This window comes from Orbicella franksi, chromosome 13 (genome assembly GCF_964199315.1).
Source record: "Orbicella franksi chromosome 13, jaOrbFran1.1, whole genome shotgun sequence".
Taxonomy (NCBI): Eukaryota; Metazoa; Cnidaria; class Anthozoa; order Scleractinia; family Merulinidae; genus Orbicella; species Orbicella franksi.
In genome coordinates this window covers 4534475-4659900 of record NC_138157.1, presented here as the reverse complement: position 1 = coordinate 4659900, position 125426 = coordinate 4534475, and the positions used below count along the sequence as shown (strand labels likewise).

General features: G+C 39.3%; 7 protein-coding genes and 2 pseudogenes across 12 annotated transcripts; 6 read left to right on the top strand and 3 right to left on the bottom strand.

Annotated features, from left to right (window-relative positions):
- The first annotated feature begins 3732 nt into the window (after positions 1–3732).
- LOC145466287 (uncharacterized) lies at positions 3733–23832 on the top strand (annotated as a pseudogene). Its single transcript, XR_014041863.1, has 5 exons — positions 3733–4536; positions 8908–9503; positions 12890–13574; positions 15861–16018; positions 16368–23832. The product of XR_014041863.1 is annotated as an uncharacterized LOC145466287 (transcript).
- Positions 23833–38481: 14649 nt separating this feature from the next.
- LOC145465659 (uncharacterized) lies at positions 38482–56899 on the top strand (annotated as a pseudogene). The gene is made up of 5 exons (XR_014041668.1): positions 38482–42076; positions 45614–46209; positions 47787–48101; positions 48996–49067; positions 49404–56899. The product of XR_014041668.1 is annotated as an uncharacterized LOC145465659 (transcript).
- Positions 56900–57135: 236 nt separating this feature from the next.
- On the top strand, positions 57136–62377 carry LOC145466699 (DNA replication complex GINS protein PSF2-like). Its single transcript, XM_081450410.1, has 5 exons — positions 57136–57754; positions 57950–58064; positions 59811–59910; positions 60330–60456; positions 61149–62377. The coding sequence occupies exons 1-5, from the start codon at positions 57665–57667 to the stop codon at positions 61260–61262; spliced, it is 546 nt and encodes a 181-aa protein (XP_081306536.1). The 5' UTR covers positions 57136–57664; the 3' UTR covers positions 61263–62377.
- Positions 62299–89740, bottom strand: LOC145466698 (uncharacterized). 4 transcript variants are annotated; one of them, XR_014041971.1, is made up of 18 exons: positions 87215–89740; positions 81444–81852; positions 80374–80529; positions 78709–78816; positions 75618–75829; positions 75078–75335; positions 73935–74321; positions 73087–73248; positions 72447–72819; positions 71135–71308; positions 69934–70094; positions 69742–69793; positions 68935–69026; positions 68101–68712; positions 66599–66692; positions 65498–65601; positions 64200–65106; positions 62299–62411 (listed from the first exon to the last, which is right to left on the bottom strand). XR_014041971.1 is itself a non-coding variant. In XM_081450409.1 (17 exons), exons 1-17 carry the CDS (start codon positions 89225–89227, stop codon positions 65008–65010), a joined length of 5466 nt encoding a protein of 1821 aa, XP_081306535.1. In that variant the 5' UTR covers positions 89228–89740; the 3' UTR covers positions 63120–65007. The 4 variants fall into 4 exon arrangements, 1 of the variants encoding a protein (XP_081306535.1); XR_014041972.1 differs by lacking the exon at positions 87215–89740 and adding an exon at positions 84660–85558 and having other exon boundaries at positions 62302–62411; XR_014041973.1 differs by lacking the exon at positions 87215–89740 and adding an exon at positions 84185–84646 and having other exon boundaries at positions 62302–62411.
- Positions 89741–94976: 5236 nt separating this feature from the next.
- LOC145465000 (uncharacterized) lies at positions 94977–105142 on the top strand. Its single transcript, XM_081448819.1, has 10 exons — positions 94977–95264; positions 96706–96804; positions 97556–97583; positions 98283–98375; positions 98811–98949; positions 100085–100153; positions 100609–100694; positions 101271–101489; positions 102973–103281; positions 104113–105142. The coding sequence occupies exons 1-10, from the start codon at positions 95151–95153 to the stop codon at positions 104181–104183; spliced, it is 1227 nt and encodes a 408-aa protein (XP_081304945.1). The 5' UTR covers positions 94977–95150; the 3' UTR covers positions 104184–105142.
- Positions 105143–105211: 69 nt separating this feature from the next.
- Positions 105212–112700, bottom strand: LOC145464999 (mitochondrial ribonuclease P catalytic subunit-like). The gene is made up of 6 exons (XM_081448818.1): positions 111142–112700; positions 110126–110173; positions 109060–109348; positions 108143–108309; positions 106306–106495; positions 105212–105719 (listed from the first exon to the last, which is right to left on the bottom strand). The coding sequence occupies exons 1-6, from the start codon at positions 111900–111902 to the stop codon at positions 105579–105581; spliced, it is 1596 nt and encodes a 531-aa protein (XP_081304944.1). The 5' UTR covers positions 111903–112700; the 3' UTR covers positions 105212–105578.
- A 1406-nt stretch (positions 112701–114106) lies between these two features.
- LOC145465724 (E3 ubiquitin-protein ligase TRIM71-like) lies at positions 114107–118632 on the top strand. Its single transcript, XM_081449494.1, has one exon. The coding sequence runs from the start codon at positions 114407–114409 to the stop codon at positions 116813–116815; it is 2409 nt and encodes an 802-aa protein (XP_081305620.1). The 5' UTR covers positions 114107–114406; the 3' UTR covers positions 116816–118632.
- Positions 118633–118679: 47 nt separating this feature from the next.
- On the bottom strand, positions 118680–121106 carry LOC145465725 (E3 ubiquitin-protein ligase TRIM71-like). The gene has a single exon (XM_081449495.1). The coding sequence runs from the start codon at positions 120476–120478 to the stop codon at positions 118685–118687; it is 1794 nt and encodes a 597-aa protein (XP_081305621.1). The 5' UTR covers positions 120479–121106; the 3' UTR covers positions 118680–118684.
- A 538-nt stretch (positions 121107–121644) lies between these two features.
- Positions 121645–124409, top strand: LOC145465534 (CBY1-interacting BAR domain-containing protein 1-like). The gene has a single exon (XM_081449314.1). The coding sequence runs from the start codon at positions 122988–122990 to the stop codon at positions 123837–123839; it is 852 nt and encodes a 283-aa protein (XP_081305440.1). The 5' UTR covers positions 121645–122987; the 3' UTR covers positions 123840–124409.
- The last annotated feature ends 1017 nt before the right edge of the window (positions 124410–125426 follow it).

Below are 125426 nucleotides of genomic sequence, written 5' to 3'. Positions count from 1 at the left end.
CCAAGAGAGGTGAACTCGGGAGATACACTTCTTGAGGATGGCTTGTTAAGCTCAAAGTTGGAACTGGTGGGATATTTAGTACGTAGTTCTCTAGGAATTTGAATTAGACTCATTTATACCTACAGACCTCAGTAATCAGGGAAATACACCGTTCTTGTAAGTTCCACGGCGAGGAAGTCTATTCGGTTTTGTCCGATGCCTGTGCATTGCAGCGATCAAAGCAGTAAGACGACAGATTTCCAACGGTGGCGAGTAACTGACGCGTTCCATCGTTTCGGTCCTAGTTGAAAATTTGGAATACTGTTGGTACGTGTTTCGACTTTCAAGAGTGAACTATAAATCAATAGAGAAATGATTCAAATAGTCTTGCTAAGACAGGCGAACTCGGAAAATAAAGGCAAACTCAGTCAGAACTAGAGGAATTTCATTATGTACTTTTCTAGGTTTTTGAAATGCACGCAAGGGTTCATATACTACATCATGTGAAGGTCAAGTGACATTTTCTCATCAGTTATCCTCGCTGTTCTCAGAGTAATTAGCAAATTACGTACCTTACATCAAACTTGCATTTTCTATAAAACTGACATAATCATGAATTGTAAATGACTTGAAAAAGGTGCACTACTTTGAGCTAAAACAAGCGGGACTTAGCCTGTTGTCCACAGATCACAGACTGAGGAAAGCCTCCTAGTTGTCCCTTGTTTTGATACTAGCTAGTGCAAGAAGTGTCTTCATACGTTCTGGTCAGTTCAGTTATGTTTAGTTCAGAGTTTAAAAAAATTACTGTAGTTAACAGAAAATTAAACAGAGAAAGGGACACCATGCTGTTTCATCTGCTGATAGCTTTGTTACCTTGTTACCAGGGAATCGTTTGGAAGCTAATATCTCAATCAAAGTGGCTATGAGCCACTCAACTTGGAAAATAGATCATCTGTGAACAGTGACAATTTTGATGCCACTGACTTGAGGTTTTAATCCGTAGGTTAAGTTAAAGTTAAAGCCCACTGGTGTTCTTAAGAAATAGTGCAAAATGCAGTGGTAAGAGAATACAGGAGGAGATGCAACCCTAACATTGAAAAAAGTATGTTCAGCGTAGAGTCACTATGCCACAAGGACAGCACCACATCTCGTCCGCTCAACAAAGTTAAGCCCTGTGTGGTGGGGTCAGTACTTAGATGGGTGATCAAATATGAATACCCTGTGTTGTAATAACTTCTGTTTTTTTTTCTTTTTTTTTCCCTTACCTTTTCAAGACGATATTTTCAAGGTGCCACCATTTTTAGCTGTCAAAGTAGCCGTTAGGGTGCACTTGAAGAATTAATAATTAAAAGAAATGCTCTCATTTAATTTCAGTCTTAAGGCTTGATATCCGCTGATGTCTTGAGTACGCGAGTCAAGTCTACAAGTGCGTGAGGGATACTTTCTTGAACAGTGGCTAGTAATCAAACCTATTCTGTTTTAAGTGGTATCTTTGAAGGGTCTAATGAAGCTCGAGTAAGTCCCATATTAGTCTGACCTTTAGGAGTGAAATTCAAATTTTTCAGCGAGCATCCCTGACCTGGAGTTCCCCTCAGGAATTTCAAATGTCTAACAGGAAGTGAAGGAGTGAAGGAGTGAAATCGCTTCTCCACTACAACTTGGAAAATAGTATTCTCTGAGTTTAAAAATGGATTCAGTGACCCTACATTTTTTAATGCTAAAACTTATTCAACAGCAAGAGCAGAATGCATGTGCGAAATTGTAGAAAAACTATTGAGTGCAATTTTTCCAATTTGGAAACTTCCATTTTGTTTTTAATTGAAACAAAATATACTCCACAGAATTGTTATAACTTTCCCTGTTTCTTCTTCTGTGTGTAATGAAAAGATTTTTATCCAAAAAAATATGGGGTCACTGGCTTATAGTTTTTGAGTTATTTTTTTGTTAAAAAAAATACCTCTTGGTCGGCGCATCGGGTATGTTATGGACAGGTCAATGAATGAGTGAGTGAGCGAGTGAGTGAGAGATGTATGTATGTCACACCAATCAGATTGGATCTACTATAAACAGCCAATCAAATTTCTTGTTGTAAAGGTAAATGGTATGTGAGAAGATTTGATCCCGATAAAGTTCAGAACAGCCATATTTATTCTAAAGACTTCTATAAAAGAGGAGGAAGTATTCATATATTGGGTTTACTTCGACATTTTTTGTGGGTTAGGCTGAGGATTTTAGTTAAATGAACGAGATGAGCCTTGAGGTTTGAAACAGTTTGTGAGTTAGTAGTATGCAAATGCAACATTTATAGTAACAAAGGTAATTTGATACTTTTGTTTTTCACAAGGAGTAAATTCAATTAGAGGTCATGAGTCATCGCTTCTAGTTCTTAGGACATGTTTTAGAGGGGACGAGACTTCAGATTTGAAACAGTTCTAACATTCACAATAGTAAGTGCAGGTAACGATTGTTTTCTTTTTGTTGCATGCAAATATAACAAGATATTTTTGTTTTTTAGTTACAAAGTGTAATTTGACACTCTTGTTTTTCACAAGGGAGTAAATTCAATCAGAGCAGATGATTCGTCACCACTCTTTCCCACGAGATGTTTGCTATCTTTAGTAACAAATGGTAACTTAACACTTTTGTTTTTTTATATGGGAGTAAATTCAATTAGAGCTGACAAGTTATCGGCTATTGTTTCCAGGATGTTAAACAAAAAAGAAGCTTTCATTTCTGGACTGTTTTTATGTCTCTGCAGTAGCAGTTTAATAGTTTTATTTGATGACATTCATTTCAGTCCGATATTTTTAAAGGTCAAAAGTATGAAAACTGTTCAAATGTTCTTTGAAGACTGCGCGGCACCAAGTTGAAGTGCAATTTAATTAAATCAGACTTTCAACGTGTCAGAGGTTTTTATTCTCTTTCTTTCTATTTTCGGTGAAGTTGTGTTGTGTTGTGTAAAAAGGTAAACTTATGACTCATATAAAATGCGAAAAAGTCTCTAAATTAACTTGAGTATTTTTGAGCAAAAATTCCTCTTGGGGGTTGGAAGGGTTATGTGATCGGTGAGTGAGGGAGTTATGCATGTGCGCGTGTCACACCAATCACAGTGCGGGTTGTATCAAAGAATGAATCAAATTGCCTGTTAGAAAATAAGATGGTATCTACATTAATCTGGAGACATGTCAGATTACTGTGGTTTGTTCAGTCAAACATTTTATGGCTTACTATTTAGCTATCTTACCATGACCGATGTAACATCGCAACCAAAGAAAAAATGTCAAATTAACCAAATCATTACTGTACCATGAATGCTCCTATCTCCGACACTTCACACAAAAAATAACTCTTGCACGCCTTGCATGCCTATGTGTGATATTTCCTTGCGGAAGAAACAACGATAACGTAGTCCAAATCTCAAGCTTAACAAACACTGGGCCGTCTTAACAAACGAGAAAATCAGAGTCCAGTTTCTCTTCCAGCAGTAGCGAACGTTAACACAAGGGGGAACCAGGTAAGGGTGAATATTCTGTAGAAAATGACCGCCGATCTCACTAAACACAATGCCAAGGCAAACTAGAAACGTTGAAGGCGTAATTCAACCGATTATGGAAGTTTGAGTAAATGTATGGGCAGCCTGATGAAAGGCTGAATTGTGTGGCGAAATCCTATTTGTCGTCCGCCATTTTGAAACATTTGAAGGCGGGAACTGAGTGCGCATGCTCAGCGGTTTTTGAGACCTGTCGTCCCCAGCCAATCAGCGGTTTTTGAGACCTGTCTGCGATGAACACGAACTGGACAAGAAGATGCAGGGAAAATGCCTGCCTAGTGTGTGTAAAAAGAAATAAAAAAAGACAAAAGATGATTCGCTCTGTCATCTTCTCAAGATCGCCGGGCTGGACAAAGATTGGACGAACGTGTATTTAAAGTTATATCGTTTCCAAATCCTTGGTAAGCACTCTGATAGCGTAACTTACTACCATGTGTTCCGAAGAACGCGTTCTCTTATAGTTTGCGTTCTGGAGAACGCTTTTTCCATTTTTGTGATTCGCAACCATTTCGTATCCGTTCCATTTCTGTTCGGTATCCGTTCTGTATCCGTTCTGTATCCGTTCTGTATCCGTTCTGTACCCGTTCTGTATCCGTTCCGTTCCTGTTCGCAAATGCATTCCATGTTAGGTTTCTTCTGATCGGTACTGTAATTGGGGTACGATTGGCCCATCGTATCTCTTAAGCAGGCATGGTGACAAAACCTTTTTAGTCTATTTTTTGAAACAGTGCTTGGTAGGGAACATTCAGGGAAAATTTCAAAAACATTGTTCGACAACTTTTATTTCTGAGGAATCACCTTAAGGTAATAATCCCTTTTAAAGGATAAAGCTCTGAGTTTAGCAAAATAGCTCACTTCAGTGGGACCCACTAGTTAGGTCTGTTATTAAGGGATGTTAAGGAAATATGTTTCATTTTTTGTTTGATTGCAGCTTGTGCATGTAATAGAGCAACTGCTAAGATTTTGACTCACTGGTCATGATTTGAGGAATCAATGGCAACAGGAGGGTAAGTTCATGTTAATAAGCACTTGTTTTCTCTATCAAAACGGGCGGAAAATTGCAGCTTAAAAATATGATGGGGAATAATATAATGATAGAAGTGATTTGATATGACATTGTACAGGCAGAGTTTCCTTAACACACTGCTTGGAGCCCTCATAACCATCTGGAACCCACACCCACTTTCAGTACCTAGACCTCAAAGAGTTGTTTGCTGAGCAGCCATAGCAGCACTAGATGAGGTGCCATAAAGGGATGCCCGGCACCAAAGGCTGAAGTGCATTATGCAGTCTGGTCTTTGCTTTTCAACTTCTAAGTAGCTCCAAGTGGATGCAGGTTCTGCTGGCTCTTGCAGCTATCTGAATAAAGTATTCCTTGACCAGGGGCTACACCAGCATTAGTAAAATGAACTTCCACAAACCTGTAATGTACTAAGCCAGAACTCCCAATTCCAACCAGACATTTACCCACATATATCAGCCGGGCACCTTTGGTCATCATGCGTACTCTTAAAGTCCACAATACTGAGCCACCTTCTCTTGTGTCCATTTCTTAAAGCCCTCCCATGAAACAAAAAGATTGGCCAATAGAACTGTAAGTTACCCATCACCCCGTAGCAGCAAACTGCAATGTAGAGAGGAACAACACAGTGGGAACACCACTGGGGAGTATGGACACCTGTCCAGTTATTGTGACTAATACAGTAGAGTCGCCAACTTGAACATTTCACGTCTACTCAAACTAAATCCCCGCCTTCAAAAACAGTGTCATGAGCAGAGGCCAGAGCCCCTAACACCTGGCAGTGCTGGAAATAATTTTTCTTCTTTACATGAGGACGTGTCCTTTCAAACCTTTATTTTGGTTGGACATCTTATCAATTTGACCGGAAATTAATTTCATAATTGATTAGCATAATTAATTAGCATAAGAAAATTTATTAGCATACTGTAAAGATTTTCAGTACAAATCGTTCAAAACTGCATTTAAATTTGATTTATTTATCATTTGTGATTAACTTGATGTCTTTATCTACTGGATGACTGCACCGATCTCTCCTGGTTATCTCGTGGTTATATGTTCTCCAAGCAAACCTAGTTTTGTACTGAATGCTACCATTACAGGAACACAGTCATCTTTGGGACTGTGCTGAGCTGGACACTAGTTTTCTCACTGTGAAAAAAGTTCACCTCAACCTGAAATCAAATTACATCTGGAAATCCACTTCAATCTTCGCAGTGTTTTGTTGATTTTCAATCGTTTACTGAAAAACCTGTTTTTGAGTGTGTTTTTTGCTCATCCTGTGATGTAATTTTGATCATATTTGGTTAAAAACAGTATGGATCGCATCTCTGTGATATGAAAATTAGCTAAGAAATGGTATCTAATGCGCATGAGCTCCAGCTGACTGTGTCCCTTTAAAGCAGGAGCCCATCACTAGCAGTGTGCAATAACCCCAATTATTCCTATCCCGGCATTTTCACAGATCAATCTATTTTTAGTTTGAATTTACCGCGAATTCAGACCCCCGCAGGAACCTCAGTGACCAATCACAAGCAAAGACTTTATAATTTCACCAGAAGATTAGTTCGACATGTCCGTCTAAGGCCGCCATTTTTCTCCTTACCGATGCATGCTCATACAGACTGGAACTGACCTTTTTCGTGGGAAAAGAAGCCTAAAAATAGACTGGTCTGTAAAAATACCATGACATAGGCTTGGTATGGGAGTTGCAGCCTCCTAGTGATGGGCTCCTGACCAAAAGTTGACTCTAGGGTACATACATGAAGTGCTAACAGCATATCGCAATGCACGTAATGCATAATAGGGCAATTTCTGAAGAGTACTTTATTTGGCAAGTACAGGAAAGATAAACACTTCTGCTTTATGGCAGAAGCCCATAATGGGCTCCTGGATATGGCTCAAACTGTCAGAGTCAAGGGTCCAAAATTAAAAAAATATTCTTGAGTAGCCATTTGGCAACTAAGTGATAAAAATCCAATAGGAAATTTATTCAGACAGGAACTCAATGCATGAATCAAGACTTTTTTGGCCGCTAATTTTGTGTACGTAGCTAATGTGAAGGTTTTAAGCATTGGAAAAGACACAATCAATAGGCATGCATGACGTACTCAATGCTCAAAAGTTTGCAATGCATTGTAAGGTGATTTCAAACATGATTAGCCATTTGCAAGTTTTCCGATGTGAAAGGATCTTTTGCAGCAAAGCAAAAGGATAGATTGTTTTCTTTCCTTATGTTGAATGTTATAGAAGCAAAGATCTTTCACTATGTATTTCTGGAAGGACATAATGTCTGAGAAAATAGCCATTCTTGATCATCAACACAGAGAAACGTAGTCGCCATTATGATAGCTTGTAAATGCAGACGTATTTTCGGCTGTCGTCTAAACCAGAATTTTTGGTCGCCAAAGATGAAATTTTAGCCGCATTGGCGACCAATATGGTCGCAATTTCGAGCCCTTTAATAATGTATATAACCAAATTTTATGGATGGACAATGACTTGGTTTGGGTGAAATGTTTGGACATCATGTCCGATCATAATGTGAAATTGGCCGGACATATTCAAAATTTGGTCGGACAATGTCCGTTGACCGACTGTTATTTCCAGCCCTGCCTGGTTATGCATTGCTACCAATGCGACTCAACCCCAGCAGTGATGTATTCCAGAGGTCCTGATTTGCCGCATGGGGTTGACAAGAGGTGATAGCATTGCATGCAGAAGCATGCTGATTTTTAGGGGTTCCTTGGACACAAGTGCTGAGCACTTAACATGCCTTTCCTCAACTGCTGCTTTGCAATTGTCCCTCCCAGGTAAAAATCCTTTAGAGATATTTGAAGATCTTTTCTAGGATCTTTGTACATCATGATGAGACTCTAGCTGATTGTTTGGGACATTCATTGAGATCCCCACAGATTTTTGAGTATATAAGGTCCTTCAAGTTCCTGTTGTATAGGATTGTACAGAATCTTCACTGGATCTTGTACAGTTCATAGAATCCTATAGAATCCTAACAGGATTTTCACCAGGGTGCACACCCTGCTGAGGCTGTCTCACTTGAACTTACCCCTGTCGTGATTGGCTTGCTACAATGGAGGACAGATGTCCTTGGGACAGTCCCAGGAATCCTTTCAAATTGGTGCGTTTTACTCTCGCCATCATTATTATGAACCTGGATCCACCTTAAACCCCCCCCCTCCCCCCCGCCTTACCCAGGCAATGTTGGAAAGCTCTTAATGAACATTGACACTTATTTTGCCTGGCTAATGTCTGTCCAACGCTCCCAGTTCAACATTTTTTGGGGGGAAGGGGGGGAATTGGAGTGAATATTGCTCGCATCACGTTCACTGTCCCAAAACTTTCAGCCCGCATTGTAGTTACTATACATATCATGTCTACAACTCTCGCTTTCCTCATACACCCATGAGCTCCTTTGGCAGGCAAGCCCTCAATGATCATGCTGGTAGAAATCTAAATTCTCCCAGTCCCTTCATGCTGAGAAAATGGAAGATACGTGTAAGCGCTGGCGAGATGGACCACTAGGCTCCAACACAGATTTTTTTAATAAAACTACTATACCTTAGTTGTGGAGCTGTCAATGTCCTTCATACTCCCAGCCACCTTCTCCTGAGGTAGCTACCAGTGATATGTTCCATAGCCTCAATCCAAGCGATAATCAGCTCATGTACTTGTAGCAGCCACATCAGTCTGGGAAGCAAGCCAAATTGGAGGCATCACTTGCTTCACTCTGAGGTTCTCTAGCAACTTCTGAATTTAAACCCTCAATGCTTAGACTCCTCGGAGCTTGTTGGGATTGTTGGTTCGTTGGAAAACGTCTGCAGTACCCCCTGCCCCACACACCTCCCCCCCGCCACATACACGTCATATAGAAGAGTAAGTCTTTGTTTCCCTCTTTTACAAGAATGTGGCATTTTACTTGGTAATAGCTGATTATTGTCCTTTCAATTAGCAATATAGTGGTGATAAATCAGTAAAAATCCATATATATAATTGCTATAATCAATATTGTTAGTATGGGCTGGCTCACTGTGGCTTTCTGATCCAAAACTGATTTGCCCTATTTTTCAGTTATTCGAGTAGATTTAGGTGTCGGTCCTTCTCACCTGTTTTGTACGTTAGTTATAATGTGCATGTTTAAAATAGCTATTACAAATGCTTTTAATATTGAGACAATTGAAACTATGAATCAGGCCCTATTAGCAAAGATGTAGTGATTCAAGAAGATCCCAACTGCATATTTCTACGACCAGCAGTTTTTTAGGTTTTTGTTTTCAACTATGGCTGTTGATAGTACTTTTAAATACGCAATAAAATTAAATTCTTGGAACTGTTTTTTTAGGTACACTTCACATGGTGTTACAGACGACCAGAAAAGATGGTTGGTCTTTGGAATTGCACTCAACAAGGTCCTGGTTTCCCAAATACGTTCGTTTGTAGAGCAAGAAGTTCAGAGGGAGTATGGTAATCTTCAAGTGAGCCACAGTATTCACACTCAAAGTACATCTGGGCGACTAAAGAATTGGCTAACAATCTTAAAATATGAGAACATCAATGGTAACGATGCATTTCCCAGGCTGCCAGGTGGAAGGTTCAATTACTCCTTGTTTGACTGCCGAGTGACATCACATGTTAACTTTGCCAAGCTCTATGTAGAGAACCATATGGCCAAGTTTAACAGCTTTGATGAACACTGTGATGCATCTGCTGTGCTCACCTTGCTTGGTAAGGTGCCAGTCTTCTCTCCAGCTGTACAGAGTGCGGCTGGTGATGTAAGAAAAGCTAGAAATTCCTGGGCTCACTGTGTATTCAGTGACTGGTATCCAGTGAATTATCAACAGAGGTTTAACGAGATGGAAGGGCTAGTTAAAGCACTGGGTCTGCCACCTGCCAACGAGAGAAATCTCCTAGGAGAATTGAAAGACTGGGAGTTGAAAGGTACATGTCTGATTTCCACAGTAACCTGTTTTTCTTTAAACATTACAATGAAGAAGTACTTTCCTTTAAGATGCATTAAGATAGGATCACTTAACCACTTTACTTTTAGTTTTACTCTCACTGGTGGCGTAATTGTTACCTAGCTATCTACCAGGAAAAGGGCCCAACCGTCAAATGGGCGTTAAGGTACGCACACAGAGACTGCAACTAGTTGACCTGCAACATTAAGTCATGGGGTCAAGTCCCGTCGTGTGAACCAGCCCTTTTATGTCAAGGAATCTAGTCACGAGGACTAAACATTGGTCCTTATGATTACTAGTTAAGAAATAGAAAACATGTACCGTGTTTCTGTCGAGTTATAGAAACATGAGTGGAAGTTTGGGAGAACGAGAAATGCTGTGGGAACACGAGCCACAGGCGAGTGTTTCTACAGCTTTTTCGAGTTCTCCCAAACTTTCATGAGTGTTTCTTTAACTCGATAGAAACACAGAGAAGATGTTTCCTATTTCATTTAGAAAACACCGCGACGAAAAAAGGAAAACAACTTGTTAACTTTGATTACCAAAATGTAAATTCTCTTTGCTCGCGCCATCATTATCTCAACAGCTCGTGCTAGTTGCGTTTTTCTATCGAGCTATAGAAACACGATTTTTATCCAATCAGCGCGCGTATTTTCTTAAGACCGTTTTCTAAATAGCTATAGTTACAGTGTATTGTAAGATTATCGTCCATACTAAAGTAACATGGCCAAGCAACGCCAAATCTGTCAAGGGCGTGGCACATGCTGCTCCTTCCTCCATATCAGTACCCGTGATATCAGCAACACTGAAAACTGAGCTTTCGAAAACACTTTTTCTGCAGTCTCTGCAAATGTCTGACAGTACAAAAAGAGCAATTGTCACCTTCAAAGCAAATTTGCCCCGACACGTAAAAACTAACGCTTGTGTTTGAATGGAAGTGTTTTATTCAAATTAAAATGGAACTGTGAAAAGAAGGACAAAATCAGAGAGGAAAAAATGATCAAATAAAGTGACTTATATCAAACAAATGGTTCCTGGGCATTTAATAAGAGGCATTTCTTTAAAAACAGTCGTTAAAAAAATCAGATGACCGATAACTTGTGAGTTGAGGGATTTTCGTAGGATGGGGACAGGGGTATAGTTACCACTGTAACCCTTTAAAAACCTAATTCACACCCTTTTTTTAAACAACAGTTCTGACTAAGGACCTCTCTACACAAACCCAGGTTGGCTTACTAAGAGTGAAAAAAATAACCTCTACATGCACGAACCCGGGATGCCTGGTCGTGTTAAAGTTTTGTTTACAAGAAAGCTGATCCGAATCAGCTTTGTGGTCACCAAAACCTGAAATTTTACAAGCCCTTGTCTCCCTGAACTGTGTTGACTTACAATAAAAGCCGAAAAACAAAGAAGCACGCATATTTGTGCAGAAATGTAAACCCGGGTTGGTACTTCGTCCCCTTTTTACATGAAAATTGTTAACTTAGCTATAGCCATGTCAACCCTGCTCTGGAAAAGGTGTTACCCAGCAAAAAGGGTTACCCGGCTAAAAGGGTTACCCGGTTAAAAGGGTTATCCGGCAAAAAGGGTTGACCTGGGTTGAGACCTTTCTTGAAGTTGACTGAAGAAGGGTTGCCAGTTACTGTCATCCTCATTCGGGGCAAGGAATTAACGCGGGATCTTGTAGAGAGACCGTAACTAAGCATGTTTCCATTTCAATTCAAAGATCCTCCCGTTTTTCCTCGGGGGTTGGGTACGGCTACACGTATACGGTTATCTTTAATCTGAAACATAGCTCTCCAGATCCAGCTGGAACAAACTTCCCCGTCGTCTTAAAGATGTGCTCCGATACCATTTTCGAAATTCCTCGATCCGCTGTTCTATTAGCTCCATGTTGGGATAAGATTTGCGGCACACAGCACTTGAGAGAGTTTCGCCGCCAGCCAAGTCCGAGTTCACGCCTGTGGTGAGGGCAGATTGTGTCTAATCTCTGCGTCTCGTCCTCGCGGAAAATACCCACTCTAGCAAGTATAAGTTCACTTTCCGTTGTCACTTCAGAAAATGACCAGTGAGAACAATGATTGGAAATATCCTTTGAGCAATTGCGTAAAGTAACAATTTCAAGACTCTTGCTTCTATCTAACTTATCAAACGAGCAGTCTTTTCCAGTTATTCTCTGAAAAGAGCATTAAAACGCCATTGCTGAGCTGCGTAGCGTGAGACAGGCCGTGGGAAAAACTCCTTTAACTGGGAGCACAACTTGTTTATAATTAGCAACCATAACAACAATGACAAATAGTTCATTTCAAGGCTTTTAGATCAAAAATTGCGTAGCCCCTAGTGATCAATGATGAAATCGTGATTCTTTAAAGTAGGCAGCTGTTTTAAAAGTAGAAATGGTATCAATTAATTAACTCTTGTACCAGTAAAACAGCATCATTCACCTGAAAAAAATACAGTAAACGCACTGCATATGTAAGAATATCATACAAGTTAGTGATAAAACAAGCATGCCATTAGCCGCTGTATTTTCTCAAAAACTAATAAATAACAAAACTCCGCAACAACAAGAAGATATATTTTCATTGAATTTGGGACTTTAGGCTGCAATGATAGAGCTGTCTGTCACGGTCGGTCACGCAATCTTTTGTATGATTTCACGAAAAATTGCAATTTTGAGCGTTTTCTCATATAGCACAATCTAGCACAATCAGCTAAGAGCCCATCTCTTTTGAATTCTAAGTGATAAATTTCATTTGATTTGTGATGAAGGTAGTAGGGTAAATTATTTTTTGAAGTTTAATACTAATTTCCATGGAAAAACAGAGGCTTTCCCTCAGGTCTCACTCAATATCTTAATGCTTTTCAAATGTTATAGGAATTATACAATTAAACCTACAAAAGTTGTAGAATAAGCTGATTTCAAGTGGATGTCCTCTGGCTTTATAGTTACGGCAAGCTGTTAGCTTCAAAATGGCTAATTTTTGGGCCTAATTTTCCAATGCCTAACCCCGAAATCAAGTATTGTCATTTTCTGCCTAAACAAAACACCATTTGACAAATAAACACATGACGACAAATAGTTCAATATGGATTACTAATAGCCAAAGTTTGAGCAATTTTGAAATTTTGAAATTTGCCGCTCAATTTTTAATTTTTGTGGACACGCACTCGTAAACAGTTCGCTTGTACACATTGATACTTCAGGAAGGATAGGGCTTTACAAGGGTTTAGTGTCTTTCCAATTATCGCATGCAATGACCACCCATGGCAAATATCACCGGCTGGTGGAATCGGCGACATTAGAACCAGTGGCCATGTTATTGAATCATAAATTTGCTAAGTGCTTTTTGCTTGTTACTTTAGGCACCATACTGTGTATGAACGCAACTGTGGATCGTGATCTGTTGAAGTTGGTACAGCAACACGTTAATACATTGAACACAGAGGTTGAGCGGTGGACACTTGAAATGCAGGAGGATAAGGAGCGAGTATCACAAGCACTAAAGGACATTTCAACAAGTCTGGAGGAGCTAGAAGCAAGAGTTGCGAGTGTAGAACATGAACAAGAAGTCATGAAACTAAAACAAAGTTCGCTGTCGAAGACAGTAGATGCCTTGCAAAGCGATGTGGATACAAGCGTTGCGAGTGTACAGCATGAACAACAAGTCAGGAAACAAGAACAAAGTGTGTTGGCGAAGACAGTAGATGCCTTGCAAAGCGATGTGGATACAAGAGTTGGGAGTGTACAGCATGAACAACAAGTCATGAAACAAGAACACAGTCTGCTGGCGAAGACAGTAGATGCCTTGCAAAGTGATGTGGATACAAGAGTAGTGAATGTGGAACATGAACAAGAAGCCTTAGAACAAGAACAAAGTTCGCTGTCTAACAGAATGGATAGCGTCTGTTCTGACGTGGAAGATCTGCAACAACAAGTTGCACGTGTTGAAGACAAACTCAGTTCTTCTACTCTCCAAGAAAATCGAGGCAAGCATATTTATGTCCGATTTTCCAAAAACATCCCCGCAGATTTGAACCCCTCCATCCCGTTAGCTTGTGATTTTATTTATTTATTTATTTATTTATTTATTTATTTATCTATTTATCTATTTATTTATTTCGGTTTTTGAGGGGGAAAGGGGGGGTGGCTTTCCTGATGACAGTGGCTTGTAGAGCTTACCTAACATGAAATGTAGAGAACTTCTCGTTGTCTATTTATTGTTGTTATTATTATTATTATTATTATTATTATTATTATTATTATTATTATTATTATTATTATTATTATTATTTAGCGCTACCCCCTGCTTTTGTTTAATTGGTGAGCCCAGGCTACACTCGTCCGAATTTCAGTACGCGCGGTGACTCTGAGAAGGAGCCGACCGATTAGCGTTCTATAACTGCTGTCTAAAGGAAGTCTGCCCGAGGACATCATTAAGTCCAATGAAGGTGCAAGTCTAACGATTTGCTAGCAAGCGTCGTCCATTATCGTACATGAAATGACTGAAACGGGACGTCAGTTAGCCCCGTAATATTAGGGTGTTTGCACTGTGGCGATAACATTGTGCTTGCTTCAGACAGCAAAGAGCTTTAGCCACATCAATTTAGGGCTTCGACGTGCAATGGACTAGACATTTCTAGCTGCTGTTAGCGTTATTTGGTCTGAACTTTGATTTGGCTAAAGACCTAGAAAAAATTCTGTTGAAGTCTGCATATGGCATTTTGCGCTCGACAAAATTCAAGTACATCCGGCACAGTGCTATTTGCGAGCAAAACATGGCCACGAGCAGAGTGAATAACATTAGGTCAAGCGCTGATCGTGATTAGAATTTCCTTGTTTTATCAATTTTAGGCGTTCTCGGCCCAGCTAACTATCAGAACTGTCTGTGATTTGCTAGCGTGGAAGAAATTTATTTGCGTGGCTTCCGGGCGATAATTTGACGTAACGAGAGCATGTTGAGTGTTCGCTAACTCATAATTATGGCGTAGTTTGTTTGAAGTTCAATCGATTCTCGATGTAGGAAGCTCTTGTTCAGTCCATTTAGGACGATGCAGGTTTTATAAAGCTAAAGATCAGCACTCCGCTGCGGTTTTGATATCTGTACGTTCGTGTTGATTTAGACTCCGATTTCATGTTAAAAGTTTATGATTTAACGAAAAGACAGTGAATTTAGTCTTCCTGGCCTCAAAAGGCATACAGGAGAGTTATTTCCATTTATTTGAGCGATAAGCCTTGTGGACCATAACAAGTAAAGAGTGTAATATAGTTAGGATGGCTTCTATTCTATTATTCATACTGGAGATTATTTTGTCTATATCATTAACAGAAATACGTTCAAATGCTCGTGAAACTCTTTCACTAAACGGTTCAAAATTTTCGGATGTAATATTTTTAGCTACAGCTTTCCCTCGTAGGCTACGATTAAAAAGGTTGAAAGCATTCTCTGTAAAATTTATATCTGGAGAACAAGGGCAGATTTCGAGCAACTCAGCTTTGATAGATTCAAGAGCCCTTGTTGCAACTCTACCTTGTTGAGAAGGGTCATTGTCCATTACAAAAAGCTTTCCACCGTTACCCTTAGGGCACGCCTCAGCAAAGGTCAGGTTAAAGTGGCCTCTAATAACCTGAGCAAAAAATTTTCCATTCATGTTAGCATAAGTTTCTTTCAAAATAACTCCTTTTCCATATGCAAGGGGGATCAATTATACTTGCTTCTATTTATCTTTTTTTCTAAAACGTCAAGGACGTAGTTGAAATCATGGGTTTTAGCGCGCAAAAGGAGAGGTGTCCCAACAACTTATGGCCAGGATTGTAACTCTAGGACAGAATTGTATCAAGATTATCAGTGACAAGTCAAATTCTGTCGCTATGTTTTTGCGAATCCAGGCAGATATGTGAGGACTCATCCATTTAATTGGTTTAGCAAGTGATAAGTGACATTATTTAATGGGGCCGAGTGGATTACAATTAAAGAAGCAATTTCAAAATCGACCGGGTACTACGTAACTTTAAAAGACATTTGACATTACGAGCGCGATTAGTACTTTACTCCACCGAATCCACCACTGTTTTGTAATTCGATAATTTTTATCTATAATAAGAAATATAAGCAGAGCTAAGCTAACTGGGAATTGTGTTATGATGCGATGACATTGAAAGAAGCCATTATGTTTAATATATATGTGCGTTCGTCATACCGATAGAAAAACAATGCCTGGTGACTGAGCTCGAGACTATAACTGAGCTCGCTTTACACTACCTGGAACTTCTTGCCCTGTAAAGTCTTGAGAAAGACAGTGTCAGTCTTAAACCTAAATGGTGATGGGATACAAGTCTAAAGAGAATAATTGTTCAGAAAACTCATAATGATTGTTTCAAAAATATACAGCGGTTTAATTGCGAAGTTGTATATTTTTCAGGGGATAGTAGCTGTAGTTATGGAGAATCAGCAAATGTAATGTCCCAACAGCACCTCAGCAACGTATCCGTTGGTAAGTTGATTCTTTTGTGATTTGAAGTCTCTGTTTGCAAAATAAAACGCTTAAGTCAATGTTGGTATGATGTTTTTGGAGATGTCAGTGGAGCCTATCTTTTGAGCCACGCTCTCAGTGCACCGAACAAATAGTCCCATTTATGATGAAACCAAATGATTGAGGAAATGAACTTAGACGTGAAAACTATCAATCTTCAATAGCGGAAAACTCCCATTGCACAATGGTAAATGAAACACACCCCTAAAATAAAGTGGACAATGTTTTATACCGAAATAAATTGCGTAGTTTTAATTATACAAAGAAAACAGAAAATAAGCATATCATTTTCGTTTTTCGTTATTTTCAGAGATTGCCAGTTGTGAAGGTGACATAGACTTTTTTGCCAAACGTTACGATTCAGATACAAGACAGTGGTTTTTTGATGATTTTGACGAGTGGTTCTGTAATCCAGGCGATTCCCGAGCTTATGTACTCTTAGGCGATCCAGGAGTCGGCAAAAGTGTGATAGCCGGAGTCATGACACAGTGCATGAAAAAGGCTGGACACTTAGGAGCTGCCTACTTCTGCCGGCACGACGATGGCACAAGAAACGATCCCAGGTATCTTATGGCGACTGTTGCACGTCAACTCTGTGATTGTAATACTGAGTATAAAGTAATTATAGGAGGAGAAAGTGGAGTAAAAATGTTTTTAGGCAAATCTAAACTTGGTGTTCGGGAACTCTTTACAAAATTATTACAAGAACCATTAAGCAAGTGTTCTCCTTGTGACCAGAGAAAGTTAGTTATTATTGACGCACTAGACGAGACCGAGTACGAGTCCAGGGAAGATTTTCTTGATCTCATAATGCACCGCTTTCCCTTGCTTCCCAAATGGCTTGTGTTCTTTATCACCAGTCGCCCTGAAGATTCGGGTAGAGTTCAGATTGAAAAAGTACAACCCCTGTGTTAAGATTTGTGCTGGAAACAGCGATCAAGACAACGTCTATCAGCAGCATGAGCAGGATATTCAAATATTTTTGAACAAGAGAATCGATTTCTCTCGTTTATCCGTCACGGTAGAAGAGGTATCAAAAAAGTGTAACGGATTATTCCTGTATGCACATTACATTGTTGACGAACTGAGGCTTTCTGCAGATTCAGGTAAGGAAGTGAATCAATTGAGCGATCTTTTCCCTGGAGATATCGACAGTTTCTTTCTGCAGAATTTTAAGCGCGTCTATGACCAAGTGGGACAGAACATTTTTAAGAAGTTGTTTGGTTGTACCATCGTAGCCCCCGCATCTCGGCTTCCTGTTTCAATAATTTCCTACATTCTAAAGAGAGAGAAATCAAACTGTGATGAACAACAAGTGATCGATGCTGTATCACAATTTGTGGTGTTACGAATATCTGATCAGACATTAACTTTCCTTCACAATCTCATCCCAGCGTGGCTGACGGACAGGAACAAAGCTTCTCGGAAATTGTTCATCTATAAGGATGAGGCAGGTGAGTACCTTAGTAAAGTTTTTGTTGAAATTCTCGCCTATGTCGTGAATAAACCTCCGACAGGCCCATCCATTGACGTTGATTTGAAGGACTATGTTTCACGCGTTGGCGTCCGCTTTCTATGTGAGAATGGAGCCAAAGATTTGCTGAAAGTTGCTTTCGCTTCCTTGACGAATTATCACTTCATTGAAGGAAGAATGAAACATGGGAAAATTGAGATTTACCGCCTGCTGGAAGATTTTAGGCTCGCGGCCAGCCGTTTTGCTCTCGAAGAAGTAAGTAAACAAGAAATCCTCCAGGAGATCTTACTTACTATTGAAAGCAATGTCCTTGTTCTCTTGGAATGCCCACACCTTCTACACTCGTGTATACGAAACGCCTCAAATGCTGTCCAACAGACCGTTTCCATCCCTCAAGTGGCCCTTCCCTGGTTGGAGTGGATCAGTAATTGTCGTCTTCCCATTGCTGTTGATGCCAACATTACTAACATGCACTGCTTTGCCACAGCTCCTAATAAGAGGACAGTGGCTGGAGCGGAGGGTCGGTCTCTGCAATTCTTTGACCTATCTACGGTAGAAAAAGTGAGCGATCCTTTTGATCTAAGCAACGATACTATTGATAGAATTAACCATTTAGAGTATTCTCCCGATGGTAAGTTTCTATTTTTTGGACGTCTCGACAAATGGTTTTCTGTTGAGCGAGGTTGTGTCGTGGACTTTCCTCAGTTCTCAGGGAATTCCCATGTCTATAAATGGGGCGTGTTGACTCGTGATGGACAGTACATTGTCGTGAAAAAAGGTTTTCTGCCCTGTCCAAGTACCTGTGAACGGCAGTCTTGTGTTTTTAACTTATTGGCTCTTTGGGCTCTGAAGGAGATTGAGCTGAGTGGAGATGATGAGATGACCGCCAGTTTTTGCCCTGACGGATTGAAAGAAATGGGACCATGTAGCGAAGCAGGGGTGCACATCAAACGCTTGTTCGAGCGTCTCGGATTGAGAGAAATATTGGGTGAGGGTGACGTTCTTGACGATCCATCGTGCTATTACTGTTGCAGACTAAGAGAATTAACTCAGTCAAATCAAGAACCATCTTTGGCATCTGTACGACAACTTGTCATTAAGCTTTACCCATGCATATTTGAATATCAGGTCTGGGATCTAGAGACTGGGATGCCTTTGTTACAGCAAGTTTTTTCAGCGGATATTCAGCTCAATCCGTTCACCTATTTCTGCCATGTGTTCGGGGCTTATAGTGAAGTTGAATCGAAAAAGAGCTGTTGTGGCATATGGAAAGCCATGTCACGTTGTAACATTGCCACAGTAACTGCTTATTGTTATTTCCGTTCTGTGCGGCAGCTGGAGAGTAATCTGGAGACGTTCGTCGCGATGGCGATGTCGATGTCGAATAGCTCGTTGATGAAGAAGATCGAGGATCACTTGGAGGAGACTCTGGGGGAGAATGAGCGAAAGCTAGAGCAGGAGGTCGAGCGGAACACTTTTCACATGCATGCGTTGGAGAGTTTCCTTAGGGAAGCTTTTGAGAGGAAGCGACTTGAAAATTTAGATGGCATTCCTAAATTACGGGAATTATACGGTTTCTGCAAATGGGTTTTGATGATGGAGACCGAAGGGAACCCAGATGGTTTGTCCCTTGAGTGGTTCAGAAAGGTCTTTGATCACTTGGAGGAGACTCTGGGGGAGAATGAGCGGAAGACTTTTTACATGCATATGTTGCAGAGTTTCCTTAGGAAAACTTTTGAGAGCACGCGACTTGAAAATTTAGATGACATTCCAAAATTATGGCAATTACTTCGTTTCTACGAATTGGCTTGGAGGAGGGAGTGCCAAAGGAAATCAGATTTCTTGTCCCCTGAGTTGTTCAGAATGGTCTTTTATGACTTGGAGAAGACTGTGGAAGAATGAGCGAAAGCTAGAGCAGGAGGTCGAGCGGAAGACTTTTCACATGCATGTGTTGGAGAGTTTCTTTAGGGAAGCTTTTGAGAGGAAGCGACTTGAAAATTTAGATGACATTCCTAAATTACGGAAAATATACTATTTCTGCAAATGGGCTTGGATGGGGGAGAGCGAAGGGCACCCAGATTTTTTGTCCCCTGAGTTTTTCAGAGAGGTCCATAATGACGCATTCAAGATTGGCCTTTGGAGGAACATTCCTGAAGGTTTTCAGAATCTCCCTGATTCTGGTGACAGAAAAGTTCTTAGTTGCGTGTCACCACAAATGAAATGGGTTATCCAAGCTGATGATTCTTTGCAGGTGAGCTTGTTACAAACAGGAAATCAAGAAGAACACCATATTCATCACGAAAAAACAGAATATACCTTCAGTAAATCCACACGCTTTACCTTTTCAAATGATGATCTTTTTTTTGTTTATCAGTCGCCTGGAGGCTCATTGCACGCCTTATCTTTCAAGACAGGTGAAGTACTCTCGAGCGTGTCGGGCAATAACGTTGGCTACTTTACAAGAGAAAGGCAGGTTGGGTATTTGTTTCGTCATGGTACCGAGGAGACAGCCATCTTTTTGACAAGTTTATTCAGTCCTTTTAAGTTTCTTCCAGCGCAACCTGTGAAACCATTGGTTGTACGAAAATCCGTTGCAGCGATGTTCTGTTCAAGTAATGCTGTTATATCTGTTAACTCTGACTCGACAGTTACGGTGATGCAAACCTCGACGTTTGCTGATAAAGAAGTCATCACCTCCAGTGTTGTCTGCATCGTTTGGTCGACTGTATCCGGCCCGCAGTCTCTCACTGTGAAGAATTGTGCAGTGTCCTCAAACGGAAGGCTTATTGCCATTCACTTGGAAGGCAAGTTAGAATTGTACAGTTTTACAGAATCGAAATTAGAGTTTCTTCACTCAAAATGCGAGTGTATGGTAACATGCTTTGCATTTTCAAGTGACGGTACCGTTCTTCTCTTATGTACTCAGGATAGCGAAAACGATTCATATTTCCATGTATGGGATATCCAAGAAGAAGTTGTTTCGGCTCGTTTAGAATCACGAGTTTACCTGACTCCGGAATGTTGTTGCCTTTCTTCGGATAAAGTAGTATTGTGTGGTGACTACGAGATTGAGATCTGGGAGTACGCTGAACATACCTGCCGCCTTATTGCGAGACGCAGCGTCGCGAGGCCTTACATCTCTGTTAGGTTCAGTCAGTGCAGTGTGTCGGTGGATAATCAGTTTTTGGTATGCTGCATCGCAGACGTAATTCTTGTGTACAGTCTTGGCACTTCCAATATCTATTCCTCCAAACAAGTTCTTCGCGGCCATCTTGGGATAATCGAGTTTTGTCGTTTTTTAAAGATAAATCGATATCTTATCTCATACGCCGTTGATGGTATGGTCTTTCTGTGGGACATCAGCGAGGCGAAAGCTGCTGGATTCTCCAGGATAGTTGAAGGGCAGGAAAGCATCGTAAGCTTGGCCGTGTCCCCTGAAGAAGACAGAGCCGTCTGTTTCACATCCACTGGTCGAGTGTGCATGATAAAACTCTGTGAACTTGGCTCTGCGCTGGAATTAAAACCATTCACAGCACCGGTAAAAATTGAGCCGCAGAAGACAGCTGAAACAAGTTTACAATCACTAGACATAGCTGATTCATGGAGCTGTTGTGACTTTGAAGATAGTTATTTCTTGGAGGATTTGGACGAATCTGACTAACTAGTTTTTTAACCTAGCGAATGCAGCGACGTTGCAAAAAGTTAGTACCACTTGAATTAATAGCACTGCTTTCGTCCAATGGGAATCTTTTGTCAGGTGTACTATAAATGACGTAATTAGCGAATGTTGGAAAAACTTCCAATGGGCATTCTTTAGGCAAAATTTAAACTTATGTCTTAACGACTTTTTCCTGCTTGTCTATACATATTTTCAAAGCCATTCAGTACAACATTTTGATAACTGAAAGGCAATTAAACAACTGAAAACAAGCCGTCATAATGCTGGTAATAGTATTTTTGGGTATTTCCTGAGGTGAAAAGAACTACTCCGATAGTCAACCAATCTGATATGTCATGAGTGGTTTAATTGAACGTGCCCATTTGTCCATGGAGACCCAGAGTGCAATGATGAAAAGAATGTTTGAGTTTAAAAAATTGCAAATCTGTGAAGAGAAAACCATCCAACTGCGCAAAAATATAAAGAACACAAGTCTGCAAGGTAGCTTGGCAGGGGCGGATTTAGGGGTGGGAGGGGGCTGTCCCGCCTTTGTTCTTGTAGTTTCGGAAAAAAATTGACCAACCGTTTTAGAGGGGATTTTTTCATTCGGTTTTGGGGGAATGGGGGAGGCTTGCCCTCAGCCACAATTTCTTCGGACCCCCTTTTTTAAATATTCTGGATCCGCCCCTGCTTGGTGTGCCCTCCGAAGATCCAGAGCTCAATGTAGTCATCTCTTCTGGACCCGAACTCTGTTTTAAACATCTAAACTCGAAAACTCATCTTAATTCTCATTACCGATTATCATTCATTTTTGTAATGTCAGCTCTGAGAATTTGGTACCACATCAAGACAATATCACTTAGCTGTTGATTTTGTTTATTCTCATCAGTTGTGTCCTTGACAGTATGTTTATATCGTAGGTAGAAATTAGATGTTAATTTTTCAAGGGTCACGATTTGTCAGCTTATATCACTAAGTACGTCCAGTTTTTAAGTATGTAAGTTAAGTGTAGTATGATTTTTACAGTTATAAATAAAATCAATAGTAGTACAAAGTCGGACCGTGTTCGAAAGTTGTTTGTAAGGTGCAAGTTTGTACTCTAATCAGTGCTGGTCAATTAAAGTGGTTTTTATTCAGGTAGTAACGTATTATGTAAGTGAAAGGATCTTCGTCTAGGCGAGCGTATCTTGAAACCATTGTCCGCTATTTCAAGTTTGCTGCTGATTTAGTCGTAATCCGTTTCAATCGTTACCTTGCTTGTTTATTTATTTATTTCTTCCTATTTTTTTCTACCGTAGAAAGCCATTAGGAGTTTTTAGGTGTTCTCTACTTTGAAAGTAGTTTTGCACGTCAGCAAATAACTTCAAGTACCTCAAGAGAGGTCTTTGTACACAGGTCTAACGCCTCTCCTGTAAAGTTAGATAGGCTTTTAATTTTGTGACACGTTTGAGTGTAATATTTTTTTTTATCTTATAAACCTATGCTACATGTATGAGAAAAATATCATTAATCAGGGCAGGCGTTGCTGAGAAAATGGGCTTTATAGGTTTTACGGGAAAGCTTTCAGTTTGTTTTTAGAACAAAAATTATGCTCATATTTTTAAGGATTAGGATAAGAAATACATTCATTTATTGTTACAAATTCCAAACATTACTATAACAGAATAATTGACTGAGCAACAGAATAGTTCAGTTATACTAGTACTGTTAGAGTCCTTTAGTGTATTTAAAGTTAGGCAGATAAATTGCTTTTGATTAAAATCAGTGGTGAATACTCCGAAAAATAGGTGTGAGAACTCCTAGTAAGGGAGATGTGGTATCATATGACTTCTCCGATAGTAAGTAGTTCAGTTGCAATTTTGTGACGTTGTTATTCATTCTTAATTTCGATTAAACGTTAATTGCGTTGTTCTAAACGAAAAGATAAAAACGTAACGTAGTGTGTTTAGTAAAACAGAACAATAAAATTGTAGAATTAAGAAATGAAAGCCGCTTAATAAAGAAATTATTTTAATGTTTATGTAACAAGCTTGAACTGTCTCTCAATATTCTTTACTGATTGCAATTCGCTAACTCTTTCTGTCCATCCTTACTGCTTCGTTTCGAAGAACGATGACAACCAGACAATACTCGCCGTTTTTCTTGGACCAGCCATTAAGTGCTTATTATCAGGCAAAAAGTAATGAAAGGACCAACCCGCAGACTGTTTTTTGTCCCCCCCCCCCCTCCTGCATTTTCCCTCCCTCCTACCCAACGTGCTCTTCTAGTCTGGCAAGGAAGCTCAGTCAGTCACCAAACACCTCAGAAGCTTGACGATCTGACTCAGCGTGAATTAGATCAGTAATAAGAGCTGAGCCGGAAAAGTGACGCGGCACCATTACACTTCACTCATTTTACCTCGCAGTGCATCAAGTGGTTTTGCTGGGCGAGCACTGGATATTCTTGCTCGCTTATCCGGCGGTCATCGTGGAGTTACAACACGTGAATTCACTCCTACACCCTAAGACTCTTTTTGTTCTATTCCCAAAGTTCGATCCTTCGTTGGCGCTCGCCTGATCGAGATGACCAACACGCTTAGTATAAATACGCCTGCATTGCAGGTTAAACTCATTTACTTAGTTTGGTGCATGTCACTGGACCTTCTCTGCGGGAGGGAACGAAGGCACATGATCACTTGATCTCTTAAAGCGTTTCCATTTTTCAGAGGCAAAACTTGTTCTGTTGAAATAAATAAAAGAAAATGTAGGATGTACTAATCTGAAATCAGTCATATTCTGTAGTCAACTTCCAGGTTGCGCTAGAGCCCAAGAACTACAACCTGCAATCCAAAAAGGTTTCTGTTACATCTTAATGTACATGACCATAAACTAGAACAAAGAAAATTATAAAATTGTAGCAATTAAGGGTCAAACTGAACCATAACAATATATTTATCATGACAGGTATCTTAGTCAGAATTTTTAACACAGACTCAGCAAGATCAGATCATACAAAATGAAGATAAAGTAAAACCTAGAATTTACCTGAAATTGGAGTTGATCGCAACATGAAGAGGCTTGCAAGGAGAGAAAGAAGCTTCTCTTAATGGATATTCCTCTGTTCGTCTTGTGACTACTGAAGGAGAGAGGAAACTGTCAAAAAAGATATTTCCTTTGTCTTATCAGTAGGTCAACAAGTTCGGTAGTTAAAAAGCGGCCATATTTCATCGGTCAATATCACCTGCATTAACAAATTCGCTAATGTACTCTTAGAATTATTTTATTTGGAAAGAGGCAGTTTTAATGTTCACGCCAAAATTCAAAGCAAGTTTGTTCAAAACTGGTTCTATTCGTCAAGTAATTTCTGATTTCACGAAAATGTGAACAATAATGAAAACATGAGGATAAATGAACAATAGCCACAATGCATTGTAACTCAAATCTACCTTTATGTCTGAAATTCTGAAAATGTATCAGAAATCACTCCTGAAGTAAAGGACAAGGATGGCGGTATAACTTCTCAACACAGTCGCTACCAAAGTAAAACCAACTAAAACAAAGTCCAGTTAAAAACTTCACGAGCAGTTAGTTCAGCGATTGTATTGAAACAAACTATTCGTGCATGGGAAAAGAATTTAAGACGGATTCCGCTGAAAGTTCGAGCAATAAGTGCAAAAATTATTTACTAAAAATCTACTCATAGAAAGGTAACTTTTGGAATACTATTTAAAACAACTAATTTTAGTTAATTTCTCTAAGTGAGCCCGCGATCAAATTCTCAAGCATTCTCGAGAAAGTTAATGTCAAACCTCGTAAGAATCCGTAAGAATGCTTAAAGCGTGTGTTATTGTTTTTTTAACTAACTCGAAACGTCTGTTTTAATTGAAATATGGATAACTTCAAGTTCAATTTTCTCTCGCGGGATGAGCTTGAGAGCTTTAGTCTCGATAAGTTCTTCTTTATTGTGTTCAAAATATTACCATGCCATGAGGTTTTCATAGGCGGATTTAGGGGAGGGGCCGAGGGAGCCGCGGCCCCCCCTTTTTTTTTTCTTGTTTTTTCAAAACGTTTTTGTACGACCCAATCAGGTTCCAATTTTATTCAATTTCGGTGCTTTCCTTATTTAAAAATATATTTGGTGTTAACAATTATAATATATTATCAAATATTCAAACAAACGTAACCCAAAAATTAAAATTTGCGCTAATTGTTAACGCCAAATGTAACAGGCGTTTCTTTCGGTTTGAAATGACGAGGAACACTGGACACGAATATTGTCACGCCGTGTCCCTTGCTGCACTGATGAAGAGTGAAAAATTTTTCTGATGTTTTCGAGGAAAGCAGAGACGACCCTGTTTACATTTCATCGTGAACCAGGTGAGTACGTTACTTATTTGACCTAAGTTAAAAGTAATTTTTTTTTTAAAAATCTGTATCTGTCCGTTAGTGGGCAACGTTCGAGCTCTGCCTTGGAGACTTTGTTTGGTGATAATCCGCCCCAGCAAAAAGGCAAATGAAGTAAAAATATTAAACTTTAGCTTATATTAAAGCACTCAATGTAATGATCTGTCGCAAAAGATTTTGCGTAAATTCATTTATAATCCTGAGTTAATTTCTCGATAGAAAATTCTGACAGAAACGATTAGAATCATTACAGAAATAACAGTTTGCTGATGATGTTTCAAAAATGGATCAGTTGTTTCTATTTGTGCCAGGCAATTTCATCACTGTGTGGACGTAAAAAATTGCTCAACGAAATGGCTATACTAAACCACAAAACTGCGGAAAAGGGCAAGCGTAGCGGAACGAAGCGAAAACGTAACAAGTCTAACAATTCAAGGGCTGATGAAAAAAGAAAACGAAAGCGTATACTTATCTGCGAAGGGGAGTATATCGACGAAGATGCTGGTTCACTTTCACATCACACGACGGTTTCTGACGCTAAAATGAACAGGATGTCCTTTGAGACTTCTTCATATGTACCATTAAAATTCATACCACCTTCAAGGAAAGTGTTTGCTGCATCAAAATATTTCATTGAGATTTCTGTGCGTCAAACAATACAGCACACAATAATATCAAAAAAAAAATCTCCAGTAAAGCACGCAATCCGTCGTAATTATGGTATGTTATTTTCTTCTAAGAAAAGTACACGTATTTCAAATGAAATTCGTTGAATAGTTTTCAAGAAGTTGACTCTTGAAGTCCTTTGTGATATCCCTAAAAATCCCAAGGAAGGAGTACATGTGTCTTCGGGAGCTTGAAACTCATCGCCGCGTTTTAAATGCACAACGTATTTTATTCTCAGTTATGTTGGCATTTTACGGAGCCAAGCCCTGTAAAGCGAAGGTGTCAAGTGTTTGCGAAGATAGCTAGGCACGCAAGACGTGCTTGGACTATTCGGTGACAATACTGTAATACGTTGGGAAGAAAATTGTGTAAAAGCCGCATGGACTGTAAAAAGATGGGAAGAATATTGTGTACAAAGCCACAAATATAAACATATCAAAAATAATTCTGATAAATTTATTTAACACCCTGAATTCCAAACATGATTTGTTACCCATAATGCAAGGATTTGAGTTGGAGACAGAACTAGACGGCCAGAACACTGACTTTCCCGTTATAAAACTAAAATTTCCCTAACCGAATAAATAACAGATATAGTAACGGCTTGTAGCCTGCCCTGGTAGTCCTCCTTTCCACTCATTCATTATGACTAATAAGGTTACAACAAATTTTCCTTCTTCATAGGGAAAACGTCTTTTGCCTGACAATTTCCTGACTTTTAACAACCCTGCCTGTGAATTCGCGTTGTCAGTATTTTTACAACTTTAGTGAGACTGAACACTTACAACTCTCAGGTAATTACTCGCTCACGTTAAAATCTACTGAAATAAAGCGTATTTAGTCACGTTGCCTTGATTGATCTCAGTTGAAATAAATTAATACCAAATAACTGGTCTGGCAAAAATATTGGCACGCAAATATTGATGACGGCAGCACCATTTAGTAACTGTGGAAATCAAGAGATTTCATACACTAAATATCGAATGAGGTAATTCTGTTGGAAAGCCATTAAATTAAAAAGCTGGTCTGTCAACGTAAGTTGTCAACGGCGCACAAACGTCTATAAAAGTATACAAGCTTTAATACATGTTTTGAGACAGGTTTCGAAAACTGCAGAAATTCCATCCTTGAAGACCCAGGGGCAGTTCGTTAGGGCGGGAGGAAATAAATCGGGCTATTTCCCCCTGGGCCTTTGAGAATACAGAAATTCTCGCGCGCTCAGCTCATTGGCTAATTTTCATTATCAATAAGCGGACAGACACATGAAATTCTGATTTTTAACTTATTTTTTAATTGTGAAACTGACCTCAATTTGTGAAGTTTACTTTCAGCTTTTACTGCTTCTTTCATTAAACAATCACAGCAGTTACGGCTTCTTGGTTTTCTTTATTTACATTCACTCAACCAAAACAATACGATAATTTAATCATCAGCCATTTCTTCTCTGAGATAACCATCCTACCATCCCTGATGTTTTGTCAGTTGACTTTGCAGAAACTGTCGCAACTCCGACGAGCAAGAGGCGATGACGTCCTAACAAGAAACTTGAAAACATAAATGTACCGAATATTTACCGTCAGCGATTGCCTACAGTTTACATGAAACAAAGAAAATACTTATCTACACCACAAAACAAGTTCTTTCTATTTCTTTGCTATGATTTTCACAAAGTGCAATAACCCTGAGGGGGTAAAGGGTTTTTCTAATAAAACTAATACAATGTTGAGTAGAAGGTGACAACTAGTTGGTGATTCTCTCCCCCCCCCCCCCCCGTTCTCCACAATGAACATAATTGTACCATTTTCTTTGGAGTACACTGACTTACCATACCTGCCACTTTTTATGTTTTGATTAGTTTATGGGATTTTCTGCGTAAGTATGATAACTTTGGTTTTGGTCTTACGACACTCAAATGGAAACCACTCTGAACAAGAAAGGGTTGGTCCTGCCCGAGGCAGATTACAACAGAACACGAACGGCAAAGCTGAAAAGAGTGGCTAACTTTATCAAGATGCGCCACCCGTCCACAAACATGACTCTCTTTATTAGAAATCCTATGCTATATCAAAATGCGCAATCAACCACGCAGTAATATCCGGTAATATGCTGCGCTGGAATTTTTTTTTTCAGAAAGCCTCTGACAATTTTTTAACAATGTAACGGGAAAATTGAAGGCCCGGGCCTACGGGTCGATGGGTTAGAAGCGCCCCTGGTGGTCTCTTTGTACGATTCTAAACAAGTGATACAAGAAACCTGAACAGCCGCTTTGTTATTTCATATCACCACGGGCGTCACAAACTCAGGATTCGAGGAACCGATCAAACATGAATGATCGTTTTATGTACGCGTTTCGAGTGAGATGTGACCACGTAATGTGTGCGGCGTTGTGGTACACTTTGGGATCACACCGTGTCAAAGTGAGGGTACTCGCCAAATTGTCATGTCGTTTTCGCCACCTTGCTTAAAAGGAGCTTACAAAAGGAGAGAGGTCACGGGCACCCCAGGACCCGCCCCCTAGCTACGCCCCTGCTTTGGGCCGTTGGGAATTTTTTTTCACCGGGCAAAACCCGAGTACTTTCAAGAATAGAATGCAAATAAAAGTCCAAGCCAAGGATTTTACTTGGAAAGCTACGAATTATTTTCTAAGCAAAGCACCTTTAGTCCAGCTGTTAGGGGACAAAATTGTTCGTTTTTTGATAAAAGCATCAAACTTGGCAGGGTTACTAACCTCTATAAGACAAATATTTCCTGATATGGAGCCCTGCCAAATTTGCTTCCAGAACCATGGAATGCGCATGTCAAAAATATGGCATGCAAGGCCCTTACATGGAAACGAGGCTGATGCAAAATACCGATTATTTTGGCCTTGTGGGACTACTATGCCTTGTGTCTTGCTTTTTTTTGATACAACAACAAATTAACCAGTGCCTTAGTCTTAATTATGTCACGTGACCATTGTTTTCAATTACCAGCAAAGCAATAGGCACTGATGAAATCATTGTCATTTTTTAGATGTCAATTTTATCATTTGGAATATAGGTTGTATTATCTAGACTAGGAAATTCAAACCTTAAATGTACGTTTGGGATGTGCCAAAAACTTAATATCAGAATTATGCATCAAATCGAGGCTGAGATACAGAGTCAATTTATATATTAGGTTTCATTGACATTATTTTCTTGAGTTACTTGCTTACTGTGATTGAGACACCGTCTGTTTCGAATATGAGACTTTCAAATATGCCGGAATAGATCAGGTATGTTACAATAAACACTTGCTGAACTTTTTGGTCAGAAGGAAACCTTTTGAAAAACAGCTGTCATTGGCTATAACGTTCCTATGCCTGCTTTTAAAAGCACTAGCTGAATAATGGTTCTTTTAGTTGCAATTTCCACCACAATGCACAACAGGTACAGTCAAGATTAGTCTTAAAGCATATGTTAATTTTGTAAGAACTTACAACAATATTCTACTTATAAACCTGATTTCCGTGAATGCCGTGTGTTTAAAAATTACGATAGAGAAAGCGCTTAAATTGATTTAATGAACCAAACTCTCTAATGTTACAGGGTAAGCTGTTGCAAAGGGTTGCGCTGCTGTAACTAAAACTCTTTTTCATGTAGTTAGTTCTCAGAAAGGGAACAACAAACTAAGTTAACCGAGTCCCTCAGAGCATAATTTGATTCATTTCGCGTTACAAATGTAGAGGTGAGATATTCAGGAACCCGACCGTTTAAAGACTTGAAAACCATTAATTAGAGCTTTCTGAATTTGGTGTTTCAGTCTTTCCAGCTGAGTTTGTAAAACAAGGAATCGACATCAGCGTCATAGCCCGATGAAGTTATTACTCGTGCAGCACAGTTTTCTAGTTTTTGTACCTTATTAGATAATGTTTTGCCACAATTACCCCAGACTAGGCTGCGGTAATCGAAGTGAGGTTGAACTAGTGAGTTGTATGTGCAGAGTAGGGTAGATTGAGGCACAAATGGCTTAACTCGCTTTATGGCTCCAGTTGCAGTTCTAAGCGAACTTTTTACACAGTTTATCAAGTGGGAATGCCACGTTATATTTTCATTGATATATACTCCAAGTGATTTCACAAATCGTTAATACAAATTAGAAATAAAAGAGGGCCAAGGATGGTTCCTTGTGGCACACCACATTTAAGAGTGGTGAAGTTAGAGAGACAGCCATTAACGAAGCACCATTGTGTGCGATTAGTAAAATACGATTTAAACCAATCAAGAGTTTTCCCATGAGATCCGCACCGAAATTACTTATATCCCGTTAAGCCAGACTTAAGGATGGTCGTGCGAAAATTTTACAACATTGACTTTTTTTCTGGGACTTTTACCACTGCAAGATAATGAGTTAGTTATGTCAAAAACGTAAAAAAGCAATGGGGGGTCACCGACTTCATTTTGGAGAGAACATGTCCGAAAGAACACCCTAAATCTTAAAAAATCGGGCTTCGTTAGCGAATAAGGCCACAGCGTCTGTAAGCCCAAAAATATTGCAAGTGGATCTTTGAAATGAAATGTTCTCTGCCAAATATTGGTCTTTGGTTCCTTAAAGACCAAGTTCGCATTTAGCGACCATAGTTTCACGCGCCTTGCAGCCGCAAGATGGTAGGATCCAATGTCTCATGGACAGAAATCTTGAATTTTTTTTAACTTCCTGCATTGATTTTTTGTTCAGTTTTGGAAGTTGTGGAGATAATGGTAAATAAAATCTGTTTCTGGAAAGAAAAGTAGGGGTCACCGAACATCGGTAAGATCGTTAAATCCAGGCAAAGCTATAGCAATGGCCATCTGTCCTATCATTGCCTATTTTATTACTTAGCGCGCGCTCTCATGCAGGACGTGGCTTGCGAATTTACGTGCACAGTAAGGATGCGCAGAAACAATTAGTGTGAACGTCCTGAAGGTGGCTCCCTAGAGTATTTACGAACACCCTTCCTATGGAGCGCCAGTTAGAAAAGGAAAAGTTTTCCCTGTAGAGATTTACCATTATGGGTACTGTTAAAATAAGGCTTATTTTTTGGTTGTCAATTTTTGGATTAAGGCCGTTACCATGGCAACATCTCATCTAATGACAGGCAGATATATTCCTCATTTTGGCCTAAACTCCTCAATATTTATACTCTCCTTCGGTGAAATGTTTTCATACTTTGCCACATCGTGGAAATGATATTGCGTGCCATTTTGAATTAATAAAAAGTCAAGGTTGTTCAGACGGTTTTTCCAATATCCTGTGACTTTTCATTCTTCTAAATATATCAAGTTAGCTCTGACAGATTTTAACAGAAATAGGGTATTTTACAGGAATTTTATGTGGTTACAACTCAGGCAAATTAAAAAAAAAAAGAAAAACCTCACCGAAGGAAACGCGAGAAAATTCACTATCAGTTTTGCTTTTTGTGCTCATGTTGACGTCCTTTGAGCGCGCGCAGATTACTTGAGCTTTCGTCCTACGCACGCGTGCAATCGTAAAACTATAGGGAGCCACCTTAAGCAAATCACCTCAACAGCCAACATAGATCCACGCTTTGTCTAAGCCTCGATTTGATGCAGAGCCCCAGTATGACACTGTTTCCAAGTTTGAATCTCTGATGACTCTATATGTAATGTTCAAAATGATTGCTTCATTTTATTTGCGGGGAAAAACGAGAAAGAAGAAGAGAAATAAAAATTATTATTCGTATTAATGCAATATTAGGTATTATTTTATTGTTTATTGAAATGATGGTCACGTGACTAATCACGTGACAAAAATTTTAGACTCCCAGATACTTTATAAGTTGCTTTTATATTAAAAAGCAAGAAATCTAGGCAAAGAACTCCGGAGAAGGCTTAGAAATAAGCATTTTAACTCAGCCTCGTTCCCATGTAAATGCTTAATATGTCATTTCTTGACATGCGCGTAGCATTGTTGTGGGTGTAAATTTGGGATGGCTCCATATCAGAAAATTTTAACCTTATATAGAGGTTAGTAATCCTGGGAAGTTTCATGCTTTTGTCACAAAATGAACAATTCTGGTTATTTTTGGCTCTTAACAGCAGGACTACTTTGGGATTCCACAGGAGACGATAACACACAGTCACAGACAATCTTGGTAACCTGATGGCAGAAATCCAAACGAAGAGGCTGGAAAAGGAAACAAATGCAATGTAATTATGACTATTGGAGAACTCTTTCGCATGAAATAAGTTGTTCTATGGCAAAGCCATTCATAAACAACTCCAACTGCCATTAAAAATAGGGGCTCTTGTTGGAGTTTCCACGGTAGGTACGTCATGTATGGGGACATATATTGTATCGAAATTTATGTTTTATATGTGCTTGATATGCTTGAGATGCTTGTCTAACTGGACATGCTTGACTTACTTGAGATTCTCGTCTTACTTGAGACGCTTGACTTACGTAGGATTCTTGTCTTACTTGAGGTGCTTTGCTTACTTGAGGTGCTTTGCCTTCTTGAGGTTCTTGACGTACTTGAGGTTACTTGAAATGCTTGACTTACTTGAAACGCTTGTCTTACTAGAGATACTTGTCTTTCTTGAGATGCTTGACTTATTTGAGATGCTTGTCTTACTTCAGATGCTTGACTTACTTGGGGTGCTTTGCTTACTTCAGGATCTTTGCTTTCTTCAGGTGCTTGACTTACTTGAGGTGCTTTGCTTACTTGACGTGCTTTGCCTACTTGAGGTGCTTTGCCTACTTGAGATGCTTTGCTTACTTGACGTGCTTTGCTTACTTGAGCATCTTTACCTACTTGAGGTTCTTGCCGTACTTGAGGTTACTTGAAATGTTTGACTTACTTGAGATGCTTGACTTACTTGAGGTGCTTTGCTTACGGCTTGAGGTGCTTTCGGCTAACTTGAGGATCTCTGCCTTCTTGAGGTTCTTGACGTACTTGCGGTTACTTGAAAAGCTTGTTTTACTTGAGATGCTTGTCTTTCTTGAGATGCTTGACTTACTTGAGATGCTTTTCTTACTTGAGATGCTTGAATTACTTGGGGTGCTTTGCTTACTTCAGGATCTTTGCTTTCTTGAGGTGCTTGACTTACTTGAGATGCTTGACTTACTTGAGATGTTTTTGTTACTTGAGATTCTTGACTTAGTTGTGGTGCTTTGCTTACTTGAGGATCTTTGCGTTCTTAAGGCTCTTGGCGTACTTGAGGTACTTGACTCACTTGCGATGCTTGGCTTACCTGAGGTGCTTGACGTACTTGAGGTGCTTTGCTTACTTGAGGTGCTTGCCTTTCTTGAGGTGCTTTTCTTGCTTGAGGTGCTTTGCTTACTTTGGGTGCCTTGCTTACTTGAGATGCTTTGCTTACTTGAGGTGCTTTCCTTACTTGAGGTTCTTTGCCTGCTTGAGGTGCTTTGCTTACTTGAGGCGGGTGCTTTGCTTACTTGAGATGCTTTGCTTACTTGAGGTGCTTTGATTACTTGAGATGCTTTGCTTACTTGAGGTGCTTTGCTTACTTGGGGTGCTTTGATTACTCGAGATGCTTGGATTACTTGAGGTGCTTTCCTTACTTGAGGTGCTTTGCTTGCTTGAGGTGCTTTGCTTACTTGAGGTGCTTTGATTACTTGAGATGCTTTGCTTACTTGGGGTGCTTAGATTACTTGAGGTGCTTTGCTTACTTGAGGTCTTTTGCCTACTTGAGATGCTTTGCTTACTTGAGATACATTACTTACTCGAAGTGCTTTGCTTACTTGAGGTGCTTTGCGTACTTTAGGGGTTTTATTACCGCCTTTTTTTTAGTGCTCTAAAGATTTTTAATTCCGTCACCTTATACACTAGAAATGCCACGCTCAGAGAAGGGTAAAAAGGGAGGAGCAACACTGTGTTATTGCTTCTTAATAACATCTTACGCCCTTTTGTGCTCTGGTTGTAATACGTGGGTGCACGCTACATGTGTCGGTCTTAGAAAGACAGCCGTCAAGTGTATTGCTTGGATTTTCCCCACTTCGCTCAGACATGTTCATGGTGTAATCTTCCACTCGCGAATGTGAATATTTCGTTTAAATAGAGTTAAACACGCAACTGAACACACTGTTATCAAGTTCGTCGATGGAAGGCAACGAAATTGAAGATGAATTATATGGTAATGATGTCCCTCTTAATCCCCAGGAGAGCTCGATTATTGAAGAACGAACAAACAACTCACACGATACTTTTGTAGCACACTTGAACATTAACAGCGTTCAAAACAAATCTGAGTAACTAAAATTGCTGAATGGTTCTTTTAAAGTACAAATACTTATTGTATCTGAAACCAAAATTGACAGTTCTTATTTCGACGACCAGTTTAGACTACAAGGACACCATATGTATCGCGGAGACAGAACCAAAGGAGGAGGTGGACTCATTGCTTATTTTTCTAGAGCTACAAGACGCTGGAAGCTATTGCTGTTGAATGTACGATAGGCAGGAAATAAATATTGTGTTTAGCGCTTCACAAGCACCTAGACAATCGAAAGAGATCAGAATGTAGAGGAAGAAATAAACTACCTTTTTGGGTGGACGTGTCTTCAGAAGCAGGGCACATTTATATTAAGAGACTTAAACTAGGACAGGCTCAGCCCTGGTTGGGGTGAGGAAAATAGAGGCATATAATTTAGCCTAATAACAGAGCCTACCAGTCGCTACATATTTTTGCACGCTTTTAGATATGCTGCTCACAAACACCCCAGAGCTGTTCAAAAGGTGCGGGGTTTACAACCCAGAGATAAGCGACCATCACCTGATCATCACGGAGAAAGTCTGCAAGTGTAAGACTAAAATCATAACATTCAGGCGGACTAAGAACACAGATCTTGAACTGCTTTATCAAGAACTAATCAATGCGCCTTGGCATGTCGGTGACATTTTTACCTGGATAGATGATAACTATGATTACTGGAGAGGACTATTTGGAAGTGTTGTGAATAAGAATGTACCAGTCAAGAGAAAGAAAGTGAGAGAACAGGATATCCCTTATATGACACGGGTATGGAAAAATGCTCTGAGAATGGAAAGAAAGAACACTGGAAAGTTTCCTAAGTATTAAACGGCCGAGAACTTGGAACTCACTGACTCAAGAGGAAGTACCGAAACTTAGCCGCGCATATTGGTACAAAAAGACGGAAGAACACAGAGACAGACCAGAAAAGTCTTACGACACTTTCAAACCCGTTTATTAGCAAAAAAGGCAAGGGATCTACAGCAATAAACCTAAAAACTGAGGGAAACAATGTGGAAAAGAATTAAAATGAAGTGGCAGAAATGCTGGCCAGGTACTTTACCAATGCGGCATTAATTAAATATTGGAGATCAAGTCAGTAGTCTGACCGAGGAAGATGACAGTTTTAGAAGAATACGACAAGTTTACAAACAAAACAATTTTGATTTACGGTGGCTGAAGTGTAACAGGCACTTGAAAAGATCAACCCAAAGGAATCTAGTGGATGAGACTTCGCGATCTCACAGAAGCTTCTTAAGAATGTGGCTAAGGGAACAGCAACATCGCTAACCAACCCGCTTTACAACCCTTGTATAGATAAGAGCGAATGGCCGACTTCGTGGAAAATGATAGTGAGAAATGATCATCGCAGTAAATTTTCCAATTTAAGTAATTGGAAAGAAGAAGCCTGAAAAAAATCAGGGTTTCAACGGGAAGATATGAACTCAATAAATTAACCTCGCTCCCAATGTGCGGCTTCATAGCTCAGTTGGTAGAGCATCGCACCGGTATCGCGGAGGTCACGGGTTTGAATCCCGTTGAAGCCCTGATTTTTTCAGGCTTCTTCTTTCCAATTGCTTAAATTGGAAAATTTACTGCGATGATCATTCCTCACTATCATATCCAACCGCAGTTCATATATGAATTATTTCATATAAACTTCACATCATTTCACTCCTCACGGGAAGATATGAACTCAATAAATTGACCTCGCTCCCAATGTGTGGCTTCATAGCTCAGTTGGTAGAGCATCGCACCGGTATCGCGGAGGTCACGGGTTCGAATCCCGTTGAAGCCCTGATTTTTTCAGGCTTCTTCTTTCCAATTGCTTAAATTGGAAAATTTACTGCGATGATCATTCCTCACTATCATATACAACCGCAGTTCATATATGAATTATTTCATATAAACTTCACATCGCTTCGTGGAAAATGGGTGACTGGAAACCTGTCTTTAAGAAGGGGGATAGACGGGGTGCAAAAAAACTATCGCCCTATCACTTCCCTTACAGCAGTTGACAAGATATTTGAACAGTTATTAAGTCACCAGGTGATATGCCACTATGACAAAACTCTACTCCAAAATGACAGCGTACAGGAAGAAACTTGCTTGGACTGATGGACGATCGGAAACTGGCCGTCGGCACAAAACAACTTTTGTATGTTTTATCTACTGATATGAGTAAGGCTTTCGACTGCTTGAGTCAGTCTTTGACGATAAAAATTAGTTGGAGGCTCGTATTATGGCTTTGGAAGTGGATCTCTTGACTTGATGCGATCGTTTTTCAGAACAGAAAAAATACAGTAAAACTGGGCGAAATTACAATTGACTGGAAAAAGATGGAACGTGGATGTCCTCAAGCATCATCCCTCGGTTTCTGCATTTTTTATTTCCCTTTATATATGTATTGTATATATGATTCTTGTTAATGTATTCATCTCCACTTTTAACACTTATCCTAGATTAACTTCGAAAAACCTATAAAGGAGGAGTTAATATTCTACCTTAACTCTAGGGGAATGGTTAAGGAGCCCAGAAAAGTTTTTTGTTGTATGTTTTTGTCCGCTTTATGGGGAATAATGACACTGCACAAATACAAAAGGTGATTATTTGTGCTCATGCAACTTACCAAAAGAAGCTTTACGATTAGGTAATTAGTGTACAGCTAAACGAAAGATGTGGAGGGTCCTGGACCTTTCGACATAAATCCGTTGGCCTCTTTGGTTGCTCCTTTTTTGTTTGCCGGAACTCCTTGACCATTTCCCTCTATTAACTTTGGCACACGCATACCCGTCTCGAGAAAGGGCAAATGAGCAATTTTGAAGACAATCTCTCAGCCAAGGAGATTATCAGCCAACATACCAAAAAGGAGTTTATTCATTTTATAACCCTCCCATTAATTTTCATATTGCACTTGAACCGCTCGCAAAAAGCCAGTATTGATCTGAAGACGAATTGGTGCGATTGTTGAGAGCTAGTTAACTTGATCGGCTTAATTTAATTTCCACTGGGATTAGACCAAAACTTGACAGACTGTGATGTGAAATGAACTCTTGCAGTGTCCCTTAGATGAATTCGAAATACCCGAAAAACTCGGCCCTCTTAAGCTTTTTGGTTCGTATTTTGTTGAAACAACACTTGAGACCAGCTTTCTAATGTCACTATCGCTAGACTCTACAAAACAAGGTCGTTTTTCTTCCATGTAAAATAAAGATGAAAACTGAAACTCTCTTGCTGGCTTTTTTTCCCGCAGACATTGTTCTTTTCAGTGGAAATCAGAAGAGGAGGACAAATATCGTCTCAAACGGGGGTTGTTGCGCGATAACTGTCCACCACGTGACATAAAGTAGCCAACAAAATCGCGCGGAAATTAATGGGTGGGTTATAATGGAAGATATTCCCTCCGCTATAAGAATCATGGTAGTTGTATGCACCGGGTGCCGGTGCATAGAACTACTGTGATTCTCAAAGGGGAGAAACAGGCGTCCATTCATCAACGAAGCTGATTGGACAATCCGCCAATCTTAAGTTGCGAGTGTAGACTAGCGTCAAAGATCCTATGTGCTTGCGTCAACACGTCAACGCAGTGTTTTATTTTAGCATGGATCATCTCAAGTAAGAAAAGCATCTCAAGTAAGTCAAGCATCTCAAGTAAGACAAGCATCACAAGCAAGTCAAGCATCTCAAGTACGTCAAGCCTCTCAAGTAAGACAAGCATCTCAAGTAAGACAAGCATCTCAAGTGAGACAAGCACCTCAAGTGAGAAAAGTATCTCAAGTAAGCAAAGCACCTCAAGTAAGGAAAGCACCTCAAGTAAGAAAAGCACCTCAAGTAAGCAAATCACCTCAAGTAAGCAAAGCACCTCAAGTAAGCAAAGCACCTCAAGTAAGCAAAGCACCTCAAGTAAGCAAAGCACCTCAAGTAAGCAAAGCACCTCAGGTAAGCAAAGCACCTCAAGTAAGAAAAGCACCTCAAGTAAGCAATGCACCTCAAGTAAGCAAAGCACCTCAAGTAAGCAAAGCACCTCAAGTAAGTAAAGCACCTCAAGTAAGCAAAACACCTCAAGTAAGCAAAGCACCTCAAGTAAGCAAAGCATCGCAAGTAAGTCAAGTAGCTCGAGTACGTCAAGAGCCTTAAGAACGCAAAGATTCTCGAGTACGAAAAGCACCTCACGTAAGCAAAGCATCTCAAATAAGCAAAGCACCTCAAGTAGGCAAAGCACTTCAAGAAAGCAAAGATCGTCAAGTAAGCAAACCTCAAGTAAGTCAAGCAAAGTTCAAGTAAGCAAACCTCAAGTAAGTCAAGCATCTGAAGTAAGACAAGCATATCAAGTAAGTCAAGCATTTCAAGTAACCTCAAGTACGTCAAGAACCTCACGAAGGCACAACACCTCAAGTGAGGAAAGCACCTCAAGTAAGGAAAGCACCTCAAGTAAGTCAAGCATATCAAATAAGACAAGAATCTCAAGTAAGTCAAGCGTTTCAATTAACTCAAGCATTTCAAGTAACCTCAAGTACGTCACGAACCTCAAGTACGCATAGATCCTCAAGTAAGTCAAGCACCTCAAGTAAGCAAATCGCCTCAAGTAAGCAGAGCACCTCAAGTAAGCAAAGTATCTCAAATAAGCGAAGCATCTCAAGTACATCAAGCACCTCAAGAAAGCAAAGATCCTCAAGTAAGCAAAGCACCTCAAGTAAGTCAAGCATCTCAAGTAAGTCAAGCATTTCAAGCAAATCTCAAGTACGTCAAGAACCTCAAGAAGGCAGGGGACCTCAAGTGGGGGAAGCACCTCAAGTAAGCAAAGCACCTCAAGTTAGCAAAGCGCCTCATGTAAGCAAAGCACTTCAAGTAAGCAAAGCACCTCAAGTAAGGAAAGCACGTCAAGTAAGTCACGCATCTCAGTCAAGTAACCTCAAGTACGTCAAAAACCTCAAGTAGGGCCAATTTGGCAAGGATCCTCAAGTAAGTCAAGCACCTCAAGTAAGCAAATCGCCTCAAGTAAGCAAAGCACCTCAAGTAAGCAAAGCACCTCATATAAGCAAAGCACCTCAAGTAACCAAAGCATCTCATGTAATATATGAAATATATATTTCGGTACAATATATGTCCCCATACATGACGCACCTACCGTTTCCACTGGACGTGCAGCTGGACGTGTGAAGCTGGGAACTCCCGGAAGTTTTGGCTTGGAACTCGAAAGTGTAACATCTTCCGTAGAAGCTTAAGCCCTTTAACGCCTCGCAGAAGAAAGAAATTGCAAGGTAAGCTGACGGCATTAATAGCAAGTTAACTGAAAATGGCTTGGTAGAGGTTTTCAAATGGATTTCATAATCGGATGATAAGTTGGATGTTGTGCTTATCAATCTAATGAAACTTTATAAGCTTATGTCATGATAATTTCGCATCGAGCTCCTGTGAGGCAAACGTGCAGGGTTGACCTTGAGATCATGAAAAATATCTTGGAGGGGATTGCTTGGAATCTTCACCTCTGGTTATTTAGGCAGACCTTAGCACTAAATAGAAGAGGAGGAGGGAAAAAGATAACATTCCCAACAGTATGTGTCGCCAATATAGAGCAGTTAACCCGAAGGGTTTGATAATAATTTCTATTGCCAACCACTTTGCTGAAACAAACCTGCTGAAACCTGGATGTAATCACAAAGAATCGGATAAAACTTCACCAGCAAAATGGACAATCACAAAAAACTACTCCCATGGAAACAACCAAAATCTCCCTGAAAATTGGCCTGACAACCTTTGCAGAAACAGCAACAATGCAGTTTCCATTTACGGCTGTTTCGAGAAAGGCTACCAGATGAAAGTGTCAAGCCTACACGATAAGACCGTATGGTAGTCTGATAGAATAGAGGCGCTTATGGTGTATTCTTAGGAATTTTGTTTATTGGTGCAAAGAAAATCTAAAAATTTGTATTTTTGCATGTGAAGTATTACCAAGGATACAATTTAGATATTAAACTCATAAGACCATTTTTCTGTAGCTTTTCCTTCACTGTTGCACTGACACTTAGTTGAAATTTCTTCAAAAAATTCAGTGTGGCATGAAGAACCTTCGTTCCAAAAGTCTGAGGATGAAAAAAACGTAACAAATAATGTTTGGCATTAATTTTATATCTGATTAAGTACTTAGCATGAGCAGCAGGCAGTAATCTTAGCTTCTACCCATAGTAAGTTTTGGGGTTGTTGCATGGACTTTTACACTTTATTTCAATGTACCGCCTTTCTCAAAGCAGCATGTCCCAAGAAATGACTGAAGGAAGTATCGCCGGCAGGGCAAGTAAAACAACCCCCCCCCCCCCACTAGCTCAAAGTCTGGATCTGCCACTGCACCCCATCAGGAAGAAATAGAACTGGCCATGGAGGTTTGAATTTCACTTAAGGGGGTAAAATAATACACCCAATCCCAGGATTTTAATCCCTTCATTAATTATTATCAGGTGTTCAAGCTGAATATTATTACATGTACTCTTAATGGCCTGCTCTCATTATGCATGGGTCTCTTGATTGTCATGTATGCATCTTAGTTTATTGCTGGTACAGGATGATGGGTATTGAAAAAACACAAGGTTGTGACAAACATGGCATTTCATTGTTCAGTTTGTAACATTCATAGCCCAGTTGGTAGGGCAATCTAGGTTTGAATCCCATTGAAGCCCCACCCCTTCCCCGCTCCCAAAGTATTTTTTCTAGCTTACTTTGCAATTGCTTTTGAAAATTGCAATCATGCTGTGTGAGTACTGTTGTGATGGTCACATCCTCATTTTATTTGTGTTTCTGTTGTTCACTTCATTCTCCCTATGTTTCATTCCTTTCAAGGGTCAGGATGAACTCAATAAATAATTGCTTGCTGAGTCTTTATAGCTCAGTTACATGGTAGAGCACTGCAACCCCAATGCAGAGGCCATGGCCTTCAAATCCTGTTTAAGTCCCCAAATTTTTTATTCAGGCTTATTACTTAATAATTTTGCTTGTTGACGTATATTTTTTATTACATAATTTTAATTTGGTGTTCAAGTTTTCCTCTTTAAGTTAAAAATGAAAAAAAATCCAAAAAAACAAAAGCAAAAACAAAAATGCTTGGAAGGAAGAAAAGATAAAACTAAAAGCATCCACAAAACTGTTACTCTAGGATTCTGTGATTGTTCCATAAATTATATATTATTACATCGTCGCACATGCTCAAGACTTTCCACTGTGCATCGCAAAATGTTACATGAACTAATGAAACAATAAACACGATAAGGCATAATTGGGGTACGATTGGCCCATCATATCTCTTAAGCAGGCATGGTGACAAAACCTTTTTTGGTCTATTTTTTGAAACAGTGCTTGGTAGGGAACATTCCGGGAAAATTTCAAAAAACAAATGTTTGACAAATTTTATTTCTGAGGAATCACCTTAAGGTAATAATCCCTTTTAAAGGATAAAGCTCCAAGTTTAAGAAGATAGCTCACCCAGGTGGGATCCACCAGCTAGGTCTGTTACATTGGGATGTTAAGGAAATATATATCTTTTATTTTTTGTTTGATTGCAGCTTGTGCATTTATGACTCATTGGCAATGATTTGAGGAATCAATGGCAACAGGAGGGTAAGTTCATCTTAATAAGCACTTAAAATAGGCTGAAAATTGTGGCTTAAAAACATGATAGGGAATAATACAATGATAGAAGTCATTTGATTTGACAATAATTGTACAAGCAGAGTTTCCTTAACACACTAGCTGCTTGGTACCCTCATAGGCATACTTGCACCTTTGGACTTAGGGGGGGTGGTGACCTTCTTGTTCGAAAAAATTACTCAATGCCCGAATGCGTGAGCGTTGAACTTGGGATGCAAACGCACTCAAAACGCGTGACAAACATAAACGTTCACAAAGATAGTTGTATTGAAAGCTTGCATCTCAATGACCTCTATCAACAGTCTCAATCTAGTAAAATCCAAAACTTATTAAAAGAAAAAGTGCTTCTTTTCATGGCGTTCGTTCAGTGATTGGCTGATCAGCAACAGTGGCATTTGTGTTTGAAGATGGACCATTGGACATGTTACAGAAGCAATCATATAATCGAGACAAAAGTCTCGACATACTCAAGATGTTCAAGGAACAACACGAGGCATTGCTAGAAGTCGTTTGAGATAGTCTTGGCTACAGCAGACTTGCAGCGTACACTGCAAGCCTTCTATGAATTCAGAAGTCACGTAAATAAGATGGTTAGCAACATGGACGTACTAGAGGAACATCTCAACAGCAAAATTCAAGAAAGAAATTAAAACACCCATTGTTAAGACATTCCAAACGGCCCTTTCAGAGTCACCACAAGAAAAAAGTTGTCTTCATTTGCTTTGATTTGTGTCCTTGTTTTGTTGATGGAAAATTGGGAGAGGAAATGATATCTGATACACATTTAGCCAACTTGTAGCTAACAGAAAACCCCAGGTCCCTCATAACATTTCAGTCTAAGTCCTTTTTTGGAAGGCAAATGTCAGAGAAAGTAGCTTACAAGCCATAAAATCTAAAAGGAAAGGCCGAAAACACTGTCCCGACTGACTACCGTGGCATTTTTGGTGCGCCAATGATACTTAGGATCAGCAGCAGATACAAATGGACACTTTAACGGTACGATCATATGGTACACACACGGTACTGCTTCAAGTACCAACTCACTGAAAAAGCCACTTAACGGCCTACAGACACCCGGTCGGGCATCTAATTACACAGAGCTTCATAAAAAGTAGAAACTTTTTTTGGGAGTTTTGGAAATCACATCAACAGCATTATTTTGTAATGTTTGCTCTCTCGTGTCATTGCCCGAATCATGACCATTTAGCCAAAAACTTACGTAATTTTCTGTAGCTGGAGGGGGGGGGGCTGCTGTCCCCCTTGACCCCCCAGCTCTTACGCCTATGGGTACCCTCATAACCACCTGGAACCCAGACTCACTTTCAGGGCCTAGTCCTCAAAGAGTTGTTTATAAGTGCTGGGCGACCATAGCAGCACTAGATGAGGTGCCATTAAGATGAAGTGCATTCAACAGACTGATCTTTGTTTCTCATCACATCTAAGTAGCTCTAAGTGGATGTCTGCTGGTTCTTGCAGTCATCTGAATAAAGTATTCCTTGACCAGGGGCTACACCAGCATTAGTAAAATTAACTACCACAGAGACCTGTAGTGTATTAAACCAGAACTCCCAATTCCAACCAGACATTTACCCAGGTATATCAGCCGGGCACGGTTGGTCATCATGCCTACTCTTGAAGTCTACAATACTGAGCCACCTTCTCTTGTGTCCATTCCATAAAGCCCTCCCATAAAATAAAAATATTGGCCAATAAAACTGTAAGTAACCCATCACCCTGTAGCAGCAGATTGCAATGTAGAGAGGTCACAACATGGTGGGTTAACACCACTGGGGAGGATGGACACCAGTTACTGTGACTTACACTAGAGTTGCCAACTTAAACCTTTCACCTCTACTTGCAAACTAAATCCCCACCTTCAAAACAGTGTTAAGAGCAGAGGCCAGAGCCTCTAACACTTGGTTATGTATTGCTGCCAATGCGACCCACCCCTAGCAGTAATGTGTGCCAGAGGTCCTGATTTGCCACAGGGGGTTGGCAAGAATTGATTGTATTGCATGCAGAAGCGTACTAATTTTTAGGGGTTCCATGGACACAAGTGCTGACCACTTAACATGCCTTTCCTCAACTGCTGCTTTGCAAGTGTCCCTCCCAGGTAAAAATCTTTTAGAGATAATTGAAGATCTATGCTAGGATCTTTGTACATCTTGATGTCGAAGCTCTAGCTGATCTTTGGGGACATTCATTGAGATCCCCAAAGATTTTTGAGTATATAAGGTCCTTCATGTTCTTGTTGTATAGGATCGTACAGGAACTTCACTGGATCTTGTACAGTTCATAGGATCCTATAGAATTTTAAAAGGATTTTCACCAGGGTGCACACGCTACTGAAGCTTGTCCCACTTGAACTTACCCATCTTCCTTAGCTTGGTAGTTACCATACATATCATGTCTACAACTCTCGCTATCCTCATACACCTAAGTGCTCCTTAATGGCAGGCAAACCCTCAATGATCATGGTGGACAGTTCCAATAATCTTGTAAGGTGGGATTAATTATGACTTGCCAGTTTCTGCCACTGCCCATTTCTTCCAAGGCTGATCTGTATATGCTGCTGACATGCCTGAGACATCAAGCTGCCAGCATGACCCTCAGGACACTGTCACACCATATGAGGACATTTGATGCCAGCATCACAATCTGTTCCAGCTGATGACTGCCAGCAAGCTTGCAAATTTGAGCTGAGTTCAAATTTGCAGCTCAAATTTACTCAGCTGCTGTGAACGATGCAGTGGTTGTCATAATATTGCCTGGCTTTTGAGACCATACAACTCTATACAAGGGGTTTTGTAGGGAGTTGAAGCCTTGCTGTTGAGGGAGTAGACATTGTCCTAGTCCCTTCATGCTGAGAAAACCGGAGATAAGCGCTGGTGTGATGGGCCACCAGGCTCCAACATAGACTTTTAACTACTCTAGTGTGGCTTCTGAATTCAAATCCTTAGTGCTTAGACTCCTTGGAGCTTCTTGGGATTGTTGGTGTGTTGGAAAACTACTACCACACACACTCACCCACCCACACAATATGGAATAGTACGTCTTTGTTTCTTTCTTTACCAGGGATGTGACAGGTGACTGATTAATAGCTGGTTATTGTATTTCAATTATCAATATAGTGGTAATAAAACAATAAAAATCCATATATAATTGCTTTAATTAATATTGTCAGTATGGGCTACCTCACTGTACGTGACACTGATTCAAAACTGGTTCTCCCTATTTTTTAGTTATTTGAGTAGATTTAGGTGTGTCCTTCTCACCTGTTTTGTACTTTTGTTCTCATGTGCATGTTTAAAATAGCTATTACAACTGCTTTTAAAATTGAGACAATTTAAGCTATGAATCAGGTCCTTAATTAGCAAAGATGTAACGAATCAAGAAGATCCCAATTGCATATTTCCCCAGCAGTTTTTAAGTTTTTGTTTTCAACTACTGCTGTGAATAGTACTTTTAAATAAGCTGTAACATTAAATTCTTGGAACTGTTTTTCAGGAACACTTTACACGGTGTTACAGACGACCAGAAAAGATGGTTAGTCTTTGGAATTGCACTCAACAAGGTCCTGGTTTCCCAACTACGTTCCTTTGCTGAACGAGAAGTTCAGAGGGAGTATGGCAATCTTCAAACAAGCTGCAATATTCACACTCAGAGCTCAGATGGGCGACTTAAGAATTGGCTAACAATCTTAAAATATGAGAACATCAATGGTAACAGTGCATTGTCCAGGCTGCCAGGTGGAAGGTTTAATTACTCCTTGTTTGACTGCCGTGTGACATCACATGTTGACTTTGCCAAGCTCTATGTAGAGAACCACATGGCAAAGTTTAACGCCTTTGATGAACACTGCGATGCATCTGCCGTGCTCACCTTGCTTGGTAAAGTGCCAGTCTTCTCCCTGGCTGCACAGAGTGCGGCTGATGATGTAAGAAAAGCTAGAAATTCCTGGGCTCACTGTGTATTCAGTGAATGATATCCAGTGAATTATCAGCAGAGGTTTAAAGAGATGGAAGGGCTGGTTAAAGCCCTTGGTCTGCCACCTGCCAACGAGAGAAATCTTTTAGGAGAATTGAAAGACTGGGAGTTGAAAGGTACATTTCTGATTTCCACAGTAACCTGTTTTTCTTTAAACATTACGATGAAGAAGTACTTTCCTTCAAGATGCATTAAGATAGGATCACGTAACCACTTTACCTGTAGTTTTACAGGTGGCTTAATTGTTACTTAGCTATCTACCAGGAAAAGGGCTCACAACCGTCAAACGGGGGTAAAGGTTGGCACACAGAGATTGCGACTAGTTGACCTGCAACAAGTCATGGGGTCAAGTCCCATCGTTTGAACTGGCCATTTTTATGTCACAAAATCTAGTCACGAGGACTAAACCTTGGTCCTTTTGATTAATTTTGTCCCACAAATTCAAACTGGATTGAATTGATCAGGGAGAAGCTAATGCGACTTGCCCCACAAAAACCTTCGGGTGAGGAGAAGTCCTTGCAACTAAATTAAATTAAACCTTTCACAGATCCACATGATAAGCTACCATATAAACTCCTTACGAACTCCTTTTTCAAGGTGGTGATGTTCATGTTGAAGAAGCAGCTTGGCGTGAAAAACCAACCACTGAATAATTTAGCAGAACAATCTGCAGTTTTATAGCACTGATTTTGGTCTTAACCACCTAATTTTTTTCTAGCCCAGAAACAAATCCCTCAATCCATCCAATGATTCCCAGTGTTAACCTACCTCCATGCCTCTCCACGAGTTTTCCACTTCCTACTCTTAGCTAGCTTTCCATCCAGGCGAGAGCATGTAGTAATAAAACAGAGAAAGACTGGTGAAGTATTTTCTTCTTCCCAATAGTTGGGCATCATAACAATGTAGGTCAATGTAGACTGGACGTTTCTTCTGCAACAATTGGAATGGCGTGACCAGAAGTATTGTAACTCCTCCAGAAAGGAATGCTAATCCACCACCATTCCCCAAGATTTTGCCAGGCTTTAATGAATAATTCGCTTCATTATATGGCTAGCTACGTTGAGCGTGCAAGGTGAACTGAATTCTGTGCTGTGATTGGCTACCCGAGCGGGCAAGATGGCGCTATCTTGCCCGCTTGGGACTACCCGCCATCCCCGCAAGAAACATTTCCCCCGAAAGCCATATAATAAATCCGCTATTGACCAAGCTTGTTCAGTCAAGATGGCTGGATTTTTTTTTTGCGTGTTTATGGAACGCAACTACGTCTTGGTCCATAAACACGCATTAAAAGAACTTGGTTAATATCAGCCATCTTGACATCACGCTTGGTCAATAACTCATACAGTTGTATAGCGTGTTCCATGCTCTCGGTCAGTGGGGACGATCGGAAAAGCGGGCGGACGATGAGCGGGGTGTGGGAGAGAAAAGGAGAGGTGGCCCGCTTCTGTGTCCCGCCCACTTTTTCGATCGTCCCTATTGACCGAGAGCCTGGAACAGGCTATAATTTGCCTGTACACAGTTATACTTCTGGGTGGATTGGGCTCTGCAAAGGTTAAGTGTCAGTTTCCCATGAACGCATGCAATGACCACCCGTGTCCAATATCACCGTTTGGTGGAAGTCGACGACATCAGAACCAGTTGCCATATTAGTGAATCATAAAGTTGCTAAGTGATGGTTTACTTGTTACTTTAGCCACCTTACTGTGTATGAACGCTACTGTGGATCCTGATCTGTTGAAGTTGGTACAACAGCATGTTAACTCACTGAAGGCAGACGTGGGGCAGTTGACATTTGAAGTGCAGGAGGATAAGAAGCGAGTAACACAAGCACTTAAGTACATTTCAACATGTCTGGAGGGACTAGGAACAAGAGTTGCGAGTGTGCAACATGAACGAGAAGTCGTGAAACAAGAACAAAGTTCGCTGTTGAATAAAATGGGAGAGGTGCAACAACGAGTTGCACGTGATGAAGACAAACTGAGTTCTTCTACTCTCCAAGAAAACCAAGGCAAGTGTACAAGGAGGCGTCCATTTACTTGGTTATTATTATAATTCTTGATATAACTATTATTATTATTGTTATTGTTAATATTGTTATTGTTATTGTTACTATTATTATTTTTATTATTATTGTTACTATTATCATTATTATTGTTATTATATTATGATTAGATACGGAAACATGTTTTACAGGTTTAACAGACATCAAATTATGTAAATATTATAGCATTTTGTAAAGCTTAGCTCTAGTTTTTGTCACAATAAACACTCCTCTTTTCCAAAAAATTAAAAAAAAAAAATATTATTATTATAATTGTTATAATTATTATTATTGTTATTATTATTATTATTATTGGTTTAGCAAGGGACAAGTGACATAAATGGGGCAGAGTGGATTACAATTCAAGAAGAAATTTCAAAATCGACCAAACACTATGTAACTTTAATGCTCATATAACATTATGAGCGCGACTAGTATTACAGTCATTATACTCCACGGAATCCACCACTTTTTTGAAATTAGAACTTTTGTTCTATAAGAAGGAATATAAGCTGAGCTAAGCTAACTGGCAATTGTGTTGCGATGCGAGAACATTGAAGACAGCCATATGTTATATCAGTACGGTTTTCCTTAACGATAGAAAACCAACACCGGATGAGTGAGCTCGAGACTACAACTGAGCGCGCTTTACACTGTGTGGAACGTCTTACACTGTTAAGTCTTGAGAAAAAATGTCAGTCACTGTCTTTTACAAAGGGATTATGATCATACACTCGTGCTTATACCAAAATGATGGTGGGATACAAGTCTAACGATAATAATTGTTTAAAAAAACTCCGAATTATTGTTTCAAAAATATACAGTAGTTTGTAATTAATTGCAAAGTTTTTTATTCTTCAGGGCAGAGTAGCTGTGGTTATGGAGAATCGGCGAGTGTAGTATCCCAGCAGGACCTCAGCAACTTATCCGTTGGTAAGTTGATTCTTTTGTAAGTCTCGAGTATGAATTTTTGAGATATCAGTTGACCCAATCTTTTGAGCCATGACCAGACACCGATAAATTGGTCCCATTTATGATGAACCGAAATACTCGTTCCCTTCGTAAAGCTCAAAATACATCTAAGCTGACGTGAAAGTAAGGGAGAAACTTAGAAGTGCGTGAAAAGCGGAAAGTTCCTATTGCGCAATGGGTAAATCTAGCCACATCCCTGAAAGAAAAATGGACGTCAAGCTTTCATACCGAAAGAAACATGTGGTTTTTAATCTTCAAGGAAAACAGGAAGTAAGCATTTTTTTTTGTTATTTTCAGAGATTGCCAGTTGTGAAGGTGACATTACCTTTTTCGCTAAACGCCATGACGTTGACACAAGACAGTGGTTTTTTGATGATTTTAACGAGTGGTTCAGTAATCCACGCGATTCCAGAGCTTATGTACTCCTAGGCGATCCAGGTGTCGGCAAAAGTGTGATGGCCGGAGTCATGGCACAGCGCAGGAGAAGGGCTGGACAGTTAGCCGCTGCCTACTTTGGCCGTCACAACGATGGTACAAGAAATGATCCCAGGTATCTTCTTGGGACTGTTGCACGTCAACTCTGTGATTTTAATACTCAGTATAAAGTAATTATAGGAGGAGAAAGTGGAGTAAAAATGTTGTTAGGCAATTCTAAACTTGGTGTTCGTGAACTCTTTACAAAAGTATTACAAGAACCATTAAGCAAGTGTCCTCCTTGTGACCAGAGGAAGTTAGTTATTATTGACGCGCTGGACGAGACCGAGTACGAGTCCAGGGAAGATTTTCTTGATCTCATAATGCACTGCTTTCCCCTGCTTCCCGAATGGCTTGTGTTCTTTATCACCAGTCGCCCTGAAGATTCGGCAGAGTTCAGATTGAAAAAGTATAACCCCTGTGTTAAGATTTGTGCTGGAAACAGCGATCAAGACAACGTCTATCAGCAGCATGAGCAGGATATTCAAATATTTTTGAACAAGAGAATCGATTTCTCTCGTTTATCCGTCACGGTAGAAGAGGTATCAAAAAAGTGTAACGGATTATTCTTGTTTGCACATTACATTGCGGAAGATCTGAGGCGTTCTTGTGATTCAGGTAAGGAATTAGGTCAATTGAGCGATATTTTCCCTGGAGATATGGACAGTTTCTTTTTGAAGAATTTTACACGTTTCTGCGATCAAGTGGGACAGGATCTCTTTAGGAAGGTGTTTGGTTGTGCCATCGTATCCCCCTCTCCACTTCCTGTTTCAAGCATTTCCTACATTCTAAAGAGAGAGAACTCAAATCACGATGAACAACAAGTGATCGATGCTGTATCACAATTTGTGGTGTTACGAACATCTGATCAGACATTAACTTTCCTTCACAATCTGATCCCAGCGTGGTTGACGGACAAGAACAAAGCTTCTCGAAAATTGTTCATCGATAAGAAGAACGCAGGTGAGTACCTTAGAAGAGTTTTTGTTGAAATTCTCCCTTTTGTCGTGAATGAACCTCCGACAGGCCCATCCATTGACGCTGATTTGAAGGACTATGTTTCACGCGTTGGCATCCGCCTTCTGTGTGAGAATGGGGAGAAAGATTCGCTGAAAGTTGCTTTCGATTCCTTGACGAATTATCATTTCATTGAAAGAAGAATGAAATATGGGAGAATTGAGATTTACCACCTGCTGGAAGATTTCAGGCTCGCGGCTAGCCGCTTTGCTCTCGAAGAAGTAAGTAAACAAGAAATCCTCCAGGAGATCTTGTTTACTATTGAAAGCAATGTTCTTATTCTCTTGGAATGCCCACACCTTCTTCATTCGTGTATACGAAACGCTTCAAATGCTGTCCAAGAGACCGTTTCCATCCCTCAAGTGTCGGCTCCTTGTTTAGAGTGGATCAGTAATTATGCTTTTCCATTTGCTGTTGATGCCAACATTACTAACATGCACTGCTTTGCCACAGCTCCTAATAAGAGGACAGTGGCTGGAGCAAAGGGTCGGTTTCTGCAATTCTTTGACGCGTCTACGGCACAAAGAGTGAGTGGTCCTTTTGATATAGGCAACGATGCTATTGACTATAGTACCCGTTTGAAGTTTACCCCTGATATTACCAATTTGGGGTTTACCCCTGATATTACCAATTTGGAGTTTACCCCTGACGGCAAGTTTCTGTTTTTTGGACGCCTCGACAAGTGGTTTTCTGTTGAGCGAGGTTGTGTCGTGGACTTTCCTCAGTTCTCAGGGAATTCTCATATCTATAAATGGGGCGTGTTTACTCGTGATGGACAGTGTATTGTCGTGAAAAGGAGTTTGATGTCCAACCCAATAACCTGTCGAAACAAGTTTTGTTTGCCTAACTTACTGGCTCTGTGGGCTCTGAAGGAGATTGAGCAGAGTGGAGATGATGAGGTGACTGTCAGTTTTTGTCCTGACGTATCTAACCAGGAGGAACCATATAGCAGAGCAGGATTGCAAATCGAACGTTTGTTCGAGCGTCTTGGAATAAGACAAATCTTGGGTGAGGGTCTCGGAGGGGTTCTTAGGAGGCATGATGATGCCTCGGAGTCTCAGGGTCTCTGGGATTTCCTTTATCCTTGTCGGTTCTGTAGGACGCCACAAGAATTAATTCGGTCGGAACAGGACCCGTCCTTGAAAACTGTACAAGAACGTGTCATTGAGCTCTACCCCAATATATTTAATTATCAAGTTTGGGATCTACGGTCTGGGAAACCTGTGTTACAGCAAGTGTTTTTACAGGATATTCAGCTCGACCCGTTCATGTATTTTTGCCATGTGTCCTGTGTTTATAGTGAAGCTGGATTGAAAATGAAGTGTTCTGGAATAGAAAAAGCCATGTCACTTTGTAACATTGCCATAGTAACTGCTGTTTGCCATTTTTTGCTGGAGTTGAAAATAGAGAGGGCGTTTCAGCAGGTGTGACCGAGGCACAGACATACTGGGCAGAGAACAAAGTTGCAAGGTTTTGTGTCCCCTGAGTTGTTCAGAGAGGTCCATGATGACGCATTCAAGATTGGCCTGTGGAGGAACATTCCTAGAGGTTTTCTGAATCTCTTTAACTGTTTTGCTTACGGAGAAATTCTTACTTGCGTGTCACCAGAAATGAAATGGGTAATCCAGGCTGATGATTCACTGAAGGTGAGTTTGCTACAAACAGGAAATCAAGAACAACACCATATTCATCAGGAAGAACCAGAATATACCTTCAGTAAGTTCACACGCTTTACGTTTTCAAATGATGATCTTTATGTGGTGTATTCCTGTGAAGGTTCACTGCAAGCCTTATCTCTCACGACAGGTAAGATATTTTCGAGTGTGTCGGGCTGTGACCTTTTGTACCTTACAAGAGAAAGGCAGGTTGGGTATTTGTTTCGTTGTGGTACCGAAGAGACAGCCATCTTTTTGACAAGTTTATTCAGTCCTTTTAAGTGTCTTCCAGCATCACGTGTTAAACCGTCAGTTGTAGGAAAATCCGTTGCAGCGATGTTCTTTTCAAGTAATGCTGTTATTTCTGTTAGTTCTGACTCGATGGTTACGTTATGGCAAACTACTACTTTTGCTGGTAAAGAAGTCATCACCTTTAGTTCTAAGTCTTCGTTGACTGCATCCAGCCCGCAGTCTCTTCCTGTGAAGAATTGTGCGCTATCTTCAGACGGAAGGCTTATTGCCATTCACCAGGAAGCCAAGTTAGAGTTGTATAGTTTTGACGAATCGGAATTGAAGTTTCTTCACTCAGTATTTGCATCAAAATGCGCATTCACGGTTCCATACTGTGTTTTTTCAGCTGACGGCAGCACTCTCCTCTTTTGTATCCAGGATAGCAGGAATGCTTCACGTTTCTATACTTGGGATATCAAAGAGGAAGTATTTTCAGCTTCTTTCAAATCACCGTGGTTGGTGACTGCGGAATGTTGTTATCTTTCATGGAATAAACAAGAACTAGTCTTGTGTGGTGACGAGATTGAGATCTGGGAGTACGCTGAACATACCTGCCGCCTTCTTACGAGACTCACAATTAAGAAGCCATACAACTCTGTTAAGTTCAGTCAGTGCACTGTGTCGGTAGATAATCAGTTTTTGGTATGCTGCATCGCAGACGTCATTCTTGTGTACAATCTTCATGCTTATGATATCGATTCCTCCAAACAAGTTCTCCGCGGCCATCTTGGTAGAATCGAGTTTTGTCGGTTTTTAAAAGTAAATCGTTATCTTATCTCATACGGTGTTGATGGTATGGTCTTTCTGTGGGACATCAGCGAGTCGAAAGCTGTTGGATTCGCCAGGATAGCTGAAGGGCAGGAAAGCATTGTAAGCATGGCCGTGTCCACTGAAGAAGACAAAGCTGTCTGTTTTACATCCTCTAATCGAGTGTGCATGGTAAAACTCTGTGAACTGGGATCTGCGCTTCCAATGAAACCTTGGACGACACCTTCGAAAGGCCAAGTAAGCAAAGCTGACACAAGTCCGCAACTGCAAGAGGAAGTCGCTTCAACATCTGAGAATTGCAATTTATCTCTTGAGGATGACATGTTCGAGCCAATGAGCAGTTCTGACTCTGAAGAAGAAATGGATTTTTCTTACTACCTATCCGACTAGATATGTCATATAATGTATGGAACTGCTCTACGGTGACTCTCCTTAATACGCTAAAAGAAGCTGGCGCTTGCAAACATGTGTATCATAATATTGAGAATCCTAACTGAGTGTAGTCGAATAAATAAGGCGAGAATTTCTCAAAGCAGCGAAATAGGAAACGTGAAATGTATTTAACGTGAAATCAAGTCACTGGTTGTTACCAAAATTCAAATTATTTTTTTTATGGACGTTTCCTCTACTGTTCCTATTTCCGAAACTAATCAGTGCAAAATTTCAACAACTGAAATACAATTCATTGAAAAAAAACTTGAAACAGACCATCATCGTGATCAGGATCGGTTTGACCTGGGGGCTATGGTTACCGCCCCGCAAATTATTAAAATATGGCTTCCCAAGCGGAATTACTATCATCAGAAGATGGGCTTAAACTGATCCATAGCTGAGAATTGTTCAAGCTTTCAACTGTCTTCTGCGAATGGACACTTTCTTTAACTGATAGGTGAGATCTCCAAAATTCACCGATTGCTGAGAAATTCCCGAAAATTTAACGGATAACTGAAATTCCAGACTATCTTACCAGCTTTCTGGTGTTTTAATAAACATGGCCATTCGTTTGGAATTCGTAAATCTGTTTCAATAAAATTTTGAGCTGTAACTCAAATCATAACTAACTTTGCAATTCCATCAAGAAACACGCAAAAACCGAAAACCGCAAGCTAAATTTATGAAGGGCGCAAACGTCAAGAACTAAAGTTTGCAAGCTAGCTCGGTGTTCCCAGCGAAGATCACTGCTCAATCTCTCCTGGACTTGAATTCTGTTTTCCAGAGTGTGGAAGCTAACTCACCTTACCGATTTCTATTCATTTAAGACTTACTCTCAAGGAACTCAGTCGCAGTATTTTCAGTTATATTGGCCACGTAAAAACCTGAAAACAGTAGTTTACTAAGATAGAAAAACACCAAAGAGAAAACAAGTATGGAAAAAGATGAGGAAGATTAACGCGGATTACAAACGATAAACTTGAAAAATTTAGGCTAAACTGTAAAAGATCAGCAAACCGTGACGTAGCTCCTTTAATGTCAGTTCTGAGAATTTGTTGTTGTATCAGACAGTATCCACTTGTTGATGATTTTGCTTATTCTCCTCACCTGTCTGTCTGACAGTGTATTCTTAAACTCATTCAATCTCGTTCCCAGAGTCTTCGTTCCCCTTGACCAGCGGTCGGAAAACGAGTGCTCTGGGAGCAACCATTTTGAAATAACCGAATTCTGGTGATTCTGCCTATCCGGTTTCACTGCGCAGTCTGCATCTATGGCGCATGTCTGAAATGGTTGCTCCCAGAGTTCTCGTTTTCCGACCGATGGCCAAGGGGAACGAAGACTCTGGGAACGAGATTGAAACTCATTAATAATTTATTAAGTTTAAACAATGGAAATCATGACCGTGACGGTGTTTGGATATCAAATTGACAAGGCCAGTGTATCAAACACTCAAGACAGTGTTTGACCACATTTCCAAACATCTTCGAAGTTCGTCAGAAATACTTCGCTACGCGTCGTATTTTCAACTCTCTTCTGGGTGTTTGGAAATGTGGTCAAACACTGTCTTGAGTGGTCGATATATTCCATCAAACTACATGGATGTTGGTGAGTCGAAGGAATTTTGAAAATGGGTTATGTATCAGAATGTAGATTGACCAGCTCATATCGCTAAGGACAACTAAGTAAATTTTGATCAAAATATGTACGTTTAGTACAGAGGGAATTAAACTAATAGTAGTACAAAGTCATGGACTGTATTTAGAAGTTGTTTGTAAGGTGTAAGTGTACAAACAGTGCTGGTCAAGTATAGTAGATTTGACGTTTTTGACAAAGACATTCAGGTGCTAACGTGTTATATTTTAAATTAAAGGAGCTTCGTTGATATATTAATATATTAATGTGTTTTATCTTTTTGAGGTATTACTATAGCAGAATATTTCAGTTGTAACAGAATAATTGAGCTCTTTTAGAAAGTGAAAAGTCAGTGTATGAATTCTAAGCTAATAAGTAGTTTATTTCCAACCTTGTGAGGTTGTAATTTTCGCTTAATGTGGATTAAATGTCAATTAATTTGTTCTCGATAGAGAAGTAAAAAAGTAATGGTTAGTTTCTGTTTGTATAGTATTGTTAAATTGTAGCATAAGAAAAGCTGAAAGAAGTTTAATAAATATATTTATATACATTCATGGGACAAAACTCTTACAGTTCACTTAAACCATTTTTTTTTAGAAAGAAAGCGGTAACTGTCTCTCAATTGTCTTTACTTAAGTGCCTTGCGCCAGCCGGCCAGCCAGCCAGCCCGCAAATACCCATTTGGCCAGTTTTGCGCATGTCACTGGAATTTTCTCATGGGAGAAAATTAGTTTTGAAGATTCGACAGTAAAACCCGCGTGTAAGAACCTAGTGGTTAAGGAACCTGCTGGCAGAAATTTGCCATTTTAATACGCACAAATATAAGAACCTGTTTAGTCAAACACACTCAAGCAGGTTCCCATGTGTGGATTACAATTACTTATTAAATGATAAACATTTTAACGGAGTGTGCCTTTAAGATTGCAAATTTATGTCACAAGAAAATACGTAATACAGTTGTGAGTAAATACACTGTGTTCAAGGACCAAACCCAAGTTTATTTATTTTTCTGGTTTAAGGTAATATCATGTTTTATACCATTGACGTCAACAGTTGCTGCCCTTTAACAAAGCTAGATTTGACTTTCAAACTAACAAAGAAACAAACCTTGTAAATTTCTGGGTCGCCCCGCGTAACGAACCAAACTTTTGACGGTTCTTTTTTCAGTGCTATCTATCTCACGTTTGAGTCACACGCATGAGCGGCGAAAAGCGAAGCAATTCGGCGGGGGTGGATTCCGGTGAAGAGGCACCAAGAAAGTGAGCCTGCCTTGATCGCTGTAATTTTCTCATTTCTGCTTCGGTCGAAACCCGGGAAAGGCGAGAAAACTGTTGATGAAGAGCGATCATATTAGATCCCCACGGAGTTGGTAATTAACCGCGGATTCTCACGACAAAAAAGAACTTCCTCGTCTCGCGACTTTCGCACTCGCGCTTGTGCTGCAACGTGGGCCCGTTCCGGCTATGCTTTCTTCAGGCTTTATCTACATTCTTATCTTGTACCACCCAAATTATCTCGTGTCATGTAACAGACGTTAAAATGACTTGTGTCTTTTGGTTTACATCATCATGAAAGCAATTGGTCTTTGAATATGCAAAGTTTCAGGAACTCCTCTTAAATACCTTTTAAAGTAGAAATGTTGTCGTGAAGTCAGTCGGTACAGCAGTAGACATACGAGAAAAATGCACTTAACTTTTCTCATACGATGGATTAGTAAATGTAATCGCATGGTTAAGGATTAATTTCACGTGTATTTTCAAAGTTTTCACAAAATTGCCCGAGTCGCGAAGCGGCGAGGGCAATTTGGAAAACTTTGTGATTAAAGGACAGGCTAGCAGTAGAACGGGGAAAGCCTACTATAATAGTAAGCAAAACACAGCAAGTTAAATTCACTCAAAGCAATTTCTTTACAACTAAAACTTCAAGCAATTTAATTTTATTTACCTGTTTTGCGAAGTTTGCAACGGCGTGAAACTAATACATCGATCGATGAAAAAAAAAAGTGTCCAAACGAGCTCTAATAACTTTCTTGAATCCAAGACTCTCCTTTCCACCGCGAACACTTAATACCCTCAAAGGGTATCAAACCATTCATGTCAGACCTTACCCTTTGGTCCAGTCTGGACCCGGGCATTCAATATCGGGAGGCCTAGTAACAAGTATCCTTTGAGCGGGAAAACATGGCCGCGAAGTGGTAAAGAAGAGTGTCAACACGATCTTAGCGGCTCTGCATCGTGCTTGGTGACTTTCTCTATATCGAAATACTCGTATATTTCATCTGCTTCTGATATGGATCCTTCAGAAGTGGAATTTCTGGCCGAAAAGGAGAAGATATCTATCCTAACGAACTTCTCAGAGAACAAGTTATATTTGATAGGGGTACGTAAGGTTTGCATTGGCCATAACTAAACAAATATTATACAGGGGCGAGGGCCACTTTTATCTATAAGTATAACGTGGTATGAAACTATAAAAACTACGATCGAACGTGTACAAGAATAAAGTGATATGTTACAGTTCAGAGTTGATATACAGATTTTGAAGTTTGAATAATTAAGATTACTATTTTTACAGGGGGACACAGGGCCACTGAATGCATCATTGCCCACAGAGGTGCCTCTGTGGGTCGCAATATTTCTGAAACAGCGAAGGAAGTGCAGAATCCAGCCTCCTCACTGGATGGATGTCGGTAAGATTATACAGAGGTATCCATTAGCAATCATTCTGCTTTATGTAATCAGACAGGTCTAAAACAAGGGTGAGTGATGGAAGGTGAGCTCTGCTTAGCCTGAATAACGCTCAGGTTAGCCTGTTTCATCTCCCAATATCAGGGACCTTACCAATATACGACGATGATGGCTAGGACAACACCTATTAAAAAGTGTGTTTATATTTTACTTTGGAATTTCGCATTTATTTACATGTGTAGATCCATTTAGTGTGTTTGTCAGTATTAATACTTGCCTCTGCGGAATATGCTATGAATGCATTCAGTTCCAAATAGGAATTACCAGTATATGAAAAATTAGCCGTAGTGGGCCCCATTGTCAAAAAACTTGGAAATTGGTCATTTTACATAGTTGATTTGCAGAGCACGGCAAAGAAATGTACCAAGAATTATAATGCATGTGCACAGCCATTGTTCTGCTCGTTAAACCTTCAGTTTGGTGGCGTTCTTGTTACTGTTGCTGTCGTGTTTTGTGCAAGGTCCCTAATGTTGATGACAACACACACCCCTACCCACCTCTCACCTCTAACCCCTGTTTTAGAATTGCTTATCTAATCCTGGTTTCTATGGCATGAATCAACTAGGATTGTTGTACCTCCCAACTCAAATAGGTTTTCGGATTGGAGGAGAGTGTGTCATGTGTCGTTGGTCAAAACTCGCTAACTCCCTAGGGTGAACAAAACTCACTAACTCCTAAGGGAAACAACAATGTGAACTTTTGACTTGCACATGATCAGGTCGTGCTCCTTGAAACTACAGCAAATTCGTGAGCCAGCCAGCATCATGCAAACGATTTCTTCGCAGTTTTTTTTTATATAATTTTTTGAGTTGGGAGGTATAACAAAACACTTAATGACTGGTCCCACAGGAAACAGTGAGTTTTGTTTCCACTCGATCTCAATGTTCCCCTCAGCTTCTGCTCGAGGAACATTGAGGGTGTCGGGGAAACAAAACTCACTGTTTCCTGTGGGGCCAGTCATTAAGTGCGTAGTATTACTACTCCCTCTAGATGGAATGCTACTCATTTCAGGTTAATCCCCAGCATTTGCCGGATCTCGGTAACAGTTTGCTGTGGCAAATGAAACATTTATAACATTGGGTGGGTGGAAAGTGGAAATGCAGAAGTTTATTTTAGTGCTTGTCCTACTTAAACACAACACAATGATCCAGCCAGCAATCAAACCAAGACTACAAGATCCAGAGTGTAGTTCAGTAACCAGACAGTCACCTTCCCTGTGCAAGCAGAAATGGCTAATGTTGGAATTCTGGCTTTAAAGTGAAGAGGGGGCATAATGAAGCACATTTTTCTAAATAGCAATTAGTCTGTATGCTCAAGGTTTATATAGGCTGATGGATGGTGGAGTGTGCAGCCCCAAATCAACTATCAAGGTTGATAGAACCCAACAACAAGTTGTCTAAACATTTATTGGTTAGTAATTAGCCCAGTGCAGGCTGTTCTTTTAGAAATAGCGTATTGATTAAATAGGTTTTTTGATAGCTTTGTTTAGCACTCTTCTATCATGTTACACATGATGCACTAAAGCTACACACATGCTGCAAGGGCCCTCTATTTTAAATATCAATAATTACTATTGTAGGTTACATAGGTTTATTGTAGGTGGTTACATAGGTAATCAGATAGGGTGTTTGGTAATGGCTGGCTACAGGAACATGCCAACAAAGCTGTATAATGTTATTGCTCTGCAGAAAAGTTGCAGGAACTTAAAGAAAAAGAGAAAGATGCAGAGTACTTTACTAAAATGCCATCTAAACACTACATGGAAATTGCTTCTCTTCTTCTAAGCAGGTAGTTTGAATAGTGTTACCTCAATTAACATAGGAATTTAAGTGAATAGTTCAAATTCACCAATGCATTATAGGACTGACAGCCTAGAGCTGGAAAGAACTTATCTCAATCTGCAGGCTACGAACTGAGGTGGATTACAGCTGTTTTTCTCTCCCTTCCCCCGCCCCCCCCCCCCCCAACCCCCAACAAAAAATATATTTTTCATCAGCATGGAACAACAGCCAGGAATCCAACTAGATTTGCAGGTTATGTCCTTTCAAATTTTAGCGTTGGTCAAACACATCACAAAATGGCATCAGATGATACAGTAACTGTTATTATCAGCTGTTTTTTTTTTTTTTTTTGCGAAAATTTGAAAAATTAAGAACATTCTGAGTACTTTCCAACTTAACGATAGATACACATCTTGTGGTTTTCAGTGCTGCTGATGACATTCCACATGCAGATGAAGTGCGTACACTGATTAAAGATATCTGGGACTTGAGGATTGCTAAACTAAGAAAGTCTATTGACATCATGGTCAGCCAACAGGAGGTTTATGCTAGGGTTAGTTGGATTTGCACTGGATATATCACTTATCTTATTTTATAAAAAGTATAGCAGAGTGTAGAAGTGACGCATGGCAGATCCACTTCCCTTGTGGTTTTTTTTTTTTTTTTTTTCAGCTCAGTCTTGAAGTATTTATGTCTTGTTTTATAAAATTACAACTGCAGTTACAGAGTATTGAAGCAAGATGTGACCAGATCCACTATCCTCTTGTTTATCCCAGACTTAAAGTATTGAGGCCTGCCTCATGAATTATTTTGGCATCCTTTGCCAATCCCAGTTCTTCTTCTCTGTCCATCCAAGATTCTTTTTCTGGGGCTGTGCTTTGCCCAACAGACACTGATTGTTCTACAGTGTTTGTGTTATAGTCACTGAAAGGAGGACTGAGGAGGACTGAATATGTGGACTGAAGTTAATTCCACAGCAACAGCCTATTTCTTGACAATAAGCAGTTCCAGAAAATACCCATACTCTCCCCACAGAATGGATTGGAATTTCCCGGGGGTGGGGGAGGGGAGGGGGTGGCTCTGTAAGACCAAAACATTTGAAGAAATGTACATGTAAGAAGTTTAATTGGAATTTCCAGAGGGGTATGGAGTCTTCTGTGGGGGAGGTATGGAAATGTTTTCAAACTACACAATTTAACATACCTTTCCAGTCAAAACAATTGAGATTGTTCCTTATTTTCACAGCTGGATGACTTGTCTTTGATGGAAATTAACATGATACGCCCATTCCTCACACAAGCACTTGATCACATGCACAACTTGAGGTGTCACGTTGTAGAGAATCCAAGTAATACGTGAATAACAAGTCGTGAATTGTGAAAGCTTGCAGCTGCTGGCACCTTAATGGAGTACAACTGTTCACGTCACTAATAAATTTCAGTGACACTAGAACTTAAAAGCAAGAGACACTGTAACTACTTCTAGTATCTTGTAAAGTAGTTTAAGGGTATTATTTTCTAAGTAAATTTTTGCTACATTAACAAGCAAGCAGAACAGTCTCTTAGTTTATCATTAACTTGGATTTGATAAGATAAATTCAATGCATCTGTGTTAGAGTAGAGCCTAAAACCTCCGTAGATTTGTCCCAAAATTCTCTACAACTAGCATTATTCTACTTCCTGTCATACACGCCAGTTTCCCTGCATCCTTTCGCTAGGAAATCCCTTTTGTTTTTTCTTCTGGAGCCTAATGCCTATTATACTTTCATTGGTCGGTGACATTGCTACTCTTTGTTACTGGATAGTTGAAGGGAAAAGTATGGCAGTTCGATAGCTTCAGTCATTGAGAACATGGCAGCCTCATTCCCAGGGGTTTCATTAAGGGCTGGGCACTGGGCATGATTTTGCCCGCCTGGTTTGACCATCTAGAGGAAAGTTTCTCTTATAAAGAAGTTCAGTTCAAAACATTTTGCCCGCCTGTGAAAACCAGTTACCCTCCTGCTGAAAACGCTAATAAAACCCCTGCATTCCAGAGTGAGAACAATTACCTCCAATAAAAGCTTAAGTGCAAAAAAGAAGTGAATGATCAAAACTTCAACCACTAAACTTGATATTGCTAACATGGGCATCAACAAAAGGGGGTGGGGGAGGGGAGGGTGGTGGGGCATATTATACATAAAACTTTCCATGCTGTTGTGAACTTTTTATAAAATACATATATTTTTTTTTTCGCTGTTGTGATCTTGTAGTGGCGAACACATCATAGTTTCCCTTAACTGTAGACCTCCAGTTAACAGACACGATATCTTCATTGACACTAACAGTAAAAACCCCTGGCTAAGTAGCTGAGTATTGTGATGTGCAGGTAAGAGGGTCCTTAGCTAAATGTAACATTACTAAAAAGGTCTTGAGGTTGCCTTTATTTTAATTGCACAGCTAACAAATAAAAATTTGTCTTTTTTATATTTTTACTGACTTTACTGTACCTTTCAATAACATGTGAACTCTGCTTAAAGTGCACCTAACCCCAAAAATTTTTTTTCGCTAAAACGAATCTCCTTGTTATTTGAAATAGTTCTGCGAAAAAATTTTTGGATTCCGTTAAATCCTCGATTTTCTGTGCCCCGACGAAATCTCGAAAATAGCTCCAAAACACCGCCATTTTGTTTCACGACCGAGTTTGAGGAGAATGGGTCTAGCGGCTCTTGTGACGTCTACCCAGGAAGGTTGGATATCTCACGTCCTCTCATTTCCTTCAGGATGGTGCAATACACATTCGAAAAGTGCGTAGAAACGCCTTCCAGAGGTGCTATCGGCTGTTGCAGCAATATTCTAGATTTAAAGAAAGATATACTGTACAATTAACTGACGATGATCGGCTAATGGTGCAACAAAGACGTAAACGATGGTTGATTTTGTCGAACCGAAACAAGCGAACTGAATCTGTGAGAACCATTGAAGAACTCTCACAGGAATTTGTTCCGCAGACTTTCGAACGCTATTTTCATAAATTTTCTGCTTAAAGCTAACCAGAAATTTGTAGAAATACTACCTACAACCTATATCTTCCAATCCCGCAGTATTTATAACATACAAAGTTGTGTGATCCGATCATGATCAAGAAGCGTTATACTGATATGTAAATAGATCGCAACTGTACGCCGCTAACCAACACTTATTTCTCTTTCGATTTAGATGAAAGTCGAACATTAATCCTTTAGAATTACATGATAACAAAATTGTTAGACTCACAGAGTTTTTCGAAGGTTTGGAAATCAGCAGTGCGACAAAGATTCTGTGATATAGCGTCGAAAATATGACCGCGTAACATGTGCGGACCGCTTAGGGAACACATCCTTTTCGCTTATCCGACGAATTTCGCTGCAAACTTTGAGAACAATTTACATTGGTTATTTGGAGTTACGACTTAAAACGTGTGACAATGTGAAATCGGTAATTGTATGAAATGTTTCCTTCCGCCTTGCTTCCCGCAGCTTCAAAAATACAGGTCCAAACAATACGATTTTCAATCGATCGAAGCCAATGTTTTGGAGGTCATCAAGTCTCGAAAACTGCGACACGTACGTCGCTCTTATAAACATGAAGCATTCAACTGAAAGTAAAACACAAGCTGGATTTAACAGAACAATCACACCTTGATAAAATACATTCTCGCTAAGGACAAATGTAAACGGGCTATAAACACGCGTGGGAATCTTATGTTTAGTTGACGAAATTACCATCCAAAGCAGTCCTTGAGTTTTCTTTCCTGCTTTTCGTTGCCTGCTCCTCCACTTCGTATCTAGCTTTCCATTCTAATATACAAGCAACTCGTCCGCAAAGAAGTCTTCCCCTTCGTCGCTTGAAATATTGTAAATTGCTCTCGAAGCTCTAAGCAGTGAGTTCACAGTTGTCGAACGTGCTCGATCGAAGTTTATTTCGGAGTCTTCCGAATCGAAACTCAACTCTGACTCCAGTGACGAAAAAGAAATGATTCTGAGACAAAACTTGGACGTTTTAGTCCCAAAATACATCGGAACGATTAGTTTTGTGTTCCATTTTCTCGAGCAAATACAGAGAGTTGACTGAGGCGCCATTGTGTTTGGTTCCTGGGTAGACGTCATCAGGTACCGCCGCCCCAGACTCCCTAAAACGCGGTCGTGAAACCTTCAAGCGCGACTTTGAAACGGCATAGAAAATCGAGGATTCAACCAAATTCAAAAATTTCTTCGCCCAAATGCTTCGAATAAAGTCTAGATTCGTTTTAGCGAAAAAAAAATTTTGGGGTTAGGTGCACTTTAATCAAAATCAACTATGGGTTACGCTTTAAAGTGGTGCTTAACAATGGCTGTGAAAATTTCTTTATTAAGATTGGCTGAGGACAGGCAAATTTACCACTTATTTTTAATTTGCCCTGCATGGCAAATTAATGCATGTATGTTTAATTTTCTCGCTTATGTAGCAAAGCTATCAGTGACATCACCCATTGTTAATAATATGCCAACCAGAGAACTATTGCCTGGTGAAACGAAGAATTCTTTTCTTTAACATTTCGAACATCTAAATAACAAAAATAATGTTTGTAAACAAATATCTTTCCTGTAAACAATAATAAATGAGTATTTGAATGAAAGCTTGTCATGAGCAATTAAGGATTTCCACTACTCAACAAGTTTGAAATTCACAAATTGCACTTACCCAAAGACTTGTGTAATTTTGAAAGAATTTCAGATATAACTTGCAGTGTCTACCCTAAATTGCACTTGCATTCATACAATTACCAAATTATATAAATATCAATGGTCAGACAGGTTTTCTTTTTAAATAGAATTTATTCATTTCTTCTTCACTTAATTTTGTTATCTAGCTAATGGATAACTCTTTTAAAGCATGCGGAAAAATTGACCTTTGCACAACATAGAAATCTCTTCAAGCTGAAAAATACATTAATGTCTGAGCTTTAATATTTTAAAAGTCTGGAAATCTTTTCCGACACTGTTGTGTCTCTGCATCATGGGAGGCAAAACTTTGTTTTCTTTCATAAGAGAATGCCATGAAAAATGTAGCTCTTAAATATAGAATCTTACATCTATGTTACAAATATATTATCTTTTTAGACTTTCAATGAAGAAATGGAGTTTGTCTAAGCCTTCTCTTAGGGAGTTCCGCTCTTCTAGAAGATCCTTTTTGGCCTGTACAAGGTTCTGAAAAGGAAAAGCATTTATAATTAATGCAATATGATTGTTATAGATTCACCTTAAAAGCCCTTGGCTTTCAATGGGAGTGGCTACAAGTCCTTAGTTAATGAAAACTGCAAAACATAGTCTCAGTGTTTGCTGTTTTAGAAATTCAATTTAATTACACCCTTCTACTAAACATGCCCTCCCTTAGAAGTGCCCCTTCCCTTGTAATGTGTTCTGTACACAGGTAAATTACATGTAGCTGTTCTTTGAAATGCTTAAGAACTGTAACAAGTTCATACCTGTGTTCAAATATTATAATACAACATAATCCTGTTAATTTTTTGAAACTTTTACCCATGTAAAACCGCCATGATACACACTTAAACTCTGACTATAGCTTTTGCAAACTCACCGTCATTTGGAGACTAAGGGCCTGTGCCTCCTCATTCAGTGAAAGATTTTGTGACTTTAATACATCAGCATTGTCTTGGAGCACACCTATTTCAAGACCCCTCTCTGCAAAGACATAGTTACATAATAATATTAATAATATACATGAAAAAATTACTTGATTCTGATTGGCTGAGAGTAGTGCAGCTCCAATGTAACACCAGTGCAAATTACACATTGTAATTCTGGATTATGATTGGCTGAAAGAAAATTGGAAATTTTCTGAGCGAATGATATCATGCAAAATGAGGAAAATTGTGTGCGGAAGCTTTGAAAAAGTTTTTTCAAATGAGAAAAAATGGCTTCAAGAAAGATCTGGCACTTCCATGCAAATTTTTTTCATTTTTATATTATTAATAAGTAATCATACAGTTTTTCTCATTCAATTTGGAATAAATTTGCACTTGTGAGTTTTTCAAAAAGCTGAAATTGCACGAGCCACTTTCAGCTTTTTGACTAAAAAAAATTAATGAGTATAGTTATGTTCAACAATGCCTTGAACTTGCCTGATGCTAGCTTGAACTTGATACTTAAAGAACGCTAGTCACCCTCCGCCATTTTTGATGCCATCGTAATTATTGATATTGCATGGTGAAGCGAAATCTTAATTGCCTTTACTGTAAGTTGTGTTCCTAAAAGCTTGTTTAATTATTTCTTGATTAGTAGTTTCAAAGTGATTTCCTTTGTTTTAACATGCTCCAAGTAAAATATAAATTATAGCCAAACTCTCGCATGTAAACAGTGAGTGCTTTAGATAAAAAATTACAAGAGAATTCAGGGATGGCACCTTAGTTCTCACAGTATGTGTCATTCGGATGAGTGTCTTAAAGGTGCACTCGAAAATGTACAATTTGTACCCATGTAAAAGGTGCCCAAAACCAATGTACTAAAACCAGGAACACTGGAACACAGTATCCTGTTAAAAAACTACCTTGAACTTACCTACCTATAACAAACTGCTATATGACAAAATGCTAACTGCCAACTACAGATGGCACAGTGTACTACTGCTCACCTTATAATTATCTTTTACATGGTAAACTTTTACAACGAATAATCGTACCTGCAGCATGTGTGAAATAGGACTGCATGACAGCCTCCACCCCACACCACTTGAATCCTTCCCTGTCTCCTGCAGATGATGAGTTCTTCTCATCCTTGACATTGTGACACAAAAGGTTATTAGGGAAATACAGTGACTGCGGGTACCACAGCTAAACAAAGCTTAAAGGACCCTAGTCAGCCTCTGCCATTTTCGATGCCATTGAAAATATTGCAGGATGACGCAAAATCTTAATTGCTTTTACTGTAAGTTGTGTTCCTAAAAGCTTGTTTAATTATCTCTTGATTATTAGTATCACCCAACTAGTGGACTAATGCAAATCCTGCATTTTGATTGGCTACGCTACTAAGGGACTATTAGCAATAGTCATCGAGTAGCGAAATTAGCGCCATCGAGCGTGACGCTTTCTTTCGTTTTATTCCCAAATAAATATTTCTTCAACTTGCATTTGCTAACTTTATTATTACCTTTTCTGTCTGACTGGTTGGGTGATACTAAAACAATTAGACCCTTCGCCCTCAAGGGCCACGGGTCAATAGCCCATTCAGCTTCGCCTCATGGGCTATTGACCCGTAGCTCTTGTGGGCTACAGGTCTAATTGTTAAGTAGTTTCAAAGTGATCTCCTTAGTTTTAACATGCTCCAAATAAAATATAAATTATAGCCAAACTCTTGCATGTAAACAATGGGCCCTTTAACACTTGATTTATTACACTAGAAAGCTGTGTGCATTGTGTGGTTCTAGAAAATAACCATACATATATACAATCATATGCTTTATTAAATTACTCTCCAATTTACAAAGTGGTATTTCTCCATATTTCTTCGAGCTACCTAATGTAACAAATTAAAGTAAGGGGGAAAAAATTACAACAAAGCAAACAAACGTGTGCAATATTATTAATAGGACAAAATTAATTTGCCAAAGGTCTTGAAATCAATACCCACCCTGAGGAGGGTTACTAGAAATTCCAAGGGAGAGGGGGTCCCAAAAGCCAAACTTATGAAATAGTTTTTTTCTAGAGGGTTGTGGGGTGGGGGTGGAGGGCCAATAAACCTTCTGTGGAGGGGGTATGGATATTTTCTGGAACAACACATGGCAGGTTACCAGACACACATTTTGTCTGGTTTCTCAAACATTATTTCTTGGTATCAATTTACACTGAGGCGGTACAGATAGGAGAAACGTGTCTTGCCCAAGAACATAAGTTTCCTAAGATTATATCTTGCCAGGGCTTGGGCACGTTAACCATTTGGCCAATGAACCTTAACTTTCTACTATGATGCTGCATAAAAATCCAGTAATAAATATGACGGCTATTAATTATTTACGAAGTCAAAACATCCAGTGGCTAACTAAATTTTGAGTGGCTCACAAAAGTAGGCTGTGTTTAAGTTTTTTCCAAATGTACTCTCCTAATAATGTTTAAAACCGTCTGGTCAATCTTTTTAATGAATGAGACCTAAAATCTCACAAAGAAGGTAAAAAATTAATAAATTCACCTTTGCTGGAGGCTCTCCTTGTTTATTTCTAGTTCCTTGTTGTTGTTCTGACAAAGGTAATGGTCCAAATTGTCGTCCCTGTATGCTGCCTGATGGGTGCTGACTGAGGTAGTCCCTGGTCTCTTGTTCACTAAAAGATATCCCCATACTTCTCAGAGGCTCAGGTCTAATTGGTTGGGTCACAGCCCGATGTTCAGGTCTCGTATGAGAGGCAACATTGCCGTGCTCATGCGAAATTGACAAGAGCCCTGTATGCCGTAGATAAGGTGGTCGAAATTGCGATGCACTGATGTTACTAAAGGGATCTTCCATGTTAGTTAGGGACTGAAGTGTTAGACGTGGTGGCAGATGATTAGTGTTACCGCTCATGGTGGGGCTTTGTCGATATCTTTCCTCACTGCCTCGGCGAAAGGTTCTATCAAATGGATATTGAGCAATCCTTTTTTCTCCATCCTCTGTTTTTATATTAATGGGCTGTTCTTTGTCCACATCTTTGTTTTTGTTTTCTTTTCTTTCCTGCTCCTGTAATAGTTGTTGCTTTTGCCGAGTTATTGGTCCTGTTATCGTGTCAGGATCAACAGAGCCTTGGCTGTTATCAGAATCCCTGTCATTCTACAACAAAATCAAAGGGCCAAACAGTCAGAACCAAGTTTTTGTATCAATTAAGGAACAACATTAATTTCTTACTTTAATTTGTAAACTTCATTCAGCTTTAAAGGAGTGGTACCAGAGTAGTGCTACAGTCTATGAAAAGAGATGTAGTTTTTGCACATTTATAGGCAAGGCACTAATTTTTTTGCTAGAGTGTAACCTGTATGTTTTACCCCTACTCACCTCTTTATCTCTACGTGCTCTCTTGGGAGGACGACCTCTGCTTTTCCTGTTCTTTCTCTCAGTTCTTTTAATTTCATATGACTGCTCTAGCTCTAAAGGTAAACAAAGAGAACTTATCAGTTGTAAATTCATGGCACCAGGTAGTAGATAGCTCAATAACTTTGTGCAGTACAATGTCTTAAGTTATAACACTTTTTAAGACCGTCAGTTCCTTGTGATGACATTGCCGTAAGTTTGTGACCAGAAACTTCTATTATGAGCATTTCTGGAAATGGTATTAATGTACGAGTCAAGTTTGTCATGATTATTTTGAATTAAATTATGGAAGGAACAGATTCAAACTTACAGGCTTGGAAAACCAGCCCATATTTTTAGCCAATAAATGCCATTAGATAGAGATTTACATGTAATTTTTGGCAATTGATTATTTTTTATATTTTGGTCAAATTTCATTTTATATTTCAGAAGATCCACTTTTGTCACATAATGACCTAAGGACAGTAAACTGAAAGACTTGGTTCCCACAAATTTACCAGGTTCTTTTAGTGAGGAAGTTGAACCCACAACATAATCCAGTTCTAAACACATCTACAAAAGACTGAACCCTGACCAATGAGGAAATAGTCTACCTAAATACATGGTGATGATGAAGACCAGGAGTAAGGAGTTGAAACATAGTGATCTAGTTCACTAGTGAATTCCCATCCCTAGTTGTAACATAATCATACTCAATAGTGTAATCAATTACCTGGGATCACAAACTTGACCTCATTCTCATTAATTTTTGTTGGCAGACTGTTCACTTACCTTGTCTTTTACTAGGAGGTAATAAGCCAAGCTTTGCCATGAAGTCTAATTTCTGTTGATTGGAAAACATTTCAGTCACACATCTTTACAGGAAAGCCACCTCACAGGAAAGCCACCTTAGCTTTATGTAGCCAGTCTACCACAAAAACCAACTAGTTTTATTATGTTATCAACTGTTTAAAATCAACTGACCTCAGCACTAGGAAGAGGTGGTGGCACATTTTCATTGTTCTCATCTTGGCCACCATTGACATCACTGTCATTCATCAAGTTAATTGGAGAATCGACACCATTTTCATTGTCATGGTCACCTTCATATTTTCTTTTCAATGTTGCACCTCCTTGATGGATTTCTGCAAGCAAACATGTGATCATCAGTACCACAATTTAATTATACATCTAAACGAGAGATATTTCAGTCTGATTTTTCTCTTATGTTGGTGGCATGTTGATCATACATGTCATCAGTATGTCAGTGGTTTGCTAACCCACAAGGTATTATGTGTATTGTCAGGTCATGCATTTATGATGAACAACGGAACAAATCGGTTGTGTCACCTAATGTATTGGTAGCATGTCAACTAACACTTTGACAGTGGCATGTTGGCCCATGGTGAATTATGTGGTATCACCTGAAGCATTTGCATCAGATCCAAAATGGGTGGTGCACAATCCAACGCATTGGCAATGTGTCAGCCACTGAACTGGCATGTGTTACTCAACATACATGTTGAGTAACACAACCTTTTGGGCAAGCTGTAATTGTGATGTGCTAGCCCAATAGTAATTCTCACTAGCCTCCAAGAATTTCATATCTTTCAGTACTCTTGTAATTTGAATTTCCCCAAAAATTGCTCAAGAAACTTCACTTGTCTATGGGGTAAGTACAGGACAGAAACCACTAACCCAGGTGAAAAACCCAACAGCCCCAGGTTAATGAACACAACTTTCTTTGCATGCTGCAATATGCCAGCAGTGTATTTGCAGCATGTTTTATAGACCAACATCTTGGTAGTACAGCTGAACATCTCCTTACAGATACCTCCATAATATGGCCATCTCTATTTAGCTGGAGGCCTACTCCTGGATACAGATGGAACGCCTAGCCAGGGACAGAGAGGATTGGAGGAGTCTTGTCAGTGGCCTTTGCTCCGAAATGGAGTAGATGGGCTTCCAGTCAGATCAGATTTATAATGGACAGTTCACTTGGTCCCAATAAAACACCAGAGTTCACTATACAACTAATGTAAAAACCTCTTTAATACAGACACTGTACCCCTTAGCTCCAACCCCGTAGTGTCTCTATTGTAGAGGTTTGACCTGACTTGTATCTTATAGGCAATAGATTGAGTCGTAGACTAGTTAGTTCAGATTCTTCACACAAAGGATTTACCTTTTTTCTTATCCACAGTTACAAGCCCTAGCCCCTCAAGAAACTTCAGTTTATGAGGATTGTGTCTTATCTTAACTGCAGGCTTAACAGGTGGTTCGTCCATGATTCTTTCAACTTTAATTCTTTTGGCCAGGCTCGGGGATGATCTATCGGATGACTTTGGTCTCTGCACATCTACAAATATTAACGCAAGTTTAGGTGTAACATTTGAGAGGGCTGTTGAACATTAAAGAAACACTAAAAATCCTGACTTTTTTGTCTAGTACATGCAACACAAGTGTCAAGGGAAAAAAGGTCATTAACATGCGCCAAAAAGTTTTTCCCTCCTGGTTATAACCCTCAAAGAAAGTTATTTATAAATATTATAGACATTCCCAAATGATTAAATATGCTGAAAACCAGTAGCTATAATTAATTCAGGCGGAACATACCTAGGCTAGGTCACTTAAATATGAGTCTGAGCCACTCAGAATTGTTTACCACAAGCACCAGTGGAGTTGCAGAACAAGCTTTTCACATAAATTGAGTCTTGATGTGAAGTAAATATGAAATAATTCATATTTGAACTGCGGTTGTAGATGAAAGTGAAGAATGATCATCATGGTAAATTTTCCAATTTAAGCAATTGGAAAGAAGAAGCCTGAAAAAAATCAGGGCTTCAACGGAATTCGAACCTGTGACCTCCGCGAATACCGGTGCGATGCTCTACCAACTGAGCTATGAAGCTACACATTGGGAGTGAGGTCAATTAATTGAGTTCATATCTTCCCATGAGGAGTGAAATGATGTGAAGTAAATATGAAATAATTCATATTTGAACTGCAGTTGTAGATGAAAGTGAAGAATGATCATTGCAGTAAATTTTCAAATTTAAGCAATTGGAAAGAAGCCACGTAAGAGGTCACGGGTTCGAATCCCGTTGAAGCCCTGATTTTTTTCAGGCTTCTTCTTTCCAATCACTTAAATTGAAAATTTACTGTGATGATCATTCTTCACTTTCATCTACAACTGCAGTTCAAATATGAATTATTTCATATTTACTTCACATCATTTCACTCCTCACGGGAAGATATGAACTCAATTAATTGACCTCGCTCCCAATGTGTGGCTTCATAGCTCAGTTGGTAGAGCATCGCACCAGTATTCGCGGAGGTCACAGGTTCGAATCCCGTTGAAGCCCTGATTTTTTTCAGGCTTCTTCTTTCCAATTGCTTAAATTGGAGAATTTACTGCGATGATCATTCTTCACTTTCCCTTTTAATTGAGTCTTGTCACTTGAAAGATGAAATATCATGGTTAAATTGTCACTTACCAGGTTGGTAATCTCCATTGACAAGTGTTACCCTGTCTCTTCTCTGCCACTCCCTCTCACCATTGGTACTTCTCTCTACTCTTTGAACATTCCCGTGGAAGTTTTCACGGTTAAATGACTGAGAATCTAAAAAGGGCATTTCACGCACTCCCAATCGCTCTGATGGCCCACCCGCCAATCTTCTTACACTTTCAGGCTGAAGATGTCGAAGATCAAGTTCATTACCATAACGATCACCGAATCCTTTTCCATCTGCAGGAGGGGGGTGGAAAGGATGAAAGGGGAAGCCCCTGTATAGGTGATCAGCCTCTCTATTGGCTACCATCCGAGCCAACGAGGGATCACCTTTGTGATGATCAACAGAGAGAGGACTCTAAAGAAGAAAACGAAGATTACCGCTTTGTAAAAAATTTTAACAGACAATACCTAGGGTTTATCAATTTGTTGCTAGCCTACTGGAACCTTAATACCTAGATCCATCATTGATGTGAACACACCGATGTGCAACATTAACTACTGGTTTTGATACAATTGATACTGTTACTCAAATGTAATCAAATTTCTCACAGAACCCAAGAAGGCATACAATAATTTTATCACAACTAATTCTTAGATATTAGTTATAAATCAAGATTCATACTTTGCTGGTATCCAAGCGTTGTTGATGAAGTGGCTGAGGATAATGCACCACACCAATTCCTCCAGGTTTTTCCTGTGGCATGTGATGTCTTGGCCAGTCTTCTCCTGGTGCATGGACACCCTCTTTTTGCTCAAACATCAGCCGCTCATGTAATAAGAACTCCTGCCAAAACAAAAGAAAGAAAAGAAAATCAGTTAAATCATAACTTGTGTGTTTTCTGTTTTCACCTCAAAATATTATTTAGTTCTGATAATTCGGCAATACATCGAGACAATAGTTTAAGATTGGCTGAGTAGTCTAAATGGTAAGTAATTGGTTTGGTTTTGGTTTTACAACACTATGGCAGAACATTGTCAGTGATGTATGTTTCACTCTCCCAAGGGTGACTTCTTCAAGCACATAAAGGAGACATGCAACCAAGAAGACATCATGGCAGACCTAGCCAGACGAAGGTGGAATTAGATAGGCCATGTCTAGAGGAAGCCTACAGGCAACATCACCAGAGAAGCCTTGTACTGGACACCAACAAGAACTCACAAATGCTGTCTGCCCAGGCTTAAATGGCGACGCTCAGTTGACAAAGAGCTAAGGGAAAGAGTGACCTTGTGGCGGCCTCATGCTCCACATAATGCGAAGAGGCCTAAGTAAGTAAATATTTCACTGAAAGATGGCTAGCATGTGTACCATAAGTTCTGGTTGGACATTTTTTAAACCAGTTCAATTGTTTTTTTCCCTTTGTGTCATTATTCAAGCTGAGTTACCATAATCTGAGACTGGTAAACTGAAAGCAAATTAATTAGAAAAATTTTAAATGGAAATCAAATTCAAAGAACGCCATTTACCCTCACCTGTCTTTCTCGTTCTCTAACAAACTCTGCATGCCTCTCATCCAGGGGGTGAATAGGGTAGGGAGGATCTCTATGGGGGTGGACTAAGTAAGGATGAAGCACGGGTACTTCATGAGCTGGGAGGAACATTCTTTTGTATTCTCCAGGTCGCCCCATCTTAGACACCAGTGCTGGGTCACCTCGGACATGAAGACCATGACTTCTAGGTGGCTCAGATGAGCTTGATGTTGGTGCCCCTCCAGGTGTGCCATGTCCATGAACAGGACAGGATCCTGGTTTATGTTCCTGGTAGAACCCCCGTGGAAGAGGTCCCTCTCCAGAACTCCTTTCTGGTTCCCCTTGGGCACCATCACTTTGTTTTTCTTTCTTTGCAGATTCACTTCCTTCCTAAAAATTCAAAGGTTTCATGAGAGATGGAAAAGTCAAGAATTTGTGTCAAAAATATAGAAAGATAAAACTTCAAAGCTTTAGTATGTAATTATTAACTGAGGTGTCTGTTCAAATACAACATAATATCTTTTTGAACATTGTGAAATCAAGCTACAGAGTCATGAAAACATTTAGAGCACTTACACCATATGTTTGTGAACTGTACTTCTTAAAAATACTGCTAAATAGCTTGCATTTGAATGGTCACACACTACTGTACACATATACACATACAGCATTTAGCGCAATTTCATTCACAGACAAAGTCAAGATCCTTGTTAATTAGCACATTATTATATCACTTGTGTTTGTAGCTGATATAACACACGCTCTGATTAGATAATTCTAAGGCATTATTCTCCCCTAATGCCCATGGACCATTTACAGGCCTGCAAAAGCAAAGCAAAAAGCCATATTATAATAAACAGCTTATTAACCTTGAACATTCGGTCTTTACAGGAAAATCTCAAACCTTGGCCTTGCCGTATTGATCAAGCGATAGCAAGGTCGATATGGCAAGGTATCAGTTTGAGATTTTCCCATAAAGACCTCACTCTTGATTAATAAGTACATGTAGTTAGTAAGACTAACTGAGTAAAGGGTTATTATTAATATTTAGTCCTTGTTTTGTGTGGTTAGTATGGAGCTAACTCTTTGCTGCAGTGCACTAACATGGTCAAGCCTTCTATAAGAACAATAAAATCCTGTTCAAACCTGTTTCCTGCTTTCCCTTGCCTCAGGAGTATCTCCAGGTCTTAGGTGTGGAGAGTTCTTCCTGACAAATGGCTCAACACTTCCTGGTGGTAAATGTCGAGCCGGTTCCCCAACATGGCCGACATGAATGTCATATGATGGCTCCACAATTATTGTACCGTCTGGCAAAATTGAATGTCGCTCATGCTGCTGCCGTAAATGTTCTGCTGCTCGCTGTTGCCTCCAGGTGCTGAAACGTACATCATGTGGATCTAATACCTACGGGAAATGGACATCAAGTTATTAATCAATACTGACTGCTGTTGTGCTTGGACCCTCTTAACTAAAGTCACGAAAACTTATATAAGTACAACTACTTCAAATTTGCTACGACACCTAATATAACCTTCAGGTTACAGCTACAGTAACAAACAAAACAAGTTACTTTGCCTCCTACAAGTCACAACAACAGTGTCTTAAATTCAAACACTACTGATAACCACTTTTAGCCCAAAAAGAAATTATTTTTTCCAGATTACAAAAATAACAGAGTCATCTTACTGGTGGAGGGTAAGGTGTTGGGTAGAATGCTGGTAACACGTGGGCCTCTGGACCCTCTCGTTTGGAGGCCAGGAGGGGAGGGGGCCCAGGTGGATGGGCTCCTCGAGGCACATATATGGGCATCTTGTCATAAGCTGGATAGAAGGCTACAGGAGCATGAGGAGGCTCTGCGCCTGGATAGTGCTCCGACAGCATGGGCACTTCTGAATGACCTGAACGAGAGAATACAATAAGTACCAACGGTTCACACATTGCAACCAAGTTATAACATGTTTGAGGAATTACACACTATGACTGGTCAGTTTGGGCTCCTTGTACTGTAGCTCCATAAAGCACAGGACCTATGTCACATGAATGCTTTACTGAGTAATAGTACACGTGGCCCAGGTCACAAGCTTGAGTGTGTGCAGTTTCTTAAACATGAGCATTTTAAAGAATACATTCAACTTGGCCTTCTTGCATTATAGCTCAAGTTATATGAAGAGCACTTGAGAATTCTTAAGAACTCACAGGAAGTGAGAGAAGCACTCCTCTTGTGTTCTTAAAACCTTATTTCATTTCATTCTCAGGATTGAACTTCAAGTTGGCTATCATTAACATTTAAGTAGATGTGTTTGAAACATAACTGTGCAACTACATGTATCCTAATGGAAGCCAGAAGTAAAATCAGTAGTAACATAAAGAGCCTGATGATAAAAATCAGCCAGATATAATTATTCTGACAACATAACAATCCTATTAAATTATGAGAATCATACATTTCTTACTTTTAGACAACTTTGATTTTCAAATTTGTGATTATAATATTTAAACCATATCATTAGTCAAGAATCACTTTGTTTTTGCTTTCTGTACTGCCAGGCCAGAATCAGTGTAGCCTGAAGGAGTTGAGTCTTTTTAAGCTGTTCAACACAAACAATAGAACATAAAGGCCTAAAATATGCATTTAGCCAAACAACAGAATGACAAAAAATGGACAGGTGTCTGATGTAATTCCATTCACACTTCTTTCGTGATTAAGAAATCAAAAAAAGTTTTTCCAAAAACATTTAAGCCCATCTTAGTTTACATTGTTCCTGAAATAATGATTTGAAATAACTAGGTATAGAGTCTGAATAGTGCCCTTCACATATGACTTCTCTTTTTTCCATCCCGGTGAAGTTACTAGTATAGGGTCTTTGACGCAATAAGAAATGCTCCATTTAAAAAGCTGCCCATCAATTGAAACAAAAATTTTTTTTTTTAGAATTTTATGGTTTAAATTTCATTCCATGACTAGTGCTAAAAAGAATCAAAGATTAATACCAAAATTGAGAGACATACTGCAAGAAGATGACTATCATTTGACATCATAAACATGTTTAGTTCCCTCTTCTTGATATTTTTATCAGTGGTAATGTGTGAGTGATAATATACCGAGGGAAGAACTATTGCACAGCAACGGGCGATTGTAAGTTGAGTAGAACCTCAGATTATTCATGAATAGCTTGTTGATAAAAGACAAAACACCAAAATATGATTCAGTGTAAAGTATTACAAATGTTGAGGAAACATCATCTTTAGGTAGCAAAATGATTTGTTCTTCTTGGAAATGGTATAAAATTTAATGCTTCAAGTGCTAATATCTGTAAAGCAAAAGTCACAGACAAGGAGACAAGTTGAATTGCCGGTAGATCTACATAAACCGAGCATGGCAACATTTACATATAACATTGAATAAACAGGAAACCCTAATCTGAATTAACTGCTGGCAGATATCTGTTTGTAGATTAATGCGACTTGCTTTTGATCGCTCAAATTAATTGACAGTGAATAGACATCAAAAATAATTTTTCACAAGAAATGCAACACATCTCTATGTAAAAGAGTTTTGTGGAAGAATATTGATAAGTAGCATTATTGTAAATGACCTGCTATTCAAGACAAATAAGAAAGTGTTTTGGTGTTATCTGCTAATGAGAGAGAAAGGTCTGGACTTCTGGGATCAAACCTTTATATTTTCAAATATCCACAATAAACTTAACTCCAATTTAAACTAAAAAAGATAACTTAAAAACCTCAAAGAAATGCAAGACACTGTAAAATATTTTATGGTTCTAAGTCCTTTCATATGAAAACCTTGTGTAATTATAAATAACCCCCTACCAAACATGAATAAATATTGTTCAAATTTTACACAAAATAAACTAAGACATGCATGTAGCCCTCCTAGAAAACAAGGAAATATTCCCTGTCAAGATGTCCCAAAATTTACCGAAAAAAACAGGATCATACCTGATTCAAATCACCTTAAAAAGCCTCAAGAAAATCCACAATTCACTGATCTTATTAATTATTCAACAACAATGAAAGGCATAAGGAATGAACTTGTTTGGAGATTTCTACAGTCCTACCCTTTTGTCACTTTGCTAGGCAACTGAAATTTCCACAAGAGGAATGCAAATTGATGAATACTGAATTTAAACTTTTGTAAATCAACTCCCTGATCTCTCCCAAATTCAAAAACCTTGTAAACTGCCTTTGCAATCTACCTAGAAGTGCCTCAAACCATTTTGTTTCTTGTACAAATAATTCATTAAGTTACACTTTTAAAAAGACTTCTGTAAGATCTGCAATATGAGAATAACTGGCTCAACAATTGTTGCCTACCCTAGTTGTTTCTGAAGTCACAAAGACTGGCTGTAGCAGCTAACTGGGTGGCATGTTGCAAGACCTGAATCTGCTCTTGGTTGATGTTATGAAGGGAACGTAGTCAGAAATTCAGACAGGTGGCTTTAGCCAAATTAAAATAAACAAGACTAAAAAGTGCAAGGCTCATTATTCAAATAACCAACATCCCAAGCAAAATGTGAATAAAATCACAATAAATCCTCATGTGGATATGATTATAGAACAGTTGATCACACAAAAATGACTTCCTCAAATCTGCAGCAGTAAACACTTAGTACATCCACAAAGCCATTTTCCCCATTTCCCTTACAGTTCAATTCAAATTACATATATCCTCTTAAAGGTAAAATAATTCCCCACCTAGAACACTCTAGAGTGAGGACTAACAACTTGCCTTTGTTTTGTAATACGAATATCCTACCTCTAGCCACTGTTGAATAAACACCTGGCATCACTTCATGCCCCATCCGAGCCTGGTGGCTAACTTCTGGCCTTTGGGGACCCCTATTTGGGTCATGAGTTTGTTCACCTTCACAACAGAAATGATGATAAGATTTTATTATTGGTACAATGAAGAATTTCTTTAACCACTCTGAAGTCCAATTAATGAGACAACAATTATAGTAAAACCATCAAGTTAAAAAAAAAACAACCTGCATTAGTGTTTAGATTAATTCTTTTAGAATTTTAATTTAGATTTATAGAAGAATATTAAGACAGATTCCACTCAAAGTTCGAGCTATAAGTGCAAATATTATTTACTAAAAATCTACTGATACCATGGTAACTTTTTGAATACTATTTAAAACATCTCACTGTTATTAATTTCTCTAACTGACCCTGCGATTAAATTCTCAAGCATTCTCGAAAAAATTAATGTCAAACCTCGTGAGAATGCTTAAGGCGTGTGTTATTGTGTTTACAACTGACATGAAACGTCTGTTTCAATTGAAATATGGATAACTTCAAGTTCAATTTTCTCCTGTGCAGGCAGCTTGAGAACTTAAATCTTGATAGGTTCTTCTTACCTTTACTCAAAATATTACCATGCTATGAGGTTTTTTTCGCACATGTAACTTTATTTTTGCCATTATTGCTCAAATGTTCTGCAGAAATCATCTTAACCTTCACAGATTTTTACAGGTCATAACAATTACTTCATATGATTTACTTTTGGATGAACCAAGGAGGGCTTGTAGCAGATACAGTTAGTCTGCATTTTCAGATAACCTTTGATTATCTCATTGCTTCTTACAATGTCAAAACAATGTCAGCCACAAACAGGGAGAGAACGTTTATAGAACAGAGAAGTAGTTGTCAACTTCATGATATTATCTTGACATCAGGGCTTGAAAAAAGTGTCACTCAGTTATCCGGGACGAGTGGATTTTCCTTCTGGACAAATAACTTTTCATTCTCACTGGCCCAATGGGTAAGGGCCCAGGCAAGTCATCTGCCAACAAAAAAAAACAACTAAATCTTGCCCAGGTAAGCAAAATTTGAGAGCTGCTTGTCCAAAGGGAAAATTGGAATTCAAGTTTTTTTCAACCCCTGTGATGTCAGGCGCCAACTTTAAAAAATGTTTTGATGTTGGTGTTAGCATGGATAGGAGTAGCTGGCTGTGACAAATTACACTCCATAAGGCTACTCATTCTAGCAGAGGTTGGGGGCATGTACTCCCAGAAAAGTTTGAACTCTACAAGCTTGGATTAATATTAATGCTGTTTCCAGCAGTCTAGTATCAGTTTCTGAAATCAATTCTGAAGAGATCTAATAACAACAGCTGCATTTATTGTACTATTTATTGTACTATTTTTTTTCTTAGATGGCATTTAATGAAACTAGTCATTCCCCGCAAGAAGACAATAAGAATTTCTGAATATTAGTGACCATGGTATCCTACTTTACAAGTATACATGTATGTAGAGCACAAAAATCAAAAATACATGTAACTGTTCACTTTTTGGATCCAAAGAAAACAGTAGACATGCATGTACAGTATTTATTTCAAGTGTAAATTTATGTGTCTTTCTGTTAAAAAACGTTATTGAAACCCCTGATATATACGGGCTATTTCATATATTACCTGGGCGGTGATTTCTGTGATCTGGATCCAGTGTTGCAGTGGACGTCACAGGAGGGGTACGGTTAGGAATCACTCCTGGACTCTGATGATCTCCCCTATCTTTGGTATTCATTTCTGTTTGACTTGCTGATGGTGAGGTTCTGGATGGAGACATTCCTAAAAATAAATGAATAAAGAGATTTAACACTTGACACATTAATGCACCTTTCTCATCTGTAATGGTTGTTTAACAATGACTCTATAATAATTAATATTGACATTGTGTAGTTACAGAAAATGTCCAATACCCACACCATAGAAGGCCACTGGAAATTCCGAGAAGGAAAAGGCTCTCAAAAGCCAAAAAATTTTAAAGGAAATTATGAAGCTAAACTGAAATTTCAGGAGGGGTGAAAATTATGCAGATTGCAAATTTTATTGTGGACAAATTCCTAAGGCAGTAAAGATGACAAGAATACCCTCGTGAAAACAGCACAAAGATGAAATCGAAAGAGGTTTGAGAAGATGAATTGCAAGTGAACTAGAGGTTGGGTGGTGAATTTTGAACGTGTGATGTAATCATGCATAATAAGACCAATTTCGAATGTGAAATTAGAATATTCACCGCTAGGCAAAGCTGTCTTGACTTTTTAAATTCAGTGATAATGACTGTCAAGGAGATACAAAAAACAAAAACATGAATTTTTTTTTTTAGTAAGTTCCACTGGTTTCTATAACGGACAAATTGAGCGGTTGTAGGGATGATTTTGCCTGCCTGGTTAGTCCATCTGGAGGAAACATTTTCTTATAAAGAAGTTCAGTTCAGCATGATGGTTATTGGTAATGAAATAAATACTGTCTTCAGAAATTACATGTAGAGAATTTAATACCCCTTGAATTTTGTTGTTAAAGCCGTAAAGATTCATAAACAATAATATTAACAATTCAACAATTTAATTTGTTAAAAATATTTACAAATTTAATTTTAAAATGCACATGAATTTAATGACTTCCTAATTTCATTTGTTGCCTCAGAAAAAAGCTGGAAAAAGTATGCTTAACATGGAGGATCAACAATTGAAAATTCTCACCTGTACTTTTTCCACTGACAGCAGAGATACTGGGTGAAACAGACTGAGAGCTGCTGTTTGATGGTGCAGGAGATGAGGTTGAAGACGGAACTGGTTTAGCTTGTTTGGCTAATTTTCGAAGGGCTGCTGCGAAACTAGCTTGACCTGCTGACATGGACGGGTCAGTGGACGCAGGTGCTGAATCTTTATTAAGCAACACAGGTTGTATTCCGGGTGACACTGAAGTTGTATAGTGCATGGGGGACGCATTTGAACTCTGGCTGTTGGTATTCAATTTCACTTTCTTGTTTTGCAGCTGGACCAAGCTACCATCACCCTCTTCACTTTCTTCGCTGGAGTCAATGACTATAACCCGTCCCTGGTTGCTAAGTTTCGATTTGCGTCCTTTGATATCACTCTCTTGGAGATTCTTGAAAGAAAACATAGAAACATCAGTGAATTTTATCTCTAGCAGTGAATGATACACATTAAAAAGCCATTTAATGCAGTTCAACTGATTTGAGAGTGCGGTACTCCCAATGCTTGATCTACTATGTAGCAGATCGATGGGGCTGAGGTAACCTACTGTGTTTCCTGTTCCCATTGCATAAATAAAAAATAAGTACTAAATGAATTACAATGTTTAGAGAGGAAGACAATCAGCCTAACCCTTAGCTGGTTTTCATGGTCCTCTATCCTGGTCCAGTTGGAATTTGGAGAGAACCTGGAGAAAAATGCTTGGAGCAAGGCAAGAACTAACGACAAACTCAACCCACATATGACACCGCACCCGAATTGAATACAGGCCACAATGTTGGGAGGCAAGCACTCTCACCACTGTGCCTTCCCTGCTCCCCGAAGTTGCCAAGAAGGGTGCTAAGTGATGTGGCCAGTTGGGCTCCAGTTAATTGTGTCAGGTTAACACTATTAAATTAATTTATAAATTTGCCAAGTTGTGCCCAAGCTAACTAATCACAGATATTTTATGTGTGTCACCCTGACTACTACTACTACTTTTCCAAGGATCTCCTTTCTCTTTCAAACAAGAACGTGACTCAACTCTTAAGCCACTTCTAGCTTCTTGTAGACTCAATTTTCTTTTTTAGCATAGTGACATATATTCACCAAGTAAAACATCACATTGTGTTATACGCATGACATACAGTACATCTTTATTCAACAATTAAATTCGATCATTTTCAGAAATGCTTAGTCTTGCACAAATATGATAAACAAGAAACGTCTCCACTTTCCAAAACTCTCCTCAAAGCAAGTCAATAGAATATTGATCTGCAACTTCCAACAGTAATCAATTCCTCCTGAGAATTATATTAAGCAGCAATGTCAAATAAGAGTTAAGAAAAGAGATATATTGCTTATTTTATAAAAGTAGCGCTAACTTCTCAGCTTAAAGTAACTGAACAGGAAATAATTATAATTATGGTAATCCATAACTTGAGAAGTTTTACCTTGTTTCTTTTGTCTCCTTAATATTTTGGAATTTAGATTAAAAGAGTTGAATTGACTGTGGAAGTGGTACAAAATTTCCAAATATAAAATACACATTGGAGGTAGAAGCAATTTGAGGACTTAGGCATGTAAACTCTGAGCATTAAACTGTACAAAAATACACATGTATATGCAGACTGCATTTTGTGTAAACAAAAGAAAATATACTCAAAATAGCTTGATGATTATCCTGATACACAATTTGTGATCAAAATCCATCAATGAAAACAGGCACAGAGCAAAGGCAATTTATTGTAAAGTTCTTAAAACTGTGTAATTAACTCATGTGGAAAAAATAATGCAAATATATGATTTTTCAATGAAGACAAAAGAAATCTTGTAACCATGTTTGAATGTTAAAGTTTAACAGTGCGAATTTCTTTTAATGCAACAGTGTCTCAAAAAAATGGGAAGGCCTGAACTTATCACTAAATAAAACACCTCAGATCAGTCAATTGTGAAACATCTAATCAACTATTCTGGGGTTGTCCTATATGCAGTTCACAATATCTTTCCCTTGAAGAGCATTAAATTTGCATCAGTCTTTCGTCTGAAACAACAGCTTTCAATCATAACATGTTTCTCCTTTTATACTGTATAAGATAAAGTGGTAAAATATAGCAGAGATAAAACCCCTTAGGATGATTGCAAACAAAATTTTCAAGACATGTATGTAGATATAATTATTGTGTTACAAAAATATTCCAGCCACTAACCTTCTATCTGTCACACCGGTCAGGAGTGTTTGAATGTAATTTAATATGTTTTCATGATTGCTAGCAAAAGTGATTATAAATGGCTATTTCCATTTTAGATTTCTACTGTGAATTACTCATGTAAGAAAGCAATCAACAGTCATTCTTAAGACTTTGTGAACAATAAGGCACAAGCTATACGTCCAGAATTCACAAATTCAGAAATAGAATGATCAGCTTTCCCCTAAAATAAATTACCAAGTACGATGAAGCACCAACAAACAATGGATGTGCCTCATGTTAGAAACAGCCCAGGACATGTGCTTTACAACAACAGACTTCCGACCTCAAAATCAAAGATATTATACTCCACTACAGATGGAAATTTGCCACAGTACTGTAAGCAGAAATATTGGAAGCCATTTGAGTCTAAAGACTTGACTTCACAGATGAGTTGTTTTTTTTAACATGTGCTGTGTTAGCCTGAAACAACACCTTGCATAACCTGCCTTTATCTTCATAGAAGCCTTGAAAAACTTAGCAAAATGTGTGCCTTACCTTTGGGAAAAGTGTCCCAATTATAACAAAGGCTGTAAAAATCAATCCTCTGCCATAATAGAGGTAGATTTCTGTTAGTGATGCACTTAATGATATTCAGCAGCTTAATATATGCTGATATAATAACGGCTTGGTGCAAAATTAAAGCCTATAACTCCTGGCTGTAATATTCTTTTGCCTGATTAGCATAAACTGCCATATGTCTTCTCCAAACACTGGCCTTAATGTGAATTGAAAACGTTTTGAGACAATGATCTAGTCAGTTAATGTCATGCAAAGCATTTCAGCAGGTTTTTTTCTGGTACCTAGTGCTTTCCTTTTGTTCATGACAGCACAACTTAATCAGTATATCAAATTGTTCCCCTGAGAGGCTTACTAAAAGTAACCACAATCACATTTACCCAAGGGAGAAGTAATTCTCTTGCTAAACATCAAAGGATACACATGACAAAAAATATACCTTCTTCAATCTCACCTGAATTTCTTCATTAAAAAAACTTCTTGCACCAACAAACCCAATATTCTCTTCTCTTATCAATAATTCATTTACCATATTGCTTCTTTATTTAGCAAGAGAAGCCAAACCATGCTCTTTCATGCTTGTATCAACAAACATGAAAGACTGCTCTAGAAACCATTGTGCCTCACAAGAATGGACCCAAATCAATTGAGCCAATGTAGAGATGCTAAATCTCCACTGAAATAAAGCTAAATGCTATCAGAGCTTTGGTGTTGCTTTCTTATTTTAGGAGCCACCTGTTCTTTATTGTTCTTTTCATATGCAAATCACCACAATTAACCAACCACGTTAACAACCACCTTTGTGTTTGCTCAGAGAAGTTCTTTGGAGTACTGAATACATTACAATAACTACGTCAGGCAAAACCACCGAGCCAATGATTGCCATGACATTTAAGTTATTACCACACCATGCAGTGCAGGAAACCTTGATTTCAGAGGCTTAATTTTTAATCCTGACACACAAGGAATGCACACAAATATTTTTTATGTAATTAACAGATAAAAGGGACCACAAAGCATATCTTTTGATAGTATACATGTACTGTTTGGTTTACACACAGTAGTATATTACATATTTTGCCCCCCAAAATAGAAAGTTCTGATGTTTTGATTCTATCATGACCACTGTGAGAACATCAAAATCACCCTAAAGCTTACATCTACTCTGAATTCACATTTTGGGGAAACTTTTATTTACATGAAAACTAATAATAGCAATTGCTTATATAAATTAGACTCATAATGTGTAGAAACTTTGAGATACTGAAATGTATAAAATATTATGATCACTTTTTCTTCAAAAAAAAAATTTGTTTTCTTTGTTTTCTGAATAATGATGTATTAGAGATACATTTTACAAATTACAAAATCACATCTTAAATGGGCTATTTTGAAATACAGGACACATTCACATTGTTTTAAATATTTAAAAATAAGTATGTGTCAGTATAACTCCTTTTTTCTTGAATTTCAAATTTCTGTGAATGTCTTTTAAGGTAAAAGTGTCTAATTTATTATAAGGCAAAAAATGATATTTAAGAAATAGAAAACATGTACTGTGTTTCTATCGAGTTATAGAAACATGAGTGGAAGTTTAGGAGAACAAGAAATGCTGTGGGAACACAAGCCGTAGGTGAGTGTTTCCACAGCTTTTTTGAGTTCTCCCAAACTTTGACTTTGTTTACTTTGATCATCAAAATGTAAATTCTCTTTGCTCATGTCATCATTATGTCAACAGCTTGTGCTAGTTCTGTGTTTCTATCGAGTTATGGAAACACGATTTTTAACCGATCAGCGCACATAGTTTCTTAGGGCTGTTTCCTAGTTTATTTCAAAAATATGATGTACATTATAACAACTGAGACAACTTTTTAATTAGTTTGGAATCAACTTGCAGAGTCAAAGTTGAAAAGGGACATAACGACTGGACCATTATTAACAAAATTGGTACAAGATCAGTGAAACACAAAACATTTCAAATCAAATCATACAGTTTGAAATATGTGTTCTTAAGGATCATCCATCAGCCAGTTGACATAAAAACCCCCAAAGTACCCAGATTTACACGCTCATCTAAATTACAATATTTCTTAATACTTTTAAATCACTGATTTCAATAAATTTCCTTGGAAGATGAATTTTCATTTATTACATGATGTGCTTTTCCCTATTTCCTTTTAAGTCAGACATCATGTATACACTCTTATTTGAAAAATGACCTTCTTTGACTGAAAATGTCCAGGAAAAAGTTTCTGTGAAATACATGTGTTCCATGTAACTTACACTTATTTCATAAGCATTTCCTTTCTTTTGCACCATGAGTTACTAATATATTAAAAATGAGAAGACAGAGTTCATAACATGGAATTACCAACTTTGACCCCTAACTAACTGGAATGACTGATTAAAATAAAACAAAGTATAAAATAATGTACTAAGGAATTGCAAAATAAGTATCATTGCAGATTTCCATTGAAATGCATTTAAACTATTAATTTCTCCCTACTTTTTTTCAAATTCCTCTGAATGTTAGTAAATTTATCCGTAGAATATCATGAATTTATCAGTAAAATATCATGATCTCATTCATTTCCTTATCTAGTAACAAAGTTGACCTTACCATCTAAGCTTATGTACACAAAAAAAGTGTTATGCACAAACGATCAATACGTTAAGCACACTCTTCCCACTTCAGACCAACTTGGTTAATTACTGTTTAATGAGTTTATTTTTCCAACTGTTTACAACCACACTTGATTTCTTTAAAAGCAGATGGAATATTAAACTGTTTAACATAGATCTACAAGCCTTATACTCCTTTTGTTCATGTATTTGTGATTTAAAACAGTTTGATACAGTTAAGGTTGCATCACCAATTTTCCAGCCAAATAACAATTACAAACTTAAGGTAAATTTCCAACACCTTTTAAGATATCATCAAAGACATTGCTCAAGATCAATGGGAATTAATTAGAATTAAACTGCACAATTATTCAAATATATTCTCACCTCATCTTTATCTTGATTGTTCTGTTGCCATGTCAACATACCTAATGCAGCATTAGAATCATCCATAGCTTCGAGATCTCTCTGTACTTCCTTCTGACAACCATCACATAAAACAACATCTCTACCATTGTTAACCACAATTCCAGTTTTTGGTGGGTGGTGATTGGGAGGGAATGTTATGAGTTGTTTGTTTACAGCTCCAGAGAACGTCCTTGACCCTTGTTTAGAACAAAGATAACAGTTTATGGTGGCTACCAGATACTTTCGAAGCCATCTGTTAGAATCCTCACGAATGTCTGATCCTTCATAAGCTTTCCACTGCACCATTAAGTTATTATAACAAATTTCACAGGCAACTGCAGTGCCTTCACTATCTATTGGTTGGGCATGACGAGCAGGTTCTCGAGATGACAGAAAAGGAAAAAATGGTCCTCCATCAGAAATTCCCTTCCCACTATGAGGATAAGAATATAGCTTAAAATGAAATGATGCATTTACAGTAACACCACAGAGAAAACAAACTGAAGAGATATCTAGGTCTTCTGCTATTGCCGCACTCAATTTCAATACATAAGAGCGTTCCTCCTGGGGTACACCATTTTTCTCAAACTCTTCCCATTCTATTCTCAGTTGTGCATGACATTTTTTGCAAACAAACGTCCGGCCTTCAGCATCCAGGTGTCTACTGTCTTTCCGAGGTTTCATTGACGCTATAAAGGGAAAGTAGAAAGTCTCTCTTAGAGGATTGGTGTTTGCTTTGGTATGAACAGGTCTCAAATCGGATTCAGAACACTGCTGACCACAGGTATAACAGGCTATCTTGGTTGATGTTTCTGTTAACCCTGTTACACTTCCTCCCATCTGAACCATAACCTCATTGCGAATCCTGTACTCCCTCTTTTCATCACTGATCCCAGCAGCCTCAAAATGCTTCCACTGTCTATGGAGTGATTTGCGGCATCCGCTACAAGCCCTGGTGAGCCCTTGCTTTGTCAAAGGCATGGCTCCTTCAGGTGTTGGTAGATTGTTTAAAAATGGATAATATGGGTGTCCGGGTGTATGCTTACGAGAATAAAGAAATCTCCCTGATGTCGCAGGCTGCGTTACTCCACAAATGAAGCACACCATGGTTGACAGCTGGGACTGTTGTTCCCTTGGGAGGGAGGGATCAGATCTCAATTGGTACTGTCTCTCACTCAGAGGGGTCAAATTCTTCTGGAAAACTTGCCATTGGCGAAATAAAAATTTTTGACAAGCTTCGCAAACAAGAACTTTTCCAAGGTAGTCCATCTGCTTTGCCACTGTGGGTGGAACATGCCGAGCAAGGCATGGGTAAAACGGTGTCTCGGTTTTGAGCTGTGGCCTGGTGTGAACACTTCTCATAAATTCTTTTGGCTTCCGCCGACTGCAGATGTAGCATGTTTCTAGACCCACAGCACGTCGAGAAGCGAGTGAAGAATTCTCAACAAAAGGGCCAGTCGAGTGTTCAGAAATCGGATTAACACTTCCCAAGTCTGAAGTGGTTGCATTAATATTCCCTTCCGATAGTTCACCAGGAACTATCGTGCATTGTTCTGTACTTTCGGTGTCATAATTCTCTTCAGCCATTGTGTTGTCGTTAGGCATTGATTCCTCTCCCCTGACTTGGCTGTTCGCAACAGGGCTTTGAGCTCGTTCACTGCTTGACTCAGGGCCCGACCTTTTAAGCCAATAAATTCGTTTAATAACTGGAGTGTCGCTTTCTTCGAAAGCGTGCCATTGTTGAGTAAGGAAAGAGAAGCATACCGTACAAGAGTCGATTTGTCCGCTTGCTTTGTCCACCGGTCGAGCTCCCTCAGCCGGCTCGTGATACTCCAAGAAAGGGAAAAACGGCATTTTCCCCGAATTGCGCGATCTGCAGTAAACTGGCCAGTTCGCATTTGATGCACCACAAATAAAACAGATCAGCCCTTTACTCGAAGTTGGCGCCGTTTCGGCAGTGCTCTGATCTTTTACCCCGTTTAATTTAACCATGGCCGGTTAAAATACGCTGATGTAGAACTACCAAAAAACCTCACAGAACCTACAAGAGTGCCAGCGCATCCTAAATTCCATTCAACATCATAACCCGTCAATTTGGGGAGAAAATCCGATTTTATGGCACAACTGTAGCAGTCCGGGCCTTTGTTGTTGATGTTACCCAAGATGCTTTGCAGCCCTATCCACCTGGTTCAGCTGATGTTCATTGACTGACCTTACAACACAACCCACTATACTCACAGGAACGCCGTCGGCGCAACTTAACAGGAATCATTCCTTTCAAACCGCGGAGCTGAAGAAACTTCTGAGTGACAGTTACACAGGTCAAAAGATTTTCAGATCAGGTGGAAAACAAAACGCTGATAACCGAGTAGAAATACCGTTGCCAAGATACCGGCAGACGAGAGCGCGAAATTACACAACCCGGATTTAACACGTATAATACGTGTCAGTTTGAAAGGTCTTTAACCCTTTTGTTAGCGCCACAGATCCACTATCACGTACTACTCAGTTGCGACTTTATTTGAAGGACAGATGCGTAGTTAAATTAATAGAAGTATTTTAAGCTTACTCGAACAGATAATGACGGTCTTTCTGCATTGTTTAGACAAATTTTGTGGAAACGTGACCCGTTCACTCAAACCTTTCATTTACATATCACAAATAGACACTTTTTCAGGTTTTGAAAAAAAAGGTGCATTTTGGCACGAAACTTCGCCGCACGTGCTTAGACAACTTCTTGATCATACCGGAAGTCCTTCACGGAGGTGATAAGGTTCAGTATGGCTGATACGACTGCGCGAGCATGCTGTATGCATTATCAACAATATTGAAAGCAATCTATTGTACTTTAAATCGTGGAAGCGATGTCGATAAGGCGACCACGAAAACAATCCTTCCAAAACGTAATGATTGCCGGGTAAAATAGGGAATTTGTTTACATACAAAACTGATTGTGTTATATGGGTCGCTTGATGCGCGGCCCCAAAGCTGACATGTGTTCTGGCTGTGTTTATGTAATTTTAAAACATAATAATTTTCACTCAGTTAAGAATGCCCTATTGTAGTTTCGACGTTGCAAATAACAGGTGGCAGAAGCAGCTATCAATAAATGGATTTAATGGGGGAATTAACACTTAATCCGATGGTATAAGGATTCTGACTTATACCCCAAGCGAGTTTTGTCTTCTTAAACAATAAAACAAACAAGAAATCCATCAAATCTTTGCCATCTCATCTGATAAAATAAACTAGCTGAAAAAGTTTCTCTTAAAGCAAGAGTTGGAGCCGTAGGAAACGGATATTATAGGGTTTGATGTTTTCCCGACGTTCAATAGTTTCGTCCCTAGTGGCCCGGATCCCTTTTGGTCACGAGATCCAAAACACCGGCGCCTCTGAGGAAGACAATGGACGCGCTAAATGCACCTGGGTAGTTTAAACTGGTTCTCACCAATCAGGTGAAGTCAGTAACAATAAACTCGTACCAAAAATTTTCTCCAAAGGAAATATCTGAGTACGGGCCGGGGACGAAAAATAGAAAGGCAGCTCAAGGAAACCACAACGACAACGGTTACAAGAACGCCACTAACCGAACAAAAAATATAGAGCAAAACAATGGCTGTGCACCTGCGTTATAAATCTTTGTAAAGCATCAAAGTGAAATGACCAAGTTCTGCTTACATGTGTTTAGTCTAGAGCACGCTAAGGGCGGGGGCTAATTTCTCGTATTTCTATCTTTTGGAATTGAAGGTTTGCATTACACATTTAGCCTGAGCAAGTCCTTAGAGCCATAGGCGTATTGAACGGATCTGGAAAGTTGCGAAATTCGTATGTTAAGTATGAATTCCATTTTAACTAGACGTCGTCCTCGGCGTCGGCGTCGTCATTGCTTAAGCTCCCTAACAATAATCCAATAATCCAGACCAGAAGCATATCACCTATATGCTTCTGTCCAGACGTAAAAAAGTTTCTCTTTCAGAGAACAGTACATCTAGGTTCGTTGGTTCTCAAGCCCGGCAGCAAGTGCACGCAAGTTTCCGGTCAGTAAGAATATGGCGTACGACAGGAGAATGATCGATTTTACCTCCCAGTTTACTTTGTTTTCTACACGGAAAAAGTATTACTGAGACTGAAATTTGGAAGTGTTCTTTTTCAGTTTCGCACATAGATTCAAGTTCAATGTCAATTTGACCTTGTGCGGAGGCCAGGCGGTGGGTGACTTCGATATTTGATGTAAAGTTGAAACTGAACACTGGCAATAGACTTTTAAATTTTTCCAAGCATTTTGCTTTTGCTTCAGGTGCTATACATGTATATATCTAATTAGTCATAGCAATTTGAAACGATTGCGTCTCGCCATTTCTTGCCAGGATCCAAACCATGGCCCCACCAAACACGTTTGATATGTCGCCGAAGCGTCAAAAACGCAGTTTGGTCTATTTTAGGGCTTTAATTCAAATTTTCCACCGAGCATCCTCGACCCTTTCATATGGGAGTCCTCGGCAAAAATGTTACCTCGTTTCTGTACGCCTTTCTCCCAGGCCTTCACGGTCAATTGATTTCATTGACGTATCCGATAAATGTCCGAAGCGAACGGTGGCCTCGGACCACGTGACCTGAAAACAATCGACCGCAGGCGAAATAGCGAGGCCTAGGAACTAGGCAATCAAAAAGGTGGGATTAGGTATTTCTCGTACCCAAATTCGGCCAAAACACCAGCCATCAGTGACTTGACATCGCATGATATGATATCCTGACAATGCACATAGCTTCTGATTGGTTACCTCTGCGAATTTGTGTACTGTTAGGCGGCGAATTTTGCCGTTTCGCAACTGCTATGAGGGTAACTGCTTTAGAAAACCGAAAGTACGAAGAAAAAGCGCGAGTGCGCAACAATTGTGGTGCAGCAGCAGCTTTTTTGACGCGAAAGTTGTCCAGTTTAGGGGGTTAGAGCGCTTCTGGACTGGTTTGAGTAAGGCTAGTTTGGGCAAGGTTGGGCTTTAGGATAGAAGTGGTAGGGCTGGGTTTTGTTTTAGGATGGGCTGGATAGGGCTAGGTTTTGAGCTGGGTTAAGAAGAGGTATACATACTCTTTATTTTTGCCATCGTAGGCTAATAATAAATAACTTGCAAACTGCGGTAATAAACATGATGAGTTGGAAAACAAAAATTATATCTTTTTACTTGACTTCCGATAGTAACGACTCTCCGAAAGTAACAATCCCCCGAAAGTAACGTCAAAAAATCGTTGCCTCTAGTAAATCCCGAAAGTAGCGAGCCCCCGAAAGTAGCGACCCTTCGTAAAGTAGCGAGTCAGCCCCACGCCAACTCCACCTACCCGCCAAAAATAACGAGACCAAGGTTTAATACAACGGTCAGTATACATTTCTCCAATCAATAGTCAAGTGAACAGGAAAATAATGAACTTTTCTTCGCATTTTCCCATAACTCGTCCAAACATGACCCGCCTAGATTAGCTCAGCTATCCGCGGGCATGTTATAATTGTAAGTTTAATTTGATAACAAATAAAATGTATGTATGTATGTATGTATGTATGTATGTATGTATTTAAATTTAAAACTCTCCATGTCAGTTTGAGCAGGAACGTAGGTAAGAACGGAAACGTTTCAGCTTCCCAAAAAATAAATTAAAAAATCGGCCGAATTCCCCCATGCGGTATTAGTCCGGTCAAAGCAGGAGTGCGCATGAGGGTGTGTGGGTGCAACGAGCTTAAGGAGGAGGAATAGAGATTCCTTGTTTCTATAATGTCACTGTGAAGAAAGGAAGGTGATTAAAGGGCTCACAAAAGAACTTCAGGAGAAACTTGCAGAACTTGTGCCTACGTCAGACAACACGGTGTAGACATGTAGAGGCCACCCCTTGTTACTAACATGAAACTGGAACAATGACGAATTTTTCCTTGTTTTGTTATGAATTGCCATCTTTTATTTCGTTAAAAAAGCTCAGTTGTACCAGTTTTATATAACGTTTTTTGCTCCCCGAAAGTAACGACCTCCCGAAAGTAGCGAGCCCCAAACGCTGCTAATTCCGAAAGAAACGAGTGACGAGGGCCGTTACTAGGCACCTTAAGATATCAGGACGGGACGAGCTAGGACGGCCACCGGAAGTAAATTAACTCAACCGGGCATGCGCACGAGAAATCTCGACTCATCTCTCTGCCGTCCTCATCTCGTCGAGGACGCCATTTCGCCCGACTAGCCGTCGTATCGAAAACGTGAGTATTTTGCACTTGTTTTGCCCCGATAACTGTTCCAATCGACTTTATTTTCAGTTATATTGAGAGGAATGTTAATAAGGTTCACATTTTTCGTGATTTTAGTGTAAAATACTACGCTGAGATACGAAAATGTGAATAAAACTATTCCTCGTCTGTTCGTTTGTGTTTCTGCAGTCACTGTTCAGACGCTATCACGAGTGTGCAAGCTCAATACAAACTGTATGCATTGAGAATACATCAGTGTAAGTGCAGTCGATAAAATGTTGTACGCATGAATGCCATGGAGCATCTATCGAGCAAATAAAATAAACATTTTCAAACTGATGTTTAGTTGTTTTTTTATACTACCCGGAACTTGATGCAACGTTTGTTTTATTTTTATAATGCTTGTTACAATTACAGATGGAAACGTTCACCAAAAGTCAGGATTCTTCGGCGAGAGAATTCTCAAACGCTCTGGTGGTAAAAAGCCATCTGAAGCAGGTCGATCAGATTGTTCGCTTAATATTTTTTCATACGGAAATTCTGGATTCTCTATTAAAATATTGACAGATGTTTGCTTCGCTTAATTGTAAAGAAAAAGAAATTCAGCATCGCTGTTCACTATCGTTTAAGCCTAATAGGATAAGATTTCTACCATCTCTTTTATAGTCTAATGGATGTCATTGCTTCTGTGAACAGCTTGTGCGAGGTTCGAATTATTGACGTCGCTGTCCTTTGCGAAAATGCACGTCTTAAGCATTTCGTTTTTGGCGACACGACGGGACCCGCCAAAGTTTCCCGCGTCCACTGCCGTTGCCGTCCTGGCCTTCCCGTCCTCGTATCTTAAGGTCCCTACTATCGGAAGTTTACGGTAATGGGTGAGTTAGGTTTTTGGGCTAGGCAGAGTATAGCTAGGTTTTTGACTGGCTAAAATTAGCCAATCGGGTTGGTCCGTTACTAGTCCATTTCTGGTATCTATTTCGTACCTCAACCATGTTTTGTTTTGACAAGGTCAAGTGACACTGTGTTAAACCCTTAAAGAATTAGAAAGGAGACCAATTTGGGCGTGGCTCTACTGGCTTGAGCTTCATTTGACCCCTAAAAGAGAGACAGACAAGGGCTACAATGATTTTAACGAATTGATGGTAAATAAATTTTCATCGAATATTTTCTTCTAAAAGTAGAATCTAAAAACCTCCGCTTATTTGTACTTGTTGAAGAGAAACCCCAAAAGATACCTCCCTTTACGGTTAAAAATAGTGGGGTTTTGTCCTAAACACCCTAAGTGAGACCAAACTCCGTGATTTACACCCCTAGCTAGGTCTAGCTAAACTAGACGACGAGCATCCCCGACCTTCTCGCAAAAGCCCCCACTTCAACCTTTTTAATTTTGGCGCTAAAGATTGGCCAATGGTCAGTCACGCAATCTTTCGAACGATTGCGTGATCCAACTTACGATCCAGCGGTATTTTTCAATAGTTATGCGCTCCTGTAGCTTGGTCCCAATCCCCCCAATTTCCCGCGCTCTCTGAGTTAGCATGCTGACTGCAATCGAAATAAGTCAGAAACGAACGTCTTTCTCGAATTAACTGGCTCAGCACGTCTTCATTTATAACGCAGACAGTCAAAAAAGAGAAGGAAGTAGTTCGAAGAAAGGAAGAGAAGGAAGGAATTCGAAGAAAGGTTGGAGTATAAGACATGTCTTCTATAAACGTGGAAAATGATCCTAATGAACTGAAGATTTGCCCGTATGACCCAGTTCATCGGGTGTCAGCCAAGAGATTCCCATACCATTTGGCTAAGTGTCGAAAGGTAAGAGATGCACATGACTTAGTAGTTTTTACATGTATGTTATGTAAGAAATTATTTTCTTAAGCTTTATTCAGTATTTGAATGAAATGCGAACAGTTTGGTTGAGAGCTCAAAACGTCGTTACGTCTGTAGCGCGTGCAGTTACTGAACCACACAAGATGTTATTAATTCCCAAGACTCCCTTCTTGGTTGAAACCAGGGGATTGTAGCGGTTTATTGCCTTAGCAAACGTTTTCTTTCTCTTCTATTTTGACTCCATTACGTCTTGGGTTTTGATTAATGCTGGCTCTTCATCACCAAGTCTCTGAAGCTGTGTTTGTTCAGGTGGCATATCCACCAAAGCAAATAACCTTTTTACAATGTGTCAACAAGTAAATCGATGTCAGTTTTTCATATGTCTGTCCAATTATTGACAATGAATTTTGTCATCACATTGTCAAAGTAGCCTGTGCATCCACAGCTACTTTGACAATGTTATGATGAAGTTCATCATCAATAACAGGACAGATGCATGAAAAACGGACGTCAATTTGTTAAGTGGTCATCAAATATTGATAAAATTGGTAATTGATAACATTCGATAAATATCGGTAGAAATTAGATAATTATAATGGAAATCAATAAAAATCAATAAAAGGGGTTATTGTGAGTTATCTCTATTTTTCCATTTTTCAATTTGCATTATCGATTTTATTTTCAATAAACATACAGTGCAACCACCCTGTTAATACGACCACCTCGTTATTACGGCCATTTTATTCTGACCCAAAAAAAAGCTCAGTCAGTCATTTTCTTATTTCAAGAACCCCTGTAATATGACCACCCTGTTTATACAACCAATTTTCCATGGCCCGAAGTTGGTTGTATTAACAGGGTTCCACCCTAGAATTATTTATTGAAGCAAGAAGCCAGACAAGGGCATCTGATGCTGAATGACCGATGATGAATAAAACCTAACGTAGTCACCGAATGTTTTAGAGTCGACCATAGGTGGCTATGTTACAATCAGTTGCTGCCTCGATGGACACTGTTTTGAAAAAACTAATGAACAAATACTAGATTTCAATTGATTCTAAAACAAATGGTGAATCATGTTTGAGAGACACATGGTGGAATATTGATTATAATGGTTAGTTTGGAATGGTTACTATATACCCTAACTTTTCAACTATTCAAACTTGTTATTTGGTACTGAAAAGAGGACCTGGATAAATTTTATAATAAACCCCCAAGCAGTCCTGTTGTTCACTTTTTGGAGCTCATTTGTGCCTGTCCAGTCTCAAGGAAGATCAACGTAGTATATCGATTGATTAATACTTTATGGAGTTTAACAACTGGTGTAGTAAAGTGATGTGAAAATAGCTGTAAAGAATAATACACAACAAAAATTGAATTATCATTGTTAACAGTGTTGACTGTGGTGGTACATGTATTTTGACAGCAATATACCAGCGCAGGATGGACGAAATGTCCCTTTAATGCAAGGCACGAGATTCCAGTTGAAGAGTTAGATTATCACATGTCAATCTGCGAACATAAGGTATGAGTCATATTTACATTGCATAAATTTCTTTTTTTAGATTCGTTCTTCACATATTTATAATAATATTTTTAAAAGGCAAAGTTAATGTTGAGCCAACATGGTCAGCAGTCAACCCCATGAGGGCATGTGACTTGCAGAGTGACTTAAGGAGCTTGCAGCTTGCCAATTGACCTGCGTACATTTGGTGTCGTATTTCAGCTGATCTTTGCGAATCATTTGCAGTTTTGAGCTGATATTTGCAGATTTCTAGCTGCAGATATTTTTCTGTGAATCGTTGCTGATTCTAGCTCCCAGCCCTTCCCTCTCATGGTGCTTGAGTATATACGTTTCCACTGAACTCCTTTCAGTGTGATGGTGCCAGGTGACAGTTGCTTACAGGGGTGGGTCTTGCTCACAGGGTTGCCATGGATACCTCCCTGCTGTGCCTGAAGTGCTCAGGTCCCCTGCTGACCTATAAGGCACCAGTTCCCAAGCTCATCTAAATTAGAGACGAGTTTAGTGATAATTTAAAGTTTTAGAATTTTTGTTGTTATAATTACAAGTAAAATACAATTACTACAAGTTATTTTTGGATTAAGCAGCTACACCACCCATTTTAGACCTTGACTAATAACAATTTAGCAAGTTGTACATATCAAATTTTTCTTTAGGCTGGACTCTGGTATTATTTGAATAATGGCTTATTATTTGAATCAAGGCTATCTAAACTGCTTTTGTTTGTGAATGTTTCATTTATTTTTTTTTTAAGGATGTCATCAGACAAGACATTGAAGAGTGTAAGTTTAATAAAATTAAATTGCAATCATCAAGCTTTGATACATTAGTTGATCACACTAATTTGAAATCTTGTAGATAACCTGGCAATAAGGTCTTGGAAAGATTTGTCCACTGAAAGAACAGCCCTTGTATGCTAGGAGATACATGTATACCCCCATATACAGTGTCAAGACTAGTTATCAATCTGCTTGAAACTACACCCCAAAACATTATCTTACAAACATCTACATAGAATCTTGTATGCAAGTAGAGTTTATGTATCAGAATATCCATCAAGTATTAAGAGGACATATCCATATACCATGACCCAATAGTAAGTAAGTAAGAATGCCAAATACATGTATATTACTGTCTGACCCTCCCACTCAGTTACACGTAGTAATCCTCCATAAGAAAGAAGATGGCGACTGGTACATTTACCCTTAATTCTTAGCCCACAAAAACTTTAACAAGACTCACAACATCGTATAGAAAAGTTCTAAAATCTTCAAACCTAGCATACATAATGTCGTTAGCACAAGGACAAATATCGCAAAAAATAATAATATTATGGCTTTCCTAGGTTCGCATGGTATTGTGGTAAAATGTACAGATGCCATCTTTTTTTCTACAGCGGATTGCTTATGATTGCATCAGTTTAAAACTCAATGGGTTTCATCCACAACTAATTGTGTGCTAATCCAAATTCTAAATTTCAGATGCATGTCAGGCGATAATTGAGGAAAAGCGACTATATCAGCCACAACCAACACCAACAGTTGATACTGATATGACGGAGGATTGGGAGTCAGGTATTCTTTACCTCATCACTTGTTAACTCAGGATTGCTAGTGATCTTTCTCAGATGATTTGCCCATCCAAAGGGGAAGAGGGTGGCTATTTTGAACACTGGTTGGTAATATCTTGCTGTCGAATTCTGGTAACCATTCCTCAACCCTAATGGTGTTTCTGGTATCGACTATCAAAATTAGTCAGTTTCTGAGTTGTTCTGTCTTTAATCTCCCAATGAAACTGTGTTTCATATTTTACATCTTTACTTAGGTACCGTATGCACTAAGTTGACAAGATTTGTTTGGCTCTGACAAAAATGTTGACAAATTCTGTCTCCACCAAATTTTGAATTTTGGTAATTTTGAATTTGGTAAAAATTTGCCTATTATGTTTCTTTGTCTTAGTCTTTTATTACTATTATGATACATTGTATGGTAATAACTTACTATTTTCAGAGGCTTACAGTCAACCATTCTCCATCAGTGGTGCTGAACCAGTTGAGGAAGACGTGGATGCGTATGACATTGTCCAGGCCATGCAAGAGGTTCAACTACAAGCACATGGAGTAAAATCCACACCAGTGGACACTACTGGGTGAGGGAAGTTGTTACTAAGAATCATATTTCTTTACCCAATTGCACTTTTCATAATTAGCTTTTTTCATAATCCAATGTCGATGTGAGGTAATTTCGAGAAGAAGCTTTTTGTTTTTTGTTTTTTGCCCAAAATTGCCTCACATAAGTTTTTGGATTGTATTGTAATGCAGACGGGTCTCAAAAAGGGGTGTTGACATCTGTCCAGGGTCCGAAATTAACTTTTTAAGGCAGGCGCCAATTGGGAAAATGGGAAAATGTGGTCGCCAAAAAGTGTCAATAAAATTTTTCCTTCGCAGCGAAACAGAAACCAAAATTTTTGGGCGCCATGGGCTTGCCGGCAAAATATTTGCAATTGATGTAATCAGGAATCAAACCAGTACGCAAATCATCTTTTGACTACTTTGACAGATCTACATTTCCGCCTTTTGACGCCCAGAGAATATCTAAATCTTCAACTAATTTCTTCATGGATGTTCCGTCTCCACCTTGTAATAAATTATGGATAGATTTCAGAACATCTTTGGACACCAAATCGCCTGAATAAATGTTTACGGCGAAAGAACGCACGTGGCCTCTTGCGCCTGCAATACGTATGTTATGGAAAACCACTAAAAAAAGCATGGCGGCGAAGCTTCGCACTGATCGTAGCTGTGAAATGTTGTGGTAGATTTATAATGAGGAAAGTCAGTTTCATACTTCAAAAGCAGCGGGAAGGTAAAAAGTAAGTGCCCAATTGGCGGGAGGCTTTGAATTTTATTTTAATCGATTTGGCTGAAAATCAAAGTTATTGTATAATTGTCCTGGCATGAAATAGTTAATCGCCCGCTGGCGACCAGTTGTGAAATTCTGGTTGCCAGAGCAAAATTTTTAGTCACGTTGGCGACCAGGAAAGCGCAATTTCGGACCCTGCTGTCGTAGTCAAAACAACTGATTGAAAGTCATTATGTGCTTCACATTTTTCACGTTTAACCAAAAAATGTTTACTTACATGTAATCTTTTAATGATCTCAATTGAGTAAAAACATTTTTTACACAAATCAAGATCAGTCACACAGTTTCAATACGAAAAACATTTTATGTGTGTGGTTTTGCATGTACACATCTTTTAATTAATATGCTAACTGATATTGCAGTATGACAGCCACTCAGAAGAAGAACTTAAAAAGAGCACAAAAAAGACAAGAGAGGCGTGCTGCTGAAGGGTGAGTTAAGGAGATTAAAGGCCTGGGAAGCACAGGAACTTGTGTGAGCGACTTGCAATTGACTTTGGTTTTACTTCTGATTTGATCAAAAAGGCAATGTGAGTTGTCTAAGCCAATTGTGAAGCACAGTAATGTAAAGCCAAAAGATGAGAAATTTCTCCCATATCATGATTTTGTAGAGGTCCTCAGAGGATTATAATTATTTGGTCATCATTAGCAATCTTTTGAATTTCCACCAATGGAAAAAATTACAACCTACAGTCATTTTGCCTTGAATACTGTAAAGAAAGGAACTAGGAACTCTCTTGAATTGGATATTTTTTGTGTTGATGTTTTCTGTTAGCTAAGCTTCTGACTGCAACACTTTCTCCACGATCACAGTGTCATTTTGCACTTAAATGTATGTGCAGCAAAGAGAGAATTGACATGAATATACTATATCTTAATGTAACCAGCACTGATGACGAACCTGTGATGACTGATGAGGAAAGGTTAGCAGCCATTGTCAAGCAGTATGCTGTGCTGAATAACAGAACATCAGGTAGCATTTTGCAATTATCTTCTATAATAGAAGTAAAATAAAAATTCACCAGAACAGTGACATCTTCACACCCTTAGAAAGTAAAGCATACTTAGCACATGGTTGGGGTGGCAGGAGGGTGGGTGGGGGATACGAGACCTACACTGTACCAACCTGAGTGGTTAAGATAAAAGGATCCTCTTGCCAGATATCTTATTACACCTTACACATAACTCATTTTGTTTAGGCTTAGAATAGAAATCACAATGAGTAAAGCAGTTTGCAAAGTATCACATATTTAAATCGAAGTAAAAATTCAGTGGTCATGTCACATTTCCTGGACAGAAAAAAAAGACCCTTTTAGTTTGTTACTTTGTTTAAACCTAGAATCTGAGAGTGTGATCACAAGCACTAGTGTACCAGTTCCGTGACTGTTAACAACCTAGTACAAAAGCTCATGATCCAGGTGCTGTCATCATGACTATTTTAACCTTGAGTAGCAGGAAATAAATGACTTGATATTTTCTCAGGTGAAAATTAATAGACACCACCTTGCTTTAACTGTAATATATATATATTTTTTCATTCCATCTACAGGCAGTTTTGTTGACTTTGTCAGCATCTTAAATCAATACTGCCAGAAAAACCGAATAAATGTACCTAAATATGGTGAAGCAGCAGGGGTGCAGGGAGGCTTTGGAGCACAAGTTTTAGTGAAGGGACAGATATTTACCACCATGAAATATTGCTTGACCAAGAAGGAAGCACGTCATGATGCTGCTAAGTGTGCTCTTCTGGGTCTCAACATTCCAGTAGGTAGGTAAAGTCTGCATACAAGCCAAGTGGCCCATCAGGCCAGTGCTTTTCTCTGGTTTCTGTAGCATGAAGTGACTGGTAAGGAGTATTTCCACTCTCCCTTGGATGGGATGCCAGTCCATCGCAGGGCTACCCCCCAGCATTAAATTTGCTGGTACCCATTTAATATAAACCTGGGTAGAAAGAGGCTCTTTAGGGGCGAGATATTAGATGTTGACTCTAAATTGGAGATTTGTGAAAATAGTGATTTCCTCTCATGGACATTTTTCTGGCTTGAACTCCCCACCCCCAGACCACCTTCTGGAAACTCTGATATTTAACTTTGCACTTGCCATTAAAAACTTGCTTTCTTTGCTGTGGCCTTCCTTGCAGTGGGTATAGGAGAATTTTTGTTTACAAAATTGCCTCAATAGCATAAGTGATAAAGTTTCTGATGGAGCTACAAAAACATTAGTTCTGAATGTTGAAAGGGCGTAGCATGATTAATTGTCTCGAGGAACTTGAGCCCAATGTACTTTTTGTGCGATGAAGGTTGAAAAACTCAAAGTTTTACAAAGAATGCATGACCTCATTAGCGCTTTTGCCACCCAGAAATGTTGCAGCTTTTGAAAGCCAATTTCTCCTTGAATATGATATCCAGAGCCAAATTTTCACCAGTTACTAAGTTCAGAAGCTCTTTAAATGTTTGAAGTCATTTGTGTCTAGCATGATGCCTTCTCTGTGCAAAGTTGTATGTTAATGAGGAAAAATGTAAACAATGACATCAGTAAAGGTTTGCCTTTAGCTATCTATGTCCTGGTTTTCCACAATGAACAAAATATGGTTAAGAATCACTGCATGTACAAGGCAGACCAGTTGGCTATACTCGGAGGAACTACAGTAATCGCATCATGACTGAGAATAACATCCGTCAATGGACACAGTAGAGAAATTTTAACTTTAACCCGAGATGCAAGACCACACTCCATTTGTACAAAAATGGCTTTTAATTATTAATGTAGAAATTCTTGCACGCTCATTGGCTGATTTTCATTGACCATAAGTAGACAGACACATGAATTTATAATTTGTGACGTGTCAACGAACGAGAGTGGACAATTCAACAATTTGTTATTTTTAAAAAACAAATTGATGTCAGTTTTTCTTGCATCTGTTATTCACAATGAATTTTGTCATGACATTGTTAAAGTAGTCTGTGGATCCACCTGGCTATCACCTGGTGGATCCACAGCTACTTTGACAATATTATGACAAAATTCATGATCAATTACAGAACAGATGCATGAAAAACTGATGTCAATTTGTTAACTTGATTAGTAGAAAGTGCTAAATCTATATATCTACAGTGTGGTATGCAAATTTCTAAAGGCAGTATACGTGTTTTTGTTTTCAAAATTGATAGTTTTCATGTAATTAAATTGTTTACTGTCTAGAAACAATCTTAGACTGAATAATAATTATTGTCATCTGCTTTTTTAACCAGTTGACCCAACACCCAACAAACCAATGGCTGCAAGAACGGCCATGGACCATCAGCGATTAAGAGAAACACACGAATTACAGCTGCTAAATGATGCAGGCCAGCCACAGCCTAGAGGGAGGGGAAAGCCAGTCTTGAAACCTCCAAGCGCCTTTTCCAGTTCTGCTACTGGCCCACCCATGACACAACAGCCATTCCAAAATGGCGCAACCATGGTGCAACCCGCCCTGAATGATACACCTCACAACTTCCCCGTGGTTAATGGAGCATCAAGAGAAGATGATGATGAGTGGACAACAGTGGGCAAAAAAGGTATAGCAGAGTAGTAGTAAGGGTATTTTTCTGATGTGCATCAAAACTAATTAAGTTTTGCTTTGGTTTTCTATAACTACATTACATGGATTGGCTTTAAAAAACTCATATCTATGACTTGTTTGCAAACGTTTTCCTGTGCTTCCGTCAGCTTCATGTATTGCATTTGCTTGGATGTTTTGGTTGACCAGAATGATTACTTTGATTTTGGTTTTATGATGCTCAATTGGAAAGTGTGCTCTTATCTATATAACACATGGATTATCATAATTGCCATTGTCCTTGTCCATCTTGCCTAGGCTGCATGATCAAAAACAGCAAAGTAACATCATTAAACAGAGTTCCCACTAGTTTTGATTGTTAAGGGTCCTTGGGACCGGACCCTAGTTCCAAAACGTTGGTGGTTCTTTTTGCTTTTCGGGGTCCTTTGCCTATTAAGTAAAATTTTCTGAACTTTTTTCCTGCGCCCCAAGGACACACTTTGCCAAAAAAAACTGTGTGTCCTTTTCATTTTTGCACCTATAAGACGCCCACCTTTGTGTCAATGGGAACTCTGTTAAAAAAACATTGGTGTTGTTTTCCAAGCAAAGATGTTTTATTGACTCCAAAACTCGATAATATCAGAGTATAATAGTCATTATTTTCACTGAATGTGGATGTGTCTTAACATCTGTTTCAATTGAAAACAAATGAAAACTGGGCCTCAGGCAGACATGTATGGCATGGAAACAAGAACTTGATTTACTCTATTAATATTCTCTCAAAGTAAGTTAGGAGAACACTGATGTTGAGCTTAAAGGTAAAATGTTTTATGTATCACTTTGATCGCAGGGGTCAAGAATCCTGTGTATCAACATTCCCTCAAGATGGCAGGGCGTGGCAGGGGCATGCCAAAAAAGTGAATCATGTTTGGCTTGTCAGTGGTGCACTAAACACTCCAGAAATGCTTCCACCCAGAAGCTCCATGCGATTTTCTTGTTACAGTTCAGCGAGGAAGCCTACCTGTTAGACCTCTTACTTTTGCTTGGATTATTGTGTTACAAACAGTGAACTCATCCCAAAATGGACATACTCCCAAGCATACTACAGACAGGCATCTGCCTGGGAAGGGAAGAGACTGAAACCCTGAAATAGGGCAGCAACCACCTTTATATGAACATGAAAGAGATGTCCATTGTGATCAATGTTCATGCAATACCTTCTAGCTATTTAACCCCAAATGCGACCAGTATCAATGTTAAATTCAGTGTACTCTACGACATTGACATTTTTTTCAAGATTGTGCTTTTAGAATAGATTTTTAACTATTGTATTATTATTTTTTGGGGGGGGGGGGGGGGGTTGGAAGATGAGAGTACCAGATCTTTAGCAGTGTATGAGGGGAAATGCTTGTTTTATTGTTTCTTGTTTGGCCTTGACTGTGCTTATAAGTGAGAATAAGGAATCGATTCAAGAAATTGCCTTGATTATCATCAAAATTATTCTCTTGATGAAGAAATTAAGGACTTTGAACAGGAATCCTCTAAGTTGAAGTGAGGGCTTAAAGGACTATTGACGTCAGATGGAATTGATGGTCTGCAGGCAAGTCCTACCATTGTCATAGGAAAAATGTTTTTAATATATAAGATACTAATTAAATCTTTATACAGTTCATAATTGAATGCTCATTTGTAAATATGTTAGACTAGCCTTTGAATATTATTTAAACTCTAACTTCCATTGGTCTTGCCAGCAGCTCCTCAATCATTATTTATTAGGTTTAAGGGTAGTCAGAAAGTGTTATTAATAAATTTGTTGCTGTTTTAAATTTCGATTTCTTAATGTATATTCCAGTGATCAATAAAGATGCTGTATTTCTTAACGAGTTTGCACTAGATGAAGTTCGCTTTGTTTTCACTTTCGGTATGTTAATTAAATGCCCATCTTGAAGTCCACCATGTTATGAAGTGACTAATTATGTTGCTACACACAAAATGTAATGCTACTCCACATAGGGCTTACCCCAAGGCATTTTGTCAGGTTGCTCTAATATCATTATATATTAAAACATTTACCCCATCACGCTGGCCCCCCTCCATAGTTTTTCAGTCATTCAAGACCCCTGTTACATCCCATGAGAATCAAAGCAAATTATCAAACTCAAGAAAGTACTGTAAGAGGCCAGTCAACAAGTCATTCCTCTCATCACCCCAACAATCTAAAACAAGGTGTTTTTAATTGCAAAAGTTTAACTACTTATTGACAATATTTTGCAGCCTCCTTGTAGAAACACACAAGTAGCTTGCACCTCCATCAAATTAAAAATGCACCAGTTCTTTTGGATTCTTGACTATTCCTGCCTTTCTGGCACAGAGCCACCTTAAGCCGTCACTGGATGGAAAGTGCCATGTGTCTCCTGTAGTTTGAACGTGAGCAGGAGTGTCAAAATTTTTCACATTCTGAAAAAGTGGTAAAGCATAATGTTCACAACTTAAAGCTTAATAATTATTGTACTCAGTGTTAGAACTAATGTCCCAAAAAAATTGAAACAAAAATGGGAAAAAAAACAATTTTCAAAGGAACAGAGTTCCTGATGATCTAGTAAGAGATTTTCTCTCTTTATAACATATTATGATTATTGCCAAACGTTATTAAACAGAGAAATGAATTGAACAGAGATTCTACAGTGCAAAATGTTTGGAAATTCAGGATTACAAGGAGGGAAACAAATTGCAGTTCATAAAAATTTCAGAATTTGATTGGAATTGGGTTTGAAACTTTTAGCTATCTTTGCTTCCTCCACCTTTGATGTTTCTTTTTTGTGTCAATTAAGGCTGGAAAAGCTCAAATCTTTAGCTCGGCATGAAAAGAATTGGTCTGCAGGTGTGAGTATGTACCAGATCCAAGTTTTCAACTTGCAGGCGCTAATATTGGCAGGTATAATCTCTATGTTGGCACTTCCGAGAACATTGACATCTGCCTACAGGAGATCCCCTTTTATTACCTCCAAGAAAACAACTTACAGCAATGAAAACAAGTACATACTGAAAATATTGGCTTGTCCTGATCAAATCCCTCCATCTTCCACTGGTAGTGCTGTTGCCATCGCTTAAACTGGGCTCTCATAACTAAATCCATGCTATGGATGTGGTCAGCAAACATGTCTGACGACACTAGGATGGTACCAGGTCCACAATGCATGGTAGCACTGAGGAAGTACACATCATCATAGGAACTGGAAAGTTAAGTACGTAATGTTAGTGTGGTTGCATAAAAGAGAAAATTGTTATAAATCAAGACAAGTGATATCAAGTACTTGTTCATGATTGTGTGTTCTCATACAAAGGAGAAACAGCAAGATTTAAAATGAGTAGGTCCCCCCACCCCTCTGGAAATTTCAATTAAGCTTCATAGATTTCTTCAATTTTATGGTCTTACAGATCCCACCCCCAGGAAATTCCAATCCCTTCTGTGTGGGGAGTATCGATATTTTCTGGGACTGTACTTATTATCAATAAAATCTGAATTAACAATATTACTCTGACTACAAGGAAGTCCATTCCCTCATAGTGTGAAGCCCTTTGTTGGATTTTAAATTTGAAATCTAAGGATTTTTCTTGGGTTAGTAATTTTGTGGTGGCCTTTTTTGGGGTGAGAGATAAAAGGATTTCATTAGGGTTTTCAGCTAGAAGACAACTGGTTTTCATAGGCAGGCAGAACCTTCTGAACTGAACTTCTTAAAGAGGAAAAATTTCCTGCAGATGGTCAAAATATTTCTCACATATGGTCAATAGGCCTGGTGCATGGCCTTGATGAAACCTCTGACAGTATTAGGACCTATTAGTAGTGAAGAAATATTTTATTTAAAATAAAATATTATTTAAAATTGGGCCTGATAAAAAAGAGTAACAAAAATGGTTCTTGTTTTTTTTACATCAAACAGTTTCCAGTCTGCCTTCTACATAGCCTTTTCTATTTTTTTTTTATGAAAAGGTAAATGGAAAAAGGGAGAGAGAAGGGGGTTTAAAACTAAAATATATTTTCATCAGCAGACCAGACAGTTGGCCCATGACCAGGAAGTTTACTAGCAAGGAGAGCTTCTATTAATATATAACCACCATTTTAAAAAAATTTTAGAACTTCACTAGGATACTAGTACACATGCTACCATCTGATGGCTGAGCTATCATACACTACCAGGCATTAGATAAGCTTGGGGTAGGGGATATTTATTAATATTGTTAAATAATCTATTCTGGAGAAGACAGACATTTACTGTTAAGTGACTTTAAAAGCTAAAATGTAAAATTTAATGAACTGATCTGATGAGCACGCTTATACTGCTGTTAGTTTCAAATGACAATTCACTCCGCATGCGATCAGTGTCACTATTAAAGTATGTACTTAATGACGCAGAGCTTGACATTGCGACTGCTGGGGTTCCCAATGCGACAAATTTTTTTCACTAGCAACTAACTTTTCACACTGTTCACTGAAATACTTTGTTTGCTGGCGACTAAATCTGAAAACTAAGGGGCCAGCTGGCACCAAGGTTTTTCCTGAAAGTTGAGCCCTGTGAAGCACTAATAATATTATGCTGAAACTTAGCAGGAAATCATTCACTCCAGTAAATTCAGTTAGAATTCTACTAAAACAATTACAATAGATTATTTGCTCTTGCTTTCTATGAGATATAGTTGATTCCACATTCAGTTTCATCAACTATATTAACATATCTCACCTCATAGAAATCTCAAGCTCCTAATCTTATGACAACTTACATGTGGGCACAATGAGAAATACACATCTCAGGCAACTACAAGAATGATTTATCATCAACCAACAAATTCCAAGACTGTGTGATACGATTTTGAAAAATTACCTTTGGTACAGTAAAAACACACCGCAGTGTTCAATGAGAAAGTCTAGAGCTTTACCAAATCTTGTTTGTGCACCTGGTCTATATCTTCTAGGAAATTTAAAGGGCCCAGAGCCCACAGCCAAGACTTTCTTATTTTGTTTCAGAAAATAATGAGCCACCTTTTTCACCTAGAAAATAACAATGACAAAAAAAGTTTAAAAACACTTTGTAACATTAAAATGCCATGATATGTAAAACACTGAATCATCTCAACTATAATGGAATGCTTGTGAACAAAATGGTCTCAATTTGTTTTTCAAATGAAGTATTTCACAGTATCTCTACCGACAATTTCACAAGTTTTGTTCTTCTTTTGTGTGAAAATCAAATACATGTATGTAGCAAGGATCTGAACAAAATTTTGTTCCTTCAATGGTAGACTTTTTTTGTTTGTTGATGGTAAGGTCCATACATTTCTCCTAGTACAGTACTGGACAAGCCTGGTTAAAAAACGATTTATTTTGTGACTGAAAATGTTTAGAAAAATCATATGATTATGGACAAAAAAGACATGATCATAAACTTTACCCAACAATCTTCAATGAGACCCAACTTACTTGTGTCTGATTTTGTACAGATAAAAAGGAAGAGAAAGCTACAATAAAATAAATTTAATCTTTTATGTGCACAAGTTAATTATTTTACAAAAAGAAGCAGTAAAACTACAAGGAAACCCCTCATGATCATCTGGGACAGTACCCAGTCCAATACATACACTGAAAGAGCAATCTGAGATAGAGTGATAGAGCAATCTGGTTGGTTGATTTTAGTTACTTGTCCTCTAAACTAGTAGTGCAATAAATGTTATAACAATAATAATAATAATAATAATAATAATAATAATAATAATAATAATAATAATAATAATAAACGTTTACCTTTTCAGGATCAAATTTATAACCACCAAAAAATCCAATGTTGAGAGAATCCAAAACAACATCATATCGTCCTGATGTCCTAATAAACTGAACTATGCTTTCAGGAAATTTATGATACCCTGAAATTATGTTATCCACATAATTTCCACTATTAGTGAAAACCCGCACTTGCGATGGTTCTTTGCGATGTTCCCACAGATGTGACACAAGAGGGTATTTTAGCTCTTGCAGTTCTTCTTCAGAATATTCACCAGTCTCTAGTTTCTGTTCACAGGCTTGGCAGTGAAATCTAGTGTTTTACAAGGAAACCATGTAAATTTAACATTAGTGCAAGATGATGCTAGTTAAGACTTACAGATATCACCAAAGCTTCAGACAACGTTGCTAACTCTACCTGATGACTCACTTGCCTGTGCCACCTACATGTACAAGTACTACAGTGTACAGGTACCACATGTACTACACCAGCCTACACCTTCATGTACTATGATCAGGTGACACAAGCTGAACCTGTGTACAGACAAATGGGCCAAAACTTCCAGTAAACCCTAGCTTGCTCCAGGGGAGAGGTAGAACACAGACCTTGGGAACAAGGTTTTACCAGGAGAACTTTGGATTATAAACAGGAATATTCTAACTTGGCTATTCAATCTCCCTGTTCTCAAACTCACTTCTCTTCAATTTGCATAAATTTTGAATTTTCAGCCATTTACCATTGGCCAAGGTTGTGGTCTAAGAAAAATTTTGAAGAGCCCAATGGTTTCTAACCATGAAATCCTGAGTGCCCAGCACTTAAGATTATATAAAAAAAAGTGAATGTTCCAGCCACCCAGAGTCAAAAGTTAGTCACCTCAGTGGCATTCAAGCACTTCTAGAGCACAGCCTTGTTGACTATTTCATACTCGGCGATTTCACACTTTCTACAACGGGCTGAATTTTGTTTTCCTCAGCCAAAAATCAACCCTTTCATGCTTGTGTGTCATAAAAAATTGGTCAACTATAAAAAAAATGAGGATTTTGGTTCTGAAAAAAGAATGCTGTTTGTTGGGCAATGAAGAGAGCTTACGTTTCTGAAGGAGTGGACCATGAAGTCATCCATCTGGGACTCCTTTGACTGTAAATTAAACAGTACAAGTTTAGTTTAAGCAAATGTGTGCTGTATATAAATTAGGAGGAACTAATGATTATTATTGCCCAAGAAAATTTCTCAAAAATACATACTAAACAATGGTCAGTGGTAGGTAAGTTGGTTAGTCACTCAGTCAGTCAGTAATTCAGTCAGTGGGTCACTCAGACAGTCATTTATATTTCAGTCAGAATCAATGACATCTTTTTAACCCAAACCACCTTAGTTTTTATTTCATTTTTAACAGTTATTCTTTTTATATCCCTATTAACTAATTCTTGCTCTTGGTGCTAAGTAACTGTTTGTCATTAAATTGTTTCTTTTTATTTATTTATTTATTTACTTATTTACTTATTTATTTATTTATGTTAACAATTAGAAAGGTCATGCAGCCAGTCATTCAGTCTATTAGCCACTTAATCATTAACTTATATATGAAAGTTGTCTGAATGAACGAACGAACGAATGAATAATGGACAGACAGATGGATGGATGGACAGATGGATGAACTGACTGACTGATGGACTGACTGACAGACTGACAGATGGACAAAATGAAGGAATGAGGGTAGGCTTGAATGAATGAACTTTCTTTTAATTACCATATTCTAGTTCAGTTGAAAGATGCAGGGTAAAAGAGGTAATCTCTCATACAGGCCTTTTTCTAAAGGTAATGCCTCTCAAGCTATTTTTAGATATGGTATCCCCAGGATAACCTTGCCACATGAAGATGTGGTAGATATTTTCTTGCAGGAAAAGTGTGCAAACAAAATTGGGCTGTCCATGTCTAATTTGAGTCACACAATTGGCTAGACCCTCGTGGAATTTCTGAAGCCATGAGTGATCTAAAGATATCTTAAGAGGAATGAGCTTGAGAAAGAGGCCTATATGAGGGATTAAAACTCTTTCACCCTTCACCTTTTCTTGAGTGCAGCCATTGTTCCAGCTTACATGTACCTGTCAAACCACGTCTTAATTGCTTCCAGAGTGTCGTTAGTTAATGGGTCCCGATAAGCTCGAAATTCACGAAAAATCTCCAACACTTTGTCTTGTAACTGCTGACTATCTTGGCCTGTGCAAGCTCGAACTAGCGCGGTATGTACATCAATGTTTCTCTCACGAACAACCCCAGACCGCTGCATTTCTTCCAGACACGAGAACGCTCCCATGAGATCGCCTCTCTGGGTAAATGCTTCCACAAAAGGTACATAGTGGCGAGCTGTAGGAGTTAAACCGTCCTTAATCATCTCATCGAACATGGTTTTATAATTTGCCATGTGATTCGACCTGGAGTACAATTTGGCCAGAACAGAATATGTTGAGTAGCCCTTAGGAATACCATGTTCTTCCATGAGATTTTTCAGCGCAAAAGCTGCCTCATTCCTGTCATAATATGACAACCAGTATAACGCACTGTCTACAGACGCTATCTTGTACTGTTCAGGAAGGCGAAGAAATTGATTAAATAGCTCTGGTATTTCATTTGGTTTGCCAGACGTCTTACAGAAGTTACGAATGCCCGAACGTACTAGTCGAGAGTATGTACGAGGTCTCTCTCTGGACTCCTCGCTTTCAGTCTCTGGAATTTTTCCCTGTGATCCTGGAGTCGAAGAACAGCACCTTAACCTTTGAAAAATGCACTGTCTAAAGTGAGTAGTAGTCTCATCGGTTGATCGTACGCTACGCTGTAAAATTTTCCACGCAGACCTGGCGGCCATGTTGGTTCATGCATGTGAGACCATTCTGGTCTCCAGGGCCGCCCGTCCCTCTAAGCTGTGAGGGCCTCGGTACCCTTTCCAACAAATAAAAGTCGTTGCTCTATTCGACCTGTTTTAGTAAGAAATCAACCAATAGCTGTTATCGGGAAGGAAACCAGCGTTGAATCAGGAGCTCCTGTGTCGATTAAATCATGGGTCTCCACCTTTTCTCGCTAATAAGAGTGACTCGGGTAGATCACCTCCCAAAACGGTCAAGCATCGATGTCCTCTCTCAAACCCTCCTCGGTCGAGAGGACTGGAATAAAGTTAGGACATAGCACAAAGAGCGTTGATAAACATTGCACACCAACGCACTTTTATACTAAACCTGACGTTTTGTATCCTGGGGAATGTATGTTAAGTTGTAGTACATGAAACGTCAAGTTAAGTCTAAATATGTGTTGGTGTATTATGTTTATCACTGCTGTTTGTGTCTATCCTCTTCCAGTTACTTGACTTAGTCGAGGCGCAGCGCGAGTAAACGGCGGAGCGAAAAAAGGAGAGAGGGGCTTGGTTCGAGAAGTGAACGAACGCCTGTGGACTCCTGTGGGCAACTCTGTTGGCAAACTTAACGAATGCTAACCTCTGATTGGTCAATTTTGACAGATTTCTTTCAAAGCACGAACGCTACTGACGTTGATGAGAAATGTGATATGGCGTCATAGCCACGATCACGCAGTTTTTAAATCAGTAAAAAAAAAACCGCGCTCAAAGATTTGCCATCTGCCGAGTTCTTTTCCAATACATTTATACGCTAAGCTTGATGTTAACCTCAGCATTCTTTACGGCTGAAGAAGGTAGCCACGAAACTACCAGAAGGTAGGTTCAACTGAATCAATTTTGCTGTTTATCATGTACAGTCATAAAATTTATAAATCCTTCCAGAGCGGAACGCTTAGCTTAGATAGAGATGAACTATCGTAAAGCATCTTACAATGGAAAGGAACCACGAAAAGCTACAATAAGTCAAACTGGCAAAAGATCACAAACTCTGTTGACAAACATTTCCTGGATCATGTTTTAAAACTCCTCCTAATAAATGGGCTTTAGCGCAGAAAAGGGAGGAAGACTGAAATCAATAAAAAAGCAAATTTACAACTGTTACGAACCTTAGGAGTCGTCACGGTAGGTCATGTCTGTCACCCTGAAAACTACAGCCCCCCTCTCCCCCCCCCCCCAAAAAAAATTATATATACCGGACTAAACATGCTACAGGCCTTTCTCTCGCTTTGCCGAGCCGCGCTTCTCCCATATTTTTTCGCGCACTATTTTTCGCGCTGCGCCCCAACTAACTGGACAACTGGAAGAGTTCAAGATGCATACCTTCATGATTTGTGTAAAATTAAAACAAGCAAGTCAATTGAATCGACATTTTTACTTAATAGAAGACAGTTTTCTTGGTACAGTCTTTCAACAAAAAAAACCGAATTAAAATCAGTGAACTTATTCCTGAGTGGTCCATCTTAGTAGTCACACAAATTCGGTTTACTCAGGTAACCAATCATAATGCTCCTTTTAATCCTGGGCTAATTTGACATTATTGTCACGCAGTATGTCACGCTACTTAGCAGCATTACCGACATGCATTGTTAACTCAGTCGGTATGTCGCCATTACCTGACCTTGTTCCTCCGACGAAAACATTAACCAGCTTTTCATAAATCAACAGAAGGTTTTCATTACACAAACCGGCAGAATCGTGATTGGCTGATAGCCCATGTGTTTGTAAAATGCCACCTGTTACCACAACCTCTATGTCTCGACATGTTTTTAAAACATACATTATTGAGAAAGAACTGTGCATATAATATACATTTTTTTTTACCAAAACTTTGAACATTGTTACTCGAAAGTCCTAACTGAAGACAATCGGATGCATTTTGATTGCCAACACTAACACTCTTCGTTTAAAATCTTATTATGACAAATTTTATTTCCGCCCATAGTTCAAAACTGGTTATTATGACTGTGGGGAAAACATACCACAAGGTTTTTGTCATCTACCCAGAGGAAGTCTTAATTCTAAAGCAGCTACTGGCTTCCGTGCGTGAGAGTTAGATATGTAAAACGAGACAGTACCTACTTTCTTTGCTCCCCCGCAAAACAATGATGCAGAATTTAAGAGTAGCACTTGCGACTTCACTGACTAATACATAAATTATTTACAACACATACCCCCAACTGTTGCTAAAGGAGTTAACGTATTTCATATTAAATTAATCAGCAAGGTACGAACGCAACGAAATAATCGTCCATTTGATATATTTTTTTATATAGTTGGACAATTTTAATCGTATTTATTACTGCTACAGAAAGGAAGTCGATCGTTTCGAATTTCTCACCCACGGTCGAAGGCATATTTTACCTTAGCTTTTATTTCCGTGACTACAAAGCACAAGCTAATATTGTAAATTGCAGCGCAAAATTACAAGTGCTTCAGTTTGGGCAGAGCAAATCGCCACTGCTATGAGACGTTGGAAGACCTGGGAAAGTTTAGCAGTTGAAGATTATTTCGATGATGTTACGCAGCCAATTCGTTGGAATTCATTGGAGAAACTGGACAGAATGTCAAGCGATGGACTTGTCGCTGAAGGGTTCAGAGTTCCGCAAAAACCCAAGAGAAACGATGGTGTTTTAAACGACCCGTTTCTGTTGTGTGGTGTGTGCAAACAATTTTTCCACCGGCCTAAACTGCTGCGATGCCTCCATAGCTTCTGTAAAAGTTGTATCGAGAGTCTCGCAGGAAATGTGCCTGGTAGAGAAGGCACTGTTATTTGCCCCATATGCTCTTCACCTAGTGAACTTGGCAGCAAAGGAATTGACGAGTTGCCGGTGAATTTTCTTATCGCCGTGGAACTCAAAAATCGGAATTACGCGGTTGAAGAAAAGAAAGCCCCGATCAAATGCGGAAACTGTGAAGACAATGCGGAAGTTACAGGGCAATGCAACGAGTGCGCAGAATTTTTGTGCGACAAGTGCACCTCTGCGCATAGAAGGGTGCGTGTTACGAGAGAACATCAAATTATCTCCTTAAATGAGCTAACGACTAATGACGAAGAGAACAATAATTTGTGCAGCCGGGACCATTGCTCGGATCACAGCGGCGAAGAACTGACGTACTTTTGCCAAACGTGCAACAAGCTAATCTGCCGTGAGTGCACGGTGGTGAGTCACCCAAAAACAACGCACGCGTTCGAGCCGCTAAAAGACGCGTCCGGTAAACACAGGCAAGAGATAACCGCACTGCTAGACGCGATTAAAATGAAGAGTCCGTTCGTCAAAAGAGCTCTGTTGGAGATAGAAGAGGCATGTGGGGACATCCCACAACATGCTCTAGCGATTGAGGAGCAAATTAAGGGCTCGACGACACGCTACATCAGAGCACTGAAAGAGCGCGAGGAACAGCTATTGGACGATTTGGGGGCCATGAGAGAATATAAAGCAACATTGCTAGAACAACAAAAGGAACGCCTGTACAAAGGAATCAGAGATATCGAGAGCAATTGCGAACTAATTGAAAAGATGCTTCAGGAAGGAAATGCTGCCGAAATCGCCAGAGTAAAAGATTTCATGGCCGGGCGATTGCGCAACTTAACAGACATGATGCAAGACATGTCGCCAACGGAAGGACCAGATTTTGATTACGTCACTGAAGAGGAGCTGCTGTTTGGCATCATTAAAAGTGGCGGCAAGATTGAGAGTAGCACCAGGCCCCCCGCCGTGCGTCTTATCGGGGAGGGCCTGTACAACGCCGCGGTTGGTAAGACCTCAAGCTTCACTTTGGCTGTGCGGGAGGACGCAGAGATCAACAAACATGACCTGGATGTTCGAATCGAAACACCTGATCTAGTCATTCTCACTTGTAACGTGACAAAGCACAGTTCACACCTTTACACGCTCAGTTACACGCCGAGAATTCACGGAGAGCACGTGATCACGGTTCTTGCAAAAGGAGAGGAAGTGGAAGAAAGCCCTTACTCCGTGAACGTCAAAAAGGGGCACATGTGCTTTGCTACGAGATCTCTTCCTGTTTGCTTACGGTTTGGTTACAAAGGCAAAGGAAGAGGCGAACTTAACAGTCCTTCTGATGTTGCTGCAGCGTGCAACGGCGTTATTGCTGTTGCAGACACACTGAACGATAGAATTCAACTGTTCACCAGCAAGGGAGGTTTTCTGCGGCAGTTTGGAAGTCCTGGTGAAGATGTTGGAAAGTTAAACTCGCCGACCGGTCTTTGCTTCTCTCAAAGCGGACAGATAGTCGTTGCAGATCAACAGAATAACCGAATTCAGGTCTTCAGTATGGAGGGAGTACTGTCTAAAGTGATTGTATGCAAAGGTCGTAACGCTGGAGATTTTAAGAATCCCACGGGTGTAGCTGTCGACGAGGAAGGCCAGCTACTAGTTACAGATCAGCAGAACCACAGAGTTGTGGTATTCAACAGTCATGGAGTCTACAGCAACCAGTTTGGATCACTAGGAACGAAAGATGGAGATTTCAACAACCCTTCCTACATCGCTGTCTGCCAAGATGGCGAGATTTATGTTACAGACACTTCAAATCATCGGGTGCAAATTTTCGACCCCACGGGGAAATTTCAGCGAAAATTCGGCAGGCCCGGCACGGGGGATGGCGACTTTCATTATCCCTCGGGAATAACAGTTGATTCATCCGGGTACATTTTCGTTTCTGACCGCACCAATCGCGTGCAGGTGTTTAACTCACACTTGCGCTTTGTGACCAAGTTTGGCGGGAAACTGAGTGGAGACGGTCAGTTGAGCGGGCCGCTTGGAATTGATTACACTCCGGAAGGCCGGGTTGCTGTGGCTGACGCCGGAAATAATTCTGTTAAGATTTTCTATTTTCCCAACGAGTAGAGAACGAAAAGGATACCACGCGAGAAAAACTTACCGACGGATATTGGCATGAGTACAACCTACACGTATTGGTCCGTATTCTGTTGGGGCTTTTTCTGACACTGTACAAAGCAATTCAAGAATTATAATTACAGGAAACCGAGATTTTTTGAAGACAATTATCTTTCTTTTGGATTTTTATAGGCTGAGCTACGTAATTTGTGCAAATTCGTCCACAAACCTCAAGTAACCACTTCATGTAATCTGCTGCTTTGGTCAATCAGAGGAAACATCGATTCTTTTTCAGCCAATTAGGAACTCGTGTTTTCGTTTTCCCGCCCTCAGCACGGGTTGCACGGTGTTGTTGTTGGTTTTGTGCCTTTGCTTTGGTTGGCCAAAATGATTACTTTACAGTCAGTTTTGCTTTTACTGAAGACAGTGGTTAGAAACTGCTTTGATAGTTTTGCAGCCGACAATTACTATGCCCCTGAGGGAAGATATGTTGTTTATACGGATACAGGGAAACCTAAATTTATACTTACAGAGATCAAATTGAGGCATCAAACTGATGCTCTAGGAGCAGTAGAATTTAAGCTTTTTAATTCGCTTGGAAGTAAAACTTAATCACTTGCTTTTTCCATTCGCATTTTGAAATTTACTGACATATCTATGTGATGACTACGTCATCTATAAACTTTATATCAAATTAACGTTAGTTCCATTCTAAGCCTCAAGGTTATGTAATCACAAATCCTTCACAGGAAGTTTATAAAATGTAACGTGTTTTGACACTTAAACTTGTAGTTTCTCCTCGATGAGAAGTTGACAGGTCTTGATTGATCAAATTCAGAGACCTTTGTAGCTCATGATAATACTGAAACAACGTGTAGCAGTAGAAAGGATTAGCTGTTAACATCTTAGCAAAGAATAAAGAAATCTGAAATACTTTTGCTTGTAAAACTTGTGTTTGTAATTATGATTTTTGGTTAAAAATCTGCGCTACTTGGTTTTAACACAAGAAGTCATTAAAGCTGTCAATTTTATTATCTAGAATGGACTTTTGTATTATTTTATTACTTGTTTAAGGCATGTTTCGAACAACGGTTAGCAAAGAGACGTCTGATAACATGCGCATGTGCGTTCTTGGGCCCCCACTGTGCACAATCCAACGTGGATTCGGCAAAACAAATAATCAAAATTACATAATTCTAGAGGAAAAGGCATGCATGCACAAAAGACTTTTTCGCTGTTTATAAGTATTGAAAAAACTGAAAAATTAACTAAAAGGGAAATTGAGCAAGCTGAAGCGAAAGTTATTTTATTTTTTGCAAAGTTTAGCGCGAAATGCTCGCAAAACTGGCCAATTAAAAACTCGCTCAGAAATTTTTTTTCCAGTACATTTAAGTCGCGTCAAGCAGACAATATTAAGGTTTACTTTGGAAAGGTAAATCTTGAAAGCGTGAAATCAAGATGGCTGAATACTGGCCAAGTTCTGTGTCTTTATGGACCTCAACTGCGTCTCGGTCCATTAAAAAAATAATGGCCAATATTCAGCTACCTCAGTCAAACAAGTTTGGTCAGACCATTTTCTCGCAGAAGACAGCGGGTAATCTCAAGCGGGCAAGATAACCTCACCTTGTCCGCTTGAGTTGCCACTGATGGCGTTGGCGGCCACTCGCGGAGCAAGCCATGTAATAGGGAGCTTCAACACTCGTCCTTTCACATGCGTCCTTTACAGAATGAAATTCGTAAAGTTGGGAGATAAGATTGTGATTTTCTGTTACTAAGATCCTGTAACAAAGCACGTCACTGGAAGGGGGAAGGGGGGGGGGGGGAGGGGCATGTGACCTTACGGTGTCACATCATTGACAGGCGTGGCATTTGACCATATTATGCCTCTGACTGGCCGACTTCATGAAAATTCATTTCAGTGTTAGGCACTTTTTTGCCGTCCTTTACTTGCACTAAGCCAGGGGTCACGTGCCACTTTATCAAGCACAACGTTTTACACACCAGCGTCAGTTCTTCCCCTTTCAAACCAGAAAAAGATCCGTAGAAATTCAAAACGCGTCTGCCGTGCTTTATATGCTTGCCGGATAAGCTCACGAACAAATTATACTCCCCTGGGGACCTCGGACAGTAGAAAATTGAATACGTTCCGTTTTTGTTATCAAGGACTTTAGCCGAAATGACACTACCGTCGGGTGACTCGAGCTGGACTCCGACTTCTCTCGGACGTCCTCGGCTATCGGTCGTGGGAATGACGAATTCCGTCGGCGTTAGCTTTCCCACGGGCTCACTAGTTTTCTTACCAACAGTCAAAGCTGGAAAGCTAAACCGACCGCCTTTTGCCTTTTTGGAGGACTTTGGATCTTGATTTATCGCACGCTCACTAACGGACAAACTCATGTCAGCACCAGGCTTTTGCGAATCTGAAGAAAGAGAACTGGCACTAGTTTCGTCGTCATCGGCTGAAGCAAACGAAACAGAACTACCTCCATTCGGCAACGAGCTTGATAACGTTGCTTTATCTGTAGGTTCTTTGGCTCCATCGTTGCTAGCTTGTTCGGCCGGTTCATGTCCAACACTAATCGAACCAAACGTGTTCTTTATAGCTTCTAAAATTGGCCTCTCATCTGGATCAAATCCTACTTGAACATTACTTAAACCTGCGTCGATTTTACTTTCCTGCAGCTCACATAACCTCTGACAAATCAAACTGTTCACCGCTAATATGTCGGCATCTTTTCCTTGTTTGAGAATCTCGTCAGAGAAATCACATCCATCGATTGTGCAAACCAACTTCCTTTCAATCTCTTCCTTTTGGTTTACCAGTACCGAAGAACGGTTATCTCTAATGGTGTTGAGTTCTTTTAGCAATTGATGTTCCTTCTCCTTGACAGCTTGAATGAGGCGGCGCGAAGTTCTCCGAATTTGCCACGAGACGTCATCGATTTTATTTTGCCACCGACCGTACACCTTGATAATCTCGTAAACCGACTTCTGCAAGGCGGGAATATTCTTCTGCGTCGCGTCCAGCAATGACAGAAGCGTTGGTTTAATCGAGTCGACTGCATTTTGCAACGAAATAAGTTCGTGTCCGTCTCCATGATCAGTGGTTCTTCTACATTCCTTGCATGTTAATAAATCACAAGTTTTGCAGTACATGTCTATATTTTCAGTGTTGTGTTTAGCGCAAGTCACGAACACTGAATCTTCCTTTGGATTTGTTTTATCGACAAATTCCTCAAGAGACAAGATCTCATGTTCTCTTGTAAACTTTACCCTTTGATGAGCTAGTGTGCAATCATCACAGAGAAATTCTTGGCACTCCATGCACCTGTGTGAAGCCACGTTGTGGCCATTTTCGCAACCACTACAATCTTCCTCGCGCTGTCGTAATTTTTGCCTTTCAAACTCCTCAAGTTTCCTGACAATAATTATGTTTGGCTGCAAATCGTCGAGATTTTTCGACGGCAAGGCAACCTCGGAGCGGCACACAGGACAGAACAGTGAAGTTTCGTTTTCTCTCATAATTAAACCTACACACCGCTTGCAAAACGTGTGTAAACACGGCAGCACTTTTGGCTCATCGTACAGTTTGCTGCAATATTTACACCAGATATCTTCCGGGCTTTCTTCTCTGAATGCCACAGATTTCCGCGGACCCCGTTTGGAAGCCATTTCTATGTAGTAAAAGTTCCAAAAAGGTGGTTATTGACAACACATTAGAGGTTTCCTTGGTCGCATCTCTCGTATGACAACGAAATTATGCAGCTCATTCCGCCGGTCCCAGCGCACCCCAGTTGATTTTCAAAACTGCGGTCGCCAAATATTTACAATTGGAACTCTTCCCAAATGCTCCGCTCCAAGTTTTTCTAAACTCGTATGATGTCTCACGCAAATAACTTGAAAGCCTACATTGGAAAAATACCAAATTTGTGAGATGTAAAGAACTTCAGGTGTGGCTGCATATCTTTCTTCACGGGCGATTGAATTCCGATTTCAGTTTAGCATTTAATAATTCAGAAGGCGTTATACATCCGTAGCAGGTACTACAAGCCAAAACTACAACCAGTCAAACAATAGTCTATTGTTAGAATAATCTCTGATACAATCACTATCCCCTGAATCACCCATACCTCCCTGTCGGTGCGATTAATTCAAGTGTCGCCTTTTTTCGTTGTTGTTCCTACAATTCAAAACTGTTTTGTACCTTGTGTATGTGACCTTACGGGACAAACTCCATTTCACGTAAAGATCTTTAAAGCCAATTTGCATTACATGTAATACAAACTGGTTCATCTTTTAATTTCCCTCAATTAGTCCCAGAGGCCGCGACTCTTTTGGTCAGCCACGCGGAATACGGAACGAGAATGATAATCTCTATTTCATGCCATGTGCACATTAAGCCCCGTTCAAACAGTCTTGATAGTCAATGACAGTGAATGATAGTTGGAACTATCATCAACTATATTTCCTCGGTCCCGCTGAAAACTGTAAGTTGTAGATATCAGCTTGGTAACGAAAACGGGACTGTAAGCAAAAAAACCCGAAAAACAAAACAAAACGAAAGCGCCAAGGTCATACGTTTGCACGAAAAACAAAAACATCGTGTTCCAAGATTTGCCCTGAATATGAAGTTCCAAGTTGTAACCGTTTACATCAGAAACAAAGTATAATGCTACTTGAGCTTGCACGAAAGCAAAAAATATCAAGTTACAAGAAAGAAAGTGAAGGTTAAACATCTGTCAAAAAATCGTATCATGTTACAAACATTTGCACGAAAACGAAAGCCAGGCATGAACTATGAAATGTGTAGACTTTTAGATTTAAAATTATCAGAAAGTCTTCAACACTGAGCCACGAATATGTAGCAACGTTTACTGCTGACACAAGCAAGAACTTAATCATGTACCGAACCACCTTGCCATAAACTGTCACAAGTACATTCCGTGTTACATACACACAGATATACATCGTTCAACTTGACATACATACAGATATACATCGTTCAACTTGACATACCTACAGACATACATCGTTCAACTTGACAGCTAACAAGCTTCAGCAAAGTTTGCTCATGAAAAACGTAGTCTAAATAACACTAGTGAAAATTAAGGCTTTGCATGCAATGGCCACCAGTGAATGATGATCTGAAGTTATATAGCGTCGCTTCCATCAACGTTTTCGGTTGTTTTAGTGTGGACGGTAGGCGAAAACATATCAAAAAGTATGCGTTTTCGAATGAAAACTGAACGAATTAGTGTGAACAGATGAGAACAAAACGAAAACGCTAGTGTGGTCGAAAATATTTTGCTCTGTTTTCAGTCGAGACGAAAACTGATACTTTTAAATACGTATTAGTGTGGTCGGAGCTTGAACCCCCCGGGGGGATACTTCCAGAAAAATTGGGTGGGGGTGTGCGGCCCACTTCCCAAAACCCTTACCCTATTTATGACCAAAATCTGCGTTTTTTTCTACCCTATTTATGACCTGTTCAAAAATTCGATAGCCTACTTATGACCGTTGCGGCTGACACATTTGCCCCAAACATAAGTTATGAAGGGCTTTTGTTGACGGTTTTATCATAGTTAGTAACTATGGTTTTATCGATAAAGGTGAAAAGGTAGCTTCTTCTAAGAAACATACCCAATTCAAGACTAGAGTGCTAAAACCATACCCTATTTATAACCAAACGGGCCAAATTCGATACCTTATTTATGACTAAAACGGCTGAAAAACCCCACCCTTTGAGGCCGCACATACCTATACAGCTCATAAAAGGGAGTACCCCCCTCCCTGGGCCTGAGCCCAAAGATTGGGGACTGAGTACGAAGATGAAGTCTGGCATCGAAAGCCAAACTGGATTTAAAATACATAACGGCATCTTATTCATCACACGTTCATCTTCGACTTCGTAGTTGGTCGCGCCTCAACAGATTTCAACATTTCTAGATCTTTTCTTCAACTAAACAATGTGGCGCTGGCAACGAGACCGATACATGTCACAGTTTGTCTTCCGTAACGCAACAGAGATTCATTGACATGCAAATTTGAGGCCAAGTTGTCGCTATGGCTTTGTTCGACTTTGCATTGTCCTAATTTGAATATAACAAGACGCACGCGACTTTGAAACGACATTTTCGAACGACAAACACCTTACGACTGCCTCTATGGTCTGTCCATATCGATGGCCCGCCTGAACAGAGAAGATCGAAATTTAACGGGTTCACTACCTGATTTAAAAGCTTCAGTAAAGGCCACAGAGCACCAAACCAAAGTTGTCGACAGAAAGATATTCGTTGTTGAAACCCATTTCCCGAAACTCGCGGCTATGCTTCAACGATACGCAGTGGGAACAGCGAAATTACGCGACAAAGGAGACGAGCTTTCAAAAACAATAACGGCTTATGCTGAAGAAGAATCGCCGTCAATGAAACAAGGGTTAATGACTTTGTCCGAATGTCTATCGGCCATTCAAGATCAACGAGACGCTGAAGTCAGTCGACTAGAAGGGAAACTAGTTCAAGGTTTCAGCGTGTACGACACAAAATGCAAGCAAGCGAGGAATGACGTCAGGGTCAGTTCTTCGCTCTGCACGAGAGAGGTGAAATCATTTGAGAGCCTCGAAAAAGCCCAGATGAAATCCACAGACCGAACAAGAATTGCGAGAGCACAGGCAGAATTTCAGAAGGCGTCTGGCGAAGCGAATCGTTCCCTGCGGGTTCTACGCGAACAAATGAACGAGTTTGAAAGCCAAAAAATGCGAGATGTTAAACAGATTTTATCGGAGTTCGTGGTTGGTGAAATGGAGCTCTTAGCCCGGTCTATGGAGTTGTATACCCGCGCTTATCAAGGCTTGATGAATATAAGTGAAGATGATGATTTAGGAGAGTTTAACAAATCCATGACTTTCAAACCACCCCAATGGGGGTCGGCTCCAACTTTGTCCAACGTTGGACGATACAATAATGCAAATGCTATGGATAACATGCTGGAAGAGGTCGAAGATGAAAGCGACGACTTAAATCGTACAATGTAAATACAAGTTATTAACAGAAAAAGCATTAGGAAACATTATTTATCTTAAAATTAATGCATGTATAAATGCGCATAAATTAAAGTTAAGGTATAAAGTTAGCTAAAGTTATTCAAGATTGGCGTCTCTATATTAATTAATTCATAACATAGGTTTTTAGTTAGCTAAATAGAAGACATGAGCCAAGTTCATGAACAATACTCTCTATTTATCTTACAAAAACTGTAAATGGTATATTATTATTAGCCTTATAAGAAAAGCAAATAAAGATCGCGTTATATTTACATAAGGTATAACTATATGATAAAGTTGTAATTTTTAAGAATGGTTAGCTGTGCTAAGATTAAGGGCATATTTGCTGTATAATATAATAAAAGAGCTATACAACGAAAATGGAAATATAGTGAATATATGAACTAGATTTGTTTCTACATGTCTCGCGCGAGTGTGTGACGTGTGTCACGTGTCACTCACGTTATCGAGTCGCGCACACTGTGCGTGAACCACACTGAACCAACTCACTTTTAGCCTGTTCCATGAATTAAGGCAGTGGGGGAGAAAAAAAACCTCTCTTTTTTCCATTTTTCATTTGCTGTTTGCCGCGTTAATCCCGTTCTTCGTACTGCTCACTAACTGACCGAACGCCTAGAACAGGAGCTACAATCAATGTCACAAGTCGTTGGAACACCCATCCCCTTCCCCCATGCAATATTGGATGGCGCTTGCACCTAAATTCCGTGTTCTGTGGGAGAGGGGAGAGGGGACGAAACCGGATTACAACGGTAATACGTGACAATGTGCCAGTGATTGTATCAAGGTAGCTTTTAAAACGTTATGTTTGTTTGACGCTGGATTCCATTTGAGTTGTGGAAATGCGCGAAATATTTTAGCAAATGATTGGAGAAACTCTGTTGTGTGGACCAATCAGAAGCAAAACAAATCAAGAAATAAACGCGAATTTCCCCCCCTAAAGGTATTGCCAGTGGTCTAGAACGCCTGCCAGCAGTGGTCGGAAACTTTGCACCATTTTGTTCGTAATTACGTCTCTGGTTCATAGGGAATCGACAAGGTTAGCTAGAAATCGCACAACTTCAACGTTCTTAATCTTAACAATATTTAGGAAGAAGTTCAGTAGGCTGAAGTTCACTATTCTGCTTTTGTCAAAATCACTAAATTACGAAAACTTCATTTCCGCTTGTTTTTCAGTTGCGACTAAAATGGCACAAAGTTCTTCCTGCCTCGTTTATGAGAAAAGCGTTTCTTTCAGGGATAGACAGCTGATGATCAACGATTCGGAGGAACATTAGTAATTATTTAACGATGAAAACTGCATAAAGGAAAATAAAGCGGAGCGTACTATGTCTGCAAAGGAGATAAAACACAGCTGACAGCGTTGTCGTCAAGAGCGGTAAGAACTAACACGATCATAATGACCAAATGTCGTTAATAATTTACATACGTTTTATCTGAGAAGCTGAATAACCTATCAGATCCTGTCACTTTGATTTGCATTGGCAATCAACAAACCGCACAACGAAGCCCATAGGTTTACACCATCATTAACAACATTGCACAAAATATATTCTCTTC

Excerpts from the sequence above, each read along its gene's own strand:
- LOC145466699 (XM_081450410.1), top strand. The coding sequence starts at position 57,665 with ATGGATCCTTCAGAAGTGGAATTTCTGGCCGAAAAGGAGAAGATATCT. Across the intron at positions 57,755-57,949 it reads ACAAGTTATATTTGATAGGG|GGGGACACAGGGCCACTGAA; the intron begins GTACGTAAGGTT and ends CTATTTTTACAG. Across the intron at positions 59,911-60,329 it reads GCTTCTCTTCTTCTAAGCAG|TGCTGCTGATGACATTCCAC; the intron begins GTAGTTTGAATA and ends TGTGGTTTTCAG.
- LOC145466698 (XM_081450409.1), bottom strand. The coding sequence starts at position 89,227 with ATGGTTAAATTAAACGGGGTAAAAGATCAGAGCACTGCCGAAACGGCG. Across the intron at positions 70,095-71,134 it reads AACTGTGGATAAGAAAAAAG|AAATCCATCAAGGAGGTGCA; the intron begins GTAAATCCTTTG and ends GTTTGCTTGCAG. Across the intron at positions 65,107-65,497 it reads CCCTTAGTCTCCAAATGACG|AACCTTGTACAGGCCAAAAA; the intron begins GTGAGTTTGCAA and ends TTTCCTTTTCAG.
- LOC145465000 (XM_081448819.1), top strand. The coding sequence starts at position 95,151 with ATGTCTTCTATAAACGTGGAAAATGATCCTAATGAACTGAAGATTTGC. Across the intron at positions 95,265-96,705 it reads ATTTGGCTAAGTGTCGAAAG|CAATATACCAGCGCAGGATG; the intron begins GTAAGAGATGCA and ends GTATTTTGACAG. Across the intron at positions 101,490-102,972 it reads GGGTCTCAACATTCCAGTAG|TTGACCCAACACCCAACAAA; the intron begins GTAGGTAAAGTC and ends TTTTTTAACCAG.
- LOC145464999 (XM_081448818.1), bottom strand. The coding sequence starts at position 111,902 with ATGGCCGCCAGGTCTGCGTGGAAAATTTTACAGCGTAGCGTACGATCA. Across the intron at positions 109,349-110,125 it reads TGGTCCACTCCTTCAGAAAC|ATTTCACTGCCAAGCCTGTG; the intron begins GTAAGCTCTCTT and ends GTAAAACACTAG. Across the intron at positions 105,720-106,305 it reads AGGACAAGCCAATATTTTCA|AATGTGAAAAATTTTGACAC; the intron begins GTATGTACTTGT and ends CCACTTTTTCAG.
- LOC145465724 (XM_081449494.1), top strand. The coding sequence starts at position 114,407 with ATGAGACGTTGGAAGACCTGGGAAAGTTTAGCAGTTGAAGATTATTTC.
- LOC145465725 (XM_081449495.1), bottom strand. The coding sequence starts at position 120,478 with ATGGCTTCCAAACGGGGTCCGCGGAAATCTGTGGCATTCAGAGAAGAA.
- LOC145465534 (XM_081449314.1), top strand. The coding sequence starts at position 122,988 with ATGGCCCGCCTGAACAGAGAAGATCGAAATTTAACGGGTTCACTACCT.